The 144,179-nt window shown below is 36.7% G+C and overlaps 4 protein-coding genes and 2 long non-coding RNA genes across 23 annotated transcripts in view; 3 read left to right on the top strand and 3 right to left on the bottom strand.

Moving 5' to 3' along the window:
- Nucleotides 1–418: 418 nt before the first annotated feature.
- Nucleotides 419–119,207, top strand: Cals (calsyntenin 1). Its single transcript, XM_089858079.1, has 14 exons — nt 419–710; nt 70,703–70,804; nt 76,148–76,331; nt 79,662–79,870; nt 83,271–83,417; nt 83,516–83,707; nt 105,586–105,858; nt 115,760–116,220; nt 116,298–116,449; nt 116,532–116,971; nt 117,106–117,251; nt 117,341–117,575; nt 118,256–118,428; nt 118,683–119,207. Exons 1-14 carry the CDS (start codon nt 593–595, stop codon nt 118,848–118,850), a joined length of 3,000 nt encoding a protein of 999 aa, XP_089714205.1. The 5' UTR covers nt 419–592; the 3' UTR covers nt 118,851–119,207.
- Nucleotides 32,310–37,395, top strand: LOC149709862 (uncharacterized). Of its 9 annotated transcripts, none has more exons than XR_016376257.1 (5): nt 32,310–32,909; nt 33,099–33,378; nt 33,433–33,516; nt 33,673–33,778; nt 33,860–37,395. It is a non-coding gene; the product is annotated as an uncharacterized LOC149709862 (long non-coding RNA). The 9 variants fall into 9 exon arrangements; XR_016376258.1 differs by lacking the exon at nt 32,310–32,909 and having other exon boundaries at nt 32,916–33,378; nt 33,860–35,838; nt 35,922–37,395; XR_016376261.1 differs by lacking the exon at nt 32,310–32,909 and having other exon boundaries at nt 32,916–33,378; nt 33,860–35,533; nt 35,922–37,395.
- On the bottom strand, nt 72,594–73,160 carry LOC149709863 (uncharacterized). Its single transcript, XR_016376270.1, has 3 exons — nt 73,027–73,160; nt 72,873–72,948; nt 72,594–72,813 (listed from the first exon to the last, which is right to left on the bottom strand). It is a non-coding gene; the product is annotated as an uncharacterized LOC149709863 (long non-coding RNA).
- A 4,086-nt stretch (nt 119,208–123,293) lies between the features above and the next one.
- Nucleotides 123,294–124,837, bottom strand: LOC149709864 (cell growth regulator with RING finger domain protein 1-like). The gene is made up of 2 exons (XM_089858090.1): nt 124,623–124,837; nt 123,294–124,335 (listed from the first exon to the last, which is right to left on the bottom strand). The coding sequence occupies exon 2, from the start codon at nt 124,328–124,330 to the stop codon at nt 123,380–123,382; it is 951 nt and encodes a 316-aa protein (XP_089714216.1). The 5' UTR covers nt 124,331–124,335; nt 124,623–124,837; the 3' UTR covers nt 123,294–123,379.
- Nucleotides 124,838–125,022: 185 nt separating this feature from the next.
- Dis3l2 (Dis3 like 3'-5' exoribonuclease 2) lies at nt 125,023–135,813 on the top strand. 4 transcript variants are annotated; one of them, XM_089858066.1, is made up of 16 exons: nt 125,023–125,167; nt 126,014–126,135; nt 126,212–126,273; nt 127,335–127,397; nt 127,467–127,520; nt 128,258–128,359; nt 128,801–130,585; nt 130,883–131,030; nt 131,110–131,342; nt 131,791–132,012; nt 132,098–132,274; nt 132,884–133,399; nt 133,988–134,135; nt 134,210–134,445; nt 134,520–134,684; nt 135,000–135,813. In XM_089858066.1, the coding sequence occupies exons 2-16, from the start codon at nt 126,072–126,074 to the stop codon at nt 135,033–135,035; spliced, it is 4,011 nt and encodes a 1,336-aa protein (XP_089714192.1). In that variant the 5' UTR covers nt 125,023–125,167; nt 126,014–126,071; the 3' UTR covers nt 135,036–135,813. The 4 variants fall into 4 exon arrangements, with proteins under 4 accessions (XP_089714192.1, XP_089714197.1, XP_089714187.1 ...); XM_089858061.1 differs by having other exon boundaries at nt 125,061–125,922; nt 134,520–134,712; nt 134,945–135,813; XM_089858058.1 differs by having other exon boundaries at nt 125,062–125,922.
- The window catches only part of LOC149709866 (segment polarity protein dishevelled homolog DVL-1-like), a 12,908-nt gene continuing 4,287 nt past the window's right edge, over nt 135,559–144,179 (bottom strand). The window contains exons 5-16 of one of the 7 annotated variants that reach the window (XM_089858085.1): nt 142,793–142,855; nt 141,965–142,151; nt 141,814–141,907; nt 141,675–141,744; nt 141,020–141,107; nt 140,812–140,940; nt 140,614–140,741; nt 140,267–140,422; nt 139,606–139,908; nt 138,575–138,811; nt 138,123–138,509; nt 135,559–136,921 (exon numbers count right to left, since the gene is read on the bottom strand). In XM_089858085.1, coding sequence (XP_089714211.1) covers nt 136,881–136,921; nt 138,123–138,509; nt 138,575–138,811; nt 139,606–139,908; nt 140,267–140,422; nt 140,614–140,741; nt 140,812–140,940; nt 141,020–141,107; nt 141,675–141,744; nt 141,814–141,907; nt 141,965–142,151; nt 142,793–142,855 — 1,883 coding nt within the window. In that variant the 3' untranslated portion in view covers nt 135,559–136,880. Of the gene's footprint in view, nt 136,922–137,463; nt 138,510–138,574; nt 138,812–139,605; nt 139,909–140,266; nt 140,423–140,613; nt 140,742–140,811; nt 140,941–141,019; nt 141,108–141,674; nt 141,745–141,813; nt 141,908–141,964; nt 142,152–142,792; nt 142,856–144,179 lie in introns of those variants that run through there. The other 6 variants (XM_089858088.1, XM_089858086.1, XM_089858084.1 and 3 more) reach the window with 6 other exon arrangements.

Consider the following 144,179-nt stretch of genomic DNA (forward strand, 5'->3'; position numbering starts at 1 on the left):
CGTCATTGTATATCTTGTGGGAAATAATTTTGCTTTAGGCCTTTTTGGTCTACGTAGGTATTTGAATTGAAATAGAACGTATCTTGGTTTTTATTTAGTTTTGGAATTTAAAGATTATATAAGGAAGCATCAGTTTTAAAAATAATTTTTATTTGAATATTTTATAGATTAGGGTAAATTTTATAGAGTGAGACATAAAAAATTGATCTAGAATATGAATTTTAAGTTTCAAGAAAACTAGCGATTTTGGAGATAAGTTTATTTTGAAGTCAAACATCATTCGCCGTTTAGATGGCAGCATAGCGCGCGAACCCGGAGAAAAATCCGGGCGAGTGATCACGTGACACTAATCATCATCTTCTCCCCTCCCCATCTTCTTGCAGAACGCGCCTAAGGACCGGATTGTGACGTCATCGTTTCATTTCGCATCCGCGCGTACAGAGGTCGCCCGCTTCAGTCGCCGCAGTGTTCGGAAGGCTCTTTTACACCGCGGGAGGAGAGTCGAGATCGAGAGCAGCTTTGCCCGAGAGAGAAGCCAGCGACTACCGCCATAAGTGAGGTTTTTGTTATCAACCGTAAATTTCTCCGTCGAATGCCTTGGGAAAATTGGCCATTGCGGATTAAACTCGGACATTTAAACGCGACAATGGGATTTCACGTGATTATCGTCGTGTTATGTTTATGTGCGGCCCTATCGACGCAGAGTACTGGTGAGTACCGTGTTTTATTATTGGCAACTTTTCTAACCGCGTTTTTCAGCCGAGCCGCTTTGCCGCGCGCGCCCTGACAATTCTATCGTTAAGCCTCGGCTTCTCGTCCAGGGACTCCAGGGGCATCATCGCTGCTGGAGTGGACTGGCTAGTTGTAGAATTTTCCCCCCGTACCGTACCATCGTCGTACTTCTGTCCGGTTAGGCTTAGTGATTTTCTACGGGAAGCCCCGCTGATTATTAAGCCTAATTTTAGTAATTTCACCCCTATTTTTGCAATTTTCTTGGCTTCTTTAACATTCAAAAATGCAGCATTTATAAATCAATATTTGTGTACGCGCGAGAAGTCTACAATTTTTGCGTCGATGGGAATTGGGGGGGAAAAATATCCCTATTCTAAACATGATTTAAACTTATACCTTTAGCTTTACCCACTATTATTCTCGCTAGAAACACGAAAAAGGTCTTCGTGATACTGAACATAAGCCCGTATTTTCTTCATTGTGATTTATGGGGGCTTTATTACAATTTTAAACTATCGGACAAGGCTTAGCAAATCCATGGGCAAGCGTTGAAGGTAAAATTTTTTGATCGACCTCTCTCAGCCTTGGGGCATTTTCAACGTAATTAAAACCCGTATAAGGAAAGGAACCTATGGGTTTTTTTACCGTCGAAAGAATCATAATTTATGTTCCGTTCTTGGACAAAGGCTTAAGGTGGGAAGATTTAATGTTAAGCTTAAATATTATTAAAATAAAGTTGTTTTTCAAGATGAAACTGTATAGGGGTTGTAGGTGTGAGTGGATTTTAAATGTTTGCCAGCATTTATGACCTAATTTTTTGGGGAAATTTATTAAATTCAACGTTATATTGTAAAAATTTAGTGGTGATTGTATCGCCATAACCCCTTGACCTATGGTGCTGAAATTTCTCGGCAAACGGGTTCAAAGTTGAATAGGTCAAATGCAAACAAAATAAATCTAAACCTCCGTATTTGGGGTTCAAATAACTAAGTAGCCAGCCTAAATTTAAATAAATAAAATTAGGTTCTATTTGAAATCGAAAGCGTATATAATTCGGTAAATCTTCAAAAATCAAGTAGCGTGACGCATTTTTCTCTCCCAGCGTTTTTGCAAAATAAAAGTCTTTGACTAGTCTAGTTTAGCAGTGGCTTATCTTTCCACAAGCAAAGTCACCAGCCGGTTCAAATTATACTACCCCCCCCCCCTATACGCCTCTTCCAAAAATTTCAAGGCGCATTTTGAAAAGTCACTGGTCCATTACGGGCAACTTTAACTCCCAACGCGCGAGCGGTAAACTTCAAAAAGATTAAAAACTATATAACCCAGAACGTATAGTTTTCAAAAGAAGTATTTTTCTACAAAAATTTGCATAAAATGCTTAAAACTAACTTTGTAGCAAGAAAATTTCTTAAACTTCCTTATTATAAATAAGTGTGTTTGAATTGGAACACCGTGAATATTTTATATCGTAACAGAAGTTGAAGTTGATTATTTCGAAGTTGTTGTTCTTGAATTGTTGTAAGATAATTCAACAACGGACTGAAAAGCATGCACAACTTCTGTTGTACATGTTAATTAAGGGGCCATCCCTAAAACACTGAAATCATAAATTGAAAACACTGGGTTTGGAAATAGTCAGAGAAAAGTTCTAATTGCCTACCTTGAATTTTTAATTAATTTCCTATATTTATTGAAACATCGTTGTTTAACAAATAACATTAGTGTCTTCTTTTCACACTCTGGTTTTTGGAAGTCATTTACGCGTGACGAAAATTTGAGGGTGAAAAACATTATTATCACCACCCCTAATTTCGTTTCCGCCTACTTAGTAACTAACACCCTATAACCGGAAGTAGTTTGTTGGTTGGGTGGGTGAGGGAATATGTTTTAAATAAATATATGTAATATCAATATGCAATTTTTAACGTAACGTAACGTAGCCAAGGGCTAACTTTTAGAACTGCTTTATAATAGAGTCGTCAAAGTGTCAAAAACACATGTGTTTTCTGTTTGACAATATTTTGACACCGGTTTCTATATTTCTCTCTCTCTCTCTCTCTCTCTCTCTCTCTCTCTTTTTTTTTTTAGAGATATACTTGATGAGTTACATGTGATAACGTCTTGAGAAAAATTAGTTTCATAGATATTGGGAATAAATGTACATATTGAGCTTGCTTGAAAACCACTAGAGAAATTTTATAACTTTTAAATAGTTAACTAGCTTGTCTTTATTGTGGAAACATTATTGGGGGTGTTTAAGGCCCAGAAAATTTAATTCTGATTTCAAACTGTTATTGGTTTTACTTCACAAATATTAAGTCTTGTATCTCATCTCATTAACAACATTTGTCTAAAGCCGCGTTTACAGGAGACACCTTGGAACCGTTTTCAACCGTTTTGATAAGGCCTAACCCTTTCTGAAAAGTAATATTTGCATTTTCTCGTGAAATATCACCGCTTTTAACAGCGTAATATTCATTTTTGTACTCATATCCAAAACGGTTTAAAACGGTTTCAAAGTGTCTCGTGTAAACCCGGCTTTATTCTTGACTTTGTGGAGGACTAGATAGTGTCGTGAATTTTAAATTTTAATTTTATTTATCATTATTTTTGATGGTTATAATCCAAAGGCGTTTATTGCAATCTAAATTAGAATAACAGGATTGAGGAAATATGTAATTTTATTTACTTTTTATTATTATTTATATTTTTTTGGGTAAAAATTAAATAGGCGATAAGGCGCTATTGCGTATTTCCTTTCGCGCCTAAAATATGTTTTTATTTTTACACCTATATCTTATGTATATTAGCATAACATTAACATTATGATATGAATATATATCGAGGTGCAGCTCGGCTTTGCACCTCGGATTTTATAAAAGAGAGATAACGCGAAAATAATGATATGATATGCCATCATCCTTTGTCGTTTTCCGTTTTATTTAAATTAGTTGAGAAATTTATGTATATGGGCAGAAAAGAAAGGTACATTATTATATTTTGTTAAAGTGTATGTATGTATGAGCGACTTGTGTGTTTTTTTTCTGTTCTGTTTGGTTTTGTTTTTGAAGGACATCTGCATACGATCCATGTCACTTAACAGTAGCAAGAAGTGATTACTAGTTTACTAGGGAGAAGTTATAAATACGCCACATTTCTAGCTTTATCTCCAGTCCAAACGTATAGTAGGTCCGGAGTTAATCCCCGCCTCTAAATTACAACCAGCATCTCATTGGTTCTTGAATGACGAAAATTACAGTCATATTTTCCGACTGAGGAGAGGCGAAATAGCCCAGCGGTCTCCTTTTACGCCCCCCCCCCTTTGTATTTTGAAAGGGGGACTGGGACTATGGCGCGCGAATACTTAGGCATCTTATTCCTTCTCCCTAGTAAACTAGATATCCCTTCTTGACAGTAGTATGCATTCTTCGCGGACACATAATTTAAATTTATTACTATGCGATTTTTTTTGGTGTTTTCTGCATATTTTTATTGACGTTTACGAATCGTAATTTAGTTAGCGCTCTCCAAACCGCTCAAATAGTATAGAGGTTTTTTTAATTAAGTGAAATATTGGGTTAAGCGGCTTAAATAGTATATAATCACTTTTGTGTAGTTGTTGTAAAAATATATAGGTTATCGCTTGTATGGGTTCCCTATATATATTAGATAAATTAATACGAAATGAACCGAGTTGATTTGAACCTTAATAACTAGAGTTAATTAAAATTTTTATTATTGTAAATAGATAGTGCGCATGCGCTGAAGGGTTTAGAGAAATTAATTTTCTCCCCCACCATTTCTTAACTTTAACAGCGCATGCGCTTCACACGGTTGCCAGTTATTTGTTATTATAGCATTAGAACTGAATCGAACAGAATTATTGCTACAAGCCTTTCAGTTTCTTTTGTTGAATTGATGAACACGTCACAAATGACTGGCAATGTTCACTTGTCATTACGAGTTACTTGAAATCAGTGCTGACTCGAGATTTAAATGACAAGTTTATCTGTAATTGCTGTTGAAGTTTGAACAAGGAAAATGTCCGTAAATTATTTAGTTTTATCTCTTAACAACGAAGGCGAGTTTTTAGAACAGTAAAAAAAAAGTGTGTTTTGAAATATTGTGAGTGAACTTGGGAAATATTCTTTGCTGTCATTCCGCGACCTATTCTCTCTCTCTCTCTCTGGCTTGTCAAATCTCTTATCAGACAACTTTGGAATTTGCAACTATACACTCAAAAATAATGCACCATTATCCAAAGAACCTATATTTATATACAGCCTGTATTTCTGATAAGTCTGGAATAAATTAAGAGGGATTGATGTTCTTTGGGAAATTGTAAGTTTGGACAAAATCTCTTTGTTTCTTTGTCGTCTCCCAAGTGTTGCCAGACGCTATATTTTAACATATTAAAAAGAAAGGATAAAAGCTGAGAATTATTTAGGGCTCATTTTCTTATTCTTTCGTATAGCTAGCTTTATTGAAAACTATTGTTATTTTTTGTAACATGACATAACATGATCGCCGTTCCTACCCCCCAAGTGTTTTAGACACAGACAGTTATCGATTTTACTGAGGAGTTAACCACTTCCTTCAACTAATTTGTTATAAATGCAACTTTTATGTTATGTACCCACACGTTTAACTATATCAGTTCTATTAAAGATTATTTAAAACGCGATAGATAGTTTTCACTATAAAGGGGGCTATAGACATTTCCTCCCCTCTCTCACTCACAGTTATAAGTGAATTGTTTTCAAGACCAACAACCGTCTTTGAGTCAAGTTAGTGTCAAGTACCGTGTGAAACTAAACTTCTAGGCTAGCTTCCTCTCCGCAATCAATGCCTTGACTCACAAACAACCTGGCAACACTGGTGGAAGGATGAAACGCCCCCTTTAGTGTCTAAACTATACGTATAGATATTTCACATTTTGTGTATAGGTGTATATTATATTTCAAAGTCCTTTCTTAGTCTATTCGATATAAAAATTGTTACGATCCAAAGTTTAATGATCCAGTATCACTTTAAATTTAGTTGGTCTGCTACTCTGCTTAAATCTTAAACGCTTTCTTTGATTCTTAAGTGGTTACCCCCTCGGCTAGACCGTCCAAGCCTCTTCGCTGCTCAAAAAAACTGTATAGATATCACGTATTACTTCTTTTCTCAACTAAAAGGTCTTCGTACGCGTTTGACAGAATCTTATTTTTATATATTTTTTTCTTTACTTTATTCCGCACCTAACCTTCCGTCGTCTGCTCTATCTCTTTCCCGCCTTCTTATCCGTTTTCCCGCGTTATTTTATCGATCGTTTTTTCCCAGAACTGCTCGTTCACCCCCTCCATTCCCTGGTCTTCGTTCTTCTCCCTAAACTCTGTTCTCGGTTGGTTCGATATCCGCTCTAGAGTGTAGGCCTATACTGTCATTAAGTAACGTATGTACCAAAAGTATGTTAGTGTACGTTAGATTCGTTTTAAAAGTCGGTGGGGGTAAAATAGAGTCTGGTGGTCTGTTGACCACTGACTCCACTTAGATTTTTGACCAGGGGACATTGATTGGGTTGGGTATGTGGTCAACAAAGAGTCCAAGACGTAGTTAGATATGGCTCCAAAAACCACCAAGGACTCAATTTAGTGCAGGAGCTACAGGATTGGTAACTTTGAAGCCATGTATAACGTCTTTGTTGTACACATACCACCGGATGCCCCATCTTAAGACAACAAGGTGGTCAAACACTGAACTCTACTTTACCTCTGACCTTTTAACCCATCAATGTTCCAGTTTAACTCAATATTTATTTATTTACAATTGGTTATTGCCCACAGAGCCATCTGAGTGGCTTAAGCATCAACTAGACGATAACTGCGCCCCTTTTTTTAAAGGGCTTACTTATTGTTGCGTTATGTTATTTATGGTACTGTACTCTTGGATCATACTTACCCCTTATAAGATGGCCACACCATACTGCTTCTCTCTTTTTAAAAAAAAAAATAACTGTCAGCTCCCTTAGATTGAAACCGTCGAGGGCTCCAGTTAAAATATATATTACCAAGGGGTTGCCCAGTACCCCTGAGTCCTTACACAACAGTGTAGGCTCAGGCTGGTGTTGGGTTCAAATAGTTGCTTGGACTATAGGTCAAGTTACTTATTATAGACTATAAAAGGGAGTTTGAAAATGACTTGGGTATAATAATTGAAGCCTAAATTTTAAATAACACAAGCCCGGGCGGGGCAGTTTTGAAGCGCCTATAGCTGTCTTTATGGAGGCCTTAATATCGCAGCCAACAACCAATCAACCTTGAGGTATTGGTTAATTTGATAAACACAATATTAACTCCAATAACTTGCTTCGTTAAGATTATAAAGCGGGGATAAATACCGCACCGGACTTTATGGAGTCGAGTAAAGATGCCAATCTTATACATAAGGCCTTGGCTAATTTATTCAGGATGAGCGTGTCCAACACTGATAAGTCTACCTTAATTTATGGCAGACTTATCATTAACACCCTGTATATGCTTAAATATTAGTTCATATAAGAAATTTTAAACTGGCGTATTTTATACCACGTTTAAAGAAATTATACCGTCAAAGTAAATACGAACCCGGTTGTACTTTGGCTGGGTTCCGAATGAATGTAGTCTGGCCATGGGATTCTTCTTCAAGAGGTAAAATGCCTTTGGAAATATTTGTAGACTTCTCAGTTGCTTAGCGCCCGTATAAGTGCATACACCCTTTTAAACCGTCATCCTGTAAAACCATAAGTTCATAATGTATGTTCCATTCCATAAGTTTGTAAATTCTGGTAACTTAGAAACTGGAGCTTGTAATTTTGAAGTGAATGAGGTAGGTCATAGATTCGAGGTAAAGCGAGGGAGGCCTGGTGAGGCGCTGCTGTCAAATTTGGGCTTAGTAATGCAGACTAAATAGGACCTAGATGGAACTTGGTCCTGCATGCAAAATTAACCACCGAGTGTAGGACTTCAATTCTCGAACTAGTTATCTCGAGCTGTAAGGCTGTTTCATACTTATGGAACGAAGGTATCTTATAAACTTATGTTAAAACGTAGAGAGTTTGGTTTTGGTCTATTAAATGTCTCTTATTACACTTAGTTTTATTCTTCGCTTATAGGACCTGAAGGAATTTAGTTTGGTCTCGAATTTCCCAGACGCTTTTATAACCTCATCCCTTAGAAGTTTATGTATGCTTTAAAACAGTTTCCCAAATAGTCTAAAGGTTCGCTATATCGTTTCCTCTTTGGTTTAAAGTCCGAATTGCTTTTAGTTCTCTCTCTCTCTATAACTTCTCCTATACCGGGAATTTCTCACCCCTTTTACCGAGAAGATTGCCATGTAATTTGAGAACTTGATTTCTTCCCATTGTTTTAAAATTTAATGTATCGGCTTTTATTTTTATTTAAGTTTTACATTCGTGATTTATCGCTTTATGTCAGAATGAATTTATTTAAAGGGTTATGTTTTCGTGTTTTTTGATGCGTCATTATTGGGTGGGAGGAAATTATAATGGTAGAAATTCGACTATAAAGAGAACTGAACTGAGTGTGCGTTCCTGGATTCGATCCTTAGTAATCATTCCCCAATTTATCCTCCCAAAGGACAACTCCTTAGTTATCATTCCCCAAATTACCCCAAAGAACAACTCCTTAGTAATCATTCCCCTAAATTACCCCCAAAGAAGAACTCCTTAGTAATCATTCCCCTAAATTACCCCCAAAGAAGAACTCCTTAGTAATCATTCCCCTAAATTACCCCCAAAGAAGAACTCCTTAGTAATCATTCCCCTAAATTACCCCCAAAGAAGAACTCCTTAGTAATCATTCCCCCAAATTACCCCCAAAGAAGAACTCCCCAGTAATCATTCCCCAAAACCCGGAAACACAACCCCAAAGAAAACCAAAAAACTTCATTACAGGAAGTGAAAATATGATTTACAGGGTACTAAAAATAACAAATTAAGGACACATTTTTAGACTTTCACTTTATACTGGCCCTACAGTGACTAAAATAAAACATAAAAAACCAACAACAATTGTTAACAATTTTTCTCATTAACGATATCAATGGTAGCACGCACTCCCAGAGTCCCAGGGAATCTGTTTTATTAAAATTAGACTCGCCTAACACATTTAATAATACTCGACTTGGATGGATACGACGCCCAAAAATTAATAAAACGCCTTCCACGCGACCTCTACCTTACCATACCGAAATATTCCCAGCCTTTTCCCGGATAATGACCATGTAAAAGCGAGTACGAGGACTAGTTGGGTTGACTTTCTCCTTAATAAAACCCCAGTAAAAGGCATTCTCATTTGCCAGTGAAGTCTAAGCCTTATTTTCCCCTCATTTGTTGCCTTTGGCCACGAGTTTTCTGGTTTGACCCCGCTGACTGCGGATTCTCCTCTTTTAATCAAGAAGTTGGGAGTGTTAAGTTAAGAATAGACTGAAGTTAAAGCTACGGTCTATGGAGGATTGGTGGTTATGTGTTGTTGCCTCTGAGTGTAGTGGCTTTTTAAGTTGAAAAATATGATATGGCTAGACTCGGTTCGGTTCATCGGGTCTCCCCCTGGTTCTTTTATTTGCTAGTTTCGTATTCCCGACGCGAGGGGGCGGTGACTTTTGCGCCTTAATTCTTCACAGTTGGGGCATGCATGGGGGGCACGCATTTATGCCTTACTGCGCATTTGATTTGAGATTTTCAGCTATAACTTACCGTGAAGAGCCTGTGTTCACCTTCCCTTTAGTTCTTTGCCAATTGACGTATTTGAAATTCCGGAAGTGTAGCTAGAAAACATCCTGCAGTTTTCTTTTAACTATTTGATTGATAGTTAGTGAACTATAGCTAGTGTGCATTAAATGGCGGACAAGTGTTGCCAGTCTATTGTGAGTGTGAAATTCAACTGCTATCTACAACAGACTGAAAATCTTGTAGTATTCTGTTGCAGGAGATGCTCTAATAACAACTGAGTGGCAACACTGCACTGAAGCGCATGCGCTGTTAACCCCCCTTTAGGGTAGAGTATACCGGGCCGGCACGTTCAGGTGGCCAGCTGCTCAAGATTGGGATGTATATCTTAATGGAATATATATTCTTTTTAAACATATATACACTTTATATTTTTTGGCCATCGGTGGCAGGTGGTCGGTCTTTCAGAACCAAAATTCCAAATTCCTATTTTTTTTTCTTGTTCAACTTTAAACGAGTTAATGATGGGTAAGCTTGAAGATGGTGCGTTTTTAAGATACTATAATCTAGTATCTAGTACCGTATCCCATAATAGAGCTTTATTACTTCTATTAAACTGAACAGAAGTGCCGAATTTTGAAACATTTTTAAAAGGGCACGTTTTTTTTTCGCCTTAAACCTCTTTTTTGTGCTTTGAGAAATGTATCACGTGGAGTGTTCAGTATCAGTACAGTTTACGAGATGATTGTTGGGTCCTTAAAGGGTTTGAAAGTTTTTAAAAGATTTAGTTTTGTGTAAAATGGAAGACTTGGTGTGGGATGAACTCTATTTTTCAGCTATTTTCTTTTCTATGAGGGTTTAACGTTATGTATTAATGCGCGTATGGTTCCCCTTGTTTGAGATTCAAGCTCAAAACATGAATGGTTTTGGGGGGGGGAAGAGATTCCTGGTGGTGTTGTGTGTATGGAATTTATATTTTTCGTATTTTTTTCGATAACCGTATGTTTTTGGGTTGGGTTTACTTTGTTACTGGGGGTTATAAGGGGTCATAAAAGGTCACTTAGCTTCCTTACGAGCCATATTGAAGTCTATAAATGAAAGTAAACGTATTTTATTTGGAAAAATTCGTAATTTAAATGCCAAAAGAAAGTTCTTGAAAAGGTTAGGCCTTGGTCAGTCAATTTTAATGAATATAGATAATGTGCGCATGCGCTAAAGGGGCTTGAGAAATTTTCACTTCCTCCCCCTCCCTGTTTCCGAGTATTTAAAATCCACTTCTTTACGAGGATTTTAAATTTGCATAATTATAAAATAGGCCTAAATTTGTATTATAATTCGATCGTAAAATATACAGTATTACTGACGCTTTTTTTACAATATAAGTAACTTCGTAGAATTTTTTAAACCAAATTTATTTATTTTTTTATTTTTATTTTTGAAGTTTAAGCCTTGGTCCTTTTTTATAACGTCACATTCTCTTTGTAGCAGTAAAGAATCTTTAAGCTTACTAAACTTTCCATCCAAACGTCCGAAAAATTGTTCTTTTTTATACTCCCGGCATGCACCAGGGCTAGTCTCACTACACGAGAGGCGATGGACAGAAAGAAAATTCCAAAAAAATAACATACTGAAATTTTCTTTTGCTATGATGACGTTGCATTTTTTTCACAAGGTTTTTCATCCCACCTAAGAATTTGCTTCTGCCGAAAAATATGGTCCATTTTTTTTCTCCTCTCCTTTTCTTTTCTCTTCTTTCCATTCCTTTTGCTCTTGAGCTTCTTTCTTCTCCCATCTCCATCCTCATCCCATCCTTCCCCAAAAGTCCGGGATGATGGGAAGTATATACCTAGAAACTAAGAAAGGGTTCCTTTTATTTTTTTCTCTCTCTCTCTCTCTCCTTCTTGTGAGAAATAAACTGTCGTATCAATTGAATTTCTTGTAAAAGATTTCAAACAAATATTAGAAAGGCGGGAAAGAATATGTCCACGTATAGGTGTATGGAACAGGGTTTTTTTCACTTGGCGCATGCGCTGTGTCGAAATTTTTTTTAAATTTTTTAAAAGGACTAAGACTATATTTTTAAATATATTCTGATTGAAGTTTTTTCTGATTTAGTTTAATTTTAATTTTGATTAATTGTCAAGTGACGTGACTTGAGGTCGGAGGTCACACTTAGAGGGTTGAAATTAACATTGTGTTCTCACTGTTTTGGTTTAATTTTAATTTTGATTAATTTACACGTGACGTGAGGTCAGAGGTTACATTTAGAGGGTTATAATAAAAACAGGGTTAATTGTTTTATTTTAATTTTAACTTTCATTAATTGTCAAATGACGTGTGGTCAGAGGTCAAATTTAGAGAGTTGTAATTAACAGTGTGTTGTCACTGTTTTGGTTTAATTTTAATTTTGATTAATTGTGACGTGATGTGAGGTCAGAGGTCAAATTTAGAGGCTTGTAATTAAAACAGGGTTGTCTATGTACCTAGACTGGATCTTGCAATAAATACACTTGAAATTCAGAGAATTTTGAAAATGGGTGGTCTGGTCAGGAAATTTTAAAATTGTTAGATAATTCTGTCGTCTGCTTTAGTGCATAACGACTTCTTTATAACACGAAACGTTAGGGTATTTTAGAAGCAAACCACCCACATAGTTTCTACCCAAAAAATATGGGTCGGTTAACTTGTTTGATATTAAGAAACTACCTATGAAATACGAGAGATGATTCATACGCCTAATACCACTCGAAATTGATGTCTGTCAGATTAAGGGGCCCCCCTAAGGTAAGCTGATATTGGGATCCATAACCAGATATATAGGCCTATACCAGTGTTATTTTCTTTGAAAAGAATTTGAGGATAAATGTATCAAAATCTTCTGTATGTAACTCGAAGTCTATAGATCGATGCAACAAAGACGCTAGACATGTCTTAAAAGTTACTGGTCCTGCACCAAATTTGGATCATGGTCCGTAAGACAGACAACAAGGTGGCAAGGTGGTCAACACACCTGCAGACTCTAATATTTTAAGGGTCCATTGTAAATTTACGCAACATCTCGTTTAGGTATTTATTATTTAAAACACCTTCTTGACACTCGTTGTTAAATAAAACGAGGCCTTTTAAAGTATCTTCATTAATATTTTTTTTGTTTTTTGAATATATGGGAGCGGCATCGTCTTAACTTGACCGTATTAGGCTGAAATGGAAATTAATACTCAGTGCCATTTACTTAATTGGAAATTCGACAGAAGTTTTATTGCCTCGCGTGGGATTGATATAATGATGATTTTAATTTTTTCGTTTGAATATATTTGTTTTGTTTTTATTGTTTTAGTTTTTGTAGGTGGATAGTGGTTTATTTTGTTATGCAAATACGGTTGGCTTTTAACAATCTAGAATTACTACTATACTGAAAAACGAGATTAGTCATGGGTGATTCAATTTAGGTTAAGTGTAAAACGAACAAGTATACAAAAACCTTAAATGGTATGGTATTATGGGCAAGGTTATATGATGCTTTAGTTTTTTCTCTCTTACGTCGTCTGCTATTATATTACACCTCTTTTGTTCTGTTTCTTTTTTTATTGAATTTTTATTTTATATATAAACTTAAACCACGTGACGAATTTTTTAATTCGTATTTAATTAATGATATTAATCTTCTTTATCGAGGGGATATAGTGGCTGGCCTTAAAACCTTTTTGAGTTCAGTTCAGTTTGGATCAGTTTCCGCCCTCCTGCATGTTGGTTTCCTTTTAAGTAATTATTGGAATAGTCTATACTCTATAGGGTTTATAAAAGCACCATGGTTCCATAGTACCAGTTGATAAGGTGTACCATCCATGATAAAGTGGAAGTGTTCCCATATGCTTCCGGGAAGTAACTTCCCCCTATATATTCTAAGGTTTATTCAAACTTCCGCTTATATAAGCTGGATATACAACAACGTTTCTCCATTGGACATATATATATAGGGCTAGAATTACTCCGTCCTTCGTCGCAGCTAAAGCATGCAGGAAGTGGTACTATACACTCTGGCTTGGGTTTATTTACCCAAACGATATATTGAGGCGAGGGTTAGTTGCGTGATAGCGTAGTAGTGTGTTCCATTAAGTGCCCCGTTTCATAAGGGTCCCCCACTTAATTTTATCCGTAAGGTATTGATAAGTGCTGATTAAACCCCCCCCCCCTTTTATATCTACACCCGTCTCTCTCTGTGTGTTTGTTTGTGTATACTTGAATTGCCCGTATTGTAGATTAAAACATACAACAAATCTAAATTGATTTAGATTTCCAATATTTTACACTTAAACTATGGTCAGGAACCCATATGAGAACTGAGAGCGTATGTATAGTCATTTTGCGCTTGTATGTTTTTCGTAAGATGTCGTTATAAACTTTCCAATATGGCGGAGATAAAGGTAAAGGCTCATGCTTTCAGTTGGAGGAGGAGCTGGAGCTGAGTCTCGTGGCATAATTTACGCTGCCATATTGGTGGTGGGTTTAAAGCAGGAATGAAGCTGAGACCACCCAACCAACATGGCTACCAGAACAGCGGTAATACTTTTGGAGGGTGTGACGTACTACTATTCCATCTGAAACCTCTCTATGCACTAAAATCTTACGTTGACGTCGGTCAATTCGAATTGCTCGCCTAATTAGACACGTGACAACGAATACGTAAAAGATTCAGCTGGTTTAGTTTGAACCTCGTTAACGTCTTTTATTCAAATTTGTCCATTTAACTGAACGAATTTAAACGCGAAACGTTTTTCGATTACTTAAGCCTATTTTATTCTGTTTTTTTTTTACAAATCTGAATTTCAAACTACCTGAGCAACTTCACTTCCAACGAATATAATTACACTCAAAAAAATCTGCGTAAAAACTTCCCAATGATAAAGATTATACCTCTACTGTCTGATCCCATTCGAGAGGATAGATACTCTGATTTCCGTCCAATAAGTATACTGCTTGCGATACTTGAACTTTGAAATACGGGTATGGGTTCTGCTTCGTTATGCATTTAATTATCTAGTATCTTCCCCCTCGCGTCTGCCGGTGTTTTCGAGATAAACCATAAAATTGCGATATCTTCTTATTCTTTTTTTTTCGAAGTTGTGATTGCCCCTATGAGTCGAAACATCTTTCAAGGTAAACCGGAATCTACCATAATAAACAAGAAAAATTATGAATACTTAATGTTCCTATCTACGTGTGTTAACGAAATACCTAAAAGGTTCCTTTACCGAGACATTAATTCAATCCATATTATATATATTAACCAAGGTCCTTTAAATCAAAGCCTAACGATAAACCTTCAGTTAGTGTCAGGAAAGGTTGTCGCGAATTACATGTTGAACAGTAAAAGTATGACCCTCTTTCACAATTTGAACTGGCAGTGAAGCCTCGGGTACGGGATTAGCCAAGTACTGAGCTGCACCACAAAAATCGGCGTAAAAGCTATAATCGTACCAACTCTTTCAGTTCCAATACCACCTCGTAGCTTTAAGCCTATCTTTTCTTAAGTAGTTCCTCGTCAAACTTGCTTTCGTGTATTCAATCGCCACAAACTAACTAACTCACAAACTAACACACACTAGTTTCTATAATCTACGTTTGTTTTTTCGTAATCATACTCGCAGATAAAAAGTAAGAGACGTCAGGGAAAAGTTTTGGAATTGTACAATCTCTTTTCAAAAATCGAAATAACCGATTAGACCAAGTCTGGATTGTGGAATGATAGGAAACCCTAGCCTAGAGGAAAATGGTGGTGCGCTTACTACCATGGTCCCGTCTAACATCTGCGCCAGCTGGTGATATACTAGGACTGGGGGCCAAGAGAAAGATATCGTCTTTTTGCTTTGGGCAAAGTTAAACAAGGCCAAAAACCACCCCGTCGTCCCGTGTTGCTTGAGATATTTGGCTAAGAACTTGAAGGAAATTGGGATGGAGTCGAAAAACTTCATAGCTATAACGTTGCCTTTTACGTCCATCTACTACTGAACGCCAATGTAGTCCTCCCAGCATCCTCAGCGTTTCGGTAGACTGTAGGGTCGTACAGTATGGAATCGTGTCTTAAAAATAGAAGCTAGTTCTCTTACGAATACAATTTGGCGCTACGAGGCAGCAATTAACAATCGCCTACTGAAGGGTATAGGGGACGCTCGCGCAAGGTACTCTGGGAGACTTTCCTTGCCGCAGATCGCCGCCCATCACAATTTCATTTTCAGCTCCATCTCACCTCTCCTCCCTGCTAAAAGCTGCCTAGGTCTCGCTAGGTCTAGAGCGACGGTACTTACCTTCAAAGGTAATCGTGTTTCACCCAGGGCTAAAATTGAATACCAACCTACCTTGCCGCGTTTTATAGTTAGCATCTGGCAAAACGTAACGGCCCACCTTGACAAGGAGGTGGTGGTGGACTGGTGGTGGTTATGATACGTAGGTTTTTTGGTGAAATGGTAGAGGGGTTGGAAAGTTACGTGAATTCTTGTGACTTAACAACACTGAAGACTTAGTTTTGGTTATATTTTATTTTATTTAAATGAAAGGCTAGCTTTATTTGATAAAATATTAGTTAACCAAACCTCTCAAAGACTATGGTAGTTTTTCAAAAGGTTGTTGAGTATTATGGCTAAAGCTGTAGATGGGGGAAGGCATTTTCTCTAGACCCCAAAAAGTGAAAACTATCTATGGCAGGGTATAGTGACCGACTGCACGATTTGGGTGCAACTATCATTATCTGACAGGTGTGCCAGCATCGTAAACGAAGCCGATTATATCACGAAAATAAGGCCGTGCTGCCTAATACCCGCTTATGTAACTTATTTTTCATTGTAAGATTGTACCATTATTAATACTAGGAATAAGGTTATATATATAGTTTTAATACGAATGCGTGAGAGGGATTTCAAAGCTTTTGACAGTGGTATTTTTTAAAGATGAAATTTACAACGAGGAAGTGACGAGCTATAGTTTCGTGTATTTAAACTTTGTTTGAAAATTGAATAATGTGTTTACCAAGCAACGGCTATTTGACGTTTTGGGAAGCGTTTTGTAAATAAATCACGGGCGGGGTTGTAGGAACTGAACTGGGGGGAGGGGAGGCGTAAACACGGGAACCGAATAACAATCATTTCTAAGGATCTGTTTAAGTATATGTCAACATTAAATTTGAGATGTAAACTTAAGTTTCCAGACTCGAAACTTTTGCCCCCTGACCAACCAAGGTTATTATACGCAACGTCGTTCTGTGTTTCAGAGATATAATTATTTATTGTGAATAATAATTTACACGTATAACTCTTGTCTGTCTTAATTAAAATTTTAATTAACGCTTTTTGATAAAAGTTAGTTGGATGAACTTAAACGTTCAGATTAATTTTGTTATAAAAATTGTCGTTAAGTCTTGGTTCGAAAGTCTAGTTAAATATAGTTTTCAGAATAGGAGAATTGATACAATTTACACCAGGAGTCCAACAGCTATACTTGGTACTGCACTTTGTAGCGTGGCCTCTTAGGTGTAAATGGTATCAATACTCCATATAGTTTGGAAACTATGCAAATTGGTTAAAATATCATTAGAAAAATTTAGAATAATTTGACGCGAAGTCAGTTGTTAGGAAATGTTTAATATATTTAAATTGTTGTTTCCGTTTAAAAGTGAAATGGAGAAATTTCTCTATTAGGCCTAAACATCATTCGTTGCTACTGTCTTGTGTAAAAGGCGCCAAAATAATGGCAGTGAAAATAAGCTTGGCTCGTGGTTTTCTTAATGAGCGTTCGCCTCAATTCAATTCCATTTAAGTAAGGCGGGAAAACCCTTTCCCTCCCTTTTTTAACTGTTTTTAACGACTTCGTTATACAACTACCAGCCACGTTCATTCGCGCAATTTTTGCTTTAATTGTTTTTCAAATATTTCCTCCTATTAACATTTTTTTTAATCACACCGTCTTTTTAAATGTTGCGCAATTGCAAAATTTTAACGTTTAGTCAAAAGTATTAAATTAAATTAAGAATTTAATTATCTCGACCCCAGGTCAAAGTACAGGTCTAATCACGTGGTATAACTATTTCAAGCTCGCGCTAAGTTTTAAATATTAAAAAACCAAGGCTTAACGAATATTTAATGTATTCTTTCATAAAACACGTCATATTAATCCGTTGAGATATAGAACCTTAAAGAAGAAAAAATTCAAAAAAGGCTTAGCGTATTTTTCAAATTATTTCTATACTTATTACTTGCTGTAAAGGGACTTTTACCACACACACATATAATGGTATGAAAGTAACTCTTGTTTAATTTAAAAACCTCGGTTTTAAACTCATCGTAAAACTTGTGTTGCGGCGAATGAAAGAATGAATGAATGAAGTAAATAGTTATATTTAACACGATATACGTGAAAACTTGGCGGGTCTTTAACTTGAAAAAGGGTTATTTATTTGGAAAGCCCATTTCTAGAGGGCCGTTAAAGCGTTATACCGACTTCCGTTTCGTGCAGCCGGAAATTTCTCTCTCTCTCTCTCTCTCTCTCTCGCAAGAGATTTAGAATTTTAGAGAAATCTTCTTTCTCCAAGAAAGAAAGAAAGAAAGTGCTTTACTCTCTCTCGCTTCCAATCGTAAATCGTTCCCCTGTTTTTTAATGTCAAAATGTACTAACTCTCTTTGTTTTAAAACTGAAACTTGGTATAATATTCCTTTTATAACATTATCATCGTCTTTGGTCAGTATTGTTGCGTTCCCACGAGATGAGAAGAGGGCCTAGGGTCTCGTGCTTTTCTGCAATTTATTTTTTTGAAAATGTTATCGCGTGAATTTTGGTGCTAGAAAAATGTAGGATACTTCATTTTAGTTTAATATAGTTAAGTTTTTTTTTAAATTTTGTAAATGTAGGCCTATATATTTGTATTTTAGTTTAGAAATTTATTACAACACTGACTAAAAAGGGTTTATATTTTACATCGTTGCTATTTATTTATTTATTTATTTATTTACAAAGCTTGTTGCACACGTCACATTTTAATGACTGGCTAGAACACAGTTTGTATCACAACCAAGGACTATGGTTTTAATTTTATTACATTGATCACTAGGTATCTCAAAGGCGCTTATTTTTACCCAGAATTCCTTGAGGATATTCTCCATCAATCAAATTAATATTTGAGGCTGGTTTAATCCCTACTCAATTTATTTAATTACTTAATCTAATTTAGTTTGGCTTCCGAACCAAAATCAAAGGCGGTACCGTATTATATTATTTATGCAAATTATTTTGGTTTGGTATTAAAAGTAATAAGGTGATATTAACGTTGCATATTCATACGCCTTACCTTCAGCGCGTATCGCTCAAAATATTCGAGTTAATCCCATCTAGAAACCGTATTAACAAATTTTTCTTGAATTTCTTATATCGGAGAACATGCATATATTTATATATATATTATTAGGTTTGTTATTAACTTTAGTGACACAAGTTCGGCCCCCCCCCACGTATTGTCTCCAGGAGACAGGAGTCCGGGGCTTTGTTTACCCCTCGATCTTGAATGATTAATGACCCCACGGAATTGTTAATGTACAAAGTGTTTTTGAATGATCTGTTAGAAGTTAGTTATTGGGATGTTCTTTGGGAAATCAATTTTGAGTCGAAAATTGAACTTCTATCTATGACATTTTGAGACAAGGGACACCGGTTTCGAGTTAAGATTGGATGAGTATTTTAGGGATGGCCCCTTAAAATTAACATGTGAAACTGAAAGACGGTGATCATTTAATTAAGGGGTCATACCTAAAACAATCAAATTTTAATCTTGTGAGCGGTGTCCTTTAGGGAAAAATGTCAGAAACACCCTGTACAGACTTTTAGAGCGTCCTATTATAACTTACTCCCTATATAGTCTGGTTTGGCCTCAGTAGGATTTGAAACATTCTCCTGTTGTGTTTTAATAATATATTTAATTTAGATTAAATTTTGCAATGCGGGATTGTGTTTCGAATAAATTTATAGGATTTTAATTCATTAAAAATGCGGCTTAAATTTGTTGCAATTTTGAAATTAGTTTGTAAGTTGTTTGTTTCGTGAATAACCTATGAGCTTTCTATATTCATACCGACGTTATTTCTTGTTTTGTTCAAAAGTTCTTAACTCCAAATTTGATCATTTTACAATTTAAAGTCTGGTTCCATATAACTATAGACGGGCCTTATAACTTTTGGGGTTCGATTTGACGCCATCTTTAAAAATGGCGTCCCAAAAACTAATAAAAAAATGTCCAGACGGTCTTGATCTTGAAGGGTAACGCCGGGTGGGCGCCTTTGCTTAGCGCTACTCCTTAATAAAAACTAATTAGACACATCGGTATAAATTAATCCGAAAGACAAGGGTGGAAAAAAAATCGATAATAGACTGACTGAAGGGGGTTGAGTTCATTCATTTCGACCTTAATTCAACATAGGGAGAGCGGTAGGCTCGCTGGTCTGTCTGCCCATCCATGCCCCAAAGGAGACAATTAAAGGGGGCTTTAGTTTGGAAATGTGTCCGAAAACTCGATTGAGCGCGCGATAAGTTCATCCCCTTTTTCTTGCTTCCTTGAGCCAAATAGAGCAGACGATGCTTCCGCTTTTATACTACTTTCTTTACGACTAAATGATATTGGACCTTATTTGATTTTAGTCTTAAGTCTTTTGGTCAGACCCGCACCAAGTGAGCCCAACAAATGGTAATGCTCAGAAAGTTATAAGATACGTAGTGTGCCACCAAGAAGTGATATCTATAGTTTATTAGGGAGAAGGTATAAATTCGCCACATTTCCAGCTTTATCTTCAGTCCAAACGTATAGTAGGTCCGGAGTTAATCCCCGCCGCCTCTAAATTACAACCAGCATCTCATTGGTTCTTGAAAACTCACGTCGACGCGAATGACGAAAATTACGTATTTTCCGACTGAGGAGAGGCGAAATAGCCCGGCCTTCTTTTACGTCCCCCCTTGTATTTTGAAAGGGGGTCGACAGGGACTATGGCGCGCGAATACGGCATCTTCTCCCTAATAAACTAGATCACTTCTTGCTGCTACTAAGAACCATATTGGAAGTCGTCATGCAGCTCAGGCCATAGAATACCAATATTGGCGTCACGTCACCGTAGCTCCTCCCCTCTCAGTACTTACACTTTGACAAACGTTGAAAACTTCCTTCGTCCGAAATTCAAACATATCACTAGATTGTAAATCCATGAGGATAAGACTTCTTTCTTCATAGCGTAAGGGTGGTCAGTTGGTGGGTGGTGTAAGGGAACCGTGACCTCGATAACACGGGGGTGGGGGAGGCAGGGGTAGCGTAAGTGACCGAAGCTATTAGCTATCTGGGGAAGATTCCTTTTCCACCTAACGACAATGAGGCCACTTTAACCCCATCACCCCTTCCCCATCTCTTAGACCCCTAACCCCAGCCAGTTTCCTATCTTTTGTTTCTTTCTTATTTTTTGGGGCAACTTTTTCGTGTCTTCCCCACCTTCTTTTTCGGGGTTTGGTTCCTCCATCGCTTTGTTTTTTTGGCCTAAATCGTAGTGAACACCGAACTATGTTCCTTATTGTCTATTGGGATGGAAACAATACGTGGAAAGGCGGGGGGAATTTGATAAAAGGAGGAGAATTCAGTATTTATTTGCCTTTTAACTTTACTGGCTCAGTATAGTGGACTGTAAGACGCCGGCTCTCTTTAAGTTACATTCTTTTCAACCCCTAAGATTTTTGGAATAAGGCGCGGACTTTAACCCTTTTTCTTTGCTTGACCCGATTGACCTCTGTTGTTTATTTATTGCCAAGGATTGTCCTTTTTTTGTTTTCAGCCATTGAACTTTATTTACTTCCCCTTCATAGACTATAGCGATTTAGATAGAGTACTCCACTCTATATCTTTGTTTTGTTCGGTAAAATGACGCGGAAGAATTTCCTCATTTTTATACTGCGATATAAGATCAACAAAAATGGTTTATCTTTTTTAAAGTTTTCACCTAAGATATGTTGGTTTTATTAGGGATTAAGTGTGGACGTAGAGAAATTTGATATACGTGAAGAATTGGACATAATGTTTGGGTTGCGCAATAACTCCTTCATTTCGGCCCCTGAAATCAATTCAATTCTGCCAATAAAATCAATTCAATTCTGCCAATAAAATCAATTCAATTCTGCCAATAAAATCAATTCAATTCTGCCAATAAAATCAATTCAATTCTGCCAATAAAATCAATTCAATTCGGCCAATAAAATCAATTCAATTCGGCCAATAAAATCAATTCAATTCGGCCAATAAAATCAATTCAATTCGGCCAATAAAATCAATTCAATTCGGCCAATAAAATCAATTCAATTCGGCCAATAAAATCAATTCAATTCGGCCAATAAAATCAATTCAATTCGGCCCCTAAAATCAATTCAATTCGGCCCCTAAAATCAATTCAATTCGGCCCCTAATATCAATTCAATTCGGCCCCTAATATCAATTCAATTCGGCCCCTAAAATCAATTCAATTCGGCCAATAAAATCATTAAATCAATTCAATTCTGCCATAAAATTGACAATCAGCTTAAACTTCATCACAGTGTTGACAGGCCTCTGTTGTGAGTCAAGTTGGTCAAGTACCGCAATCTTTTGACTCCTTGCCAACGAACGACCTGACAACACTTGGGGGGGGGGGCGGCAAACCCCTTCTAGTTTAAACTATGTATATTAAAAGTATACATCCATAAACTCGATAGGTCTCTACGTCTGGACGCTCTTATTTTTACACACGTTTTTCGGTGAATTTCTTAATAAACTCGTCTTAGGCCTAGAGAAAATTGGGAAAACTAAAAACAATTTATGCATTTTGATGTCTTCTTCAGTCTTCTAGACTCGCATCAAGGCACGTATACTTTCATTTCCAAGAAACTATCGCATCCATAAATATGTAGTAGATAATAAAAGGCGCCTAAAGCAAGCGAGGTAGTAAGGAGAAAAATATCCGAGATCATATCGACGATAAGTCAAAATTCTGGGAAGGGAAATCTGACCTTTTTTTGTTTTTTATAAAAAATCAAATTTAAGGCTTCCTGAGAAGAATAGCTATAGGGTGTTGGTTGGTCTATGAGATCCGATATTCAATGTAGAGGAAAAATGATGAACTTCCTAAACATCGCCATCTACTTATCGATCAAATTCATCTCCCACAAAAGATAAAAGAAAGAAATCAAGATGGCGGCGACAACAATAGGGGGCGCGTGCAACCTTCTTCCAACGACGAAAAGCCTGAAAAAAAGAAAAATGAGACACTTAACCTTTGAATATGTTCAATTTAGTTGAAGTACTGAGGTTTTTTGTGGTGTGGTGTCCACATTCCCATAAATGTTCCCTCCCAATTTCATCCCAAGTATTTACCTCCAAGTACTTCCGGTTTATCTTACCTATCCAAATTTAACTTGCTTATATTGTAATTGGTACCTCACTACTTCGTTTAAATTGACCATAATCACTTGCTTCTCTGGTACTACGGGTTGTTCTTCCCATTGAACTAAAATTTGAAGAGCGACGTTATATTTGGGAAGAAAAATTCATCTTTTTTGGGGTGTCTCTGGTGATATTATTGACGTGTTCTTGAGTCATGACTTTAGATTGGGGTCAGTGCGGATGTTATACGTCTATATGTGATTGCAATCTTGCGTTTGACCGTTTTCTATGGGGATTTACACTCCTAACGTTGTAACTGGGAACGTAGCCACAACGAACAGTTTTAAGTATGCTAAACATTATTATTTTTAAGCAACAATTGCATCCCATGTTATAGAATAGGGATGGGCAACATAATTTATAACTCCTATTGGATCTTGGAAGTACTACGTCATGCAACGTCACGCTAGTTTCCACTACCAGGAGGAGGGGCTTAAATAAAAAAGACATCATAATGGCGCTGGGGGTAGAGCTAAGGCCCAATTTTTCTAAGGTCTTATTGGTTCTCGCCTCACCAATAGCTTTATTTGAAGAACCAATTACTGTCAAGGGATTCTCATAAAGCCAAAAAAGGTTTATTTGATTGACATTTTTTTAAATTAATCTTAATTAAATTTAAAGACCTCTTAAAAGGTGGTAAAAAATTTGTACAAAGTAAAACCAAACTTTAAACTTTATGGTTGCTAACGATTAAGGGCGAGGTAGCCAAAAAAATTAAGCCCACGTTTTAAAAACTTTAAAAAGGAAGGAAAGATCTTGTAAAAAACTGAAACTGGTGTGTTTGCGTTAGGGAGGAAGCTGAGGCGGATTAACACGCAATGTTAAAAGCTAATTGAAATGAAAATAGTCGATGAAAACTCATCTTGAACGGATGTTTTTCATCGTGAAATTTTACCACGTGCAGAGTAAGAGTTCTTTTTAATTTATTGGTTATATAATTAAGGTAGAGTCTAATTCTATAGCTTCATACTCGGTAGTAATTCGGGGTGAAAATTTTAACCCAACGTTACCCCAAACCAAACAGCCATTGGGAAGTCATTAGCGAGGAGTTTTAAAACTGTTAATTTTTCTTTTAGTTGTTGGGTTTTTGAAATTGCCTTTTTTCCCTCCGCTATGGGGCTGATTCATTGCAAAAAATGGCTAATTAAGCACTAGCGGATGGATAAGCTATAGATTACCTTCCTATAATCATATACAGGGTGTGGCAAAAATAGAGATAAAAGTTACATTTTCGACTCAAAATTGATTATCAGAATTTCAGAAACACCCTGTATAATGTTGGGGAAACCCCCATCTATATCTAGACCAATCAAATTCTTATTTAAACACGGGTTTTATAGCCTAGACTCCCAATTTCGTTACTCTAGTTCTCTGAGTCATGGTTATTTAATGTGATACCCGGCATATGTTTTTGGAATTACTAGTATAGGGGCTAGGAGGTTGTTTAACCGTCGTGTTATTATGAATATATGGGTTCAAATATTAATTATTAGTGGTTTCGTTTGAAGTTACTAAAATTGGCCAAACATTTTGGGGGAAACCAAGGCACTCAAATGTTATAGATAGTTTAAATTGCACTAAAAGGGCTAGAGAAATTTAATCCCCACCGTTTCTTAACTTTAACAAGCACATGCGCTTCAGGGACATTTGTCAGTAATTTGTTTTTGAAGCATCTCCTGCATTCGTTCATGTCACAATTGACTGGCAACACTTGTATGCACGCTGTCTATAGCGTATCAAAATTCGCCAAAAAATAAAAAGATGAGACTAAAATTTTGACGCATAACAAAAATAAAATGAAATGGAAGTTCTTGTCTCCCCTTGAAATATATTCAAAACACGTACAGTTCGAGCAAGGTATCGTTTTCGAGGCACATGGCAATTTATTATGTTACCGTTGGGGAGGGGGGCGGAATGCGTGCAAGGGGGAAGATAGAGAAAGAATAGACATCATTGGCAGAATAGAAGATTCGATATTGTCCTAAAGAATCAACCGCAATTTGCTATATATGCTTGCAAGCTCCCTAACTAACTCAATTTACGTTGCTTCAAAGATACAGACGGGGGTTTGTATTTGTAGGTTTCAGTCTCGTTGAATTTTCCCATTGATCGGGTTTATTTTTCACGTGGAATTTGTACTAAAGCGCGTGCGCTTAAATGGTATTGATGTTTAGGTATCGTGTTTGGTATCAATTGAAGGTGAAAAATAAGGTTTATCAAAGAAACGAAAGTGTATTATATGTGTATATAAGATGAGGCGAAATATGGGAGAGATGTTCTTCCTTCTTTCCCGGGTATTGCTGTCGAAAACGCGAAATTCGCATCAACATCGCAAGAACTGCATTGCAAATCCTCTTCTCTATTTTTCTTTATTTTGGAATAGTCAGGTTAAGAAATTTAGTTTGATTCGCATTTCTTTCGAAGTATTCTGTCTATTAAGTATCTATTAAGTATGGAATTTCACGGTCAACTTGTTAAGCTCATATTTTTGAGGTTGGCCGTGTGAAAAGAAACTTTTTGGCGGGAAAGGAGCAATGTTGCCAAGGTCCAGACACTGTAAAGGTTTTTTTTTTTTTTTAATATACCAAGAAACTTTGTGGAAAATAATCCGAAGACTGAATGAATGAATGCAATGCCTCTTACTTTTTGAGAATTTTTAAAATTCGTTTTTTCTTTTTGGCAACCATGTTTTGTTCATTTCCCAAATTCCTGTCGTCTGCTAGATAAATTTAAAATTTGCAAAAAATGTTTCAATTTTTTGGGCTGTAACTTTAGGCGAAATACCAATAGTTTTGACAATTTTTTTTTAATTTTTATTTCCTTTTTATGGCAACCCTGTTTCGTTTAAAACATTTTTTTTATTATTTTATTTATTTTTGCTTAAAATTCCTGTCGTCTGTTAAATTAATATAAAATTTTGGGTTTATGCTCAGAAAAATTTCAATTTTGTCCTGATAATATTTAGGCTGTCTTTTTATACTGTTTTTATTTAGAAGGAAATTCCAATTACTTAAGCCCTCTATAAATGTAAGAAAAACTCGTCCCAAACAGAATATTCAATACGTAGACTGTTAATTTCAACTTTAAAATCTTCTTTCTTATTGATGTATTCTCGATATGAGACGAACCCGGGCCTAGTGTTTTAAGAAAAATAAAATAGCAAATCGCGTGCTTGTCTCGTCCACGCGGATAGTTTAGTTTTTAGTTTGTGGAAATAAGTATACCATAAATTATATAGACGGCAGACACCGCCGGAAGCATAATATAAACGCTTATATTGTTAATAGTACAACAACATTCATTGTATCGTGCAAGGAGGGACTCCTAACATTATTGATCTTTGTAGACGGTGTAGACTACGAACATCTTTTTAGTTTTATATTCAAACATGTAATTAGTCTTGTCGAACAAAAGTGATTATATGATGTGATATTATTTCTAGTTTCTTTTAAGTAAATATATACCATGGATATTAAAAATATATTTATATTATTCATACTTTAAAAGAACAGACAATTAAAAGTCACGGGGTCATCCATAAAGGTCAGGCAATTTTATTCTAGCCGTGGGGAAATTTTATTGGGTTTTAATACGAAAATTGCAACTGCAAAAAGTGTCACTGCGTTGCAATAAATACGTTTTAAAAAATACTATGTTCAGGGTCCTATAATTCCTATAAATTCCTATATTTATGAACCAGTCCTATATTATCCTATAATTTCATGAAAGGTCCTACAATATCCTATATTTTTGACTTAGTCGAAGTTTTCGTATAGTTTAGCATCAAATTTATCAAAATTTAGCTGTTTTTATCGAGATGACATTTTAATAGACACAGGAATTAGGATTTTTTATATATTATATTATATTTTAATTAAGTTCTGAGTTTTCGAAGTAAAATTCAATTAGTTTTTCTTTTCTTTTTTTTTGAGATTTTTCTACATAGTTTAAGCCCCAAAATTGTATTATGTATGAGCATTTTTAGTCCTATATTTTCTTATAAAAACACATTTTTTCTCCTATGAAATCGTATAATTTCGGGAAAAAAATTAAGGAATTTAAATTTCAGAGTGGGTTCCCTGCTTTTAAGTTTTATAAATTAAGAGTTGAACTTTTTTATAAACACCTTTAATATTCTTAAAAATATACTTTACGTTAACATTGACAACTTTTGCGTTGAATTAGAATCAAATTAGGCTAGGTTAATTTAATTTAAATTATTTGAAGTCTACCGCCTTTCCGTAAGATAATCTTACTTAAAAAGCCAGGCTGGGCTGTATACCGGCTTCTTTGATCCCTACCAAATCTTATAAAAATCTTAAAAACTACTTACTGAGTTTAGTTTTTTTTTAATTCATGCTTGAGATGAGATTTATAAAGTTTGGCGTTTCTTTCTCCCTCTCTCTCTTAAATTCGTGGAAGGGAAGGGGAAGTACGCTTCTTAATAGTCTTAATTACTTCCTTTTTTAATAATTAAAATCCCTCCGCCAAAGAAGTACGTCGCATTTTAGAAGAAAATCCTTCTTGGAGAGAGATGGGATTTAAAAAAAAAATGCGATTGAATTTTTCTTCTAGTTTCTTGTTGTAGCTTGGTTAGCAACGGCTTTAAGACCCAAACTATGTAGCTAGGATCGAACGCAAGTTTTGAGTTTAAGTATAAAACGAGGGGTGAATCACTGTATTAATGGGATTACATCTATTCAAAGGCAAATAAAAAATAATAGAAAGTGGTTCAACTTTCAAGGCAGTTGAGTGATTAGCCCCTCGGTGTGTAAGAAGGTAAAGAAGAAAAACTTAAATTCTTTTACTTCAAAAAATAAAAAAGGTCTCGAGCGGATTTGCGCGCTTTTCAATTTTAATGAAGGCTTCGTACTAATAAGGCAAGCTTGAAGATTAAAAAACAACTCAATCTTTTACACTCTGATTAAAAGGAAGCGTCTTAGCACCGTGGATCTTATAAACCCTAAGCATAGTTTTCATGCAAAACCGAGTGTAGTCTGCAATTCTCGCTTGTCGTTCTCGAACTAGCTCGAGCTGTATAGGAAGTGTTCTACTTATGGAAGGAACATACCTTATAAACTTATGGTTAAAGTTAAGAAACAGGGGTAAGGAATTTATCGATGAAACCAAGAAGTGATATCTAGTTTATTAGGGAGAAGATATAAATTCGCCACATTTCTAGCTTTATCTCCAGTCCAAACGTATAGTAGGTCCGGAGTTAATCCCCGCCGCCTCTAAATTACAACCAGCATCTCATTGGTTCTTCAAAACTCACGTCAGCGCGGCGACGCGAATGACGAAAATTTCAGTCATATTTTCCGACTGAGGAGAGGCGAAATAGCCCGGCGGTCTCCTTTTACGTCCCCTCCCACCTTGTATTTTGAAAGGGGGGACTGAGACTATGGCACGCCTATACTTGGGCATCTTATACCTTCTCCCTAATAAACTAGATATCACTTCTTGGTGAAACTGAACGTTAACCACCCACCTTGTTTCTCCATTTGAGAAACCTCGTTAAAAGGAATATAATACTAATAGTACCTTCTTCAAAGGATTCTCTAATGGTATATTTAAGTTAAGAGTAAACTGACTGGCAGGCAGTCAGTCAGTGTTTTAAGCTTCTTGTTTTAGACTCTCTTATCCTCTTAACACAGCAGCAGCAACTAAAATTTCACCGTGATAGGGGGAGGAATTAAAGCCTCCCCTTTCCTCATAGGCCAAGGCCTAACTCCTCCGCCACTACCACACTTTAACCTCTTTGGATTAATTAATTTCCAGCGCGCGAGCTTGTTCGACCGAGCGTGTTGTCAAATATTAACGCGCTTTTCTTTTGACTGCGTCCAACGGTGTAGTTAAGCCTTGGCAATATTTTTTTTTTTTTGTTTTAATATATTTTTTTTTTGGTTCTAATATATTTTGTTTTGGTTCAACGATGTAACATACCAGGGATGAGTAGAAAGGGAGTTATGGTTTGTAATAAATACCCATTGCAATCGTAAATCATAACTCACCCATAAAGGGGGGGGGATTTAGGGAAAACTTGGTTATCGCTTATCACGTGACGGCAATGTGTATCATGGAGTTCCCGCAAATTCTCACTAGTAACTGCCATCTCGTGACGTGAATATTGATAAGTTGACATAAATAAGAAGTCCGTTGGCTGTAATTGCGCAATCACCACGAATCCTGTTTGAAAATAGTACTTTTTGCGTTGCAGAGAGGGTGCTGAATAGTAACTCAATATACACACTGTAACCCACGTGACCTTATCCATGTAAAAAAAGGGTTAGTCAATCCTCAGTATCGGGACGTACAAGTGGGCTGATAAATTTCCTTCCGTCTCTGAATGTGCACTCTCATGATTCAAAAAGACTACAGCGCAGGCGCCATAAAGCCAGAGATGCAACGGCGGAGTTTTACCCCCGTTTCTTTCCCTCTTCGTTACATCGAAATGATCCATACTATAAGATTCGTCTCCTCTTCTATTTCTCCCTGATATTATGAAATTATTTTTTTCTTCTCTCCCATGTATGCTCTTCAGTCAGGGATTTAATTATGCTATGAATTAACGTTGTTAGAATTTTTTGCTCCCCCCTCTGTTTCTTGTTTCTCTTCCCCCCTCCCCACCACGTTTCTCCCACAAGGTAAAATTTTAATCACTTTAACGAAATTTAATTGTCTTTTTGAGGGGCGTGTCCTCCGGGAATTGAAAACTAATTTTGTGCGTGTTTCTTTTTTCTTCTTCTAAACAATGTTTAGACGAACGAAAAGCCTTCAAGCATAATACACCCCCATATACACGCAACCCCGCGAGGCCTAAATTAATGTCAAAACTAATTTGATTTATTTTAATTTGTGATTTATGGGTTGAATGCTTGGGTTTTTCAGGGTTATGGTAACGTATCGGGTTACTATAAATATTGCCTGTGGTCTCTTGTATACAGGGTGTTTCTGAACAGTCTGCTATAAATTAAGGTAAGGGGGATGTTCTTTGCAGGGCTCCCATCTGGTCTCTAAAATACCTAAAAGTCTCTACTTTTTGGGTAGGTCTCTAAACCACCCTAAAATCGCCATTTGGTCTCTAAACCACCCTATTTTCAAAAATTCCCGTTTTTAATATTCCATCTAAAATTTTTTGCAACAGTAAAACTATTCTCACTCCGATCCACAGGGAATTATTAAACGCTATAACCTTTACAAATGACCTTGGCAATATCTCGCCAATTTGAACTATGTGTTTCCGGTTTTTCTCATTGGCTGGTGGAACTGTGTTTAGAAAGTAAATTCGTCTTGGCTCGGAGAGGTTCATTTTGGTTTTTCAACTTTTTTTGTGATACTTCCGTACAAATAAAGATCTAATTTTGATTTTGAATTGGTCTCTATTTGGTTCCTATTTCCAAGAATTTGGTCCTTATTTTACCCTATTTTTACCGTGAAAGGTCTCTTTTATCACTATTATTTTAAGAAATTTCTGTGGGAGCCCTGTCTTTGGGAAAATCAATTTTGAGTCGAAAATGTAGGTGACTTCTATCTCCATTTTGTTTACCACAAGGGACACTGTTTCAAATCGAGTTATGATTGGAATGGGGTATTTTACGGATGACCCCTTAAATTTAATTAAGAAACTGATTAAGACAATGATTTCTAATTTAATTTAATTAAGGGTCATCCCTAAAACACTTCAATCAAATCATAGTTCGATTTGAAACAGTGTCCTTTGTTGCAAAATTGAGATAGAAGTTAATATTGATTTTCCAAAGAACATCCCCCTTAATTAATTTATGCCAGGCTTATCAGAAACACCCTGTACTTTTTATTTTTTATTAAAAACCCACCTTACTGTTGGACTACTATAGACTTAGGAGAGGTTTTTCATGGATCGACCCCTTTTTTTTACGATTATGAACATTGGGGATGACCACCAAAGGACACTAATTGGGAGTACCGTAAGCCTATCTGGATGATATGACCCCGGGTCACCCCCTAATCGCAATTTGCGGCTTATTTAACAGTCCATAAAGGGAACTGGTGTATATTCCTTTCAGAGTGCACCTCATAGAAGCAACCCTACCTCCTATACCTATATATTATTTAGTGATATTGCTTTTGCTCTTCTTACGTCATCCCCATTCGAGGATAGCACGCGGCGCGGTCTATATCGCTTACAGTAAGCCTCGGCCCTGCACCTTTCATGAATCCCTGCAATATTCCCAAGAAAATTGAAATAGACCACTTTGAGATGGACGAGTTTGAATAAGGGATGTTTCACCTGAATAATTTTCTTCTTTTATTTTAAAAGCGTACGTGTAATGTTTCATCTTTCCTTTAATGTTGTATTACATGGTTGGTGTCCACAAGTCAGTGAAAACCTGGAAAATTCATGTAAAATGGTTCATTTGTGAGGATATATTCATAGATAAATGATAAGAATTCATTCTTACACTCTATAGCAAATAAAGAACCGGGCACGAAGCTCGTGCGACTTGCCTCGTGATCACTGGCTCGTAAAAAACAGTCATAACCTTATATTGTTAACCCTACTTGGCACTGGTGTTTAAGGCTACTAAGAGCCTCGTATGACCCTTTTCTTACTGTAATGTAAGGTTGTCTCGCGGTATAGATAGGAGTCTAATGGCTATCCTCTAAACATCCCATCCTTTAATGCGTTTTTCTACTCCGCGCTTCTATTTTTCCCGCACTTTCTCTCTCGGTGCAAATTACCAAGTACAGGAGGAGACTATACTTTTCCTTATTACACGTGGGGATTATATCCATAATCATAACCTTTCGACCAATCATAATTCTTGGACAGAAATGAGAAAGTGCCTTATTGATATTTTTATTACAACTTTAATCGTCACTTATTATTTAATTAAGAGTAGGCCTACCAGCAAAATAAGAAATTAAAAGTGACATTGATATACAAGAAAAATATATAGATTCTTTTTTAGGCCTTCCTCGCAAGCCTAGATGGTTCAAATTAGGCGGGAAAATAATCATATCGCACGTGCTTTTTAATTTTGGCCCGAAAAAAAAAATTAAGGCACGTGCTTTTTAATTTTGGCGCGAATAATATTATCGCACGTGCGTTTCAATTTTGACGCGTAAAAAAATTAACGCACGTGCGTTTTAATTTTAGCGGGAAAAAATATTTATCGCACGTGCATTTCAATTTTGGCGCTAAAAATATTTATCGCACGTGCATTTCAATTTTGGTGCTAAAAAAATTAACGCACGTGCATTTCAATTTTGGCGCGAAAAAATATTATCGCACGTGCATTTCAATTTTGGCGCGAGACAAAAATTACCACGTGCTTCTTTATATTGTTCAAATAAAGTTTAACCCAAACAAGTATCTTCTGATATTTAAACTTAACAAAATTATTCTACAGGGCCGGTAGGCCCTTGTAGATATGACATGACACCCTTCCGTAATGTTAAACAAAAAGTCACACCTTTTAGGGTTAGCGTCCCATAGAAAAAGCATTAAAAAAAATTCGGTTTTTTAAGGAAATTGAGACAGGCCATACGGAAAAACTATAGCGAAGTTAGTTTTAGGAATGCTTCTAAATTAACAAGCATTTCTTAAATGAGAAACTTACGTGTTTCGATTTTTAATTAATGAATTCTAATTTTTGTAATTTAACTAATTAAGATAGTACGTCAAAAATTTACTTTTGGGTCAGAAGTCAGCCTAACCTCCTAGCGCGTTTAAACTTATTTCCCCATTTTCGTTCTCATTGATAACTAGAACGGCCTAGCTTTTTGCGTGCTAACAAGTTACGTTGATAAATTTCAAACGTTTGCTTTTATGTGGAAAATTCCTAATTTCATAACAGACGACAGTAAGGCAACTAAAATTAATTACTTTGGTATTTCATCCGAGCTTGAACATTTTTATTTGAATTTGCTAATTATCTATAACACCCTTAAGAACAAATACTTTGTTATCAGGTCGAATTTTCATCTAAAAAATTAATTCAGGTAAATAATTACAGTTAATAGAGGTTTTTATATCTTTTGAAGTAAGTTTTTCGACGTTCTTTACGGCCAAGGCTTAGGTTGTATTTTAGTTAGTCTATGAAATTATAGTCTTTATAGTGTCTGTCCTCTTCAAAGATTATTAAAAAGGCTTATTTCCAGCTCTCATTTGTTTTGGAATTCTTTATATAGTCTGCTCCGTTTTATGCTAGAAACATTTCCTAACCAGGCTAACCCCAGGTTTTTTTTTTACTGTATTTACCATGTGCGCTTCCAATTTGAAGTAAAAAATGGCATATTTATTCAAATTATTAAGGTGTTGAAATAAAGATAGTGCTTTTCACCCTTTGAAAAGATCGAGAACTTCAAAATACTACTGGAAATGACAAAAAGTTCAATGTGTTTTCCTTACGGCAGTTTTAAGAGTCGTCGTGTTTACGTTAGCGCAGTTAATTCAACATTCTCATTTGAGGTATACAAGGTTTCATTATTTGTTAATCTCACTAAAATGCTACTAATTGTGAAGGTGTGTGATATAATTCCTGAAACTCAACCAACGTAGAGGACCAGATCATTCATTAAAACAATTTCTATACTATTGAACCAGTCAGTATGTTATGTTACGTTAATCATTTTAAAAACCATTTGTTACCAACAGTGGATTTTGTTAATTCATAAATATAACAGTGGTGCTGGTTAATCCAGGAGGACAGCGTCGTTATGTAATTTAATTAGTCAAATAATTTCCATGTTTACATCTGCGCAGATTTTTCAAACGTAACCACGTCAGCAACGGAGGGTTATGTTGTTCACTATTTCCACAGTTCACATTGCCGTTTGTTTATTTGACTAAATTGCTATGAATTGTTTAGGTATTTAATTTAATTACTGGTATTCAAGTCAAAGTTGCCAAACTATAGAATGATCACATCATTCATTAACATATGTTATAGATGATCTTTATGTTACCGAAAATTTAGCACGGGGTGTGATAAAAATTGAACGCAATGTGTTGGCAAGAATGAAAAAACTCTTCTGAACTTTACTGTAAAGGTAATTTGAAACTCATTTTATAAGCTAAATCAACACTGCCAAACCTCAATCCTTCATAAATTTAAACTTAATTAAGTATAATTAGCGTGAATTTAAAGATGAAATGTACATATTTTGGATGAGAACTCGAGTAACTTAAGATTTAAACTGGACAAGCTGTTGGTATAGCCCCATGTTTTCTATTTCACACTTAAGTTAATTTAAATTATCTTTAAAGTCCATTTATAGGCGCGAAATTCGAAAGTGTAGGGTAAAATAAGATTCAAAAGCTCCACTAAAAATTGCAATTAACGTGAAGTATATATTGAAAGTCATTTTATAACCTAAATGTACACTGCCGAAACACAATCCTACGTTAATTGTCACTCAATAAAATATAATTAACGTGAAATTAAACCAAATATATTCATTTTTTGGATAAAAACTCAAATAACTTTTAATCTTATTTAAAACTACCCAAGCCATTGGGAAATCCCAAGGTTTTCTATTTCACACTTAAGTTAATTTAAACTATCTTGAAAGTACATTAATTGGCGCGAAATTCAAAAGTTTTGGGTAAAATAATGACTGGCAAAAATGTTAAACTTCACTAAACGTTCCAATTAGGGTAAAAAATGCCAATAAATTATACTTTTAAGCTTAATCCACTCTCCCGAACCGCGCTCAAATTAAGATTAAAACATCACAAGTTTTTCGCACAGCCACAGATGTTTCCTATTTCACTTTCAAATTAATTTAATTCATCATTAAAATACATCGAAAGGTCTTACATATTTTAGGGTAATTGCAATTAAGGTTAATATTTTATCGAAACTTGTATCCACACTAGATAAACCGTTAAATTAAACTTAATCAAGTATAATTAATGTGAAATCAACCCAAAACACGAATGTTTTTGGGAAATTCATGGATTCCTTATAATTAATCTAACAAATTATAATTAAAACTACACTTATCTTACACTCAGGCTCCATTTTCCTGTTTAATTCTTACACGTAAATAAATTGTCATTTAAAAGCATTTTTCCCATATTGAAAAGAGAGCCATTGAAAAGGAGCGAAACTTAAAAGTTTGGGCGGGATGTTACAGTATTTGTGCCTTTTTAACAAGAGTATTGTTACAATTTTAACACTACCAGACTTAGAAATAGCACACGTCCACTGGTCCAAAACCAGTTTATTAATTGCTTGGACCAGTTTTTTAATTGAAAAAATTAATAATTAAGTTTTTTGATGGGAATTGAGGCGGGACCAGTTTAAAAATTCAAGCTTTCTTCCAATTTCTACTCTTAACTTTTCTCTTTCAAACACAACAAACCGTATCACTCTAGAGTTTAGACCCAAATGAAGGGCTTTGCCAAGTGGTACCAGGTTTTGGTAGTGGTATTAAGTTAGATTTAAAACTATACGGCAGTCGGCAGTCTCGGTACGATTGGAATTTTGAAGTCTCGCAGAGTCAATTTAGTCAAACCTATCATTTATGGTCAAACTACCTTGAACTTTCTCGCAAGTGGGCTAGCGCATATATATATCAACAAAAAACTTTACAATGGGACCAGTAGAAAGAATATTATGGTAAGAGTCACTGGTCCTAAGGACCAGTTTATTTTTTATAGACGTTAGGGGTCACTAATCCTGAGGACCAGTTTATAAGACCACGTATTTCTAAGCCTTAACAATACAGACCTTGTATTTCTAATGGGACCGGCAATACCGCAACACTGAGCCGAAAAACCAGGATGGTAATTGGTTGGGCCTATCGGGAGAGGACATTGAAGCACCAAAAACATACCGCGGTGTCACGTGTCGAAAGTCAAAGCAACCTTCACCACTATAAACCCCATGACCCGCTCAATCTGGCAATCTTTGAAAACTTTGAGGTACTTCCGGTCCCTTTTGATATACAGGGTCTTCAGTGTAGCAGCTAAGTAGTAGAATTATAGTAGTTAGTTTCGTTTCCTAGCAAAATGCCAACCTATTCAAACCAGGGCAAATTGGACAAGATGTTTATTTTGGGTGAAGGTCGCAGTAACGTTCAACTAAAGGCAGTGCTTTATGCCGAACTGTTTCCACACCGACAACATCCGGTGCGAAGCACCTTTGCCGACATTGGCGAGCACCTTCGTGATTTCGGTAGTGCAAGATCGTGAATGTAGAAGAGACTGTATAGTCTGTAATGAGGATAGAGATTTTGACATCGTAGCACGTTTTGAAGCCAATTCATGCTAATAAGTAATAATAGAGCGGTGGAACAAGAAGTTGCACTATGCCTTTCTACTGTTTGTGCCAGTTTACAATGGCATCACTACCGGCATTATCATACCCCTTACATCATGCCTTAACGGACGAGGATTACCTAAGACGGCAATACCATTAGTCTTACCAGGCGTCATGAATTTACTGCTTGCAAATGTATTGCAAGACATGGACAGTCGTCTGCCTCAACCACAATGGTAGAAACGTCGAATATTTTCGTTGATGTGTTTACCAAACAGTTAAGAAGTTTTAATTTGAGGCCCACGTTCTAAGACCAATCGTAGGACTGTGCTTTAAAATATTTTGTTGTGTTCAGGCATATTCTCCAGTATTCTTTTTGTAACTTGTCACTAGCATATAATAATCATGAATTCCAGACATTTATTTACACGCTGTATAATTTAGTATGACATCAGCCGTTGGCAGTATTGGGGGTTGTACATAAAGGAAGGTGTTGGTCTGATCTCGACCACACTGTATATGTATAGAGTGTACGAAACAAATAAACATTTTTGTTCTATATTTTAAATATTGTAATTTTTGAACTTTATCTTAAATAAAGTACAAATTATATGCTTATCGAAATCTATGTTTCTTATATAAGTTAAATGTAATTAACGATACATAAGTTCTTCTTTCAACCCAAAATGTATGACGGTAGAGCTAACATAATTATTCAAAATTTAATTACATTAAGACTGAAGTGACAGATATTATAAAAAAACGTCTTGGTTTGGACCAAGGCCGAAAAAACAAACGATATGTGTGAGGTTTATCAATTGGCTGAAGTTTCAGATATTGCAATTTTTTTTAGTTATTTTTATCCATTTAATCCTTAAAAAATATTAAATTCAATCAACTGATTTTACTGTTAATCGATCTATTCCCTCTAAATTAATTGAAAAAATTACATATCTACGCTTTTTCAAGAACAATTACATTTTCCGAAAACATTTTATCATGAAATTAATTATTTTGAAGGGATTTCGTGTAAGCACCTTGACGGACATAGATTTAATTGTTGCTGGCTTGACAAATTTTCAAATTTGCACCCAAAAATAGTTCAAATCTGTAAGTTGCTAAGAAGACTGATGTTCAAAAAAACATGATAATTTAAATTTATTTTGTTCAGACTAGTTAATAAACTAAATAACTTATGTCGTCTATTTAAGACAAAGCAACATCGTTTATCCTGTGTGGTTTCATTTAGTAGGTAGCTATCTGTAACACTGGACAAATATGATATCGGTATATAACCAAAGGTAAGGGTAAAGATTGCATAAAAAGAAATACGTTTCAGTTCCAAAGGCTTGTTATATTCATCTCCATTCATTACCAGTTAAACGAAGAAGGTCACACTTAACTTAACCCCCCCCTTCCTCCATTTCCCCAATATATAAAATTTTACAATTTTAATTGTATCTGAGCCGACGCAATACACCCAGCAAATATTACCATATAGGTCGAAACCTTTTCACGTGACATTAGTGAACGGTACATGACTCTTCGGACTTGCCCGCCAACCTTAATAACCTAAAACTATAAAACGTTCGTGTACAAGAATGATTATTGTTGTGGCTTGACACTCGCTAACGCCTGAAGGACCGATCACTCAGTCCAATCGGTGTACATTTGTAAGAGAGTAGACCATTTTAGAAATTACATAAAGAGAATTAAAACACAGGTGTGATGCCGCCATTAAGGTCCTCTCTCTCGCCTAGAAGCACCGCTATAGGCAGTGAAAGTTGACTAGCCTCCTGCCTGCAGTCAACTTTGTTACCGTCTGGCGGTGACCCTTGGTGTGAGGGAGAATACCCAATGGTGGCCTCGCCACTGTGTGTTTTCCGAAATGGTATTTACGCGTGCTAAAATGATTATGCGTAATACGTTACCGGTGTACAAGTAACGCCAACTATGTAGAAAGGGGTGGTGACGTTTCAAATTCTAAAGTACGAAGAGGGAAATTGCAGTGCAACCTTTCCTTCATAGTCGCGACATTGGAAATGTAGCATTTCGTAGTACGAAATTAAATGTATGAATTCGTGCAACACCCTGCTTTGGAATCCACTTTTAAAAATTTACATTTTCCTTTCGAATTATGTCAAAGTTCGCTTGGTCTTTTTATACAGAGTATTTCAAATATTCATTATTGATCCCTCAGCACGTACTCCCTTCAAAATAATTAATTTCATGATAAAATGTTTTCGGAAAATGTAATTGTTCTTGAAAAAGCGTAGATATGTAATTTTTTCAATTAATTTAGAGGGAATAGATCGATTAACAGTAAAATCAGTTGATTGAATTTAATATTTTTTAAGGATTAAATGGATAAAAATAACTAAAAAAAATTGCAATATCTGAAACTTCAGCCAATTGATAAACCTCACACATATCGTTTGTTTTTTCGGCCTTGGTCCAAACCAAGACGTTTTTTTATAATAGTCTCTTATGACGCTAAACATTCTTTAGGGTAAATTTCTTCGCTATTGTATTTCCATATAGTATAGAATTCAGAAACATTCTTGAATATATTTAGATAGTCTGAGAAAAGCGTGCACTCTCTCTGCGGCAATATCTGTCGGTTTAGAGAGGCTTTAGCTACATTATTACATAAAATACGATATAAAAGCGGAGGAAATTGAGGATATAGTGAGAGGAGAAGAAGAAAAAGAAAATGTATTCGCAGCCCCAATAATGGAAGGCAAACTATATGAGAGAATAACCATAGAAAGAGAGAGAGATAGAGAAAGAGAATTTGGGTGTGTTTTCTCTTTTTTTATTCTTTTTACTGTAAGATGAAATCTTCTTCAGCTTCTTTTTTTTTGCGATGGTGTATGGCATTGCCAAAAACTTTTTCATCTCCGGTTTCGGTTTTCTCTTTCCATATTTTTTCCTCCTTTCTTTTTCTGATTCTCGCTTGTATTTCTCTTTCTATCGCTTCGAACTGAGTTCCTAGTTCTTCTGAAGAACAGAAAAAAGTTCTTATCTGTCTCTAGCACCGCACCAGCCCATATCCGACGACCCCCAAAGCTTCCACTATTCTTACGTATATACTCTTTGACTCGATTTCTTTTCTATAGTATGTAATAACATTGAAAATAGGCCTTGGACTCGAGTAGTCGACATTCAATCCGATTTATAACGCCTATGGCGTTTGGCACGCTCTCTCTTGAGTCATGACCAGGCTAGGAAATAAGACAGGTTTACAGGTCAAAAACCAGTTTATTAATAGCTTGGACCACTTTTTTTATTCAAAACGTGAGGGTCACTGGTCCCAATGACTAGTTTATTAATGCAAATCTATAGGAGAACAAGGGTGGGGACCAGTCTGGAGACCAGTTTATTATTTCGGAAACTAGGGGGTCACTGGTCCCAAGGACTAGTTTAAAAATTATGCTTATTTCCCAGCCTGGTCATGACTTGAAATCGAGCTTTCGGTAGGTTTTTAGTAAATACTAGATGCGAATACGATGCGATATATTGTAAGCTTAGGTTTTTCAAGACTTCTTTGAGGGTTACAGGTCATTTTCTGAGTGTTTTTTGTGGCTCAGAAATGTGTATCAAGAGATATTCTTTTTTTCAATATTAATTCGTCGTCTGCTACTAAACTGAATGTAAGTTAAAAGGCTTAGCAACAATACGCCTTTTTAGATTAGATTTTTAAGCATCGTCTGCTACTAAAATGAATTGAAATTAGGCTTAGCAACAATATGCCTTTTTAAATTAGATTTTTAAGCGTCGTCTGCTACTAAATTGAATTGAAATTAGGCTTAGCAACAATATGCCTTTTTAGATTAGATATTTAAGCGCCGTCTGCTACACGTTTACCACCATTAGGTAGTAAATTATCTCCTTGATTTAGCGTCGTCTGCTAAAATTAGGCTTAATACAAAACATCGTCCCAGCCTTAATCGATAATAATGTAGGCGTTTTCTACATTCTCTACCGTGTCTTACCTTAATTGACCATGAAGCTAAAAATATGGCGTCGTCTACTCGTGACCTTTATAATTGGACACCAAATAGTTCCCCAACCCAATTATACCAGCTAATTTGGTCCAAAAGACCAAAACTATATATATATGAAACAAAAATGAAAAAAATCGTATTTATTCCATTTGAAACCCATTAGAATCGTGCAAACCCAATTAAAACCAGACTAAGATAAGGGAAACCAATTTAAAATCGCCATTTTGAGCATATACTCGACTCTGGTTTTAGGCTTAACGATCTTGAATACCATGGACAATCTAACAATAATCGGGTTAATTTAGACTGGCCTATTTTTCCCCTCGCAGAGTGTATCGTGTATTCCAGACTAGAGATATTCAATTGTTAATGATTTTACCATGATAATTATCTATATATACTTCATAATACCGACGGACCACCAAAAATCTCATCAGATTCGGTGGTATACAATATTTATTACAATATTACATGTACACTCAAGGGGGTATATATGGCAGTTATTACAATTCCTTTCTCAATTGGGATTCTTGGCATAGTTTAGTTTCTATATAATCAGAAGCCTTTTATATCGTTTGTTTCCTTGAAGTTGTTAATTAATTAACCGAAGTTATCGTAAAAATGTATCTTATAAATACAGCCAAGAAGTGATATCTATAGTTTATTAGGGAGGAGGTATAAATTCGCCCCACATTTCCTTCCAGCTTTATCGCCAGTCCAAACGGATAGTAGGTCCGGAGTTAATCCCCGCCGCCTCTAAATTACAACCAGCATCTCATTGGTTCTTGAAAACTCACGTCAGCGCGACGCGAATGAGTACGAAAATTACAGTCATATTTTCCGACTGAGGAGAGGCGAAATATCCCGGCCTCCTTTTACGTCCCCCCTTGTATTTTGAAAGGGGGACTGCAGGGACTATGGCGCGCGAATACTTAGGCATCTTATACCTTCTCCCTAATAAACTAGGTATCACTTCTTGATGCAGGTAATTGGAATCATTGTTTGTGATAGCAGGCATTTTCTCAACTTATCTAGGCGGATTTTGTGGGAGGAGTTTTTACCTCTCGAATAAGCTGCATGTTGCACTTCGTGTTACTATAGCAACCAATGAAATCACAGAGAAACGTCCGAATTATACTCATAACACTTTGTGATTCCTTTTGGCTAGCATACTTTAAATTAATTTACTTTCGAAAATATTTCGATATAAATTCATTATGACTGACTCCCAGAGTGGAGCGTGTGCCTTCCTTCACCCTCCTTCTCTGCTCTTTATGCAAATGTCCTCAAAATTCGGACCGCTATTGTCCTTAGGCGTAATTCTCTGATTAAACCACACCGGGGCACCGCGACACACCACCGACCTAGTGTATATATACTGTCCCCCTTGGTTCTTTGATTTTTATCTTAATTAACTTACTCAGGTATGCTTCCTTCAATGCGTCGATTCCTTTAACCCTTTCTTATCTATTTCCTTATTATAAATGGTCTAAAATTAGGGTCCTTTAAATTAACCCATATTCCCCAATTTTAATTAATTACATTGCTAAGATTCAAAACGTGGCGTCACTGGCGTCTGATAATCCATGAATAATTATGAACAGGAGATGTTTAAAGATAGGTGTAAATTAGGACCCGTATATTTTGTGGTGTATGAAGGTCACTCTAATTTAATCTCATATAACTTAATAAGTAAATGAGATATATTTCTCTAAGCTCACTGCGTTTTGGTAGCAAAAAAAGGGTTATTTTTTTAATAAGCCCCTGAATGTTGTTTACTCCCCGAACGCCGATGTTAAGCGGGTGGAACCCTTTTACAGGGGCTGTATGTTTTTACATAAGAAGTTTTATCTCTTAAAAGTATTTTATTTATTTAAGATATTTTAAGACATCCATAAATTCTCTCCGTTTTTTTTTTAAAAATCCGTAAAAATTTCATGGTTTTTCCTTTTCTTTTTCAAACCATAGTCATTATTTGATCCTCTTTTTATTTATTTATTTTTAAGGCCTAGTTATTTTTTATAAATCCCTATTTTTCCCAAAATATCGCTCTTTTTTCCTTTTTTTTTGTTTTCTTGGGTAAACCTAAGCAACCGTCCGTGACTCGTTTAATAAAATGCGCCAAAGCAGCATATGTTTATACTCTGAGTGTCTCAATGAGTGAGTTCCAAAGCTACGGCGGTTTAATACACGTGTAGTATGAAAGAAAAGTAGTGCTCAAGTTGTGAACTCTGAACCGGAGAAGGCTCGGAGTGTTAGACAATACTAAGACAAGTGAATATTGCCAGTCATTTGTGATGCGTGCGATTCAACCGGCTATCTATCTACAACAGATACTGAAAAGGTTGTGGTATTCTGACTGATTCAGTAATCTATAGTTTACACGCATGGAGTATTCATACCATTTGCACAAGGTGACCAGACAACTTAGAGTGTAAAATAGGAGACGATTTTACACTCTAAGTCGCTTGGTCTCCTTGTGTTAATGGTAGGAATCCTTCATGCCTGTAAACTATGTATTGTCATTCAGTGTCCAAACCTGAATTAATGCAGGAGATGATTTAATAACAAATTACTGGCAACCCTGTCCTGAAGCGCTTGCGCTGTTAAAGTTAAGAAACAAGGGGAGGAAATAAATTTCTCTAGCCCCTTTAGTGTATCATGCGCACTATCTATACTCCATGCTTTTTTGGAAAGGGGTTCCTTGTATTTTTCCCCCCAATTTCTCTGCTCTCTCTTTTTCAGGCCCTCTTTGCTTCAGGAGGCTTTTTTAGGGGGAGAGCGATGACTGTTGAAAAGACTAATAGTGTCGATTTCTAGTTTGCGATGATCGATAATGTAAGATGATGAGCTACTTCCATTTTCCCCCCAACAAAAACCCCCATCATGGATTTCCCGCACCTCCCATTAGGTTATTGTCTTCTTCTTTTGCTGTTACTGAGCCCCTATGAGTCAGCCATGTGCTTATTCTTCTCTTCTCCTTTTTTATTTACATCAATTTTACCCCTAGATATCTGTTATTATTTTTATTGGATTCGACACGCGCCATAAAATCCGGAGCGCGCGTGGTCAAGGTATAGAAAAAACACTTTAGTATAATATTAAAGCAAGAAGTGATATCTAGTTTATTAGGGAGAAGGTTTAAGATGCCTAAGTATTCGCGCCGTGCCATAGTCCAAGTCCCCCTTTCAAAATACAAGGGGGGACGTAAAAGGAGACCGGGCTATTTCGCCTCTCCTCAGTCGGAAAATATGACTGTAATTTTCGTTATTCGCGTCGCGCTGACGTGCACGAGTTTTAAGAACCAGTTAGATGCTGGTTGTAATTTAGAGGCGGGGATTAACTCCGGACCTACTATACGTTTGGACTGGAGATAAAGCTGGAAATGTGGTGCGAATTTATACCTCTCGCTAATAAACTAGATATCACTTCTTGATCAGTTTAAATCCAGTATTGAGATAATTGAATTGAGTCAGGTTATCGATTTTTTACCCCCCCCCCCTTCGTGGGAGCTAGATTTTTTGTCTCTTATCAAAAGTTTCATTTAAGTTGTCACCAACTACTTCCGTAAGATATTACTCAATTCCTTATTAATTAAACGTAACCCTCCTGATGCGTACTGCTCCCAATTCCGAAATAGAACCTTTTTATTGGATACTTCCCAGCGGGGACGATGACCGTTGCTATACCGTCCCTTCTTTCCCCCCCCGGGATAGACCAGTACAACGAGCACTTTGATTTGTATAGAAGCGTTATTTCCGAACGCCTTTGACAGTGCTAGCAATTTAGAATTAGTATCTTTACTAGGAAAGCTAGGTTATAAGCTAGCATGAGCGTCGAATCGAAATACCGCATCTGTCTGATCCTCTGATCAGACAGTCTAGTTTAATTATAATTAATCTAGGTTTCAAATTGTTGATTTATAAGTAGCCAATCAGAATCAGATAGTTAATGAGCATGTATATTTATGTATATTTATGCTTCTTCATTAAATTGGACACGGGCTCTATATATATTAATTAATTTGAGTATTGATTGATTCTATATACGTTTTAAATATTAACAGTATTGCTAAGCCTGAAGTTTTGGAAAATGTTAGGTTTAGGGCGTTGATCTCATTAGGGAACTTAACGCTGTATAATCCTTAATTAACGAAGTCCTACGTTATACCACGAGTGTTACAGCGGACAGCCTTAACTCCTGTACCTTTAGGGTAGTGAACGGATTAGATTTACACGTGACACTAATCACACGTGACTTTATTCTATCATCTTTTAAAGAACGTGGAGTTTCCTAATTCAAAAATAAAAAACAAAGGCTTAACTATATAGTATTTATGTATTCACGAAGCACGTGCAATTGTTTGCTCATAAAAGCGCGTGAAACTGCAGAAATATTCATATTTAGGCTTAATTAATTTTTAAAAGATCAGCAACCAGCAGCTTTTGTACTAAAATCTTATTATCTCGGGCCTTGGTTGATTTAGGTCCAAGTAAATTGTGCCTTTGGACAGAGGACAGTTTCATTATTCACACCTTGAAAGCATTTCCTGTTAGGGTTTAAATTTCCGGTCCGAAATTTGTCTATACATCTAAAGAAATGTCACATTGAGAAAGCCATAAAGTTTCCAGAGGGTAACCTTGTGTTTTGCTGTAGTAAATGTAAATCCCGAACTTGTCGACTCTTTCGATAGAGTACAATGCATAGGATGTATAATTCCTAGTAGCTATATGTATTCCTGATATAACAATAAATATAATACCCAGAAGGCAGCCTTAGATTAAGGTTTTCTAAAATCGTTAGCTGTAAATTCTCAGTGAGCAATATCTTTGAAATAAATATAGAGAGGGGAATTCGGTATCTCATTCCAGCCATATGACATTTTCCTTAATTTAGTCAGACGACCGTGTACAGTATACAGTTGTTGTCGAAAATAGAGTTTTGTTGTCTGTATCCTAAACACCCCTATCCTTATGTCGCCTTGTAATGCGTGTGAAACTGAATTGTATATCCCGACCATGTAAGAAAGCCGAATATAAGGGTTTTATAGGTTTGGTGCATGGAGGCTGTACAAGTTTGGGTTGTGATTTTTGGGTGTCAAGCGACTTTGGTATGGTATTAATTCTTCCTTGTTGGGTGGGTGGATGGATAAGTAGTCCGAAGTCAGCTGAGCGAGGAAAAGAGTAAGAGAGAGAGAGAGAGAGTAAAGGAAGGAAGGGAAATGGTGAAATCCTATTTGCAATTCGTATTATAAAAGAGACTCGAATACTAGTTGAGGGGTCGGAAATAAACGCTGGAATTTTGTGGTTAAATTGAATTTTTAAAGATATTGAGAGGTTTTAATGAGGATTTTAAAGGTAATTTTAAAGCTAATTTTCGAAGAGGTTTTGAGAATTTTTAGGGGGATTTTCGAAGAGATTTTGAACTTTTTAGGATTTTTAAGAAGGGTCTTTTTGAAGATATTTTGGGGTTTTAGGGCTTTTAGGGGAATTTTTTGAAGACGATATAGGAGTTTGAGGATTATAAGGAGATTTATCGCTAGGAATTTAGGATTATGAGGACTTTTCTGAAGGATTCTGGGAGGTGTTTTGAGAAGTTTGTAGAGAACCTATGAGGAGATTTTGCGAGTTTGAAGATGTCTAAGCAGTAATTTTAAAGATAATTTTAGTGTTTTGAGGATGTCGAGGTTACGAATAACTTTGCCCATAAAGCTTGAAATTAAAAGCGTATTGAACTCCGGAGAAATTTTACTAACTTAGAAATGGGATTATCTTTAAAGAGACGAAGTATCCTTGTCCTCCTTTTGGTCTTTTAGTATTTGATTCGGAATAGGGGGGGGGGAGAAGAGGGGGCGATATATGGAGATGGAAAGCGTCCGGATATTCATTCCAAACAACTTTTGAGAGAAATACAATTCTGCAGCAGCATTATGAAGGAAAGGAAGGAGCTAAAGGCAAGATGCCGGTGGTGGAATGAATTTTCCATGAAAGTGGATATTGCTTTTCTATTTTTGGGATTCAGAAGGACTTTTAACAGTCAAAGCTAAGCCCACTCTGCCGGAAAGTGAAACTAGAATGAACCCGGTTGTTTAGCGGGGGGGGGGGTTACTGGGGGGACTCTGGAAAGAGAATGACAATATAGTACAACATGTATCATTACGTCGGTTGACAGAAATCTTAACTATATTCTTTCAAATTTATCTTCACGCACTGTGTTGTTGTCTGTTAGTTTATAAACGGTTCAGGCGATAGTGTGGTTCAGTTCAGTTCGTTTACTGAAGTTTATTTTAACAATGTTGGTTAAAATATTTTTTGTTGTTGGAATGATAATTTTGACCTATAACCTTTCGTAATATTGAGCTGTAATAAACTTTTACCAACGATATAGAATGAAATGTGACTTTTGGGGGTCGATTTGCTGCCATATTTTAAAATGGCGACCCAGAGAGTAATCAAAATATCCCGACTGGTGATAATTGAATTGTTTTGTCTTTGTAATTTTCTACTCTATCTGATTATAGTAGCTCCACCCCTTTCTGTCTTTACGTCACTGTACGCGGCGGATGTCGTTTGATCTTGGGGAGATATCCGTTATTTAAGCTTTCTCCTTCTACTTCTTTTTCATCCATTGTGTCTCCTCTTCTCTTCGTCGTCTTTCCCACTTAGTAATTCGTCTTAGTCTCTTTTATATTTTTTTTTGGCAGAATTCAATCCCTTCTTTAGTTCCCCTCAATGCACTAGCCCACCCATCGTCTTGAAGATTTCTTTGTTTCTGGGTATGGTGGGGTTAGTTTTCGTTCCCGCCAGTTTTTTGTTTGTCTCTTTCTGCTTGCTAGGCCTAGCTGCTTCGAGGGGTCCGACATTTACACGAAATCCCGTAAGCTTCTCACAAAATAGTGAAATCTTTGAAGAAATCACGAAATCAAAGAGGAAATTCCGAAATATTTGAAGAAATCACGAAATGAAAGAGGAATTAATTCCGAAATCTTTGGCGAAATCACGAAATCCCATACGCTTTTTTCATGAGAATGTCGGACCCCTCGGGCTGCTTCGTTTACTTTTTAAGTACAATTCTTTCTGGGCTATTTTTAAGAGTATATTTTCTTTTTGTTTTCGTGATGTGAAGTGTCGTATTGCGCGAAGCATTTTATTTTGACATTGACTTGATTCGATTCTTATTGGATTTTTGCTTCCCCCCCCTTCCCCCTCTTGTCTCCCCCCTCTTCGTTTTCGCAACCTTTCAACCTTCAAAGCAAAAACATATAGCGCCGGGATAGATTATATAGAAGAGAATGTTGTTCGAAATTATTGGGAAAACTCGGTCTCGTAATAATGTGTTATTGGTTGGTGGCAGGCTCCACTTATTGAATTCTAATTCATAACAAAAGTCGGTTTTTCAATATTTTTTTATGCTGGACAGAATAATTCTGTTTTTGTTGTGAAAATTTGTTTTGGTTTTATATATTTCTAAACTTCTGTGTATTTTAATTATTGGATGTCTTTTAAACTGAATATAAACTTGAATGATAGCTTTGTCGATACCGAGAAAAGGGAGGATATTAAGATTTATTCAGTTTCTAGTATGTCAAGGTCATTCAAAATTTAATTTCTGAATTTTATAATATCGTTTTAATTAAAATTAGTCTTGCGTTAAGGGTTACGTAAATAATTAGAATCTGTAATGTTTTTCTGTTTTGCTATATCAAGGTCGCTTCAAATATAAAAGGACACTGTTTAAAAATTGGGGTCAGGGGTCATTCAGGTTGGACAATTTATTACACCCTCTATGCCAGCCAGAGTTTTGACATACCATAAAGTTGGTAAATAAAATCCTTTTAATAGTCTCTAGAGGTTTAAATGCTACATTTTACCTTACAAATTATACGAAGAAAGAATTACCTAAATTTCTTGCTGGAACTTGCAACCAAAACCAGGCCTTGGAATAGAAACAAAGCAATTTTGTTGTTAAGAAACGAGGAATCCCTGCTCTTCGAAATAATGGAGGTGGGGGTATTTCTGCCTCTAATTGGCCTATTTAGTACCAACTTTACCGCTTTCAGCGTTAATCGTTTTAATGCCTGGAATTTCCTCGAAAATCGTTTTAATTCGAATTCTAAAACCGTTGCCCAATTACCCTTTATAGTTGTAGAGAAAAAGAAACATTTTACTTTCATTTTATCAAAGGAGTACTTAAAAGTATTTAATTTTATAGCTGGGCAGACTGGTCCAGTCTATTTTTTGAAATAGGCTGTGCTTGTTGGTGTCAGGGAAATAACCACCCAAGAAGGTGACCTACCCGCCCCTGTGGTGTTTGCTTCTCTTCTGAGTGGAATTAATGGAATGGTCTATTTTAGGTCTATTTTTATAAGTAAATAATAAAACATCGTTTTACCGACATAACCGCTTTAAACTGCTTAAAATAAGTATCACTTTAAAGAGCGCCTTAGCACAACCAGCTCTTCCGTTTATGCGGGAACTAAAGGAGGTCGATTGCTCTCTCTCCTCGTTCCTTTAACGTAAGACTGTTGCCATAGCAACCGGGTGCTGGTGTAGGAGAAGGTGGTCCATGGGATGTTGGCGGTTGGTGGCAGGGCTCAAAATGAAATCGGCCAAAAGCTGGCGACGTCAAAAAGAATTTCACTCTCGGTTGTTTATTGTTATTTCAAAAAGTCCTGCAACGTTTACGTTTGTAACGTTAACCCCTTCTCTTTCTCCTTCCACCATCTCTCCTCTCCTGCATCTCCTTTCCCTTCTCCAAGTTTTATTCGTTTTTCGCCTCTAGAGAGAGAATTCGTCCCACGATTCTAGAGAAATAATTTAGCTTTGGTTTGGGATGGGATGAGATGGACCCAAGCATCGAGTTTTAGTTTCGCAAAGAGAGAAAATGTCAAATTTCTTATCGTGGAATTTTAGTCGCGCTCTGTCCTTTGTTTCTTTCTATATTTATATATATGAGTTTCTCTTACTTAGTTGAAAATATACGAAAGACTACAATGGAACCGTTCTTCCTTAAGCCTTGGTTTATTTATTTCGTCTGGTTTTGTTTTGAAGAACTTTAAATTAAGTCTCTTTAAAATGTTCTTTATTTAAATGAAACAGGACTTCCTTTTTATCCTTTTTTAAGTATTTTTGGCTTCAGCGCGTTTTTATTTACCGTAATATACAGTTTTAAATTAAAAATAGATCTAATTACGTTTAATTATTTTATTAATTAAATGTCAAGATCTTACACTTACACTTTCTAGTTTCTTGATTTAATTTAATTAAAACAAAGCGGGCAGAAAATGTAACTTTGCTAATTGAAATATATACATAATTTTCAGGCTAGGAGGATCCACCCCTTTTACACAAGGAGATCAGTCTACTTGGAGGACAAAATAGTCTGCTCTATTTTCCAGTTCTCCAAGTAGCCTCTACTCCTGGTGTAAATAGTATGAATCCTCCTAGCCTTAAAAAACTATGTAGAAATGTCTTTAGTTGATACGGTGTTGAAGACTATATACTTCTACACTGGAGTCATGCACCAAGAACCCCATAAAGACCCGAGAACGTATGAACAACCAACAAGACAGCTATTTCAAATATCCTTGCATGCGCTCGTACCTTAATTTGCACTTTTTTGCCAATATGGCGTCGATGCATCAGTGAAAATTAAAACGGCAATTTGATATCATGGTGAATTTCAGCCTCAGGCCCCTATTCCATCTCTGTAAACGTTCCTAGAACTTAAATGGGAGCCGGAAAAATCTTATGGATTGGTTTTATTCCTCTTCATCACATCGCATCACACAGAGTAAGCGTCGATCCATAAAATACGTGAAGGTCATTCTTAAGTCTTCCAAATACATCCATCCATCCCTGGGAGGGAGGGTTTCGTTCCTCTCTATATATATAAATTCGTCATCCCTAATATCATTATTGGCAAATACGTGCAGACGGAAAACGGTCAATATAAAGCAACCCATATTTTTCAATCCCAGATACTCTGAACCGAGTCAAAAAAACCCAATTCAGTTTGCAATAGACCCTTGCCCCTTAGCCTTAGTCTTCACCGTATGTAACGCCATAGACTATACCATTAATTCCAGTCTAAGAGAAGCATAAACACTACAGGGGCGGGGAGGTCACCTTCTTGGGTGGTTACTTCCCCTGGCGCCAAGAAGCACCGTCCGCTAGAGGTAGCGCGAGTAGGATAGCATCCCGTCTGGTGTTGCCTCATGGTAGGCACCCAGCCTGATTGTTGGTTTCTCTGTAAGGAATTAATGTATTGGTCTATTTATTAAGATCCTTACCTTGTTTCTCTTCTTCAGCCTTTATTTACTAGGAAACCAAAGTTTCCAGAAGGCCACCATGTCCCTTTTCACTCTCCATTAATCACACTTGGCCAAACTCCTCCATCCGCTAAAGGTTTTTGTATGGTATTACTTGTTTTGTTCTATATTATCCTGAGTTTTCTTAACCTGTTAAGCCTTGGCCCTGTTTAATACCAGAAGTTGATACGGGTCAGAGAAAATTATAGACAACGGTATTATAAAACTGGGCCAAAAATGATGAAGGGGTTTTATTTTTAACAAGGTCAGGAAATTTGATTTTATAGTTGGGAATTATTTTTGGGTTTAAATAAATTTCAACGTTTAACTAATAAAATAAATATAAATTAAATTTTGGCCTTAAAACATCAGGGAAAGTTGTAGGAAAAATTCGGGGAATATGAGCTGTGGCAACACCGAAGAGATGTGTCCTGAATTCAATTGTTTTAGAAACTGTGTCCTTCTGACTGACAATAGGGATAAGTGCAATTGAATTCCACTATCTCTTTTAGGGGTTATTTTTATACTTTGAGTGTGGCAGAACTGTCTGGATATTTTTAACTCATCCGGCTTCTTCGCAATTTCATCTCCATCCATGTCTCGAGATGGATCGGATCCTTGACCTTTTCTTATCTATCGAAGCAACGGACATTATTAAATTCTCCGTTGAAGCCAGACACAATAAATATATATACTTATGAATTTTAAGAGTTGTCGTCGTCGTCTTCTTGTGTCTTGCGAAATTCAATTTTCGATTTGAAATGATATGTTCAAAAGTTATTGCTTCAGACCTTGTATACAGGGTGTTTCTCTGATAAGTCGGATGATTTTTCTTTGGGAAAACAATTTTGAGTCTAAAATGTAGGTAACTTCTATCTCCATTTTGTTTATCACAAGGGACACTGCTTCAAATCGAGTTAAGATTGGAATGGAGTATTTTACTGATGACCCCTTAAATTTAATTAAGAAACTGATTAAATCATCGATTTCTAATTTAATTAACAGGGGTCAACCGTAAAACACAAATCAAATGTTCATAACTCGATTTGAAACAGTGTCCCTTAATTATTGTGGTAAACAAAATGGAGATAGAAGTTACCTACATTTTCGACGAATAAAAATTGGTTTCCCAAAGAAATATCCCCCGTAATTTATGGAATCAAACTTATCAAAAACACCCTGTATAGTGAGTGAGTGAATGTAGTTCCGGAGTCAGTTCAAGTTATATAGTGCGCGAAGTTTCTGGAAATAAATGGTAGAAAGACAAGACGACTGATTTCAAAATTTATAAACCAACAGAGGAGTTCCACTCGCTGCTGTGGATTTTTTTATATTAGATTTGGGACAGATACGATTTTTGATATATGATTTCTCAACTTTTTTCTTTTGGTTAAAAATTGAGATTTCTTTTATAAAGGGGCTTGCCGAACCCTTTGATGTATTTTTCTGTTTTTTTAAATCCACGTGTTTTGAAACTTATTTTTTTCTTTTTACATCTTTAAAGTATAATTAATAAAAACTGTCTTTATAGACTAGGGGAGGACTTGCAAAAGATTAATTAAAGATAAAATTAAGTCGTCTGAAGACACAGATATAAATTTTTTTTTTTTCAGTTTTTAAATAAATTTATAATATAGATGCGTTTCCCAATTAAAAGAAATAAATTGATTCCTGGAGGAAAGGTTAATTAATTAGTTAATTACCCCTTCCTGATGTCAATATTGCAAACTCCATCCTGAATAATTTAATTTCCTATTTCCTCGCAGTTAATATAATTTCCTGAAATCGTGAACGACATGAAAACTTCAGAGAAAGGAAAAATAAAATTTAAATAAATAATCAATTAAAAAAAAAAGAAGATATATTAGCATTTGAACGAAGTGATTTATTAAAAACTTTGCAAAGGAACTTTTGAAAATTGAGATTCCGTAGAGAGACTCAGAGAAGTCGAAGTCGAAGTCTTTCAATTTGGTCCCCAAAATTAAATTAACTTGGACGTAGTAATATAAAGAAATAAATTCGAGACAGTTTTATTATTTATTTTTTATTTTTTTTTTTTTTTACTCTTTTAACTTGGAACTCCTTTATTCTTACTCCTTTTTCTTCCTCCAGACTGGATCTACTTTCTTCCTTCTTCTCTTTATTTCTAGTTTGAGGGATAAATCACCCAAATCGTAATTCTTTTTCGTTTGCTGCTGTTCAGAAATCTTAGTGTGTCCAACTCCATCCTGAAGTCTACACGTTTTCGCACCCACAATCCTCTAGTTCTCTCTCCCTCTCATCTCTAAATTCCTAGTAACGTGTCAGTTGGAGGAGGAACTCAGCGCCCAGCCTCTTAGAGTCCTTTCTGCTCTTCATCTTCTTTGAGATGAATGAATATCCAATCGGAGAATTCTATAATATAATATAAATAAATATACCCTCAACGTTAAAATTATACTTTTTTTGAAACAATGCATGGTAGGCCGGTTTTAAACGCGTTGCAAATTCCGGGTGCGGTTCAAATATATATGTATATAAAAAAGTGCTTTCTTCGTTCAGATTTCTTCTCCGCTTTTCTTTCGGACGGTTTCTATTCTCTCTTAATTAGTTTTTCTCTTTCTTGCGTTTTTTTTTCGTTTTTTTTTGTTCCCGATAGACCTTTCCGACTTAATTCTAGAGCTATTTCTCTGCGTCTACTTCACGTCTAGTTAGAAGTCTGTTAATAGAAGTAAAACGTGATTTTATTAGATTTAGAAATACCCTTAATACGTTATCAGAGTTTATATTCAAACCCTGGAAATGTCAGGGAAATAAATTGTTGACTAAAAATTCAGGGACAACTTGCGGAAATTTATAATTTTTGAGAAAATTGCACTTGGAAATATATGGGGAAAAAACCTGGAAATATCAGGGAAATCAGTTAATTCTAAAAGTTGATATTACTTCAAGTAATGCGCTTCATTCAAGTACGTGGCAAACGTAAGCCCGCACGAGACCCGATTAAAATGCCTCATTCTAATTATTCAACGGGAAATTTCAGCGCGTACAAAGTTAGCCTCTCTCGGTTTTTCTAATTGATTATATGGGCCAGTATAGCTTTATTCTCATTGTAAACTAGGGTTGATATAGGATCCTAGTCTTCCTTCGGTATCTTTTTATTTTATTTGGCTCTTTTTCTCTTTACTCAAGGAAATCGCATTGACTTTCTTATTGCATAATAGATTGCATTGGCCTTGCATTTTTTCTTGGTTCTTTTACTTTGGGTCTTGCCAGTGGTAATCAGTCACTCTCGACCTCTATTCAGGTGTTGATACCTTGAACGAACCTAGAATAAAAGGTATCTTTAAGAAAGATACCAGTGTTGCGGTAACGGTGCTGGCTATACTTAGTTTTCAGAGTAGGATGCCTGGCTTTTGACTCCATAAGGGAGTATGGCCTCCTTGTGGAACTATAACACCTAAAGCTTGGCCTCCTTGTGTAAATGGTATGAATCCTCCTAGTCTGTAAACTAAGTATACCTTTAACCCGCGGTGATACTTCAACAAAGTTGAGACCCACCTGAAGTTGATTTGAACAAGAGCTATAAGTCTTCTTTCTCTGTATGCCCTTGTTTAGTTTTTAGGTAAAGAAAAATCAGAGATTGAGTTCTTTCTAACTAGTTCTACTCTGGGTTTAATTTTATATACCCTATCAAGGCAACGCATAGTTAGAAAGACTAATAAGTTCTCAAGCCCCGCCAACATAACCCGCGCATAGAAATAAACACGGGAGATATTGGCGCACAATTATTCTTAGTAGCTGTATGCATTCTTGGTAACTATTGGTAGATACCACCAACAATCAAATTAAGGCACGGTTTAAAAAAATAGGTCTATCATCCGTATTTAGGGGTTCAAATAAGAAAGTAAAAGATCTCTTTTAGAGATAATCCAACTACATCCCACGGAATCGTTTCTTATTGTCTTATCTTAATTTTGTTTCTTGGGGTTTTTTTTTTTTTCGTCAACTAGAAGACGATTGTTACCATAGAAACACTAAGACAAAAAAGAGAGCTTAGAGAACATATTGTACAACAAAGCTGCTGCAACGTTTTAAGTTATTCTCCCCTCGTTTTTAGAGAAGAACCCGGTGACTTTTTTATAAGTCCCTCGAGACAAACTTGATGAATATCGAGCTTGGGTTTAGTTTTATTTTTTTTTACTGTATGCTTGAAGAAGAGAGAATCTTGGGGAGAGGGGATGCTTTCGGAATTGGATCTAAGCATTAACATAAGTCCTTTAGAATAGCGTAGGCCGCGCACCGTTATACCCAAATGGACTGGACACTCGCTGCATGCATGCCGCTGTTCGAAACTTGGAACTTATTCTGTCTAACCCTTAACATAAGTTAATTAGTGGAAGGAGTAAGGAAGAATGCGATAAATTTCAAGGAATTGTTATTTGTTATGGACCATTACATAAATGCTTTGTAGAGAAACTAAAGCATAAGGGCCGGGCCACCTTCATAGGTTATTTCCATGGGGCCAACAGGCAACGCCAGACGGAGTACACCCGAGTCGCAATGCTAATATCGAGCAGACGACACTTCGCCCCGTTCCCTTTTCTTTTGAAAATAGTCTTTGTTGTGTCTGGGTCATTGTAAACTTTGCCAATATGGTTCCGATGCATCAGGGAAGTGATAGCTAGGGAACCCATTGGGATAGTATTTAAACAAACCAACAAAACCTGATATAGCTTCAAATGTTCTCGAATGTTTAATAGGTTCTCTTCTTGACTTTATGCGGATAAGGAAAAGGTCTTAATGTTTACTTCAAGTGATGAACTTTTGCTTTCAAACAAACGAAAGTCGCGCTATGCTAGCTAGCATCATGAACTAACGATCAATGTTTGAGTCTAGGGACTGAACTTGTTCCTACACACTCTCCCTCTCTCTCACGATCTTTTTTGTACAATGCAATTTGGGCGGGAAGATTCTTTTTGCTGTACATTGTACAAGTCAATATCTACTTTTCCTTAACAGTTACGAAAAGAAAACACGCGGGCTTTCTTTGACTCAAGTTTATTTCCCGCTTTTTTCTTCTTTTTGGGGCTTTATATCTTTCGCCAAATTTATTTATGTTTGGGTAGGGTTAACTCGTGCCTCTCAGCTCTGGGACTCATGGGTATTTATGAATATGTACAAGATGGTAGCCTTTCTTGTGTGCAAATATTAAACCTTGACCTCTATGGTTTGTTTGTTTGTAGTAATGAAAAAATCGTTTTGAATTGTTGAATTTTTGTTGCGAAATTAGGATTGATTTGGTTTAAGTCGGTTATGTTTTAAAGTTTACTTGTCAATATATGAATTGTAATGTAGTTCTTGAGCAACTTGGAATTTAAAAATACCCATGAATGGGAAAACCCATCTCGTTTGTCCTTACAAGGATCAGTAGGTCAAATTTTTACTTTTTAAGCAGTTCAGTTTTTAAGGAACCAGAACTATCAATGAACTAATAGAATACTTGGAAGATTTTAAATTATATTGTAGTCCTTGAGCTACTTAGACCGTTAAAAGTATCCACTAGAATTTTTGTCGTCAAATTGTTTACTCTTTGATCCCACAAACACAAACATAAGACTATGATAAACCAACCAAAATCATTTCAATGAAATTCTTTCCAAAAACAAAACTGTATATTCAGACCTTTGAAATCCTTTCCGGAGAGATAAAAAATGTAGCCCCTCTAAAAACAACACCTTTTTTGGCAATATATGTTATCAAAACTTTTGCAGGAATCAAAACAACACGTAGCTTGTTGTTTTTTCGCGCCCAAAAGAGTTTGAGAAAAAGAAATATTGCGATGAGAGAAAAAAAATCCGCCAAAAACTGTTGAACATCTCCGGAAATATTTTGATAAATAGGGTCCCTACGAAATCTGCACCCGCACCAAACCAACCTATCTAGTCCGCCCACCCGGCGTTTGCTTTGGTGGGGCAATACGCTTCTAGATGTGGTAGTGTTTTTATTCCCAAGGCGCGGTCCGGGATGCGACTGATAACGAGAACTCAACTTCAATAGGACTCTTTTCCCAGGGTTCGTACGCAACCTGGGAAACCTGGATAAGTCAGGGATTTAAAGTTTCTTCCTAAAAGGTCAGGGATTTCGTTTGGTATGCCAAACTATGTGCTTCGAGCAATGCTATTGTTAAATATGGGCCCAGGTGTTGTCACGAAGTGGACTAGCTCTGGTAAACACGTACTTAAAATGGTCAGGGATATTGGCAAAATTTGGTCAGGGATTTTCAATTATAGAAAGTTCGTCCGAACCCTGTTTCTAGTCCGGTATTTGACTAAAGAAGGAAGTAAGTAAAGTTTGGTCAAAATCGGATGTTACCCCCAGCTATGACGCTGCAATCCCGCCTTTGTAAGTGGAGTAAACTGACATTGGAAAAAGGGTTTAGCGGATGGTGGTAGTGGTAGTCAGTTGGGCGTGATGAATTCTCGCCCACTCTGGACAACCCAAAGCCCATTCTCGCCACCTTCCCCCAGTCGCCCAATCTTTCTCTCTAGGCCTATTACGTACATCGAATGTGATCCTGAAGTTCTGGATGGCGGGAAAGTTGTAGAGTAGGAAAAGAGATTTTTCCGAGTTTTGGTGGTCTTGATGTCGGAAGCCTAGGAGCAACGATGACTTATGGGAACTTGGGAAGTGATAGGGATAAGAATGGTGTAACTTTAGAACTCCCGTAATACCCTTTTACCTCTTGTCTGTGATACCTGTCTTTTGCAATCTTTTACACGAGTTAAATATTTTCTGTTAAGTTTTGGAGCCAGTCATGCATGGGTGGATGTTGATTATACTTAGTAGGTGTGATTGTCGCCATTTTGGTAGACAACCCCCGTTCAGACGCGAGAAGAGACAACTTAAAACGAGTCGCGTTTATGGTTATTTTTTGAACCAAGACTTTGAATACTAAAATAGCTGCTCATCCAAAACGACAATTACGGCCCCAAGAATCCTAAAAAGTTTCATATATCGTTTTCTAATTCATATCAAACTCGATCACACCTCAGTAACTTAAGGCATGATCGAGTTAGCTATGGCTACAAAAAATGCACTAACGAGGTGGCGCCATCTTGATACGTGTCTAATTAAACGAGGAAAGCGATTTACTTCACCGAGTACGTGAACGTGTAAGATATTAGTCTGTATAGTCTGAATGGTCCTTTACGAACATGCAATTGAACTAACACGCGAGGTATAGCCTACCTAACTCTTACATTTGTAATGCTTCAACAGCATGCAGAAACAACCTCCTTTCTACATAGAAACACGGATTGTTCTATCCATCATCTAAAGGATGAAGACTAAGGAGGAGAGGGAGGAGGGTTAGGACCGGATAAAATGATTTGAGTAAATGATGATGGTGTGCCCGGTGTATAACGACAAGTGTTTAGCGCGTGTTTTGCTCGGATGATTCTCATCTCGGCGTGCAACCAGCCAAGCAACCAACTTCTCTCTCTCCTTCATCATTCAACGAAAATAGGAAAAGAGGAAGAGAGAGGGTGTTTGGGGGAAGAAGGTACATCCTTTTATGTTTGACGTCTCACGCGCCATTTCTTCTTCCCCCCAACCAAAATAGGCCTATGAAAGTGTGTGTGTCTGTTGGTCATTGCTAGGCCTGGGCATGGGCCTTGGCTAGACTCTGGGATAGATATGATTTCGAAGTTAATTATGCCTGAAGTAAAAGTTATTTTATAAACGTGTGGTTGTACCCTAACTTCGTTACTATTATTGAAGCAGAGGTGTTTTTACTTCACTTAATTTACTTCTGTTGACCGTCTCGTGCGCTCGTGAATTCTTTTTATTTCAACCTATACCAAAATGATATGATCTATTTTTATGTATCAGTCTTACCTTGGAGTATTATAATAGGGGTTGAAGGGTCTACGTCTGGTTTATTGTGGTGTTGGGATAGATTGATTCATCTTTGTCTTCATCTTCCAAGCGAGTTATTCCGGCGTCGTCTTTTTTACTCCTTAGGGCATATCTATCCACTGTTTTTCGTCGCCTTCTCATTTCCTACATCTTTAAGTTTAGCTTGGTAGCGTTGTTAAGCCTAGGAATGATGGTTTTAGGGTATAGGCTTTAGTGCAAAGTTAAGGTGATATTTTTGGTATGATCGTATTCGGTAAAGAAAAAAAAAATGTTTCTTTCGTCGAGTTTGCCTCGCTTAGGGGTTATCTTCTTTTCTAGTGGTTGCGTAGTTGGACTTTTCTGCATTGATTTTTATCCCGTCTTTTTCTATCGATGTCTCTGACTCCGTGAGGACAGTTTTCTCTTTTTTTTCTCTTGGGAGAGAACCTTTTTTAGCCGGAAGTAGGCGATTATGGATTGCGGAACTACGGACTCTCAAACTTCCTAAAGTTTATCCTCTTTTTTTCTTTCTTCTTCTGGGGACAAGACATGGTAATAAAAAATGAGAAAACGTGTAGTTTTATTCGATAAAACACGTAAAATTATGAATATTTTAAATTGGAACCGTGTTTCTATCTGCATTATTAAAGAAGTTATGAGAAATTAAGTAACGTACGTGTTAAGCCTTTGCTGCCTTGCTGTGAAGCAGACGACGTTACTTATGGGCTATGAAATTCTATTGGACGAGAGTTAATCGCTGGTAACTTCGTTAATATTGTAATTAGAAACGTGGTTTCAATTTAAAATATTCTTCATTTTATACTCTCTTTGCAATAAAAGTTTTAAATTAGGTCTATCAGGGTGTTTATTGTCAAAAACATAAACAATTTGTTTATCGTCAACAATATATTTTCTTAAAAAAAGCATTGATCAATAATAAAATATGATGCGTTGGCGACACCATCCGGTAATTTTAAGGGTAGTTTGAAGTATGGAGATGGAATACAAGGCTTTAACTTGAGGCGTAGGTGACTGACTGCTCTATTACAGGGAAAATTTCCTTTGAATGACGTCGGATGACATTTCATTTATCCGTCATAGATACTTGACTGACTACTTGTCATCGTTTTTATATCAGAAAGAAAACCTTCGAACCTTACGCTTACCTTAGACGTGTGTTTTCTTTAAAAAATAAAAGACCCCCCCCCCTAGCTCAATAGTGTAATATGAATTAATATCATTTTTACCATGAATTTATTTGTGTTTAACATTCTTTTAAGACATTAAACGAGTCAGTTTAGTAAGTTTGCTCTGAAGGGGTTGCTTCAACTAAAGAAAAACCACTCATGTTGTTATTACTCCATATATGGGGAAAAACCTGGAAAACTCAGGGAAATATGCTCTGAAGGGGTTGCTTCAACTAAAGGAAAACCACCAACGTTGTTATTACTCCATATGTGGGAAAAAAAACCTGGGAAACTCAGGGAAATATATTTGGGAAACATCCTGGAAAACTCTGGGAAATATATTTGGGAAAACCTAGAAATATATTTGGGAAAACCTAGAAATATATGGCGAAAAAACCTGGAAAACTAAGGGAAATAATGGGGGAAACCTAAGGGAAATATATGGGGGAACCTAAGGGAAATATATGGGGGAAACCTAAGGGAAATATACTTGGGAAAGCCTAGAAAACTCGGGGAAATATATGGGAAAACATGGAAAACTGAGGGAAAATATGGGATAAAACCTGGAAAACTCAAGGAAATCGGTTTTCCAAAAACTGTATGAACCAGGCCTATCTCCTCTATTTTTAAAACAATTAACCTAGAATAAATATTCATGGAAATATTGAATAAACGTTTGTTGTACCCCGGCCAGATATTGAACGCGTAGGAAACAAGTAGCGCCTATACAACTTTCTCTCTCCTTCGCCTAGACCTATCTTAACGCTGTTACTATATACTTAGTAGGTGTTTGATATTCTGGTAACGTTATATCTTTTATATGAAGAAACCTTTTTTTATTGTATGGTAATTTTTTTGTCCAAGGTAGGCGAACTTTTGGATATTGAACTGTGTTTGTGTTTGAGATAAAAATAAGAATGCTGACGAATTGAAACCCGCATAATATAGAGCCTATCCTATCCATTGTTGTTATATGAGCTTGAATTGAAAATATATACAACGGCGTGTAATGTAATATACAATGTATATATTTTATTGATTACGTATATATGTACTTGTACAGTCAATGTCTTGTGATTATTAAGCCATATAGTAATAATATAGCTTGCAAAGGTCTTTATGATTAGTGACGTGTCGAATCGGGGTTCTGTTTTGTGTTATTGTTACTATTATGGTTCAATGAATTTTGCGACATTTAGGCATATATTTTTGCGCAATGATTATCATAGACTATAAATAATATTGTTCTATAACGAAGGGATACTTCGAGAGGTAAAGTTGAAGGGATACTAAAATGGGAATTTGTTTTTATTTCAAGGTTTATTACTTAAAATTGAAAAATTCATTAAAGTTTTCAACAAATTGTCCCAAATTAGTTTGATCGCTAGCCCGATAAAACTCTAGATAGTGTGCAAGCGAGCTAGTTAGCAAGCGGCATCAGCAAAAAAAGAAAATAAATAAATAAAAAGAACGGGAAAAATTCTTTGAACTAGGCCTAACTCTTTGGAGTAAGAGAGAGATTTGGATTCCAAGGTCAAAGCTGCAAACTTAAGATCTCTTCTTCGTATTTCTATATCGGAAAAGAACCCTTTACATTAAGTCAAAGCTCTTTAAGTGGCTAATTGCACGTCTCTACCTACTTACCTGGTACTTAATACGAGTAAACCAATGAAAACATCGATTTACTCAGAGATGCATACCGCTAACAGGAATCATTTTGCATCCATATCTCCCTTGTCAATTTCTACGCGAGGCTTGAGACGCCTCATAATTCTGATGGCGTCTTTCTAAAACTGTCGTTTCATTGGTTAGGTACTGTAGCAACGCAAGGTCCTAGGTGCAACACGGGGAGCGAGATAGATTATTAATTCACGAGGTAAAATTCGTTATACATAATCGTTAGTCTTCTAGCTCCTCCCACAAAATCCCCTTAGATACATAGAGTGAAAATGCTTAGCTACACAATAATTCCTAGTAGCTTTATGTATTCCATAGAAAAATCTCAAAGATTAAAAGACCATTTTTTATACACAAAATCCACGAGCTCGGGCATAATTCGAAAGAAAGAATTTAATTCAAAATGAAGCTCACTTATAGAGGAATCTGGGGCAAATGAATACTCAATATTAAATCTTATAGAAAAGGAAGTAGTACTGTACAAACCAGGAGATTACAGTTTAACGCTACTGCAACTACGTTGCTAGGCTCTTAAAAAGATTTAAGTGGTGAATCGGAGCGGTGTCGTTATACAAGTGTGTATGTGTCGGTGTCTAGTTAGCCCGTCACATTTCTTGGAAAGCATCCAAAACGGTTTCGTTGATTTCTAGATTTCTTTGAGAAGTCGGCGAACATTTTTAAGTGACGAAAGCTAAGCCAGTCACTTCCTGTTTAAATGAATCACAATCCTTTTTATAAATAATAGCGTAAGGCGGCCTACATTTAATTTTTCCTTTCAAAATATAAACACAGAGAGAGATCGACCGCCCTCGCATTGAGGCTCAAATAGGAACCACACACTCTCTCTCTGTTGCCGTTTACCGAAACCACATGCTCCATAAGTATTACCTCACTTCCTATACTTCGTAATGGTGGAGACTTACAGCTCGAGATAACTAGTTCCAGGGAGAACGACGGAAGCGAGAATTGAAGTCCTACACTCGGTGGTTAGTTTTGAATCGAGGGGGTAGACGCTCTAGATCTCTGTGTACACCTGAGTTCAAAAGAGTTCAGCTTTAACAGTGCATCGAGTTCAAATCCTTCGGAACTCAGAGTTCAGCTTTGACAGTACATTGAGTTCAAGTCATATTGTACACCTGAGTTCTCAAGTGTCTTCCCCCTCGTTTTGAATGCAGGACCAAGTTCCATCTAGGTCCTATTTAGTCTGCATTACTAAGCCCAAATTTGACAGCGCCATACCAGGCGTCCCTCGCTTTACCCTGCATGACCTACCTCATTCACTTCAAAATTACAAGCCCCAGTTTCTAAGTTACCAGAGATTAACAAACTTATGGAATGGAACATATCTTATAAACTAAGCATGGGCGAATACTCGAGTAACACGAATAACTCGATCGAATATCGAGACGAATAACCGTCTCGATATTCAATAAGCCCCATTTCGGGTATTCGAACGAATATCGAATAGTGAATTTTACTATTCGGGCCTACTATTCGTTAAATATTCGATTAACTTTTCGAGAAAACAAAATATTAACCCTAAAAATGTTTTAAAAAAGTAATGGCAGTTACACTTTTTAATGTATAAGTTTCTATGGGAAAATAGGCCTGAAGTGCATCTAAATTCTAAATATAATTTAAATTGATTTTAATTAATCCTTCTATTTCTGACTATTCGATAACTATTCGATAAGGGCAATTTTAAGTTAAGCCTAATTATTCGATATTCGGTTCCCAAACAACTATTCGTCTCGGTATTCGATAAGAAAATTTTTCACTATTCGATATTCGTCTCGACAGTCAAAAACTGGTATTCGCCCATGCTTATTATAAACCCATGATATAAATAACTATATTAGAATTAAGTTTCAGTATCAACAAGGTATTTCTATCAAAACTATCCATGCATGCACACACTGAACTCTGATGGCATTAAACTTACTGAACCCACATACAGACAAATTGGTTTATTTTCATTAACCCAATGGAGTTTCGCTTGAATCGACTCCATCTTTTACTTATTTGAGTAAATAAGACTTGGCTGCTACGATTCACGCAGGGAACGGATTTTTTCTCTTTTTATTTTCCAAAAGAATAAATTCAGTGAAAGGAATCTAGTAGAATTTGAAATTTTTGTAACTGAAAGCGATCCCCGGTAAAAAAAGGGTCTCTTCCGGAAAAACGACGCGATTTCTCGGGAGCCAAACGCATTAGCATGTTATTACCAAAGGTAAAGAAAGGCGCGGGCCTTGGCTTTGCACGCTGTACACTACGTCCTCCGTTCTCTATGGTACTGTACCAGTACATACATACATACATACCAGGCAAAATCCCAGAATCCAAATCGCTTACAAAACGGCCCGGGAATGCCATCTATGTATCTGTGTATACTTTTGAATACAGATTTGTACCTCTAAAAGTATGTAGTTTGGAGTAGATTAAGTGTAGATCACTTGTTCGTGCAAACGAATAAGAAATGGAGAAGGTTCCACAAACAGTATTTTGTTGTTGATGACGCGATACCTGACGTCATGTTGGTTCGATCTGATAAGAAAGTACTTAAGGTGCGAGATACTGGATTAACCTTTGGTGCGGTATCCGAGTGTAAATTGCTATTATAATCTTGGTTTTTCAATTGACTATAACGATAATAATTTACTTCGGGGTTATGAACTTCCGTGTTCATCCTAAACTAGGGTGAAAAGAGAAATATGGATTCTTTCTTGGTGGTGGTAGTTGAAGAAGAAGCGTGCTAGTTTTATGGATCACAGAGTGTAGGAGGAGGAATTCAGGCAAGGATTGTATAGAAGAGTAAAGGCAATATGGAAATAAGTTTTTCTCCTAATGTATTATAAATATTCCCCGTTGGGGATATTTTTTACAGAAGATGCACGCAGGCACGTCATGCACGACGCCCAAAATGCGCCCCGCGTTAAAATTTGTTTTCATATTAGGGGTATACGCCATACAAAAGAGGGTTCGTTTAATGGTTAGTATCTTTAACCAAATAACGTCAGTATAAGTAAGTACACGTCTGCTCGTGGACCCGAGTTTATACCAGTGCAGTGTTGGTGTATATAAGTCTCTTCTGTGTAACTAAGAGGGAAAGATACGGGGGTAAAACTTTGAATTCCATCTCGCTTTTTGCGCCTGCGCTCTAGGCGTTTTGGGTCTCAGAGACTGCTATGCTGGTACGTCCCGATACTGAGGTTGTACTTGTACATCCAAGAGGTTTGTAGCCCTTTTTGAACATAAGAAAAGGGGTAGGCAACCCTCAGTAATGGGTCATACTATTGTCCATGCGTCGAATGAAAAAAATTAGGTAAAAATACTACAAACTGAACTTGAAAACGATGTCCCTTGGGTCAAAATATCATATAACATTTTCGACTCTAAATCACGCCCCTTAATTTCTTGACAAACCTTTCAGGAACACCCTGTACACTCATAATTGTATAAAAATTCTTAAACACGCATGCGTTTGACTGTCTCTCTTAAGCCATATAGGGAGCTCTCTAAGAAAAGTCTAATACACTGCAAAAATTTTCGAGTCGCGGATCCACGAGATTTTTCGATAAAATGCTGTCGACTTATTCATTCCTTCGCAATAGAAACCCCTTTATAGGCGAAATATTATACACGCATATATATATATATATATATAGTTATGGCTTATCATAGAGACATTCTTCTTAAACCCTGCACTGCAGGAACGAGGCCCAAGAATCTGGAAGCTTCAGACTGCGAAGATTTATCGTACCATTATGTCGAAGGGATTTAGCTACTTTGCATAGACGCGGCGGTTTTTATTTTTTCCTATCCATAGCTTTATCCTGGAAGGATTTCGGAACCAAAAACGGAAGTAAAGGGGGATTTTTTACGATGTCTACTTCCTTTATTTTTTTCTTCCTGGATTTGGTTGCCTGTAGCTGACAATCATTGGGCTGTCGGAAGCGTATCTTTTATAGTCCTTGAAGGAATGTTTATCATAATATTGGATGGAGTTATTTATAGAACTCTGTCTATTGTTGTTATGTACCAAGATATGTTCTGTTCTCTCTCGACCTCTGTTGGTCTCCGTTGAACTTATCCAGTGATAACCTTGATGCAGATCGCGATCTTTATCTTGATCTCTATATTGATTTAGGCCTACTCTGAGATTCAATTAAGGCTTTGATTGAAGGTATAATTTGTGTGGATTGAATTAATGCGTCAAAATGCAGCTAGTGTTTAAAGTTTTCAGTTAGTGGACCTAACTGACTAGGTCTAATTGTTTAAAGTTTAAGGTATTAGCTTTTATGAAATTAAGTAATTAGTTTAGAAATGTTTTTCTAAATTGCTTAGTTTTTGGTCAATAATATGTCCCATAATTGTTAGAGGCACTTTTTGAAATAATTTTCTGCTCTTATCTGGCTGAACTTAGTAGGAGGGCTATATGAAACAACTACATACGTCATGCAACGTCACCTCTAATAATTGCCATAGAAACCCCTTTATTATTCCTTTAAAAAAACACGAAAATATACTATAACTGATACAAAGTTGGAAGTTATAATAATTAAACACAAAGGAGAAACCATAACCTATGATTATACTACAAGTCTGACGTAGCCCCGCCCATTTTATTCAACCACATAATAATAATACCGCGTATTAAATTTATGACTGCGGCGTTTACAATACTACGGTTTAAATCAGAATCCGCGTGAAAAATAATCGCGGCGGCAATAATAGGGTGTGGTTTGTCCATTTTCAAGTTTGACCTTTGTGTGTGTGTCTGTATACGTAGCGCAATCGCGGTTTTATTCAAATTAAGCCACGGTCGGTAATTTAGTCGTGATCCATCATTTGATAAGGCTATTCCACAATTCTTGTTCAGGCGTAGGCGTACACGTAAATGCGTGTAACCCTTTTTCAAAGATGAGTGAATACAAAAATCTAACGATAGTTGCAAAACGTACTTTTTGAAAACCCGAATGTTTTTAAGCCTTCTCCATTAGAATGATTTGATTTGCTTAACGATAATGAGCGTGTCTCTTTCGTTTCCATAGCAATAGCTGCTGGCACGAGCGGTTTTCTCCCGCCTTTTTCTACTCGACAGCTGAACACGAAAAATTTGTTCTCGCCCTTGTTTTTCGTCCATCTTGTAACTCCGAATAATGAACCATAGAACGCGCCCCGGGAAATGAAGGGTGGATTCCTTAAAATATAGATATCCTTAAAATATAGATATGTGTATGGACCATTCCATTAATTCCAGTAGAGAAGCAAACACGACAGTGGCGTGCATGGGAAATCATGTTGCATTCTTGTAACCGAATACGCGTTTTCATAAAGATTTGTAGTTCAAACTTGAGAAAATTTAAACCTTCCCATTTTAGGCAGAAATTTGGGGTGTCCTGAAGTTGTTTTTATCTATACGTGATGATGAATGTAAGGTTTTCCCGTCATCCCTCGCAGTCCAATTTTTGTACACATTAATTTATCTCACCCTACAAGAAAAGTTTTGGATCCGACCCTTTTGTAGTAACAGGAATACATAAAGCTACTAGGAAACACAGTGTGTAGCAGTTATTTTTACTCAACGATTCTACGCGGATTTTGTGGGAAGAGCTGGTAGACTAATCATTATCTAAGACGAATTTTACCTCGCTAATACTGTATCTGCCTGTGTTGCACCCTGCGCACGCGTCTGACCTCACGTTTGCTACCAACCAATGAAACGACGGTTTTAAAAAAAATTATGAGGCGTGACTTGTAAGCTAGTTCTCAAGCCCGGCCCTCAAAACCCGCGTAGAAATTAATTAACATGGGATATTTGGGGGCACAATTATTCCTGCTAACTATATGTATTCCTTATAGTAAAAAATGCGGTTTTTCAATTTTCAATATGCGTAAAACATTTTTTAAGACGTTTTAGGGAGAAACGCATTATCCAAATTTGTTCGAAAATATATAAATTTATATAAAAGCCCCAGAAAAACTTATATGAAATATAGCACGAGATCTCGACGCGTTGCCATTTTCTATAGTAGCTCGCCATCTTGGGTTTTAAAAGTATTGCTTTTTATAGCGTATTATTTTAAACGCTTAGTAACAGTACAGGGAATTGTTCAAGACAGAATTGTTTTAGTTGTAATTAGAAATATCATTTAAAATATTTCAATGGTTGTTATTTTACCGTGATATTTTAAATAAAACATTAAACAATTTTAGCTCACGACCGACCCATCTCATTTGCATAAATAACTACCGTATAGGTTTTGTTTGATTCTTTGAACTAACGGTAGCGGCGTACTCCGTGCATGCCTCTAAGGCAATTATTAAATACCTCACACCTTTTCGAGTCTCTTGAGGTAAATAAATATTAAAATTCTTCCGAACAAGAATTTGTCAGTTTTAGCGTCGAAACGGTCGACCTTTATTGTTGTATTGTTCATTCCATGGTTTCGTTAGAGAGTCACTCGAGTTGGTAACCCCCGGTGGCTATGAAACTATCTATGAATGAGTTCAATTTATCCTATGAAGGTTTAATCCAATTAAGGAATATAATCAATTCTCTTAATTAATTAATAAGGTCGGTGTCTCATTAAATCAATAAAATTAAAACCAGAGTATTTTATTAAATCTATTATATTAAAATAGTCATTTAAGGCCTTTAATTCACCTTATCGTAATTAAACCAATTCAAGACGTTAAGAATGTGCATATTACGAATTACGCTATTCATTATAGCAACCAACATTCGGGTTACGCTTGAATATACACTTTCAGAAATATCTCTGTAGTATTGCAAGCGCTAAGTCATATATAGGTACATCCATTGGAGATAAGACCTTCAGTATAGCTATATGTCCCCAAGTCCCAAATGCGGAATTCCTTTTAAAGTTTATATAATCCTTGTTGTCCAAACAACATTTATCGACGTGCAGAAGGAACTCGATTCCGAAATGCATACAGCACTGCAAGTCTTTCTCCTTTCCCTTCCAATCCTCTAACCCTCCATCCAGTCTTCTATCTCTCTACTTCCTTCAAATGCATGCTCAATATGCCATCCGTTAATTTGTTTAAGGAGGTGGGCTATTTTCCGATAAGAAAATTTGGCAGGCCCGAAGTACACCCACGACCCACCAAGCAGCACGCGTGGTTCAGGATACTCTTACCCCCCCCCTTCTGTCTGTCTTGACGTCATTTACCTAAGCACCAAAGTGTGTTCCTCGGCCTTGGAGTCAGGCTTAATAGTGTGGCAAGGCTTAACCGTAGCTTTAACCCTCTTACCTACCAATAACGAGACTAATTAGATAAGTTTCCTCGTACAGACCTACTGCATGGATAAAAATATCTTTTGATGGGTCTATTTGAGTGACTAGGTTTTAGTTTTAGTTTTTTTTTATTATTGAAAAAGGTGGGGTTCTTTATGAGGTATTATGGGAAAACTAAGGTTCTGATGGACCATAAAGTTCTGTCGGTTGGAAGAGGGGCTGCTAAGATAGTTTACACGACCGTATTGGTGAGTTGAATGCGCGAGGAAAGTTGAAAACCACCAATATGGCTGCCAAAACTGTGATAAGACTTCAGGGGAATTAAACGAAACTAAAATAGAAAATACCAACGCTAGACTAAATTGTTTTCAAAAACAAAATTATTTCACGTGCGGTTGATTATTTGTCAAGCCACTCACGTGCAAATTTCGCGCTCTTTTATAGTTGCGTCTCTAGGTATTATACGTAATGCCACGTGACTTTGAACAAATGAATGCATTAACATATTCGTTAAGCCTTGTTTTCAAATTTGATAAAAAACGTCCCCACTATCCTTTCAAGTTTTCCCATGGGATTTAATTAAGGAAGCCGAAAGTCATGTAGATACAATAAGTTGATTTAAATACGACTTCATACATACCACAACCACCAAAACTATAAATGACCTTTAGTGACCTCCCATACTTATAAAAATTCGAGACACGCGTCAATTTTCTTCGGCGGCGTAAACTAGTAGCGACCATAAAGACTATGGACCGTAAAAATGAGGGCTCTATAGTTTGGAGGAGAGAAGTGAAATGGAGTAGTAACCTTGATACAAATGTTGAGAATGATGTTGGGAAGAATCATGTTAAAATTACCACACTTTGTGGGAGTTACACTTTTCTCGAAGAGAAGTATTATATACTTCTGGTTATAAGCATGAAGTTCTACTCCATGACATTTCTCTCCTCTCAGACGAAATACGCAATGGGACCGTTTTTTATTTCTTGTATAGTTTTTTATCTATCATAAAAATTGCATGATATGAATTTTAAATAAGGTGGTTCCTATAAAGTTAGGGTGGTCTGTCTTGTATAATGGAGATACGATACGAATGTATACGTGCCCCCCCCTCCTCCTCAACCCCTGAACTCCAAGAGAAGCTTTAGGAGTCTTCTCCTCTCTCTGTGTCTCCTCTGGATCGTGTCATAGAATTTTTCCGCCTTTTCAATCACAATCTATAACCAGAAAAGGTTATAACCTTTTAGTTAGAAAAGGACCCAACTCATTTTGTCCCAAGAATGCTTGCCTTCCTGCTATAATACAGTCAGTGTACGCGGAGTCAAAGACTGTGCAGCGCCCATGCAGCTTTTAGTTTCGAAGTATTATAGACAAATTAAGTTGTTATATGGACACCTGCTCTTGGTTGGGTTAGCTTTGTTGTTGTTCTTCCTTTTTAACAAATATAAATAACAGATGAGTTTAGGCTAGACTACTGATTAAGTCTAGCATAAATTAGGGGGGATGTTCTTTGTGAAATCGATTTTGAGTCGAAAATGTAACTTCTATCTCCATTTTGTTTAGCACAAGGGACAGTGTTTCAAATCGAGTTATGATTTGATTGCAGTGTTTAAGGGATGACCCCTTAAATTTAATTAAGAAACTGATTTAGACATTGATTTCTAATTTAATTAAGGGGTCATCCCTAAAACACTTCAATCAAATCATAACTCGATTTGAAACAGTGTCCTTTGTGGTAAACAAAATGGAGATAGAAGTATAGAACATATTCGACTCAAAATTGATTTACCAAAGAACATTACATCCCCCTTATCAGAAACACAGACTGTATAAATTACAATATTCTATAAAGCCTTGTGTGAGGTTTTCGTCAGAGCAAGCCTGCACGTGTCCTTAAGTCATATTTTTTGTCTTTACTTGCCAATTTTCGGGGGCTCTACCCCCGGCTTATTCAGTTTTACCCCCGGAATTTTAACGAGAAGGTTGAAAGAAGGGAAAGGGGGTTTGAGTTTGAAGTTTTCACGGAATTATGGGGCATGGGGGATATGGGGTAGAAGGGGAGAGGAGGATATATGAGCGCGCTAAATTTATATCCGTTTTGATTAAGGCGCTTTTTGGCGCGTGCATGAGCGGACCGGAAGTAGTTGATTGCTTAAATTAATGAGATTTTCTCTTTTTTTCTTTTTTGTCTTTTCTCTTCACAGTTCCCAGATTAGATAAAGTCCAGCCAGATGTTGGATATCATGCCTTGGTCAGAGAAAACGAGAGGAAGGTCGAAGTTACGCCCAGGATACGAGTCGTCGATGGTAAGTAGTTGGTGTACAAGTACCTTACCTACCTGCACCTTACTTAATTATAATATAGGAAATTAGGTTCAAGTACTTACTGTGTATACACGCGCTCTCGAACCAAATTAGAACGGGTTGACTTTGATTAAAAAGGTCTGATTGGAATATAATCAGTTTTTATTGGTTCTTTTAAAGGGTATAGTTGAGTTGACAGGACTTCAATTGCTTTTCTATATTCCGCCTAAAATTAGTCAATATTTCGATTTAAAAAATAGTCAATGTTTCAATATCAAACAGTCAATATTTGGTCTAAAAATGGTCAATATTTCGTCTAAAAATATGGTCAATATTTCGTCTAAAAATAGCCAATATTTGGCCTAAAAATAGTCAATATTTGGCCTAAAAATAGTCAATATTTGGCCTAAAAATAGTCAATATTTGGCCTAAAAATAGTCAATATTTGGCCTGAAATTAGTCAATATTTGGCCTAAAAATAGTCAATATTTGGCCTAATTAAGGCCCGTTTTCAATCAAGCTTTTCTAGTTGCTTTTTAGGAGCTTCGCTTCAACAGTCAATCGCGATTTGCCTGACAAAATCGCGATTCAAATGGTGAAGCAAAAGCGAAACTCTTCTCCCGTTTTCAAATTCACTTCTCTCGCCACTCCACGCTCGTCAGGACCCGTGTTTATATCAGTTGTCTTCTGTTCAATATTTAGGCTAGTTAAAAAATACTCATAAATATCCTTAAAATAGTTAAAAAACACCAATAAAATGCTTCTAAATATACTTAAAATAGTTAAAAACACCATTAAAATGCTTCTAAATATCCTTAACACTCGATATTGTTTTTGAAAATTAGGCCTATTCTCACTTAAAAACACGCGGCGCAAAAAAATTGCTCGAGAGAAATAACGTACCCACGTGACAACTAGGCCAAGCGCTTTTTCGGATAAAAGCGAAAGCAAATATCTACCCGAGGTAGATACCAGCTTTTCGATTATTTCACGCGAATCTGATTCAGAAGCGCCCAAAAAGCGCGTTTGAAAACGGGTTCCGATTTCGCTTTAGCGTTTTGCTTCAGTTTTTGAAGCAAAAGCTTCATGAAAAGCTTGATTGAAAACGGGCCTTAAAAATAGTCAATATTTGGCCTAAAAGATATAGCCAATCCACCTGTTAATTAAAACCCAAATTTGTCCCTACCTACGAAAGACTAAAAGTTTCTAATCATTAGCTGAAATAGGGCTTTTAATTGACTCGTCAATTAATCCTTAATCAACCCCCCAAATTAATTAAGCCTAAAAATGGCTGACAGTCCCCTCAATGGACCTAAGAAAGAAAAAATCAATTTAGACTCAGGACGTTTCCAAATTAAGTCGGCCTAACCAAAATGACTAGTAGACGGTAGGCAACTTGACACCAAACGCACTGGTATGAATACCTTAGTCAAAAAGAAGATTTGATCACCTTTCAATTGTTAAGCCTAATTTGAAAAAAAAAAGAAAAAAGAAAATTAATTTTAGGGTTAGCTCGAGTCGTTTTGGAGAATCAAATGACCTTATCTCAATAGACCATTCCATTAACTCCAGTTTAAGAGAAGCAAACACCACAGGGGAGGGTAGGAGGTCACCTTCTTGGGTTATTTGATTTCACTTGCGCCTAGAAGCACCTCTCCTCTAGAGGCAGCACGAGTCGGTTCACCTTCCTCCCCCTGTGAACATCGTCTTGCGTTGCCTCCCTTCTGGTGTTGGTTTCCCTACAAGTATTTAATGTAATGGTCTATACTGTTGAAATACAAACCTACCTCGATAATATTAGTTCCCTGAAGTGTGAATCTCTCGTTTCAAGTCTGGGGCGTTCTGAGCCTCGTTCTTTAACTCGAGAGTAACATAAACCCCATACTTAAAATCACGTGTCTTTCCCAACTTCCTACCTAGGTACAAGGGAACTCCTTAAATTTCCTTTTCCCTTAATAGTCGGAACTGTACGTTCAATGGCAAACGAAAAGAGACGCAAAGCGTACATTTTTCTGACAAAAACAATCCCTCGGATAAGATCGACAAGGGAATAACGATTATTTCTGATTACCAAAACGAAACTCGGGCCTCGGTCGGTTTTTCTGTTCGACGTTGTGATCCTTCTCAAAACTTCTTAAAGATTTTCCCTTTTTGGTGCAATATTTTAAAAGCGCAACGAAAAGAAATTGAAAATAATGAACAAAGCGTTGAGGTTTTATTACTACCTGTCAAACCCTTTCTTTTCTCTCGTTCAAAAACACTTCCAATAAACTACTTTCTTTCTTACTGTGATTTAACATCGGGTATTCGTTCGCCTTAAGATTCAACTCATTATATGAAATGCGCGTGAACGCGTGCAACTATGGCGCACGAGAGATTAGGAACGTATCTCGAGACACAAAATTGGAACGTATATGGATGGTCACGTGGGTGTGTTGGAAGTAAAGATCCCAAAAAAAGGGGGAAAGGTCTTTTCTAGGATTATTTCGCGAATGAGAGGAACCCCGAGTCTAAACTAGAAAGAAAACGTATCGCTTGTCTTTCAAATGTTGACGTAAAAAAAGGGGTTCTGAATTTTAGGATTGTAGAGTCTAAATAAACAACGGTTTTGTGAATGTGTGCCTGCTTGGTGCAATCAATATTTAAGAAATGGAAATTTTAAATTTTTTTATTTTTTATTTCCACGATTTTTATGATGAATTATTCCGAAGTTATGAGGGGAATATGTTAATTATAACAGAAGTTCATTAAATACTTGAAGGTATTTAGTTTAGTGCTAAAGATAAGGGCTATAGACACATTTCCTTTAATTCCATTAGAGAAGCAGACACCTTCTTGGGTTATTTCCCTCGCGTCAAGAAACACCGCTAGAGGCAGCACGCACGAGTTGGTTAATAATTAAGGTTATACTAAAGAAATGTTAACGAGAAAAACACATTTAAGTAAATAACATTAAAAAACACAAAGTACTATTAGTATTTTACTTCAGATAATGAACTTTCACCTCTGTATAAATTTCAGAAAAATATACGTTAAAGTACATATCCACTATTATTATTATTATTATTATTATTATTATTATAGTTTAATGCCAAGGCTTAGTGTCGTCCCTTTGCAACACCTACATTACCATTATCTCCTCATACATAAAAAACAAAGACAGTAACGTCGAGGAAAGAAGAATAAGAAGAAAAAGCGTAGAAATACATTAAGGGCTGGGACACAGGGACACATTGTCCCCCTTATACTATATTTTCAGGGTCCTTATTCTCATTGGCGTTGGTTGGGTGCATGCATTGTCAAGAGAAAATATTGTCTATCTTATCGCCTAGTGGGCGAAACCACTGACAGAAACTGGCCGAGATTCGATATATTTCTCCTCAGCTTGACTACTAGGCCTTTGCATCAGTACTAAGCCTTTGTCCTCCTCTGCATGCTCCTCATTTCTCTTTTAGGCACTTTTATATCAAAATATATCGCGATGCCGGGGAAATACCCCAACTACTAGAGTGATGGGATAGATATGCAGATGTTCTTAAGAGGGTGGCGAGAGAGAGAGAGAGAGCTTGAATTGGAAATTATGTGAGAAGAGAGAAGAAAAAAAGAGAGAGAAAGTGGAGTTAGGGGTGCATGCTTAATCCACACATATTCCCCCTCAAATTCTATATCGTATACGACCTCGTTAATCAAAAATGCGATAGAAAAAAGGGTTCTCTCTCTTTCTCTCTCTCTCTCTCTCTCTCTCTCTCTCTCTCTCTCTCTCTCTCTCTCTCTCTCTCTCTCTCTCTCTCTCTCTCTCTCTCTCTCTCTCTCTCTCTATCTCTCGCTCTCTCTCACTCCCTCTTTGCTGTGTAAGATAGGTTTGGGGTTGTTTTTTCTCTATTTCTGGAATTTTTCTGCCATTTTTTCTCTGAATTTAAACATTTTCCAATTATACTCTTGCCTGAGTTCAACCGTTTTAATAAAAAACAAGAGAGATAAAGGCTCTATCTGTTTCGTAGTGAGATAACCACTTGAACAAGTACGTTTTGTTCATTTACAAAAAGGTCATGTCCATCCGTCTGTGTGCGTGGTCTTTGGTGTCAATTTAAGGCGAGGCCATGTAATGTTAAGCGATTAGCAAATTGTCAAAGGTACATTGCAGCATGTACACCGATAACCCTTGACTGACTGACACCTAGGGATAATGTTAAACCTTTAGTGTTAGTTACCCCATATAGCGTTTGTCCATGCATCCTACATCCGGTGGGTGTTCGTACTAGTTAGGTGCTAATTGAGAAACGAATTAGTTTAAATAAATTGTAAATTAACCAACCATGCAACTTAAGTCAGCAATTTCATATATACGAAAAATAAAAATTGCGCCAAAATTTTAGTCACATGACAACCCTAGAGCTATCTTATGTAATTATGCAAATTTATGGATTGAAACTTTATCAAGGTGCAGACGTAAACCCATGTTGTGTTTCTTGTATAATTCAATGTCATGTTGAGATTGGTTAAACGCAACGACAATAAATTAATTAGTCTCTTCAAACCCATGTACATTTGATTGATTTCCACGCTTCGATACTTTGATTCCATCGGTAAAGAATAAATAGCAAAATCTCTTAATTCGTTTGTACAAAAGGTCCCGTGAGAGCCTTTTAAACGGTTCCACGTGACTTAGTTGCAGATACGGCCGGTCTTCTTCTTCATTGGTATAAACCAATCTGTATCCATTTATGCGTAACGTAGTCTCGTGCCCCACCGATTATGGTGTTACAAAGACACCAAAAAAAAGTAGTATACGTGACGCGAAGGATTACAACGACGACTATGAGAGAGGGGGGATTGTATGTGTATGTAGGACGAAATCGGAAACAGAGTATCGATATTCTGGCGACAGTGTTTCTGTTTCGAGATACGCTACGCCGCAGTGTAGCTGGATGGGGAGTAATGACGGGCGGAAACCAGAGGTTGAGTACCTCTGTATACCATCACGATTATGTAAAACGAAAAACGACTAAAAAACGTTTGTCGGAAACTCTCAATGGGGTGCAATCCTTGGTCTTAAAAGTGTTAGGAAGTTAACGTAATTAGTCATGTTTTTTGAAATACCATAATTGTTTTATTTTGAAATATTGGGGTTTATTATTTCATTTTTGAAATGTTTTTGTTTGTGATTTATATTTAGGCCTTATCTATTTTAATTTATGTAATTATTCTTGTTTTTCAAACCGTAACAATACGCCTACTGTACTTCGATATGATATTTTGGGTTCATTATTTAATTTTTAAAAATAGATTTATTTGTTGTTATTTATAGGTATTAATTTTATATATTTTGTTTTTGTTGTTTTATAGCGGAAGTATGCGCTTTTATCGTGACGAATAAACATCACGGCGAAGTTCCATTCGCCGTCCAAATTAAAGACCACGAGAGCGGCGAGGCCGAGTTGATCGCCAAGAAAGACTTGGATTGCGAAAAGAGAAGAAACTACAAATTCGACATCGCCGCCGTCTCCTGCGACAACGTCATGTCCAAAAAGTGAGAATTATGCATTTTTTTTATTAAACTGAAACTTGTAGGGTTTAGTTAAGCCACGAGGGAATTGGGAATTTGGACCGAAAGGTTATAGGTTAAAGGTCAGGTAATTTGAAATTGGGTAGGTCTAAAAATGGGGAAGGTGAAGAGTCTGGGAATTTGAAGATCTTTGAGTTGGTAAATCTCTGAATTTTAAAATCTTGGAGTTTGGAAACCTTGGGCTTTAAAAATGTTTGAATTTGGAAACCTTGGAATTTGTATTTAGAAATATTTCTTGGAATTAGAAAATAGACCGTAAAGATCAGGTAAAAGTCTTTCAATTTGAAAATATACCAAAAAGATCAGGCAAAAAACCTGAAAACACCAGAGAAAATTTGAATGTTTCATAACCTGATTTTTCTGTACGAAATAATCAAATAAGTTAAATTCATTTAATACCCATAGACTTCTTATCTTAATTTCTAACAGAATTGAGAGTGATGACCTCTTAGAGAGATCATTGGGAACATTATAATTTATTAAATAATCTTTCACTTGGCGGGCGGGTATTCATTTCGCGACATTAAACTGATTCTCCCTTTTAACTCTTTCGTTACATACTTTGAGGGTCCTAGAGCTCTGCTTTTATTCGTCTTCCTTAAGGTTAATATTATAAAGTTAATCCCCGGGAGAGACGTACAGTACGTACTCTTAGGGCTGCTAGCTGGCCGGCTAATACGTTTAACTAATGACCGAGCGGAGAAAGATAGCCTTTTACTAAAGCAGCATCCGGATAACGGACAACCTTCTATTATCTTGCTGCGCGATTTAACTCCTTTTCTGCCTAATTTTTGAAGATAAGTAGCTGCATGCTCTCTCGGCGCCAAGGATGGATGCCGCACCTCTCTCTCTCTACAAAACAAATAGAGAACCGCGCCTTATAGATTGTTCCATTAATTCCATAAGAGAAGCAAACACCACAGTAACGGGGAGGTTACCTTTTTGCGTGGTTATTTCCCTCGCCCCAAGAAGCACCTCTCCGCTAGAGGCAGCACGAGTCGGCTAGCCTCCCGCCGCGTTTTGTGAACTCCGTCTGGTGTTGCCTCTTGGTTGGCACCAGAGATAACCCAAGTACTCGGTTTCCCCGTCTGTGTGTTGGTTTCTCCTTGCAAGTACTTAATGGAATGGTCTATTTAGTAGGATGTTCTAACTTCTAAGCGTTTCCTGTCCGGAGAATTAACCTGCTTTATAAATTGCACCTAACTTTATAAAAGCGCAATGATTTAAACTTCACTTCAACTCTGTTGCAACTTCTATAATGTCTCAGATATTTCAGTCGTAAAAGTGGGTTTTCTGATTTGGTAAATTGGTTGAAGCATAGCTGTGCGATTAAGTATATTCATTGCAGTGTGTAAGGTTTTGTTCAGAATATTCGTAGGAGAGTGGTGAAGTGCAGTAGAAATGTTCGTGGGTCATGTGCTGCAACCTCCTCGCGCACGTCCCTAACTTTGGTATATGGGATTGTTAAGTTCTGCCATGTAGCGACATTTGAAAATAGTTCCAAGCTAGTTCAGACGAGTTAGCTTCAATTTTTAAGACACGGGGGGCATTGTCTACGTCACTATAACGCCAAGGTGGATGCTGGAAGGACTTTGTTGTCGTTCCGTAGATGGCGGTACAGAGGCTACGTTATTGTTACTCCGTCTCACCATATCCTCCAAGGTTTACCATAGAAAAACATGGGGGTTTTATGCTTGAGGAATGATTTACCCCAATTCCATTGTCAGCTTGAATTCTTCCAATCTGAGTTCCAAGGTATAATACCTTGACGATTGAATCTGAGAAAAAGATAACGACCTCAAAGCTGCTGGAATGCAATGGCGGATTAAATAGAACCGGGAGAAACGCAAGGACGCTTGAGATCCGTTCCTTTCGTTGTTAGTCGTCGGCTTGTATTATCGGGAGTCTATTGGGAAATTTGTCGCCGTTGGTTCTGAGACGTCTTCTGGACTCGGATACGCGGCACGCGGGATATACTTTTCTTAATCCTCTTTTTGTAGAAAGAAACTTATTTGGACGTGTGGTACCTTTGATCCTTGTAGCCAAGCGAACGGCACGATTTGCCCTGCAAGAAACGTAAAGGATTAGCGGATAGCTCTAAGGGATCATGGTCCCCCATTCCCGTGTGTAACAAATTTGGGCTCCAAGCAAACGCCAAGGCTTATTTCTTGTTTACCCCAATCATGGACATGTTCGTTGTGTGTTGTAGCTAGATCATTAAACCCGCCGCTTTTTTTGGCGGCTAGGTGATAGTTTATCATTTAGTCCCATAATTCTCTGAGACAGGAATGTTGTCTGCTACTGGAAGAGTAATATATTTGTACAGGAAGATAACGCTTTGGGTTTAGATTTTCAAAGTCAACTGAACTTAGGCTTAGGCTTAATTTTAGGAGGTTTAAAAATTAATAAGGGGTTCAGTTGATGAAGTATTCGTTGATTTGTGAATTTTAGCTGGAAATTATGGCAGACTGACTCATGGTGAATTTATACGTTGATTTGTGAATTTTGTTGGAAACCCCCTCATTTTAAAGAAACACCGGCCATTCTTATTTCTTCAAATAATGCTCTTTCGTTGTATAAGTAATAATCTCGAAACCGTGAAATATTTCAAGTCAACTCATAATTTAGAAACTATTTCTTATTTTGGCGGCGAATTACCCATGATCATCATCGTCTATAACAATCAGCGAGGTTCTCATTGGCTAGCTACATTGATGCCCTGGTCATTCTTTTCCCTCAAGTCTCTCGCTCGTTAAGAGTGAGAGAGAGAGTTAGAGAGAGAAAGAGGGATTTTCATTTTGATGGTGGCGATTTCCTGGAAAGAGGAAATATAGCTAAAGATCTCAATCTGTTAAGAGATCGATATAAAATGGTGCACTCGGCCAAAGACAGACACAGAGAGAGAGAGAATTCACTCCTACTCATTATTAATGAATGCGCCTTCAGAAACGTTGCGAGGCCTGGATTTTACTCCTCAGGGGAAACTTATACCACGCTCGTGCAATCCAAAACTGCACGACTCCTCTTCTCGATCCATTTAATTGATACATTTATGGATGGCTTCATGGCGTTTGAAACTTTATTGAATTAAAGGGAAGTGAATGAATGCCTTAGTAGAAGATCCCTTATTATGGATGAGGTTCGGGAAATTTAATTTTTGCTTTTAAAAGTTCTCTTAAATAGAGAAGCCAACACCACAGGGGTCGGGCCTAATTTTTGGGTTAATTAATTTTGATGAATTTTTGATGAAGGCGGATTAAATGTTTAAAATTTTATTTTATTTATTATTTTTAGTGTCACTGTCCACTTAACGGTTGTGGACGTTAACGAGCATCCTCCGGTGTTCTTGGAAGAATCGTACCTGGTGAGCGTCGACGAGGACAAACTTTACGACAAAATCCTGCAGGTTGAAGCCGAGGATGATGATTGCACGCCAACCTACAGCGACATTTGCAAGTACGAGATCCTCGAGACCAATCAACCATTCACCATAGACAGTGACGGTAAGTTTGCAAAACCACCAACCAACTATTAAAACAGACCAAAATTCGATTACCGAATAACTTTCAAGAAAATATCAGAACGCAAAAAATTATTCGTTAGAATTACCAAGGATAGATGTAATTTTAGAAGTAGGTATGGAGAATTAACGGTTAGTATTTACTTCAGTTATTCCGACTCATAGATCACCCATTATAGAGCCCCTCCCTCCAACACGTAACGAAATTTTAAAATTATCTTATTGGCTTCTCACTTAAACTACGTTTTGATGACGTTGCTGACGGGGACGGCGAAAAATACGGAGGTAATTCCTTTTTACCTCTGTCGCTATGACCCACCCGTCTCTTCTTTCATACCCCCTCTCCGTCCCGTGGCAGGGGGTCCGCGACTTCGGCGCGCTCCCAGATTATACTCTGTTCTCCATTCCTACTTCTAAAATTAAATCTATCCCTGGAATTACATAACCCATGCGAGTATCTACCCCAAAAACCTTCCTTTTCTCAAGTTCTTCGTTTTATAAATAAAAGCATACACTCACGTACCTCTGCGGTGTTTTCAGGGCAGAATACTTTTACCTAACGCCTCTTATTCTTATCTATAGAGATGATAATCTCGTTTAAGCAAAGTGCCTCCGGAAACTGGATCCTATCAAAATAATTATAATTCGGAGCAAAGGAGAGGAGATGGGGAGGGAAGTATGGCCCGGGTTGGAGTGATGGGAGGCATCCATGCTAAGACTAAGAGAGCTTTACAAAGGTGTCTCTGCATAATCCCAACTGACAATTTGAAAAGGCTTAGACACTAACAATAGAGAGATGGACGAGGGGGCTTGGGGGGGGGGACTCGGGTGCCAAGGGCTTATGATTACGAAACGGCTATCCCTCATCCCCCCTCCATGGCCCCCTATCTCCATGGAGCATTAAAACAATAGAAACCCCCTCTTTCAAACAACCACATTAACGCTTCGCCTCTAAGCTCTTCAGACTTCCCAGGCTCTAGTTTGGAGTTCTCTGCATGGACCCCCACGCGTACTTCGGCACGAAAATCCTTTTTACAGTATGACTAAAGGTTTGTTAATTGAAGTGGGCCAAGAAATCTTTGAAAATCAAAGCAGCCGGGAACGCAGACCCCTCATAGTATTCGTGGTGTTAGGTTATGTTACGTTAGTTTAGGTTTTGTTAAAGTTAGGTTTATGTTTGGGGTTAATTAGGGTTAAGTTAGGTTTATGATTACTTAGGGTCAAGTTATGTTTATGTTTACTTAGGGTCAAGTTAGGTTTATGTTTACTTAGGGTCAAGTTAGGTTTATGTTTACTTAGGGTCAAGTTAGGTTCATGTTTACTTAGGGTCAAGTTGGGTTTATGTTTACTCAGGGTCAAGTTAGGTTTATGTTTACTTGGGGTCAAGTTAGGTTTATGTTTACTTGGGCTCAAGTTAGGTTTATGTTTACTTGGGGTCAAGTTAGGTTTATGCTTACTCGGGGTCAAGTTAGGTTTATGTTTACTTGGGGTCAAGTTAGGTTTATGCTTACTCAGGGTCAAGTTAGGTTTATGCTTACTCAGGGTCAAGTTAGGTTTATGTTTACTTGGGGTCAAGTTAGGTTTATGCTTACTCAGGGTCAAGTTAGGTTTATGTTTACTTGGGGTCAAGTTAGGTTTATGTTTACTTAGGGTCAAGATAGGTTTAATTACGGTTACGTTAGGTTTGGTAAGGATTTTGTTCGGTTTTCCAAGGTTTTGGTTAGAGTTAAGTTCAGGTCGGGATTAAGTTAGGTTTAGATAGGGTTTGATTTAAGTTTGGGAAGTCAGGTGTCCGTCTTTTAGCCATAACCATGGGCCAAACGATGCGAGCTTACTAGACTACCTCAACGACCAAGGTATTGAAGTCAAATTATGAGCTTCCGATATCTCTCTTTCCAGACTACCTGTATTTATCCGTAAGCGCGCGCGAATGTAGGCGTCCTAAACATCCTGAAACCCCCTGGAAGGCTTTAAAGAGCGGGTTCTTATTGAGAACAGAGCGGCGAATATATACGTAGGGACCACCTGTTAAATCAATTTTCCGATTTGGAAGGTCTTAAGCAAATCGCCACTATACCCCATCCGTGGGAGAGAGAGAGAGAAAGAAAATAAAGGGAAAAAATTCTAGATTAGATCCTGAGGGAGGAACAAAAACTCATCTCCCTAAAATGGAAAAGAGAGAAGTTCCGTTTCTCTTTTTTCTCTCTCTCCTTTTATCCACAGATGTATGCCTAGAAAGGGAAATTGGAAACGTATACATATAGGCTGTGGGCAAAAGAAGAAAAAAATAGCTATTTCAATGTGCAAAAGCTTTTGTGTAGTAATATATATTTCGCCCAAGTTTCGAATTTCAATTTTTTAGAAAAATATTGGCCAATTTCCGTGATTGGCTCATTTTTTAAACGGTTTAGCTTTATATTTTTCATTATTTTCCTATAAGAAATGAACTGGGAGAATAATTGTTAGCGAAAAATGAGAACTGAATTGAATTGAATTGAAACCTAAAAAAGGCGCACGGTATAATTGCGATATGATCGTCTGCTAAAAAAAAATAACAATCTTAATTTAATTTTAAAATCTGATTTTTAACTTCTTAATACGTTTGTTAATTGTTTAATTACACTTAATTACTTTATTAAGGACTTAAAGTGTAAGTTAATTACATTTTATTTTAACACAAAAATTAAGAGTGTTTATAAGTTTCTGAAGATGTTTTTAAACGATAAGAAATTTGGTCAAGGTTAAGCCTTGGCTAAGGTTAGGCTTAGTGTATGGATCTGTACAGTAGCATCTGGTTTTAGCATTAGTAAGGCCTTAATCTGGCTAGCGATACGTAGTTGAAAAACAAAGCCCAGTTTTTCAAAGGCTTCTGTTACACTTAATCCATATTAACAGTCCTTTGATTCTTTGAGAGGAACCTTGCAAAGTTTTTAATCTCTTTTGGTAAACATTCCAGTAATTAAATCGCTAGGAAAAACACGCTTACTCATCACTTATTTTTGCTTAACAACGTTAATTAATTATAATTTTAGCCAAGGTCTCGGTCGAAGTTTAATTATTTATTTTCAAAACGAATAAACACTTGAAAGTAAAAAAAAGAAAACCCTCAAAAACAGATGTAAAAAATTAAAAAATCATTAAGTATCAACTAATTAATTGTTTGTCGAAGGGTAGCTTAATTGTTTTAATCTCAGATTGAAATTAAAATTAAGGGTTTTAGATATAGGTTAAGGTAATTATTATTAATTAAAGGGATTAATTTAATAAAATCATAAGTTTATAAGATATGTTCCATAAGTATGACACTACCTATACTTCGAATGCTAGAGACTTACAGCTTTATCTAATGAAATTTCGTTTTCTTATTTTCGCCCCAAATATAGGACGAATTAAGAATACAGAAGCTTTATCATGGAACCGAAGTCGAAACCACATTTTATCAGTCGTGGCCTACGATTGTGGTATGAAACGTTCGAAACCCGTCACTGTAAATATCAAAGTCAACCGTGTATGCAAATTAGGATGGAAAGGTACATTAATAATTAATTTCCTACATTTTATCTAAGCCTTGGTCAAAATTATTAAATTAAATTAATAATTTGACCTATTTATATTTTTGATTCGTTAGAAATCCGCGAACGTGTGGAATACACGCCAGGTTCGGGCCAACGAACTTTGTTCCCTCGTGCGCGATTGGAAATGTGTGACGTTCCTTGTGACGTCGAGAAACTTGTGACGAAAATCTCCCTAACAACCCGACATATTGGAAAGGGCTGTGATCGTGACACTTATTCCGTCGAATCGCAACGAAAGCTGTGCGGTGAGTCCACTGTTACTAAACTTTATTATACTACTTCATACCTTATTCTCGCACCCAATCTCAATATTTGCTTAACGGGGATTGCTCATAATTAATATTCAAATGTGAACGCGTCTTCTGTCCTTCCCTCTGCCCTTCATAAATCGATGAGCTAGGCAGTATTCGTCCCTTGTCCCTTCGTCTTTAAATAAGGGATTGAAAAGGGTCTTCTGGCGTTTGGCATTTGAGTAAAGAGAGATTGTGCCCGCGTGCGTGTTTATAGTTTCAAATTCCAAGTCATAAACTAACTGCATGGGTTCAGGGTTTTTAGAAGAAATGGTTAAGGAATTGCAATGCGCCAAAACATCGCAACTGAGAGAAATGTTTATACAACTCCCCCTCCGTGGTCTCCCGCTTAAATGATCACATGACGTACTCCTCTGCGATGCGCCCGAGGTTAGCGGTTCGCATTGAGAGAGAGAAACTACTGGGGAGTTCAATTATCTCTTCCCCCTTTTCTTTTGGTCTCTCTCTCTCCTTTCTCGTGGCGAAACGTCGTGGATCTGGCTCGCCTTAGCGAGACGCGTTATTTATTGTTCCTAAACCATTTAACTCGAGTAACTATATACCACGCAATCTTTAGTCCCCCCCCATCCAATTTACATTTCAAAACTGATTTTCCTCATTTCAACTAGAGTCTAGAATTTAGTGTAGGGGTCTTTAATTATTACGAATCTCGCGCAGGCTTATGTTAAAATAGATCGGTCATGAGTATGTGCTTAAAGGGTGCGTAAGAACCCATATAAGTCCACCTGAGAACATTCGGAGACTGAATGCAGTAAACCCCCCCCCCTCCCTTGAGGGGATCTCAAACGCATGTCCGGAATTTGTTTAAAATCCATTCCCCCAACTAGATTTATTTTATTTTTCAAATCTTATTCGCGTAAAATTAAATTAAATTACTCCTTAAACTAATAGAAAGAAGCTTAAAATCTTAAATTAACTCAATATTTGACAAGTCTTAATTAGAAATATTTATTCAACCCCAGGCAGGTTTCTAAATTAAAGATGAATAAGTGTAATATTTGTCCATTAAATAATCCCTCGTCATAAGTTCATAATTAGTTTAATGCCAGAATTAATTGCGCTTCCTTACAATAAGAAACTTCTCCTTTATTACTGATTCTCCGTGCTTTTTACGTAACAACAAACTCTCAGAAATAATAAACCAGGGTTCAAACTTATCTGAACGTGAACTTCTGTTATAAACTTATGTCGTTTATAATGCTCCGGGAGCATTGGAATATATTGAGTGTAAGACTTGGGGTATAGCGTCTCAAAGTTAAATGGCAAAAGATAATCTGAGAAAACCATCCCCGCTAGTTCAACATGACCCATTTTATCCTTAAAACTGATTTAGAAAAACTGCCTCTTTTAGTACGAAAAATTCCCAGGGCTCTAAATCGAGTCTTTTTAAGCTAATTTCGTGTTGAAGGGTTTTTGGGGTTTTTTAAATATTTTTTATGAAGAACTGACCTGATTCGACTCACATGATCAAAATAGCGCCAGTACTTTCTCTTATTTTTAAATTCCCCTAACGTCGAATTAACCAACTTATTGACAGCCCCACTCTACTTTTTTTTCTCTTTTCCCGCCTTTTCCCAGCGTTGCATATAATGGTTTGAACTTTACCCTTACTGAACCTTTTAGACTCTAGAGGGTTAAGGGGGCAAAAGTCTACAGGGAAATTAAAAGTTAAAAGAGGACTGCTGAGCTACGACTACCAACGGCTGGTTGGGTCGTTATTGTTATTACATGAGAAAAGTTTTCGCGCGCCTTTTTTTTTCCCGCCCTTCCCGCGTTCGCGCCTTTTTGGAGAGCAAGAGCGATCACGTGGTGATATAATTTTCTGAGTTAATAGATGAAAAGGCATGCATGGAGTAATACTATGGGTTATGTTGATTAATTTTTACGTATCTGAATCAGTAGTTTTCACGTCGCGTTTTGCGCCAGGATAAAAACCAGGGTATCTTTAATAAAATAATGGAGGTTAGAGGTCACGGCTGTAAAGATAATTTAGAGCTGAAAGAACGTTAAAATTTTATGACGTGACCATCTAAATTAACCATTAATTTGGGAGCGGGCAAAGAGGTGAAAATCTCAGTGAAGTTTCGGAAGTAGTTTCTCGTTTAGAAAAGGAATTGACCACACTTCCTCTCCATTGAAGTTTACTCCATGAGAGGGAGTTAACTCTATCGATTTGTTGGGTGGAAAAGCAACCGTTTTTGGGCGAGATAGGCCTTGGTCAGTCTAGTGGGAATACTTTTGTAGAAAATGGAGCTTGACCGACTGGAAGAGTTGAGTTAGATTCCGCCTGTCCGGTAGCCGGTCATTTTGATAAGGCTTTTAAACCCATTTATATATATAGTGCCAGCGCCGCGTCTTAACCGAGGGGCTATTCACTCAGTTATTATTCTTTTGGCGAATACGTTAGACCATAAGTTCATAAGATATGTTTAATTATAAGTTTGTCACTGGTAACTTAGAAACTGGAGCTTGTCATGAATGAAGTGACGTGGGTAATAGATTCTCTTAAAGCGACGCCTGATGAGACATAAGAGTGAAGGGCCCCTCGGTGTTTGCTTCAAAGGAGGAATCCCGAAACTGTCCAAAATCCTGGGCTTTTTATCTCGTCTCGCAGGATTCCGACTTTTCCCGAATTTTTTTTCTTTCTTTAATATATCAACTAAGGGACACTTTGAATGTATCACGCACTACTTTTTATCTGCGGGAGTTAGTATATAATATTCGTCCGCCAAAGGTTTTCTTCTTGGTAACATTGAACTTTGGGGGGGGGGGGAAGGGTTAGGCTTTGAAGGAAAAAAATATTAAGCCAGTGGTCAATTTTCGTTGACCCTGGGTCCATACTATCTCTGATAGTTTTTCGAACAATTGCTTTTAGTATATGTATCCGTTTTCTTGATATTCTTTCACTGTGTTTTACTACAATTTACTAACTTCTGATATCCTAAAATTTGACTATAGTCTGCTACTACGAACTTTCTCGTGACGTCACAACCTCCTATCTCTTACCCCTGTTTTGGGCACCATATTGGAAGTCGTCAGCTGAGGTCATACTACCTATATTGACGTCACGTCCCCGTAGCTCCTCCCCTTTCAATACCACTCTATATACCGACCTTAATGACGTATTTAAGTTACTTGGTACAATTCCATTACGAAATACGAAATTTGAATTAAATATTAACACTTAAAACGGCCCGGGCCACTTTAGTTAATCAGATCCAACTTTTATCGCGAAGTTAACTTAATTTCGCCGTTATACTCCTCTTTTTCCCTTATCTCTTTTAAGCTTTTAAGAGGGTCAATTTTAGTTGGTCCAGGGGTCTTCTTGAATTTAAAGATTATTGCCCCAGGACTTTCTACTAGGCAAGGGTTAAGAGATAGAAATCTCAAAGGGGTTCTTTCTACCCATCCAGCATTCCTCGCGATGAATATCGGAGTTTCCTACTGTGTACATAAAAAGGAAAACAGGAATAAAATTTTGGGGGCTTTTTTATTTTTGGCCCACCCGGCAGGAGATTCCCCAACAAACAAAAATTTGCCGGTCGATTTTGAACTCTGTTTGTATCTAGTGTCATAAGTGGAATGTTTCTTTTCTAAGTTTATATATTCAGGATGATTCAAAATGGGTGGTAGGCCTAGGTCAGAAGTGAGGTGGATTCTGTGGGTGATATTTAATCATACAAACCTGGAAATACCAGGGAAATAAATGATCGACTAAAGATTAGCACCTGGAAATGTCAGGGAAATCGGTTTTCCATAAGTTATATGAACCCTGAAATGTAACTTCTATCATGACATTTTGACATAAGGGCCACTGTAAACAACTAGGGCCATAGTTTGAAAAAGAAAAGGTCTCACTTGTAACTTGCTCTTAACTTAAACTATTAACTTATGTTAGTAACAGTAGCTAGGCCTCGTGTACTAGCTGTTGTCCTTTAGGAATTCCAAACGGCAAACCCATACCGGGTTATAACCTCAAACAACCGAAATAAAGGCTTGCTCTGAACGAAGTCCTGAGCGTCGTCGTCGTCAAAATAACCCTGAGGACTCCTAGCTACGGATAAGAGTTGATATATGTAAATGGGGACTCCATGATAAAAAACACACACAAACAAGCAGTTTCTTCTATATATATTCACAAAAAAATAAGATACACTATAGACCTGTTCTCGTTCTCCTTGGAGAGAGACGTATTCCATGAACGTAGGCCTAGTTACTTGGGATTTACTTTCTCTTCCCGGACACTTATACAATCTGATCTATTTTTCACTTGATTTTACACTTGTCACAAACCAACAACAACTCAGGGAAAACGTGCTAAGAATATGTTTGAAACCTTTCATTAGTCCATTAGAAATGTTTGACTCGTTTTTTTTTCTTTTTGAAAACCGGTTGATTTTATTCGTTTTAGAATGGCAAAACAGGCTCAAAATTATATTTTTATTTGCTTTACAATGGTAAAAGTGGCTCAAACATGGTTTTTATTGGCTTTGGAATGGTAAAATGGGCTCAAACATGTATTTTATCCGCTTTAGAATGGCAAAAGTGGCTCAAACATGGATGTTAATCGCTTTAGAATGGCGAGTTTATTTGCTTTAGAATCTCAAAATGACTTTGGTTCACTTTATTATGTCAAAATAAGCTAAGATCGAAACATTAATCAAACTCATTTAACTTGATTTTTAACCAAAGGTGATCATACACACTCACTAGTCCCATGCAGCTCATCAGCTACCTTCTGTTGAATCTGTACTTTATTATACCACGAACCACCTCTTGTTTGCAGTAAAATATATATAACCCTAAGCCTAACTGGTCGCGGGGGCAGTCTGTACATAGTTATAGGAATTGTGCCACCGCTTAGAGAGAGAGAGAGAGCTGTACAGCGTAAGATATCCCTACGTCCCACCATCCCATCCAACCCCATATCCCATCGTAACGTAATCTAGCGTAGCCAGAAGCGAAAGAACCCTGCACTGTTACCTCCCCTTACCTCGGTCTCGCCAAGCTTCCTCTAGCTATATTCTTCCGCAAGAAGGGGGGGGGGGGACATGGGGAGGGGTGGGGAAGAACGCCTTCTCGAAAACTTGATTGCTTCGCTCCATCGGAGACAATTCGAACCCCGTCGTCGACGCTTCAATGTTCGTTTTCGTCCTTTTCCTCAGCTAGTTGCTATACTATAGCCCAAAAGGAACCTAATAGTCATAAGTGTGATCGCAACTTTCTTGCTAGAAATTAAATATTCATATTTTAATCGAAAGAGTCTATATAAAGAATTAATATATATCAATTAGAACCATATTTCTATCTACAATATTAAAGAAGATACCTGTGATTAAGTTTCCGTAATGGATGGACACTACGCGTTAGGCTTCACCGCAAAGCACTGGGGAGTACGCCTATTGGATGAATCTGTCAGATGGTATTAGGCTTTACCCAATCATCTTTACTCCCACACTAGCCTTCTACTTTGTAAAATCCTCCACCATGTAGGTGATGTAAATGGGAGGAGCCTTCTTGAAGCCCCGCCCCTTTTGCTGTTTCCCTATATCAAGCAAACGATACTACACCCCGCCCACCTTTTTGGGGACTCATTGCTAGATACCAATATTAATCCTTGAAGGTGTTTCTACCTATTCATTCTGCCTCACCAGGAGGAGTTTTATAGCTTGGCGTATTTATATTTGTCATGTTACTCGTGACTCTAGTTAGTTCCCTGGACTCCGCGCCTAACTTCCTATGGGGGTGGGGAACAAAAGGGGGAGAGGGAAGGGAGAGTAGCACCTACTGCTACGTAGGGACTAAGCAACCAACCACCCTTTGCCCTTTAACCGAAAGGAGAAAGATTTTTTTCCGGGTCGATGCCGATGCGGATGGATATGTCGTCAAATTCTTTCTAGATAGACCCCTTCGCTTTTGCGTCTCGATTTGGTCGACGTATTGGACCTTTTGTAAAAGGTTAGCGCGCTCTCGCTTTATTTGTGGTGACGTAACTATGACGTATATCTCGCGTCTCAACTAGAGGCTTCGACAACAGCGGGAGTTTCTTCAATCATTCATCGCCTGCAGGGTTTTTGAAATCCATTTCTTTAGAAAGGAATTAAAACTAGATTTCAATTTCTTTTGCGCTGTTTGCGATGATGTAACTATGACGTAACCACGTCTGGTAATTTTTAGGCTTAAGGTTAGGGCTTCATTTATCGATTTCTTGACTTATTTAAATGTATGCTAGTTTTAGGTTGCATTAGAAGTATTTTTTAGTGTAAGTTTAGGCTTATTCCTTTTGCTGCAATGAAACGAAAGTAACCATCTCAAACGTCAATATTTGTTGACTGTTACATTACTAGTTACACTTCCCATGAAAGTACCTAGAGAGTTGAGTCTTTCAAGAATGACTTTTTAACCTTTGCCCTCCTTATCCCAAGACAAGTTAACTTGGCACTGGGGTTCTTGCCTATTGTTGTTCTTTATTAAGTCCGAAGCTTGAGCGATAAGAGAATGTGCAGTTTCTTTCCTTAATCCAGCGGTCGTTCTGCCATCCTCTACCCGCATTCCACCCCCATCCCGCTTCTTTTGGAGATGTCGCGATGGGGGATCATCCATAAATAACTGCCGGATAAGCGCCTGTACTTGCAATCCGGTTGGTTTAGTTCTTTTTGGGGTCTTGGAGGTTTTCTAGAGAAAAAAGGAGTGGACTTACTCTTTACGACGCTAGGAAGGACTAGTCTGTATATCGGTGAACTTTGACCCCTTTTTTTGCCTCAGAGTCGGTAGGGACTTAAGTCTTGATTTTTATGGTGGTGTATTTTATTTACTAGCCTTAATCTTAATTACGATGGACGTGGTGGTTAATTTTGCGAAATAATTATTTTCGTCTAATCACGCTTAACGATTAGGGATTAGGATGTACTTACTAATAGATAATGATAAAATTAATAGTACTTAGCTTTTTATAACTTGTATTATTCACGTTAAACGTCCAGTACTTTAATTTCACTTGAAATTGTGGTAATTCTCCATAGCTTTGGTGTGTTTAGGGTAAGTCGACATCTAGGGTAAAGCATCCCTATGTATTTTTCCATAGCCCCTGTAGACATGTTTACCCTGCCCAAATTCATCGAAAGAACTCTTGTGTATTTGGGAAAAGCCGACATCTAGGGTGAAGCATCCCTATGTAATTTTCCATAGCCCCTGTAGACATGTTTACCCTGCCTAGATTCATCGAAAGAACTCTAGTGTATTTGGGAAAAGCCGACATCTAGGATGAAGCATCCCTATGTATTTTTCCATAGCCCCTGTAGAAATGTTTACCCTGCCCAATGAATGAATGAATGAATCTTTATTTGCCTTCTTAGTAGATCCCTTTTGAAACAGGGAGGAGCCACTACTGGCTCGCAAGCAATTGGTACATACCTTTTTTTTTTTTTTGTAGCATTAGAAAGGTAAGATTTACAAGATTAAATAAAATGAAATATACAATATGAATATATACAATGAAACAATACATTTTGTATTTTGTTTTACTTCCAACGGAGTGAGAGGGGGCGCAGCACACTAGCAGAATGGGGGAGGAAACTGTTATTGTTTTTTAGGTAATGTTTTTGAACGGCGTTGATTCCAGAGGGTAAGAATCCTTTTGGTAAGTAAAATGTCGGAGGAGAATACGTGGGGATCAATGTAACCTAGACGAATCTCGAGTGTTGCAGCCCGAGTAGAATATGTGACACGGGCCGAGGCAAAATCAGGGCATACCATGACTATATGGTGAACATCTTCAACCGTATTTGGACATCCAGGGCAAGAAGGGTCCCCTCCAAATATTGTTGAAATTCGACCAGTCGTAGGGAGGGACCCAGTCCGAGCTTGGAAAAGCAAGTGACTGCCTTTATCGTTGGAGTAAAAAGATTCTAGGCGTGGCGAAGATTTATGTGCACGGTACAGGGCGAGACTAGGATGTTTAAGTAGTTCAGTACGCCAAAGGTCTTCTGACGCCTCGAGAACGGATTTGTCGACAGCCCCGCACCATTCGTGCCTAGAGGTTAGGGCTGCACGGGACTGACGGCTCCCAAATTTGCGATCTAATTGTGTCATTCTCGTCATCCAATTTGTGTTTAAGCCCGAGAAACGAACATAGTCATACATTTTTTTTATAACACGCGAGGAGTCCGTGAATCGTAGTCGGCCCAAGTATCGCAATTTGCTTTTAGCCTCACGGTGCGCGAAAGAGGACCAAGCAAGCTCGCCATCTATAGCTGCCTTAGCAGTTATAAAATTTCCGCCAATCGCCGCCTTCCCTACCAAGAATTGGGACTGATCAAGGCGTAGCATTGTGGCTTGACTGAGGCATAGTACATCATTAGCGTATGTAAGGCTTGGCACCGCCACCGCTTTCCACAGCGTCCGGGTAACAAATAGTGAATCATACGAGTGAAGACCTTTATGTTTCACCGCTCCTTTTAGCCTATTGGCACGCATTTGTATTTCCCGTTCTTGTGGTTGAAGGTAATTTAAATCTACGCTAAGACGAGTACCCAAATACGTGACCTCCTTGGTTTCTACCAATGGTTCGTTTTGGATGTAGAAGGTCGGTTTTTGTGCTTCGGGTAGTGGGCTGAAATCTAGCACCACACATTTGCTCGGGTTGAAAGAGAGTCCCATATCACTCGCGAAATCACTACATGTGTCCAGAAGGTGTTGGAGCTCGCAATGGGAACCGCCCAGTTTCCGTGCTCGCTGTGAAGCTACCTTACAGGCGCCATAAGAATTTATTAGAGATTAATTAAACTGAACACTATGTAATCTCTAATCTCAATATAAATATTCTTTCATTACAATTAATTATAATTAATCCTGAACAATTAAAACTAAAATAAAACCCTATTCACATCAGTGGAGGAGACGAAAAACAATATTTAGGCCTAAGCCTATTTATCTGATAATAAATCCAATTTATTGAATCGCGTACTTGGAAGATTAATTGGTTTAAGCTGGTGGTATTTTTCAATTCGTGGAATTCAACGCAACGACGAATAGAACTTGGCGGAGGGAAAGAAAATAAAAAATGGCTTCGATTTTTCCCAGAGTCTTCCTTCATCTTTGATTTTTACTGTCCTCGAGTTTCCCCATCTCCTTTGGTTTGGTTTGGTTTGGAAAAGCAATGAGATTTGGCCTAAAATAAATATAAAGCAATATAAATGGTTCCTTCAGATCAAGCTCTCTCCTCCGTCCGTTACCCCCTCCGTCCCCCCTATTTCACTTAAACCTCCCTTCTTTGGGGATGCCTTGTATTTCTAATAGAGTAACTCCTCCTATAGCTGGCGTTGCTAGGCAAGGCTTAGCAGCGCATTCCTCCCCCCACTCCTGAAAGGTATGACCAATGATTCCGTTTACCACCAGAGTCCTTTGACCGTAAAAAGAAGTTTGTGTTTTTTTATTTATTTATTATTAGAGAGTTTAAGAAGCTGACTTAAAAACGTGTAGCCCCATTCTTATAGTTATGCCTATTTCGTAGAATTCCGTCAAGTTAAGCCTAATGCGTAGTTTTTCGTTACTTTTCTCCAACTAGTTAAGCCTAATACGTAGTTTTTCGTTACTTTTCCCTCGAGTTAAGCCTAATACGTAGGCTTTCGTCACTTTTCCCTCTAGTTAAGCCTAATGCGTAGGCTTTCGTCACTTTTCCCTCTAGTTAAGCCTAATGCGTAGGCTTTCGTCACTTTTCCCCCTAGTTAAGCCTAATGCGTAGTTTTTCGACACTTTCCCCCCTAGTTAGGCCTAACGCGTAGTTTTTCGTTACCTTTCCCACTAGTTAAGCCTAACGCGTAGTATTTCGTCAATTTTTCATCCCTAGTTGAGCCTAACGCGTAGTATTTCGTCAATTTTTCATCCCTAGTTGAGCCTAATGCGTAGTTTTTCGTTACCTTTCCCCACTAGTTAAGCCTAATGCGTAAATTTTAGTCACTTTTCTCCCCTATAGTTAAGCCTAATGCGTAGTTTTTGGTCGCTTTCCCCATGGTTAAGCCTAATGCGTAGTGTTCCCCCTAGTTACGGTTAGTTTCTTAAACTCTCTATTTTCTTGAATTGAACCCAACGCTATTTCCAAGAGCTTTTGGGTTCCTTTTTTTCCCCCCCAAATGATAAAATCATTTATTTTTCTGTACAGTCTGAGGGCGAGTATCTCGACGTTAAAATGGAATTGAAAATACCGTCGACAATTAATCTGTCTACGCTGACATTTTCTTCCTATTTTCTCTCATACAATTTTTCAAGGTGTTTTTTTTTTTATTATTAGATCTACAACCGCGCTTCGGTTTTTTTTTAGCTTTTTAAGGGTCTGCATTTTTTCATACTCTAGCTTTTAAATTGGTTTAATAATAGGCCTACATTTTAAAAGTTTTTAGACCTTATTTCCTCATTATACCAAATAGGACGTTTAAGCCTTGGTTTAGAGATACAGAGTTTTAAATTTGTAACCATGGAGACGCCTTTGAGCTATGCTTTCAAAACGATATGGGAACATTCTAGAGCTGTAGATGAAAAAGCTCCATTAATGAATTGTGGTATGCTCGTAATACGAAATAAAATAAAGCAATTAGGCTTAGTTCCTTATAACCCTGTTAAGCCTTTGCAACGCAGTTTTTGAGATATACAGGTAGGGAGGGTATCGAGATCAAAGATTCTTATGGGTTTTTATTATTGGAATTGTTTGGAACTTTTTTTGTTGATCCGTTGGTATGATCGTCTATAGTTTAGTATCCAATCATATTGAACTTCTCCCCCCCCCCTCGGCCCATCCATTCCAGTGCGCATGCTCGATAACGCACCCTTCTTGCAACCCTTGTTCCTTTCTTACGCGTGATTGATGAAAAGGGCCGCTCTTCTGACAAGGTTAAGGATGCTATAAGGTTGCGCGTCTCAACAACAAACTTCAATAGAAAGAAAGCGCTAAGACAATGATATTTCCTATTGTAGTATTGGTATACCGTATATAGGCTTGTGCTTTTGTTGAACACTCAATCTGAGACGATATCCCTTTCCTAAGAGTAGGAATTGAAGACAACCTTAGTTGTCATTCTTATAAGGGGTTATTTTTATTTCGCTGTAAGCTTTACTGTTATGTCAAGTTATTTTGGTTATCTACCGATATATAGCTTCAAAAGGGGTTAGAAGTTTGGAACAAGGGCGCATCATAAGGAAGTAGTAAATATATAAAACAACGTACCCAGGAGGCGCAATTTTGCTTCCTGAATTTATATCACGTGACCTGTGTTATATTGACCCTCGCAAACCAAACTTACGTTTAAAGCTTTTTCTTGTGAGTTAATTTGATTTTAATTTTTTCATTTTTGGAAAAAACAAAGCCATAAGTAAATAAATAAATAATGACGTATCCTGGGTACGAAAAGCTATATTATTCCTTATATAATAACGCTCTTATGGGATCTTATTTTCTTTTGACCCGGCGAATATGAGGTTATTAGGTGGGCCTTTTTTGCTATATTTTTTTATTATTATCGTTTTTTAATATTACGTATAGTAGACCTTTTCGAGAGAGAGGTTCATGTGTACATTCGGAGTTTGCAATGCTAGTAATTCTATAGTTAACCCTAAGGCCTGAAATCTTCACAAGGCAAACAAAGGTGCAGTTTTTTTAAGGTCTATTCCCCATGTGGTCGATTTCTTGTCTCTCTCCGTGTGTGTGTTGGCGGCTTTTGATAGATAAACATCTCCTAAATTAATGTATAAATATTGGGGCTAATAGGACCTCTGTGGTTAGGCCTATTTTTGTCCCTTTTTTTTCAGTTGCGACCAAGGCTTAAAGAGTATAAGGTCTGACCCTAACTCTAAGTAGAGAAGAGCTTAGATAACCTTTATTATTGAACCCTCTCAGATAAGTTTATGGCATGTATCATTAGCTGCTGAACTATTACGTGCTTCTAGACTATAGGTATTTGCGATTGGCCCATTAAGGGCCGAGTCCCAACTCCCAACCACAAATCACGTGACATTATGCCTTAAGCTCATGAAATTATGAAGATTTAAAACAAGGCTAACAATTTTTACTGAATTCACAAAGCACTTCATGTTAAAAAATTGTTAAAGCTCGTGAAATTATGAAGATTTAAAACAAGGCTTAACAATTTTTATAATGAATTCACAAAGCACGTGAAATTGCAAATTTTTAAAGCGCGTGAAATGTTAGCTTAAATTTGAAACCAAGGCTTAATGACTTTTCAAATTTCCGTTGGGTATATAGGCCTATATATAATCAGATTTTCCTAATGTCTACCAAAACTAATTGATACGTAAACAAAGTCTCGTCTGCTGTTATCGATCTGTTTCTAACTTTGGCTTTTAGGCTTAATATTTAATTTAATTTTAATTAACACCTATACTCTGTTGAACTTCTAAGAAGATTAACTATTGCAAATTGCTCCTTATTTCCTCGGTATACACGAAACAAATTCCTTTCAGCTGGATAGATGTTGCGCTAATCTCCATGGAGCCGTGTAAATACGGTCAAATATAAACCTAACTTTAGTTAGAAGTACATTAAACCGAAGCATTAAAGTAAGGAACAAGGTGTAAGTTCAACCAGTAACTTTAAAAGAGGTGTTAATCTATTTATTTAAGTACATATATGCCATGTTTTAAAACGAGTGAGATATTTCAAACGTAAGCTGCGTTTTAATCTCCTTAGATCGGATTTTGCAAACATTTTTACTTCATTTTTACGTTAGTTCCATAGAATGGTTAAGCCTTTTCATAAGGTTTAAAAATTTAAAACTTAAGTCGTGTATAAGGCTTTTCGTAAGCCTTAAGGATCTCTATGGGATTATCTCCCATTATATTGTATACCTAATATTAACATTTTAAAGACAATTTTACCTTTATATATACTTTCCTATGTGTACAGGGTGTTTCTGATAATTCTGGCATAAATTAATTTATGCCAGACGTACCAGAAACACGATGTATATACTATAGACTATTAGTGTTCCTCAAATTATAATTCTCCCAATGTTCTTTGTTTTATATAGAAAGTTCTCTGTATGGTTTGAATATTGTGAATCTTGTTGAACTTAATACCAGTCTTAAGACGATTTTATAGAATTTTCATTACAGGGAAATTTACCGCGTCTGAACGGTTTTGGCGGGAAACTTACATACATAACGAAATTCTTAGAATTTAGTGCGTTATTACGATTGAGTCTTTGGTTTCAAAAGACGTGTTTTAATGTTGTATAAAGTTACAAGTTTCTAGCGCCAATTATGAATGGATCGAATTTATAACTTCCGTACCGTATGTTACGTACGTTTTTGATTAGTCTAGAGTGTGCGGGATTTAATTTATTCGAGAATTGAATATATTGAAATGTTTTAGGCGATAGAAACTTGATAGGATACTACCATAAGTTTATGAGATATGCTCCTTCCATAAGTATGACACTACCTATACAAGTTAGTAAAGCTAGAGACTTACAGCTCGAGCTAGAACGACGGAAGCGAGAATTGAAGTCCTACACTTGGTGGTTAATTTTGCAGCTAGGACTTCCATCTAGCTCCTATTTAGTCTGCATTACTAAGCCCAAATTTGACAGCGCCTCACCAGGCGTCTTCGCTTTACGAGCTCTCAATAACAAGAGATTAACATATCTTATAAACTTATGATACTACAAGTAAACGTCGAGTGGCTAATCACTTTTCGATTCAAGTTGAATCACCAAATTAAAAATTAATCAATGACCAATTTTTTTGACTAACCTAGTTGAGTTAAAAGTTGTAACGTCTGATTACAATTGAACAAATTAAATTGAAATGTACACACAGGGATTAAGTAATCAAACGAAGAAAAAGGAAGTGAATTTTTAGACCCCTTTTTATAGATTTTAGACTTAAAGCATCGTCGGTATATTTTTAGTTAAGCCTTTGCTTCAAAAGTACGTGTAATAGAAAACGGATAAAAGAAACGCGGTATAAGACAGGATGAAAATATAAGTTAGCGCGGCCACGGAGTATTTCGCGATCCAAAGTGTCACGTACAGATGTTATCGGAATTGGAGAAAAGACAACTTGAATTAACAGAGAACAGCGTGAGAACTTGTGAAAAACTCGTCTCTCCTCTCCTCGCTCCTTTTGTACACGTGCAAACTCTTAAGCCTTGGCCTGACTATAGGTTTGTACAAGAGAGAATTGAGGCTTTTATCTTGGAATTCCCTGATGCAGCAACGGCAGCAGAGGCGGCTCTTGTCAACGCTTCGCACTTAGAAATATTGGACTAATATACTCCTCTCCTAAAAATAAGGAACCTGACAAATATTTGAAGCATACCACGTGACTCTATCATGAAAGATTATAATTGCAGATGGAAGTTTATTATTGGAAGTGAAATTACGGGGCCCGGGCATGGGAAATGGTTCGTGGAAATACACTAGGAAAGTCTTAATTTAATCAAAAACCATCCTTATTCGTTAAGTCTTATCTTATTAAAATGTTTATTTAAGAAGAAAATTGGATTAGATAGTTTTATAAGTCGAAGTTATGGCAGTTGGTGAAATTACTTTTCGAGATTATGACAGTTGGTGAAATTTCTTTTCGAGATTATAACAGTTGGTGAAATTTCTTTTCGAGATTATAACAGTTGGTGAAATTAGTTTTCGAGATTATGACAGTTGGTGAAATTACTTTCGAGATTATGACAGTTGGTGAAATTGGTTTTCGAGATTATGACAGTTGGTGAAATTGGTTTTCGAGATTATGACAGTTGGTGAAATTGGTTTTCGAGATTATGACAGTTGGTGAAATTGGTTTTCGAGGTTATGACAGTTGGTGAAATTAGTTTTCGAGGTTATGACAGTTGGTGAAATTAGTTTTCGAGGTTATGACAGTTGGTGAAATTAGTTTTCGAGGTTATGACAGTTGGTGAAATTAGTTTTCGAGGTTATGACAGTTTTTTTTATTTATTTATTTATTTATTGGACGGATAGGGTTGCTAAGCCAAATTGACTTATGTGCAACCCCCCAAAAACATTAAGGTACATCAAATGAACCGAAAAATATTAAATTGGTTGAAATTAAGTGACTATTGTATTTAATAGCCTTTGGACCAACATGATTTACATATAAACCAATTTTACCTCTTTATAATATTAGCATAGATAATTTAAGAAGAAAATTGATTAGTTTATTTCCTAATTAAAACGATGATATCAAAAACCAAGGCTTTAAATTTTAAAATCAAATTTCCTCAAGTCTTTTGAAAATTTGAAAATTATCTTCGTGGCATTTTTTTTTTCATCCGATATGAATTTGGGGAGTTTTATGACCGTTCCAACGGGAATTTTCAATACGACAAAAGTGAAGGCGGATTGTTACGTGACGTTAAATCTTATTGAAGGAATAATAAATGTCATGGTTGAGTGAGAGTCACGGCATCTCTTGAAAATGAAGTGGAAGAATCGATCGGCTCTTTAATTATTGAACAAATATTCTGAATGAATTTAGTCAAAGGCTTAGCGAAAGTTAGCTGCTATGCAAAACTTCATCTCTTGAAATTCACGTGACTCTAGAGTTCAAATTCATTCCCCCCCCCCCCTTTGGTTCCCAAGCATGGGTTGGCGCGCGCGGCAATGGGTTATGGCGGGAAATAAGAGCATCGAAGCTTCATTAATAAAGTATATCGAACGACCTAGAATAAAGTCAGCCATTTTGTCAGGTCTTATTTGACTAAAAGATGATGATTTCGAGTGCCCCTTTTGACCCAGCTTCATCCATAGCATGCATCTTATAAATATTCCCTTAAGGGGATAGTACTGATCGTGATAGATTAGCTTTATTGATACAAAAATAGATAATAATAATAATAATATTAGGAACAGTAAAGATTTATTTTAGTATTTTACGGATGACCCCTTTAATTTAATTAAGAAACTGGAAGACATTGATTTCTAATTTAATTAAGGGGTCATCCCTAAAACCTAATTTCCAATCATAACTTGAAAACAGTGGAACTGACGCCAAATTGTAATAGAAAATACATTTTAGACTTAAAATCGGCCAAATAACTGTATTCTTCTGGTATATATTTCGAAATTAATTAATTTCAAAGAACTCCAGGGATAGATTTAATTTTAGAAGTAGGAATGGAGAACGGTTTTGTATTTACTTCAGTCCGACTCATAGACCACCCAGTATAGAGCCCCTCCCTCCAACACGTACCGAAAAGTTTAAATTATCTTATTGGGGCTCACTTAAACTACGTTTAGATGACGTTGCTGACGGCGACGGCGAAAAATACGTAATTCCTTTTTACCTCTGTCGCTATGAACTGCCTTTTCTTTCATACCCCCCCCCGTCCCTTGGAAGGGGGGTCCGGGACTTTGACGCGCGCCCACATTACTCGGTTCTCCATTCCCACTTCTAAAATTAAATCTATCCCTGTTTGAACTTTGGGGACGGAAGTAAATGAAATTAATATATTCCCCCTAAGCTCACTGCATAAATTAATTTGGTAGCCAAAAATGCATTTATCCTTTGCTAATTATCACCATCTTTAGAATTCCAGTGTGTACAAGATTCCTCCAGTTGAGTAGGTAGACATTAATATTCATTGACCTAGGCCTATATGTCAATATTTCGTCTAATTTATAAGATTAAAGGTTCCCAAACCAACAACAAAATAACGTTGGGGGTGTTTTATTTATTTTTTTAACGCAAATGACTTCATTCGTAATCCTTCCACCGTTTTCCTTTTAATAAACTGTAAACCCTCTAGGCCCTAGCTAGCTCTGTTAAAAAATTTGTTCCTCAATCGAACTGAATTCTAAGTGGTCCTCTAGGAATAAAATTCTTCCAATACCAAGCCCTGTAATCGAAAAAGGAAAAAAATATCTGTAAAAAATGGAAATTTAACAACGTCAAAAACGCGCCTGTACTGTTTTGACAATTTTTTAGTTCCTCCATCGGAATTTTCTCTCCTTTAAAATCAATCAGTGTATAGTAAATTTGCACCCCTTGTTATTAGAACCCTTTTTTATTGTTGCTGCTTAAGAACTATGACGTAAGAACAATATTTAACACCTTATTGTGACGTAGGTCATCTTCAATCTTTGCAATTTCTAGAATAATATCTTTTAATAAATTATTTACCGTCGAGTGGTGTGAAACTATTTATTATATAAACACTACACCAACTTGTTTACACGTTTTCCATTGGGACAAAATAATTGGACGGCTCTCTCGAGAACAAAAGTATAACACGAGTCGTAATAACAATAATAAGAAAAGAAAAGAAAAAAATTCTAGAAAACAGAAATTTTATTCTTAAGAAAAGAACCATTTCTTTAAACAACTTCAAAGAGCTCGTTATATTTAGGTTTAACCATTTACTTTTAAAACATAAAAAAAGAAAGACTATTTTAAAAATTGGGTGGAAACTGTTGTTTAAAAATAGAAAATAATTTCAAATTAAAGCAGGTAGCTACTAGAATCATTATATAAGGCTTAACTGTATGAATTGAATTGAATCGGGCCTATTTTCGTAGCATCACGTGCATGCGACTGCGTTCGTCCATAAATTCTTTAATCTATTTAGGCCTTTGCTTTCTCACGTGCAATTATCCGAACGCTTTGTTTTCTAAAGCGATTATGTTTGGTGGTGTTTCATTTTCTGTTCAGTATCAGATTAAAGGCCCGGGAGAAAAAAGGACGAGGCTTAACTCAAACGTGATTTTATTTCTAAATGAAAATAGGGTTTTCGTCACGTAATGTTTTTATTTTCTAAGCGTGATTCCGTGAGAAAATTAAGCCTTTGTTGGGAGGATTTTAGGAAGCTCTTTGTTGGTTCCGTGTGGGTTGGTTGGGATTCGACTCGAGGTAATATATAACCTAACCAAGGGTTAGGAACGTTACGTGTTTTGAAAAATACTTCTTTAATGTCACCTTCAAGAAGATTAAGGCAAGGTTTTTAATTGAATTAAAGGAACAGAAATAATGAATAATGGCACCGCGTGTCATCTACAATATTACAGAAAATTATTTGAACCACACCACACCTTTCCTCAATCACGTGCCTATGACGTATTTAAAATAATTTTTACACGTCGATGCTTTCTTTACACAGACCCTTTAATTAATAATTCTAAGCTTTCTAATATCAGACCTTCATAGGTACGCTATAGCTCTTTTGAAATTAATGTTTGCCGTTAAAATTATACGCTTTTTGCTTGGTAGACGAAGCCAATATAGCGTAAAATTTTATTTTAATTCCATTTAATACTTACCGAGGTATTTGTACAATACAAGCAAGCTTACACCATATACCACCACCTCCTGGTCCTCTCCTATTCAAAACCGTGCTCACCAACCAACCGGGGAACCAACCCAAGTCTCTGAAATGGGTCAAACAACATGTTATATATATATATTTCCTCCTCTCACAGTTAAATCGAGATACGTAGTCATGTAGAAGTCTTGTCCACTGAAATGTCTAAAAGGGAATAAATACGCCCCCCCCCCCAAACTTCCCCTTCTGTCCGACCCACCTCCCAGCAGCCCATTTCTGCCATTGACTGAATATCGACTAAACCCTTATCAGGTATGTAGGCTCCGATGGAAGCTATAGCCATAGCTTGTTCCGGGGTGGGTTTCGGGGTGTTCTGTTGCCTGGAACCCATGCAACACCCGAGAACGTAACGTTCTAAGATGGGTTGCACAGTGATCTCCAGGTTTTAGGGATATCAGTTTAGCACCCCCTACTACCATCGTTCGTTCCCCTAAAAGATAAAAGCATGCGTGTTCCAAACGCCACCTATCAGAAGTTATAAGAAAATTGGACCAAATATCACGTGTCCCATGACGTCAAAATTATCCCGCTTAAATTGGGCGCCGCCATCTTTAAAATACGCAAAAACTATTTATTTTGCGTAGAGATGGCGCTGTATCTACATCCGTTTTGGTCCAATTAATTGGGGGAATGAAGAGGGGAAACAAGGAATAATTCGGAACATGTAGTTGGCGATAGCATTACATGGGAAACCCGGTTAGTGAACAATCCCTAGCGTTAGTTAATCCATGTTACCATTTTAGGGCGGCCTCAGTGTCGTCTGCTTAATTTAGGGTTAGGAAAAAACATTGATGGGTATGTGGACAAAACAAAGCCATTAGATATTGCTTCAGCGTGATCAGTCCTGAACCAATTTTGGGGTTCGTATTATATGAAGCTCTATCAAAAGGTTCTCAGGTCTTAAATGGGTTCTTATCGGTTATAGCCGGCCGTTTACCTGAACGTCAAAACGTAGCTGTCAATATATCGATCCTGAAATATCCGTTATAGCGCGAAGTGCCGGTAGTTCTATGGTTCTATTAATGGTCAGTATTGTTAGAAGTAGATAAAATTAAAGTTAGCTCCACCGTGTTTGTAGTACAGTAACGTATTTCTTACTTAATAACTTCGGCTTTAATACACTTCACGTGGTAATAATGATTACGCATATGAGACTTATAGATAACCTATATTCTTAACTCTGTTGTTCTGTCCACTTTTCTAAGCCGAATATGAAATATAGACGGTTAAGAAGTGCATGGGAGTCGTCGTGTTAAGACCCTGCTTACATCTTACCTTTAAGCTTTGTGGATGGAATTACTAAATATCCATATGTATATTCATTCAACAGGGAGGAAGTTAGATTTCCCTCGCTATGCTTAATTCCGAGTTAGATATGGATATGGCATCCAGTAATGTCTACTGGTTGAATTAAAGGTATCTTTCACCTCCGGCCGGGGTCAACGCATCTCGTTAACGTTAATCAATAGACCGTTCTATTAATTACTTGAGGAGAAGCAAACACTATGCACAGGGGCGGGGTAGGTCACCTTCTTGTGTTGCCTCTTCTTGAATTGGCGCCAGTGAAATCAAATAACCTAAGGTGGCGATCTCTAACCTCCTTTGTGTTGGTTTCTCTGCACAAATATTTATTGGAACTGTCTATAACCTGAATAGAACGTTATGTACTGAAGGCAGTTTTGTAATTCGCATAAGTTGAGCAACGCAACGCGTTTTGGGAAATGATACTGTTGAATATTAATTAAATGTTGTGATGAATTTCGTAGAATTTTGAGGACAGAGGATTGAGGATTTGTATTAGTACTTGAGTACACTTGAGGCGTTGTGGCTTTAGATTTTCCATGCAGGGTTCATCATACGAACGTGGAAGACAGCTAGGCCTTGCACCTGGAAATGTCATTGAAATATATGGGGAAAAAAACCTGGAAATATCAGGGAAACCTGGTTTCCTAAAGCTGTATAAACCCTGCAATAAAATGCTCAGGGATATAACCTGGGAAAAGTTAGGGATTTAGCAAGAACCCAGCAGGTATATCATTAAATCGAAGAGACGTTATTATTAGGCATAGAATCATTCATTTAATGCTTATATTTGCGACTGCCTATTATATTATTATTTACACATATATAAATAAGAACTCACCTGTCATCTCCTTTATAGGTAAAAACGTCTATTTATATTTCTATCTGCAATTCTGCACCATTTACGTGTCCAACCCATCATGGTTTTTTCTTCTTTTTTTCTTATTCCGAGAATAATAAGTCGTTCTATCTTTTCTTGGAACTTTTCCGCTTCATCCTTTTGTATTTCTCGCTCCGTGACAATAGCTTCGCCGCAGCCAGAGTTTGGCATACATTCTCTTCTCTCCTTAGATAAAAACGTTCTTCTCTCTTATTGCGTTGTTTACCGCCAGATATTGGGCTGGCTCTCGCGCCATTCATATAAGTGACCCCCCCCTCTCCTTTCCCTATACCCATGCACGTTCTCGTGGGAACGACTGCCATGGTTCAAGCTAACCCCTTCAATAAAGGGCTAAGGATGATTAAGGGGAGTTCATTTTGTTTCTAGATATGTACCTATTGATTGATATAAAGTGAACAAAAGTTCTTTCACGAGACTGCTGTGGTTCAAGCTAACTCCTTCAATGAAGGGCTAAGGATGATTAAGGGGCGTTCATTTTGTTTCTAGGTTTATGCCTATTGATTGATGTTAAGTGAACAAAAGTTCTTTCACGAGACATTTCATAAGACGGCGCATGCGTTTACCTTTTATTATTATGATTAAGTTTATCTTCATTTTTCTTTCTTTATCTTTTTGGGGATGAATGATGAAGTTTTTTTCCGTGGAATTGGTTGAAATAAGCACAAAGAATGTTCTATTTATTTTTTGTGCTTCAGATATGAATAAATTAACTAATATAAAGCAGGTATTCGGTAACTATAAATGTGGTTATAAAGATGGTTCTAACTTGGTGGTGCAGTATAAATAATGTGCGAGTTAGAACAAAATTAAGTTTAGGCCTTTTTTTATCTTGAGTTAAATTTTCGTTCCGATTTTAAACTTAAAGAGTGTTGAACTTTTATGAGAGCCATTGGACTTTAGGTTTTCCGTTTTATTTTTATTGGGGATTTATTTTGCCGAGCTGTCATTTAAATTGAGACAATAGAGAAGAAAGGCAGGGTGTGGGGAAAGTTGTTAGGTCTGTGTCTCTTTCTCTGCAACCTTCTTTCTATTGGCTGAGAACCTTCGAAAATGGGTCTCAAAGTGACAATGAAATAGAGATATGGTTTGGGTTTTAAACCATATTACTTTTCCAAGTATTTGCGCTCGCATTTAACTAGCACTTTAAACGAACCCCCTTAACCCAAAAGAAAACTACTGCATTTCATTAAATACAGTTTTAAATTTATTCCAAGGCGTGTTGATTTAGTCAAATTTATCTAAATCTATTCTTATCTCTTTGTTTTATAGGGGCCAGTTCGGACAGCGTTGACTTGCTGCCATCCCCTGGTATCGGTACAGAATGGACTCGAGGTTTACCAACGGACGAGGGTCACGAAAGCGACCAAATTTACGAGTTCGACGGCGCCACCAATGCGGTGGTCATCCCGGAGACCACTCTTAGCCACAATTTGACCGATAATTTCACCGTCGCCTTTTGGATGAAGCACGAACCTTTGCCTGACCAAAGCAACGGATCCGTTCATACCAAGGAACACGTTATTTGCAACGCTGATGATCACAGTGAGTGAAGAACAAAGCTTAATTCTTTGTTTCTATACATAGTTTTCAGACTACCATCCATTTACACAAGGATGTCTGACTTTTGACTCCGCCGCGGAGTCTGGTCTCCTTATGTAACTCCTTAAGCCTTGCCACCTCCTTGTGTAAATGGTATGAAACCTCCTAGTCTGAAAACTAAAAACGTAAACCCCTAAATAAGTAATTTACCATTGAAAAGAGAATAATTTTATCTATCAAACCCTCAAAAATTACCTAATATTATCATTTAAAAACCCAGAGTTGTGACGTCTTAAAGGTTTATCAATTTCCTAACCCTTTGTCTGGCCTAAAAATAAGCTTATAGAATGAGAACCCTTTTACCAGCTTATACAACTTCTTTCATTCTTTTTCGGCGCATTACTTCGGTAAACTCTTGAAAGAAGCCATGAATCCGCGATTATCCTCTTACCTTACAGTACCCCTCGTTTGTTTTTGTTTCAGTAGCTTAAGCCTAACACCTAAAAAGAAAGGCGGTATACACACACATACATCTCGAGCCGAGAGATGGCGCCTCTTTATTAACTACATGAATCCCCATTTTGAAACGTTTTTACGAGCGCACTTAATTTTATAAGCCAGCAGATTACCACGTGCACGAGGTTCAAGACTCTGAAAAAAAAAGGCGGGAGCAGATAGGCCTACGTAATGTTTTTGGCTGTGAGAATTAGCACCCTCTCCTCGTGCTCGTAGTTTCATTGAAACCATTTATCCTCTCTGCCCCCTTCGCGTTCATGAGCTCATATTTTAGTTAAGCCTTGGTTCCCTCTACCCTAAGTATATTTGCCTCGGGGGTTAGGTTATTTTGGCGGGAAAAAAACCCTGGCCGTGAAAAAGATTCGTCATAAAGATGCCAGAAGCAAAAGCCTAGTTTCTTAGCAAGTACGTTTGGGTTTTCTGTTCATCTTGGACTTCTGTTTCCGTTTCTTTCGGTGATTGTAAAACAAGCCGAGATTGCCATACTTTGATACGTTAAGACTGAGCTAAGTTTCGTAGAGGGTAGAACTACAGTATGGCTTCGGACGCAGTGCAATTTGCGGATGGTGTTTAACCCAAGTCAGAGTTGCTTCCCAACAGGGATTAGGAATGAAAGCTAGGCGCGTAACTCATCTTGTCACCGCTATAGTTTTTCTTATCCGTATTCGCATCGTATCCTTTAATACAGTTAAGCCTAACTTTATCCATTTCCTTTAAAGGCATCTTATCAACTTCCCCTTTATTAACTGTAACCGTGCGAATAAATCTTATACACCATCTCAATCTTAAGTATTCCATAAAATCGCTACGGGAATCAATGGTGTCTTAGGTTAGTACCTATTAACTTCTGAAACTGGTATGAACCCCGGGGTTGAACTCCCGATGTATATATACCTTTCCTGTCTAATACAATTTGTCTCGTCTGTGTCCGTATAGATGTCTAACACTCCACCCTTGCCTTTAACATTGGTGACAAGTAACGTTTGTCATTTATACGCCCAACTTTCAGGGGCTTTGTAAAAAGTTAGTAAAGGAAAATCCTTCGCTACAGAAATAATACCCCTGGTTTATTTTTTTTTTCTCTGTCTTTCTTTGTCTGTAACCTTTCTGATACAAAAAAGAAATAAGGAATTTTGTCACGGAGCTGGCGGGGGGGGGGGGTGTAGAACAGGGCATGCGCGCGCACACATACCAAAGCCCATCAAGATCCCATTAAGACCTACGGTATTTATTTATATATATTTATATATATCTCTTGAATTTATTTAATAACCACGTGAATGTTGATTGTCAACTTTGTATCTCTGAGCCATGGACCTTACTTTATGCATTTGAATAGACCAATACAATATTTTTGGTAGAATTGAATTTATCTGTTTTTTTCCTTGGGAATATGTAAAGTTTTCCCGGTGCGTTATCGTTAAAATTTTTCCATATTTATAATGCCATCTAAAATTGTATGGAAAGGGGGAGAGACCAACTTTATTTTTATACCTTGAAGGAAAGAGGTGAAATGGAGTAGTAAATTATTATTGTGGGCCATGTGCGTCTATAAAATCACGCGGCACGCCCCCTACCTTTGATAGGGGATTGTTAAGTGCTGCCGCCTAGCGCCATTTAAATATAGTTAAGCTAGTTCTCACGAATTAGCTTCTATAATTTTTAAGACACAAGGGGCGGCGTGGTTTCTCGTTTTCGTACCTTTCGACCCTTAAAAAAAACGCCCTCCACTAAGGATGCTGGGAGGACTTCGGTGCCGTTCCATAGATGGCGGTACAGAGTGTACGTGATAGGTATAAAGATTACTACTTACTACTCAATCTCACCTCTTTCCTTTAAGTTTATACGTATATTTCCTTTTTTTTTATTTTTTCAACTGGGGAGGTTCAATAAGTACAAGCGCGTGTCTTGGTTGGCCCTTAAAATAGGCTTAACTGTTTCTGTTCTGTATCGATCAAGGGTCATTAGACTGCTACGGTACGGTATATTAAGGAGAATTTTGCACTCACCGACTTTGAATGTCAGACTCTCTCAAGTTTAAATAAAGGGATTAGGCTTAGCGTAAAGAAAATGCCTGGGAAATACACCAAATCTTTAAACGGATGTCTTAAGAAAAAATTTTCAAAATTAGGCCTAAAATCTTGTGGCAGACTCGCAGAAGGTGCTGGTATTGTAGTTGCTAGAAAAGGGTTAGATTATTTTGTTTCGCTTTGATTTACTTCTGATTTCAAAGCGAAACGTTGATTTTTATCAAGTTTTTAACCCTAAAAGTTTCTAATGTAACTAAAATATTTACGACATATTTACCAGACTATCACATCCATACTTTTATGATCTACTCACTGTAGGCCTAGATATTTTTGGTTTTATTTTTATTTTCTGATTTCCCCCCTAATAGGTCTAGCCTTAACTCTAAGTCCTGTAACCCTACTTTTTCTCTCAAAGATTGTTTGAGACATCCTAAAATGTCCGGCAGAACGCAAAGTACTTAAGACTTGGTTGGCAATAACATACCGTCGTACTCCTCCGATACATTAAAGGTACTTTCGCTGCAGTAAGAAGACGTGTTTGGGCACGAGGCTATCCACGCTTTTAGAAAGAAGGGAGAAATAGGTCGGATGGATGTGGAGGTTGTAGCGTCTCTCTCTCTTTATCGGTCTGGTACTCATCCTACGTCGTGACTTGTCCCTTATTTTTAGCCTATTTTAACCCTACAGTTTGGTATTGACGTTACTGACAATATACATTGGGTGGAGGTTTCTGAGCCAAGGCTTAATGTTTTCCTATATATATTTTTTTATGTCTATTTTATTTTGGAAAAATCCTGTAAGCGGGAATGTATGTTATGTTTCTGGTGTGTGTATCTTTATCAAAATATTTTGAACCCTGGGAAAACTTGGTAGATGTTTTTAAGTAAAACGATTTTCGTGTTTTTCGACCAACTAAGGTATTTAGGGATAAACTTTAAAACCCCTGTGACACCTTTTTAGATATTGCTCTTATATTTAATTGGCTTATCGTGGATTCGATCCAGGAATGCATACAGCTAAAAAGAATCATTGTGTCACTATGTTAATTTCTACACCGGGCGGGGCTTGAGAACTAACTACAACATCACGCCTCATAATTCTGATGGCGTCTTTCTAAAACTGTAGTTTCATTGGTTGCCAGCAACGCGAGGTAGATAGATTATTCGCTAGGTAAAATTCGTCATACATAATCGTTAGTCTAGCTCCTCCCACAAAGCCCGGCTTGATACGTTGAGTAAAAATGGCTGTACACAATTATTCCTCTAAACTCTATGTATTCCCGATAAAATCAATAATTAAGTTCAATTTACTCTCCATAATTTTTCCCCCTGGTAATAAAATAGGTAAGGTAACATCGTAAACTTTTAGTAACGTCTATAATAAATGTATTTGAAAATATTGCCAATTTGTTTTAATCTCGTAATAGGAGCAAAGTATACCATTACCCCATCCTCTCCATTACCCTTTCTAAATGAATAATAACTATCTCACCGCAACTAGAGTGTAGAGAGAGACGAACGTTAAGCCTTGGTCTAAAGCGTAATCCTTTGAACTTAAAAGCTAGGCTAGGGTTATAGTTTTGCCAGCATAGTATATAGTTGATCGTTAATTCCCCTTAATCGGCTCCTAATGCTCTGGAGAGGCCCTGGACTGACTTCAAGAGCATCTGTCATGGGCCATACTTTAATAACGACTTTTAAATGCCAAGTACCGAGGGTTAAATCTTTTGAAGGTAACTCCTATACGTATAATACATTCCTGCTCCGAGCGGATCTCGGGTCGAGCGCTCAATGAAATGGAATGTAAGGGACAATCCGAATGATTTAGATGTATAAATGGAACATGCCAATTTTTTCAGAGCGGTTCCAGAACGCCCCAGTGCAGTAAATATGCTATTAATATTATCATAAGTTCATAAGATATGTTCCCCATAAGTTTGTAACTCGTAACTTAGAAACTGGAGCTTGTAATTTTGAAGTGAGTGAGGTAGGTCATAGATTTTAGGTAAAGCGAGGGAGGCCTGGTGAGGCGCTGCTGTCAAATTTGGGCTTAGTAATGCAGACTAAATAGGAACTAGATGGAACTTGGTCCTGCATGCAAAATTAACCACCGAATGATAGGACTTCAATTCTCGCTAGTCGTTCTCGAACTAGTTATCTCGAGCTGTAAGTCTCTAGCATTACTTATGGAACATACCTTATAAACTTATGATGTTATGTGAAAACAAATGATGGCAAGCCATAGAAGTGGTATTTGAATATAAGTCAGTCAGAATATTTGTCGGTATTTAATTAGGTTTCTTCGTTCTCTCTTGATGAAACTTTTAATAAGATCTTTTTTTCTTCTTTCTGACGTCATTCTTTTGATCTTGGGCCTTATTCCGCGCACCAATGGCGCGTGTACTTGTTTGCAATTGCTTCTTTTTCTTTCAACTTATTTACGAATGACTTGATCCAACCCTTATAACAATTGCAACGAGGTTTTCCCCGGGCCAAGGCCTTACTAGCTAGCACCGTGTACGTCTTCTTTATCTTTTTAAGCCTTGGTCGGTATTTTTGGTTGGTACTCTCTTCCTTGGCCAACAGAAACGCAATGGCATCACGCATTTTAAAAGGGGAAACCCTTTTCGTTCTTTAGGCCTTGTCGCCTTCTTTCTAAAAGCAAAACTAGAAACAAACCCTTCTTCCTTTTCCGCGGAACGTGTGTAGCTATTCTCGTAGAGAGGAACCCGTTTTCTCGTTTTTTCCCGCCAAACACGAAAAGGGAATCGTGTCTACGCGAGTTTGTTACTAAGTGTTCTTCCATCGTGACCTTTAACCTTCTCAATTCTAACCTTTAGCCGCTTTCTCTATGTGTGGTCAGAAATGAAATGGGAATTTTAAATGTTGATCCTTTAAAGAGAATTGACTTGTTTCTTGTGTCTTTAGACGCCTAAGATGACGCTATACATTCCAAAGGTGAAAGGTCATCAACGTAAAATCGAAATAGACTAAATTTTGATCCTTTTTTTTATCTAATTCAACTTGCAACTATTTATCCTGTAACAGAATGCGAGGCTGTATATATTTTTCAATCACTGTTAGTTAGGCCTAATTCAAAACAAAATTTAATGCACTAATTTGGCCAAGGCTTAGACTATATTCTCTAGTACTAGTTAGCTAGAACAGCGTTAATAATTACATTAGGCTTATTCCAGGAATCCAGTAGGTATAGTTACTCTTAAGTAGCTTGTTAGATGTCCAATTAAGAGCGTCGTGGAATGGACACACTGAAGTTGGTTTCTGTTTTCTGCGTCCCATCAGAGAGCACTAGCCTCGTATCGTTTTACTGGAACTCGGCTCTCCAATCCTTCGTGACGTCATTCGGTTTGGAATTAGGACTAATCGGGAACGATACTCGATCGGATAACGCGTTATTTGAGGACGTATCTCTATTATCTCTCTCTCTCTCTCTCTCTCTCTCTCTCTCTCTCTCTCTCTCTCTCTCTCTCTCTTTCTCTATTGGTCAACCAAAAGGCAGTTTTTTTTTCATCTTTTGCTCCTCGAGCTAAACTAATTGAGTTACTTTTTGAAACTGAAATAAATCGCTAAGCCTAAAACCGAAGCAATTCGTATTATTATTTTTGCTGTCTGAAAACGAGAACGAACGAAGCTAATAGAAACTCGATGTTACGCCCCTTTTATCGGTATTTCTTTGTGTCATTTTGTATTGTTTTAAACAATAGAAGGGAAAGGCTGAAAGACGCTAGCTCGCGCTATAAAATGAAATGGTCTATTTAATTTTAGTTACAAACGATTGATGCCCCCTTGGAGATAAAAGTTACTACGTAAATTTATTCCGAAATTAACTTTAATTTCATTGCAAATTCGTTAAGGGATGAGACGACTCTTCTTAAATTAGATACGGTGAAATGGAAATAGGTGATTAATTGTAGTATCCCGCCAACCTTTTATCTTTTGTCTAAACCTCTGGAAGGTTTTCTCTCCGCCTTCTTCTCTCTTTTACGGGTTATTATCTTAGCTTCTGTTGCAGTTTAGGGCTAACTTAGCTTTTGGGAATTCATTCGGGGAGACCGCCATTATCCTCTCGTTTTGCATACTCCGCCGCTTTTTAGTTTAATGGATGTTTAATTTTTATTTCTCTCCTCTCTTTCTTTTATATCTTTCTTTGAAAGGAAGAAGCTAAAAATTCTCCTAAAATCAATTAGTATAAATACCTAAAGCCAAAATTGTTGTGGAAGCTTTTAAATGCCCTTGGGATGTAATTTCAAAGGGAAATTGAAATAATAGGAAGTGAAAATTCATTCATTTTGGTTTAGATGTTGTTAAGCCTTTTCCTATAGTTTTCTATAGGCAATGTTTTATATTTTTTAAATATATCGGAAAAATATTCGCTCGCCCCTGGAAACGGTTTTTTCCTTGAACAGCGGTGTGCTGCGTGGTAAACAGTTCTACAGGGGCTATGGGGAAATACATGGTACCGTTTCAGCCTGTGGGCTGGCTTCTCCCTAATACAGTTATATCGCTTTTTATATTACATTAGAAACAAAATATTATTAAAATAAATTTAATCGTCTGAGATTTAAACTGAGCACGTAATAACCTTTCATCAGAATTTTTCTTCTAAATAAATATTTCCTATTTTCTAAACATGCTTTTCCTCAGAATTTTTCTTCTAAGAAAATTATTTCTATTTTCTATACCTAAGCCTTTCCTCAGAATATTTCTTATAAGAAAATAATTTCTACGTAAGCCTAAATATTATTCGGTTTCGTGGAATACATAGAAGTCCTTATCGTCTAGTTTAGTTCTTCTGAATTCTTCGTCTGAATTTATCCAAGAAATCTGTTGATATTGTCTGCAATAATATTATACTCATGAATCAAAATAGAGCTTTGATCAGACAATTAAAATATTCATGATGTTTCCAGGAATCTTTTTCGGTTATTTATTTATTTCTTTTCTTCTTCAGTTGGTTTTTTCTCTTTTTCTTTTCTTTCAGTAATAATAGGATAGGCTTAGGAGAAAGGAATGGTTTGGTTCAAACTAATTCGACAGAGAAGGTATTTTACGAGTATCATTAATTCTCTAGGAGCGCGGAGCCCTTTTTTGGATGATACAAGGCCCTGACGTATTAGAACTAACAAACAAGAAAACGAGCCCCTTCTTCAACCTCTGCTTCTTTTTCTTCTTTCATCCTAGTTTCCTCTAACCACAAACTACAGCTAACGCATAAGTAAATAAATACTCGCCTAAGTTTATTAGTTATCGCGTTAGCAGCAGTGTCAATCGTGATGCAATGCTGAAATTAGAATCATTGGCAATCCCCATGAATAGGGGGATAAGACGGCAATGTTAATGGTCTGATAGTTAAGATTAGGTTTAGCTTCAGGTTAGGTTAAGTTAGGGTTAGGTTAGGTAGAGTTAGACTTAGGTTATGTTTAGGTTCAGGTTAGGTTAGGTAGAGTTAGGCTTAGGTTATGTTTAGCTTCAGGTTAGGTTAGGTAGGGTTTCCGTCTTCTAGCTATGAATACCCCCACCATGAATTGTTAGGAACTTAGTAACGCTGTAATTTACTTATGTCTAGGCCTTCCCCCCCCCCACCGTTATAGGTATTTCTAAGATGGGTTAGATTTATTTCTCTTTTGCCTAGAAACGGTGGCGGCTTGTTTCACTATGGTTGTTATTACTAAGTTTAGGAATGGCATCGTTCCCACCAAAAGAGGCCTAACTCTTTTTTTATTCTTTCACTTCCGTTTATGTTTTATGAATCTGTTTGTGTTTGCTTACAATGCTTCCGGGTGGGTTCTACGTGGCCCTTAGAAGACATTACCAGAGCACGTGCGCCTGAAACGTTGTCTTCGTTAATGATGTTTCTTTCTTTTGCTTATTATTTAAATACGTCTGTGTTAACTGTTAAGCCTTTGTCTTGTATAAGGCCTAAAATTTTAAATGGGAACAAAATCCTAATAAATATATAATATCCCCTTAAGCTTAAATTTTAATTAAAATTAAACAGACAAACTTAAGTAGGACAGTTTCGTTTATAATCAATTAAAATTTCATACCAAAGAATGGGAAAACATTGAAAATCAATTTGTTTTAAAGTAAGCCTTGTACGAACCCTAATCACGTCACGTGACACGACTCTATCCATTTTTAAAGCGCGCTCTATTTCAGAATTCAAAAACAAAGGCTTAACGAAATATGTTTTCCCAAAAAAGCAACGTGACATTAATCCTTTGAGAAAGTATTTTGTTAAAACCCTCGGTTTCTTTTTAATTGGAATTTTTCAAGATAGACTAAATTATACTCTTCTAACTGATCCCCCCTTTTTAAAAAGGAGTTGAGTTTCCTTAAGGATAAGGAAAAGGAGTTTTTAAAAAGAGTTTTAAAAGATATTTAAGTTCCTTTTCCTCGGCAACCGAAAAGATGCCATTTTGAAAGATTCAAGGCTGCCCATAATCTAGGAAAAAATGCCTAGGCCTTTTTACTCTCAAAACGATCCAGAGGATGAGGAGAAGAGAGAGAGAGAGAGAGGTTAGCTCGCCATATTTAAGATGTTACGCTACATTTCACCGAGGCGTCTTATTTTTTCCCGCTTTTCTTAAGCCTATTACGAAAGCTCCCTCTAAGTCTACTACTAGTATTAGAAATTTTGGCTTAAACCAATGAAATCTTGCAGACGATTCTGACTTAGACTTATGATTCTGCTTCTTCTCTCGTATTACTTGGTGTCTGCCCCTATTGGTTTTTTTTTTCTTATTTTCTTTTTGCGGACTGCACCTCTATTTCTTACGTTGCAACCCTAACGATCGTTAGGCTTAGGGAGGCGTAAACAACACACATCATTGCGAGGGTTCCATTTCTAATATCCCTTCCTCTTTCCTTCCCAACACCAAAAGCGACACCTAATCCTAATTATAGTATATCTTTCTTGGTTTGTTTTAATCTTGGGTACAAAATTAATCTTGCCATTTTTGGGGAAATGAATGGAAAATAGGCGATTAGTTGGAATATAATTTTAACTATTGTGGTTGGTTTTGATACTTAAAGTGGGATTATAGGTCTTGCCTACATTATGTCTATTTTAACAAGGTTGTTACCTAAAGTAGAAAGGTTGACAAATTCATGGGTGCTTACTTATTGAACAACATCAACTCGTGTTTATGAACAACTTTTCATAGTTGGGAAAGTATATAAGACACAAAGATTGCGATTTAAATGGAATTGAAAATTTTTTCCGAGTGTTTTACTTCATTTTATGAACTTCTTGGAGTAAAAATTGATATGATGAAAGAAATAAGAGTTTTAGTAGCAACTTTGACATAAAATGGTGTCCCTGATTAAAATTTTCAGAAATGAACAGACATCATTACGCCGTTTTTGTGCGTAACTGTCGATTGATTCTTCTCCTGAGGAGAGAATTTTATCAAGAAAGACCGAGTGTATTCAGACCGGCTGAATGGAGATGGAAATTAGCCGAAGTTTGCGACAACCAATGGCATCATTACGCTGTCAGTGTCAGCTTCCCGGAAGCCACTCTCTATATCGACGGACAACCCTTCAAAATTCAAACCAGTAATCCCGAAATCATTGACGATTGGCCATTACACGCTGCTCGAGGAATCAACACGACTTTCGTTGTCGGCGCGTGTTGGCAAGGCAAAGAAAACAAAATGTCCTTCCATTTCCGAGGCTTTTTGGCTGGACTGTCCATCCTACGTGGTAGAACCGAGAGTCCCGAAGTCTTAGCTTGTCTTCACAGGTGTAAAGAAGGTCTTGAAGTTCCACCAGCTGAACTTTTAGAACCCGGAATGGTAGGTTGAACTACGACCCTCCACATTCGCCCAGTACAGAATATGTTTTTAAAACTGAATTCCTGGCGTTTTTAAAGGAATTGCTAACTAATTCTGACTCCAGCGAAGTTACTGTCGAAGGAAACAGTAAATCTCTTTTGGAAGAACTAGTTTCACACGTTGCTTACATGAACTCGCGAGAATTTCCCACTCCCGGAAGACGAAATTTGAAAATATCCACCTCAGTCTCGTAAGTCCAAGGACTTTCTTGCCATATGAGATCCAGATTACGATGTATACTTACATACAATTACTTAACCCCTTTCCATTAGTTGTTTGAACGGTAAAGTAGTCAAAGTCCCGGCTTTAGAAGCTTACGTCATGGTCGAACAACCTGAACAACCTAGCATCACCATTAACGGAACGCCAAACTTGGCTCGCGAATACGAAGCTTTTAAACAAGGAGTTGATCTCTTTGCCTCCGTCTCGGTACTTGTCAGTCAAGACAGCGACGAAGAGGAGGATGATGATGACGACGATGATGATAATGACGAAACCAATCTTCAAGATATCAGCAACAACATGGAGACCAGTAGCAGTACCAGCAGCGGAGGAACAGCGCCAAATGGAAAAGAGCACAAACTTGATTCTTGCACAGTTCAAGTCTACCCTCCATTAAACCCTGACCACGAATACTTCAAATTGCCCAAAAATTTAATGATGAATCTTGGAATTCATCAAAAGGAGAGCAAAGACGGTCTTTTAATTTATGGTAAGTGGGAGAGTTATTTCGTTTTTATCATCTTGGTTTAGTTGAAATTTTGCAGCTGTCTTGCAAGGGTTGTCAGTAGTCGGTTACCAACTGAAGTTGTTTTGTTGTCGTTTCTTTCTCCTTTCTAACTTTAGGTGCTGATACGATACACAACTACGAATTGATTTTGCGACAGATTCTTTATTTCAACCGTAAACCAGCTTACTATCTTAATCGTGCCTTCAAGCTGGTATGTTCCGAGTTGAACGGAAGATTTGTCAGCAACGAATATATCCAAACCGTGAGTTTTTATTTTAAAGTCTTCTTAATTGTTTTGAACTTTTATATCAATGCTAGCGGGGGACTATAAGTATATAGTTATTTAAACAGTTAACGGTTATCCACCCGAGAGCGGAACCCAGTCAGGACACAAAAATGAAACAGACCGAGACAGCCCTTCCTCCGGTATCAGCGATGGCACCCGAATCCGTCGCGTCAAACGTCGCCCTGGCCCAAGTTGACGGGCACGAAGTCGAATTTAAAGACGCTAAAGTAAAGTCCGCCAATAATTACATGGACAATAGCATGGCTTCCTCCGTTGAAGCCATTTCCAAAACTTCAGCTAGTAAGTACACCCTTTTAATTTTATCAGAACTTAATCTCGCCTTAAAACCATGGGTTTACAAACGACGTCATTCATAAGTTTATAAGTTATGTTTACGCGATAAGTATGACGTACACTTCGTAATGCTAGACTTACTTACACATGACAAGCTCCAGTTTGTAACCATGTGACAAACGAATGGTCAATAGACAAAGGATGACCTAAGCCTACTTTGTTAATAAGCCTTGGCAGGTGAAAATAATAATGGAAAATGAATATTTTAACGTGTCAATCATAAGTTTATAAGTTATGTTTATGAGATAAGTATGACGTACACTTCCTATACCTAACTACTTAGACATGACAAGCTCCAGTTTGTAACCAGTGACAAACGTATGGTCAATAGACAAAGGATGACCTAAGCCTACTTTGTTAATAAGCCTTGGTTGGTGAAAATAATAATGGAAAATGAATATTTTAACGTGTCAATCATAAGTTTATAAGTTATGTTTAGGAGATAAGTATGACGTACACTTCCCATACTTCGTAATGCTAGACTTACTTAGACATGACAAGCTATGTCCAACATAGCTTATAAACTAGACAAAGGATGACCTTGGGATGACCTAAGCCTACTTTGTTAATAAGCCTTGTCCGGTTAAAATAATAATGTAAAATGAATATTTTAACGTGTTTTTCAGGCCACGCTGTCACTATTATCATAGTAGTTTGTGTCGGTTTCCTCGTATTTATGATAGTTTTAGGCGTGATTCGTATACGCGCCGCTCATCACAGAGCCCAAGAGACTCGAGATGACGATCAAGAGATGGCGTGGGATGATTCGTCTCTCACGATTACCGTAAACCCCATGGACGTACGTATCATTTAAGATGATCCAAACTAACCAAAAAACAAACAAAAAAACAAAAAAAAAAAATGACCAAAAATAAAAATAAAAAACTCTATAAACTAACAAAAACCAAAAACAAAAGACCCAAAGCATCGACTCCCGAGAAAAAACCAAAAATTGATTCGAACAATCGGCTTTATTCTTTTTTTTTTTATACTTTTTTTGCTCTAACGTTTTTGCCGACACGGTTCTTTTCCGATTTGTTTCGTTTTATTTAGCAAATTGAACAAGAGCAAGAAAGTAGGCAGCATAACGAAGAGGACGAAGATTCGGATAGTTCCGATGAAGGAAGCAGTTATCACGACGAAATGGAAAGTTCCGAAGAGGAACAAGAAAAGGTCAAAGGTCGCGAATTGGAGTGGGACGATTCCACCCTGACGTTTTGAAACGATTCGAGGTAAAACTTTTGATTTATATAAAAAAAAGTAAAGAAGAAAAAAAACAAACATGATGATGATGATGATGATGATAAAACATAACAAATGCAGCTGATGAGGGACGCCCCTTTTTTTAATTATTTTTTTCTCTCTCTCAAAACAATTAAATTAAATTAAGTTTAATTCCTATAAAATTATCGTAAATATTTAATAATGTAGAGAAAAATTGAAAATCGATCGCGCTGTGCTGTTATATATGCCATTTAATATTTAAACAAACAAACAAATAAACAGTAAACAAATCTTAAAAAAAAAACACAAACACAAACACAGATACTACTACTACTACTACTACAACAACTACTACTAAATAAATTTAAAAAAATATAATACATCAAACACTGTTTTGCAAGCAAGCAAGCATGCAGCGGGGGGAGATAATTAGCTTCAATTATGTTTAATTAATTAATTATCTACAACTTAAATCATGGTTTGTACACACACACAGCAATTGAATTCGTTTCTCTTATTTACTTCTGGGTTATTTACTTCTAAGGGAAATAAACAAAAATATGTTGGAATTGATTTAAATATTCTAACTTTTCCCTAATTAATAATTATAGTTTGTTTAATGGGGCTTTCATATATTTTTTAACTATTTTTGGTTTAATTTTTTAATTGTTACGTTTTAAACCCCCGTAATTATGTAATATCCTTCATTAATTAATTAAAAGTTAATTAGTGGCTATAAACACGAATTATATAATATCCTTCATTAATTAATTAATTTTTTAAAAGTTAATTAGCGGCTATAAACACACTATAGATACGAAACCGGTTTTATAGGTACAAAGTTTAAAAAATAAAAAATGAAAAGAAAAAAAAATCTTAATATAATCAGCTGCAAAAGTGTACATTGTTTCTACTTAGCGTATATATATATTGAAATAGGTGACAAAAAATAACGGTTTTCAGTGCCATATAAATATAGTTATTGCATTTTTAAAAAAAAATGATATCAATCGATCGAGAGAACGACATACATAAAAAAACAAAAAACAAAACTAAAATTTTGTTATTTTAGTTTCGGAAAAACTTTTTCAAAAAACCGTCGTAGTTCTTCTGTTGATTGTTGACCCTTTCTCTACTTCTAAAAATAACAAAAAACAACCACAAAATGAATCTTTCTCAACAAAAAAACAAACATACAAAATATCTTTCAAAACTTTCAAATATCTTTCAACAAATAAACAAATCACTATTTTCTATCCCACAAACTTGAGAAGAAAAAACCAAACCAATCATTCGATTTCAACAACAAAAAATATATATATATATATATATACAAACATGCCATTTAATTATTATTATTATTAAATATCATTAATTAATTAATTGAGAATTTATAATTAAGTAAGTATTTCGTGCTAATTCCTTCAAATATTACAACAAAAAAGAAAATACTAAAGGCGCGGATATCGTACTATAAATATAGTTAAAAATGAAATACGGAGTGTGAGGTACGTTAGTATACGACAATTGATGGACTTATACAGTTTTTCTTAACGGGAATTGATACCTTGGGTATTTTAAACAAACAAATAAACAAAATTAAACTAAACTAAACGTCATGGGCAAGAATTTAAAACTCTTTTCAGATAAACTTGGAAAGTGTTTAAAAAAAAATACGGAGGATTATAAACAATGATAACGGTCACACACAAAAAATAAACATAAGATAAACCTAAAACAAAAACATATCCAAGCTTTGCATTTGAGACCATACTTTTTTGTGCGATATATACGACAAATTTTTCCTCCCCTCCCTTCCTCAAATTCCCTTTGAACCACTATTTGTCAAACAAACAAACAAACAAACATCATTTTAGTCAAAAAAACGGTCTAGACGTCATATAGATTAAAAAAACAACCACTACAACAAAGAAAAAAAAATTTCCCCATAATTTTTGTGATGTAATTTAAATGAAAACAAACAAACAAACCCCCCCCCCTCCCCCCAAACTTTAATAATCGATAACATCAAGTGAATGTTATGTATTAACGTAATTGTAGCCATAAAAATTAAAAAAAGCACTATATCGGTGTTTTATGATATAACAAAAATAATTTTACAGTTTTAATTTATCACAAAAACAATTTGAATTCATTAAAACTGTGGACTATACTAAACGAAAAAAAAAAAAAACATTTTTTAATGCCGAGGAAAATACATTTTGAAATTAAATTTATTAAAGTTAATTATTATTTTTTCTTTTTTCCGTATTAATTAATTAATTTGATATTAATTAACATTAATTTTTAACGATACCCCCTTTACAAAGGTGTTGGCATGGTTTACAGTATGCAAATTTTTAATTAATATACTAATTAAAAAACGGGTGGATGAAAATTAATTAATGAAAAATTGCGTCGTCTGCTACATAAATACGCTGTCGTTGTGGACTGTGCCTATATGGGTGTTAATAATTAAAAATGTACTTAAAAATAGTATTAAACACGGGGTATCGTTAAATATTAACCCCCCCCCTTAATTTTAATTAATTTAATTTCAAATTAATTTCCTGGGCGTTGCATTGCGTTTTCTTGGATAGTTTTAATTTAATTAATGAAGAAAAAAAAACAAGATGCTTCCTTTAAAAAAAAAAAAAACAACAAAAATTTAAATAATAAAAAGATAAAAAAATAACAAAAAAACAGCGCATGTGTTGAAAAAAACAAATATATATAAAGTGAGACATTCCATGTGTAAAAGAAAAAAACAAACCATTTTTGAAGAAATAATTGTTTTTTGTGTTTAGTAAAAATTCCATAGTATTTGTCAGGGGTAAATTTTGGTGGTGGGCTAAAACTATATATATATATAAAACGGAAATCATATTTAACGGCGTAGTGCTAGTTAATGTAAAATAAACAAACAAACAAACAAATTAGTTTAAATAACTAAAAAAACAAAACAAAAAACATTCTTGAATTTTTAGCTAATTATTTGGCTGTTGTAAAAAAATTTCTTAGTCCAGGGGGAAGAAATAACCAAAAAAACAATTTGAAATTTGAATTTTTATTTTTTTTTTTTAAAGTGATGTTAAATTTTTTAATTTTCTCGGCGTTTAATTTTTTCCCCCTTAATATTTTTTAATTATGATTGGATAAAGAGAAGTGTTTTTTTGTTTGCGTGTGAGTTTGTGATTTGGCCTTTTCCCCCGAACGAAAAACAACAATTACCATCCTGCAATTAAAAATCAGTACACGTTAGTCCTCTATCTCAAAACATACAAACAAAACACAACAAAAAAAAAACAGACTGTACTGCACTTTTCGCGAGCGAGAAGGAGTTTGGGTCAAATCCTAACAGATGTCTACTATGTATTTGTTGGTAAATAATGCAATAAACACCAAACTTTTACCCCAAATGTGCGTTTATTCTATGTTTATTGTTAAAAATATTTCTGGTAAATTTATTTTACAGAATATTCAAGGAAAAGAAATTCGATCGAAAAACGAATTCCATCGAAATTTCAATAGAGCTAGGTGTCCGTATTCCGTAGACGCCTAAGATGATGCTGTATATTCAAAGGTGAAAGGTCATCAACGTGAAATAGACTAAATTTGATCTATTTTTATGCTCTTTTTGTCTAATAGAGCTATCTCAGTTGTGACGTCACTGCCTGCCTATGTAAAACGTCATAGGGTTCCGCTTTGGTTCTATGGTCAATCGGCATGGGTGACGTCACTCTTAAGGCTTCCGAGACAGCTTTATAGAGCTATCTTAGTTGTGACGTCACTGCCTGCCTAGTAAAACGTCATAGGCTTAGTTTTGACATTGAGCCCCCCTGTTTTGGTACCACTTTGGTTCTATGGTCAAACAGGGTTCATACGAAATTTCCAAAGCCAATTTCCCTGATATTTCCAGGTTTTCCAGAGTACTTCTTATAAATTTCCAGGTGCATTTTTTACATTGGAGGAGTGTTATAATTTCAAATAGGGTAACCAGACTATACCTAAAATATGTTTACCATTCTTTGTTAGGTTATAATAGACAGGACCAAAATACAGAATTCCATACACAGAAGAAATATATTTCTCTCCACTGAGACAACTAACATCGAATTTTTCGTGCACCAAATTAGATTATGGGTCCCACTGAAGTGTATTTGTTTCACTTTATTTTATTTCCCTGATTTTTTGGAAAAATAATTAATTTTCCCTGATTTTTCGAAGAAATTTTCATTTTCCCTGATATTTCCCTGATTTTTTCCTCTACACCAATTTCCCTGATATTTCCAGGTTTTCCCTGTTTTCCATGTTCGTATGAACCCTGTCAAACAGTATGGGTGACGTCACTCTAAGGCTTCCGAGATAGCTCTATTGCACACGTGGTTAAGGTTAACTCATATATTTTCCTTTCCAAAATGGCGGTTCATCACACAATAGGCTTTGTTTTAATAACTTTAAACTTTATTATATTCACTGGTAATCCTGGATACAATAATTAATTTTAAAATGAAGAGTTATACAATTTAAATATGTCTTTGACGTAAAGGAAAAGCAGAATCACCAGATCGGGTTCTCGTAAACGTTTCTTCATCATTAGAAACAGAGAAAAATGACGTAATAATTGATCTACACAAGGGGCATTTATCAATTAAGTGAAAACAACTTTCGCAAACGCAGGTATGTCTACACGGTAAGCACACGTGACTTATCGCGTTAGCTTGGCATACGACGCAAAGTCTATTGGTTGAATCTTGTTCAGGGTTTACTTGGGTATTTTCGTAATTGGATGTATTGTCAGATTCAGGGATATACAAGGGTTTTAAACAACAAGTTCTGCCATTTGCTTGTTTCAAGTATTGTGTCAGAACTCTACTTTCCATTTGACATAGTTCATCTTGAACGTGAATTACAACCGCCATTAACACAACTGAATCAGCGTTTAGGTCAAAATCATCTTCTCTAATGATAAGAACTAGTAAGGGATATTTGGTCCGAGGAGATTTGCCTAAGTCATTTGGGTTTATTTTAATTGGAGGTTTCAGTGTTACATTCTGATTGGTTATTACATTAGAAAAACTCTCTGTTGGGCTTTTAAGGCCGCAAGATTCGATTAAAAACGTCTCTTCTCGAAGACGTTCTTTAAATGTAGGCCAGTCTAAACCTAACGACGCGTGGAATTGGTACAGATCTATGCCCCAATAAGCATTCACAGTGCATTTGTCACATTCGCTAGAAATTAAACAGCTCACTTTGTCTAAAGTACTTTTATTGGCGTCATTTAGCTTGAATGAAAATGGGTTTTGCACTTTTACCATAGAAAGGCTTTGCGTTTTTCTGGGATAAAATACGGTGGATGTTCCACCCATTCCCGAAAAAAGATCACTGTTTATAGTTAAATGAAATAAATAACACAGCATCACCGCTAGAAGAACTAATACCGAGAAAATCTCGACAATGTTCGAAATTTCTGCCATGTAGACTAAAAAATATGGCATTATTTAATGTAAAATAAACATATTTTCGATTAAAAATATCATAACAAATACATAAAACTGAAACAATGTATGTTTTGGGTCTGAGACCACGAGCACGAAGCGTCACTTATATTCAAGCAGACGAACGGTTATTCAGAGATCAATGTATGTCATCTGCTACCATGGAGCAATATTATTAAAGACGTAATTGCCATATAATGCATTTAGAGGAAACATTCAGTGTCACTCCAATAAAATTACTCCATGCATTTTTTTATATTTTTAAACTCACGTGACACTTGATGACCTTTCACTTTTGCCAACGGTCCACCGAAAGTCCGAAATCGGCTCGCCAAGTGTTAAGTCGCGAAGTAAACTTAACGTATTTTATTTAATAATTAGGCACTTTGTTTAAGTTTCGGAAAAGCTGTAGAATAGAAGATAATTTTGATGAAAGAAAGACATTAAATCTTCTCGTTATAACGCAGCGTTTATATAGTTTGTGAAAGTGTGTACAAAAACAATTTCAAAATTTAAGAGAAAGATTTAACCAATTCGATTGGCGGGCAAATTTAGGCCTTGGCCATTTTTAAAGGGGCGTGATTTTTTTTTTTTTGGCGTTTACTACGCTTGCGCGAACCTAGCGACGCGCCCGCTACCATAGCAACGTGACATCACCAAGATTAATGATTTTTTGTGAGTGGCTTTTTTGCGATTTTACGAAAGGTGGTGAAATTTGACGCGAGTGTTTGTGAATTTGTGAAGGATATTTGTGAAATCTTGAATTTGATAATTATTTCAAAAAGTATACAGATCGAGTTATCTAGTCGGCGTCTTGTAAGTTTTGTTTAAGTATTAACTATTTACTAACCACTAACTTAACTAAGTTGACTAAGCCAACCAAGGCTTAGCGAACGAACAGGCTACAGCCTTTCGGGTTTTTGGGGTTTGGGATATATTTGTGAGCGTTTTGTTACGTAATTTCAAAATAATTATCGTCTTAACGTGTCGGGCATAAATAATTCATCATGTGAGATAAGTTGGACGATGGCAGAATCTGCGTGGAAATTAGGCGAAACAGAAGATTTGATTGACAAAGTTAATGAACAAATTAATCAAATTGATTTGAACGATAGCGGTGACGACAGTTGTTCTTCCAAAGGCGCGCGTGTTAAAACAAAAAGGAGGGATACGAAACGTTTAGTTCAAAGCGCGACAACTAGCCCTTCATCCAATCCTAGTACCCCTAGTCATTCCTCTACACCCGGTCTTTTTCGTCAAAATTCTGCTGATAATAGTTTCAGCCAATCTAAAAAATTTTCGGGAACTCGCAGTAAAATCCCCTTAAGGCAGAGACTTTCGGCTAGCGATTCTTTGTGCGAAACTACACGTAGATATAACTACCTCCATTCGCGAAGTATCGGGAAATCTAGTTCTAGTTCTTCCTCTCAGTCTCAATCTTCCGAGGCAACTGTTACCAAAACAAAACGAGTTAAGGATAGATTTCGTAGAAGTTCGGACTCTCTACCCGAAAAGGGTTATTTAGTACCTTACGGTCTAAGAATTCAACACGCAGCACATAGATGTGCATGGTTAGTGAACTGTCTAACACACTAACATAGAAAAAGTGGTTTTTCTAGTTTGTTTTAAATTGCAAGGTTTTTTGTTTAAATGCGAATTTAGGTCAGAATCTGATAACTCCACATCTTTGGGCAGTGTTACTACCAGTCAAACTCCAACCATGAGTAAAAGAGTCAAAAGCACTCATGGTTCTTACTCTACTCTTTCTCCTACCACTTCTAGAGGTTAATCATAGATTCAAATTGAAATTTTTAGCACTATTTGCGTCCCAAAAACTAAAATACTTCTAAAATTGTTTAGATAATAGTTGTAGGCAACACAGGGCATCAAATGGCAGACCTTTTAGCCAACAACAATCAAAAGTAGGCCTTTTTTCTCTCAAGTCACAAAGTTAGACTCTGCCCTTTCCCCTCTTTCTCTACTATCTTCAATTTCTTGTGGTGGCCAGTTGTTCTTTCTCAGTTTTACCATGAATATACAGTTAATAGGAATTATTGTGCCTATATCTCCCATGTTAATTACTATATCGACTTTTGTGGGCCGGGCATGAGTTTGTCTGTCATTATTCATAATTCTGAGGTCTTTCTTCTTCCAATTCCAAACCTCAGAACATTTATTATAAGAAGGTTACTAAATCACATACGCGATAAATAGTTCCCTCATCATTACTCTATTAGCGTTTAACTATTTGCAATGCGCATGCGCTTGTGCAGATTTTTTTCCCGAGGGGCTTGTCACTCAGTGTAATCGGTGTACAAGGCTGTACCTTTGGTTGTACTAAATTGATGACGCGTCATCTTTAGAAGCTTCGCCCTTGTCAGTGCAAAAATAATTACGAGTAGTCCGTAATCGGTGTACAGGAACTTTGACAGTGATTAGCCCCTCGTTTTGTCCCACGTGAAGACAATCAAGGTTTGTGGGTTGATTTCTGGGGATTTAGTAAATACCAAACAGTTATAGAATTTACCCCATGGTGCGATGCCCATCTGAAGTTTGTTGAATAGGAAAGCAAACAAAATGGGGATATAAGCCCGGGAAGAGTCATGTTACATAACTAAAGTATTAAGAGAATACAGAGTGTCATCCTTCTTCTATTATCCCCTTCTGGTCATATTTAATTATAGTCTAGCCCACAAAATCCGCCTACATACGTTGAGAAAATGGCTTGCCACACTATAATTCCTATTGGCTACGTGTATTCCTGGTTTTACTGGACACTGAGTTAAAATCAGCTTAGAACCAAATTAAGAACATAGATGAACTTTACCCCCCTCTTAACAGAAATAAATAAATGAAAAACAATAGTCACTGTTGTATCTATCTCGATCTTGAGAGGCAAGGGGGCAGAGTTTAACCTCGCTGTTGTAATTGTAACTTTCCATGGGTTCGAAAACTTATTTCCTTCAATAATTTTTATCTGTAGTTTGACGTGTACTTGCCATTGTGCGAGGTTCAACAGGGTTTAAAAAAGGGAGAAGTTCTCGAGGTAGAACTTGAAAATTATCTCCTCTCAAATTTGAATTGAGAGTTTTGAAAATGTCAAATTTGTTTTTAGGGTGTTCTGAGAATAAATCCCAGAAACTACGAGGATGCCTACATTAGTGCGCCGGTAATCCTCGGTAGCTCTCTTTTTCAGTGTCTTTCTGTTTTTGTAATTTATGACAAAAACTTACCACCAAGTTCCCAAATTATTACCAAACCATTATTTAATGTTTTTTACCATCCATGATTCATTGGAAATATGGACAGAGGCTGAGTGATACTCCACCCAAATTTTGATTTTAAAAAAAGAAAAAAAGAAAATATTTATCAATCAATTCAAATTAGATCGACACTGATTTAAAAAAAGAGTTCCCTCCCAGTTTTATTTATTTATTTTTCTTTGTACATTTTTGATTTGTTTTGCGCTTTAACCCCGGCTGTAATTTCTAATCTTCATCTGTGTATTTTAGTTTAGAGATGTTTTATAATTTTATTGACGTTATATCACGGAATTCATCCGCAATTTCACTCCCCCTTTTTTAATTATATTGTTTTAATTAACAACGTTTGCTTCTTAATTTTATCCCCCAAAGCTTTTTAAAAGTTAAACTGCGGTATAGTTATCTTAACTATTAATTTTCAGATTAACCCTTCATCCCGAAATTTCAAATTCTAACGTTTCTAAGCGAGTACGGGGAATTTAAAAGTTTCAAGTTAACCCTCTATGTGCTCTAAAAAAATATTAACAATTCAGTTCATAGCCACTGGCCATTTCCTCAAAAAACGCTATCAGTCTCGTTTTACAAGCTTATCTATTTTTTTGGGGATGTTTCTTTTTGTTTCCTTCCATCTCTCTCTCTGTAGGAAGGGGCAATGGACATCTATCTTTCAGGCCTACGTGATAGAAACCGTGCCCTTAACGGCGACGTAGTGGCCGTTCGGCTCGGCCCTGTGGAAGAGTGGAAAGTACGATCATGGCTTACTTACTTAACCCGGGGTTTTCAGGGTTCATACAAACAGGGTTCGTACGGAACCTGGATTAGTCAGGGATTTGAAAAATGGGACAATCCGTCAGGTATAAGTCAGGGATTTAAAGTTTCTTCCTAAAAAGTCGGGGATGGGTCAGGGATTTCGTTTAGTATATCAAACCGTGCTTCGAGCAATGCTAAATATGGGCCCAGGTGTAATTATGAAGTGGGCTTTGGTGAACAACTGAACACCATAAAATGGTCAGGGATATTGGCAAAATTTGGTCAGGGATAAGCTGGTGTAAAAGTCAGGGAATTTCAATATAAAAATTTCGTCCGAACCCTGACAAACCACGTGTACGTGACTTTGTATGAAACCTGGTTTCCACCATCCATTGGTCAGTTTTGTACTTATTTAACAAATACGAACGCAATTTAGATTATGTGGGAAAATATTAAAGAATACGAGGAACGTAAAGGTCATAGTATTTTTGACGAACCACCTGTCGCGTCTTTTAATTACCCCATTGAAGAAGAAGAAGTAGTTGTCGAACAAGAAGAAGCAGTTGGGGCTTCAGCCGCTGCTGCAGCTTGTAATGACGAATATGAAGAACTTGACTCTGACTTAGATTTGGGGGAAAATGAAATGCTCGAATGTAGTGGTTGGGATCAAAATTACGGACCTAGAATGCCCGATACGGTTGAAATCTTAGGCGTGGCCGATTTAAGACAACAAATCGACGATTTTTGTAAAGAAGTTAAAATGAAACGAAAGAATAACAAAGCACGTCAACGCCGTAAGAAAAAAGATGACGGCGAAGGTGAAGAAAACAGTAATTCCACTAATCCCTCCGAACCGAGGGCAACTACGTCTACGTCTTCGAATAATGGTGGTCAAGACCAACCACCAGATTCTTCAAATATTGCCTCGACAAAAAAATCCTCGCCAATTGTCCACGCTTCCTTAGATGTTGAAAATATATCCCCATCCTCTTCTTCGTTATTAGATAGTGTAGTTAAAGATAATCTTATAGCCTCTACGAATAAATTAGCAGATTTAAATTTAAACTCTAACGACGATAATAATGATGATAAAAGTTCCGCTAGTAACCAAAATGTTGAACTAAAATCGAATGACGCACCAGTCGTAATTGACACATGGACTATGGATAACGACGACGGTCCCAGATGGATCGTTACCCCCGAAGATTTACTTCGACTGGACGATTTTGAGATTCCTCGTTTTGGTTCCACTGATGATAATGGTAGAAATAACGATTCGGATGATGTAGATAGCGCTGATGAATCCAGTAAGGCCGTAGCCCCTGATGAGCTTAGCGAAGAGGAATATTCCCCATCCGTTGGGGGTGATAGCAATTCGAGCCAGTACGCCGAAGAGGCGGCGGAAGAAGCGGCCTTTTTCGCTACGCAACAAGACGTGTATAATAATAATTCCGGAGAGGATAACGTAGTTGACGCTTACTTGGTCCTCGACCAATTACCTCAACAACCCCAACCCCAACAGGAAGCAGAACCCGAATCCAATAATCCTCCGGATGAGGTTTCTACCATCCAACCCTCTGATCCAGTTTCAATTTCCTTGGCCTTAGAAGAAGCCGTTAATTATAGTTCCTCTTCCGACAATGATAATGAACCCGTGACGGGGCTGGAACAAAAACTAGCCGATGTACATAAAGTTACGAATACTGTAAATATGTCCATGTCCACTTGGAAACCGTCACCAACGGAAGTACCTGATGAAAGCGAAGGTTGCGCGTCTAACAAGTGCCAATTGGACCTGCCCGAATCCAGTGGGGCTGAAAATGTTAATGGTGATTCGAATCCATCCACAAACCAATTACCCTCCTCGGGAGCGGATCAAGCTGAACAGGGTAATATAAAGGGCAAGAAAAAACGCAATCGCAAACGAAAGAAGAAAAATAAACAAGATTTTGGTGGCGAAAATAAACCACCCTTGGATGTAAATAATCAACGTGATAAACCCGCACCTATCAAGTTTGATGACCACAATACCAACTCGCAACAAGGGAGTCAACCCCCTAAAGCCGTTAAAAGTGTTAATAATCAAACTCCGAATTTTCAAAGTCGACAACAACAACAGTCGGTTGTCAAGTCACAAAATGGATTGCAGCACCATAATTTTACTATTTATGATATTTTGTCGTTGCCTACTAGTGGAAAGTTCGTTCAAAAGACTGGAAAGGTTCGTTTAATTAAAGGAAAAGTCCACGTAACATGACATTATACCTTAAAAGAACGGCCTTTTTCTAAATATGCAGACGCCACTTAAGCATTGGTGGATGGCGCAGTTGTCCTTGATTATTTTTAAGACTAATTGAATGCTAATTATTTTGTAATAAGAGATTATTTATTTATTTATTTCTTTTTAATATTTAATTCCTTTTATATTTAGAGAGGGGTATTATAATGTTACGTTACCCGAACTTTTCCTTTAAAAAAATTTACTTTTTAACGTTTTATTGTAATCATTCGCGAAAAGGTTGTTTATATCATTGAGAAAGTTCATTCGAGAGTTGCAATGGGCCGTATTAAACTATTACAAGATAGAAACCCAAATTGGGCCCTATTTTCTCCAGCCGATTATCGGTTACCGAGAATTATGGTTCCATTGGAAGATTGCCCAAAGGGTGTGACGATTGTTTTCTTTCATTTTCTCTCTATCATTTCTATGGATTGTTCAATCAATCAATTTATTTGTTAATTAAGGCTTCTTTGAACGTCCCGGTGATTACGCTACAACCTTATTTATCGCGAGAATTACCGAATGGGCGGAAGATTCAATGTTCGCGAAGGGTAGATTAGCTCGTAGTTTAGGAGAAGCGGGTGAAATTGAACCCGAGACTGAAGGAATTCTTATGGAACACGATGTAGATTTTAGAGAGTTTCAACCGAATGTTTTGAAAGATCTACCGCAAAATTTACCATTTATAATTCCAGAGGTAATTACCGTCTACGCGGCGGCCCAGGGCCGGAAATAGGCGCAGGACACTGGACATTGTCCAATAAAATTTGATAATGCCCCACTTTTTTTAACTAAGGGGGTCACTGAACAATTGAGCAATAAATTTTTCCGAACCTAAGCACAGGACACTGGACATTGTCCAATAAAATTCGAAAGTGTCCCATAATTTTTTTTATCAAAAAACTAAGGAGGTCACTGGACAATTGACCAATACATTTTTTTCCGAAGTTTTGATAGCTTGACTTTAAATTAAGTTTCGAAACATACAGTATTTTTGGACACTCCAGTGGACAGTGTCCTATATATATTTATTTCCAGTCAAAGGAGGGGTCACTGGACACAAGTCTTATTACCGGCCCTGTCTACGCCCCCGCTTCCCAAACTTCAAAACTTGGTTCCAAACTTTGAAAACACGTATATTTCAGTGTGAAATTAAAACAAGGCGAGACTTTCGCGATGAATGCGTATTCACAATTGACCCTAAAACGGCCCGTGATCTTGATGACGCCATATCTTGTAAGGTTGTGAGTGAAAATGTCTTTGAAGTTGGCGTACATATCGCCGACGTATCGTATTTCGTTAAAGAGGATACGAACCTCGATGAAGAGGCTTCTAAAAGAGCCACTAGCGTTTATTTAGTACAAAAAGTAAATTGAATTAGGGTTAATTGTCCTTTTTAGTATCTGGCGGTAACTGTTGTGAGTAATTTACAATTGAAACACCAAAAATTAGGTTGTGCCAATGTTACCCAGATTACTATGCGAAGAACTTTGCAGTTTAAACCCCGGTACAGATAGATTAACCTTTTCCGTTGTTTGGAAAATGACTTCCGAGGGGAAAATTTTAGACGAATGGTTTGGCAAAACTGTCATTAGATCTTGCGTAAAATTAAGTTACGAACACGCTCAAGTAAGTCTTCCCCATTCATCCATCACCATCAAAGCATCGCAGGGAGCCTAGCGGTCCCATATTTCTGAACCTGTCCTATATTATTTTATGATTTCATGAAAGGTCATATAATGGTTCATATTTTTGACTTAGTTTGGGAAATGTATCAAAATTTAAAGTTCCTCTTTTCAAAGTAAAATCCAATTATTTCTTAAGATTTTTCTACATCGTTTAAGCAAAAATAATATTATATATGAGCATTTTTAATCGTATATTTTCCTATAAAATTCTATAATTAGCCTTATTCCTGATCAGCGCCACCTACCCATAGCGGTGACTTTAAGAATTACTGTAAGCGGCAAGCCAATCAGATGTCGCTAAAATCTGGTGACGTCATTTTTGGTAAGACCCGAGAGTGTTAGTCAGTGACGTCACCAGATTTTAGCGACATCTGATTGGCTTGCCGCTTACAGTAGTTCTCAAAGTCGCCGCTATGGGTAGGTGGCGCTGATCAGGAATAAGGCTAATTCCGAAAGAAATTCCTATATTTCCTATAAGGAATTGAAATTATTGTCTGGGCTCCCTGGTACTATCGTTTCATTGTCTAACGACAGACGTAAAACCATTTAGGATATGATAGAAAACCCCAATAAAGAGTTTCAAACTAACGAACTACCCGAGATAACTGGTGGATACTCTATCAAAGAAATCAACGATAGAGTTCAGAATTTGCAGAAAATCGCTGCAAATTTACGCAGAAAGAGATTCCAAGACGGAGCACTTCGTTTAGACCAAGTGAAACTCCAGTTCGTGTTGGATCAGGAAACGGGATTGCCTTCCGGTTATTCGATTCACGATTTGAAGGATAGTAACAGGATGATCGAGGAATTGATGCTCTTGGCCAATATGGCTGTGGCACGAAAAATCTACCATAGTTTCCCGCAAAAAGCTTTCTTAAGGAGTCACGAACCTCCCCAAACTAAAATGATGGACGATGTCGTTGCTTTATGCGAATCTATGGGGATTTTCTTAGATTCTTCAAGCGCCGGGGCTTTACAGGAGAGTTTGTCTCGTTACATGGGTGACGATATCATGTCAGAAGGCAGAGTTTCAGTTTTAACGCAGCTATTGTCAAAACCGATGAAAGTACGAATGATTTATATCAGGGTTCATACAAACCTGGAAAACTCGGGGAAATTTACAATTTTTAGTTAAATTCAGGGAAATTTGGGATTTTCGAGTGAGTTTGCTCTGAAGGTGTTGCTCTAACCATAAAAAACCACTCCTGTTGTTATTAACATGGCCTTAATTACACGCAACTTTGGTCTTGGAGACTCGTAACTCTAGTTCTATTAGAGATACGGCGATGTCCTTCGAGTAATTTATAGTCCTATTTGTCCGCTTTCCAACGGTAGTAAATACTTGGGGTTACAGTAAACAGGGGCCGAGTAATTAAGCAAAATGTTCATTAACATTCGCTCCATTGGATTAACATGGACTTAATTACACGCAACTTTGGTCTTTGGAGGCTCATAACTCTGGTTCTATTAGAGATACGGCGATGTCCTTCGAGTAATTTATAGTCCTATTTGTCCCCTTTCTAACTATACTAAATACTTGGGGTTACAGCAAACAGGGGCCGAGTAATTAAGCAAAATGTTCCAAAAGTTGTATGAACCCTACATAAATACGTGATGATGAATGCATTCATTTATTTACGCAATATTTCAATAGCCCGCGACGTATTTTTGCGCCGGATGGGTATCAGATCCCTATAAATTTCGTCATTACGCTCTAAATGTTCCTTTATATACGCATTTCACTTCGCCTATTCGACGTTACCCTGATATCATCGTGCACAGATTATTAGCGGCCGCATTAAGTACGCGTTCTTACATCTTACTTAAGTTAAAGAATTACTTTCTTAATTTAAACGACTTTACTGTGACAATGTAGAGATCGGAAAAGTAACTAGCAAATCCGATCAAGACTTGCAAAGATGCGCAACACATTGCAATCAAAAGAAATTAAACGCTAGACGAGTTCACGAAATGAGTTGCGAGTTGTTTTTAGCGGCTTTCGTTAAAGCTTGCGGTCCTTTGCACGAAAAAGCTATGGTTATGACAGTTATGGATCATTCCTTCGATGTTTTGATTATTAAAATGGGTGTTGTCAAAAGGATTTATTGCGACGTAAGACATGGGTTTTGTTGTTTGCGTTGTAAAATGTTGCGCGGAATTTAAGTTTAATTAAAATGTTTGCTTAGAAATTGGATATTTTCAACGCTCAATTTGAAAAACAAATGGGAGTTCCTCGCTTAATCTTACAATGGAAAAGAGGAAAATCCGGTGGTTATACTCAAGTTTTGTCCCTTTTTTCGATGGTTGACGTTGTTCTAACGTCTTTTCCTAAAGATCCCATGAAATTTCAGGTACATCTACTTTATTTAATAGTCTAATTAATTAGCCTTATTCCTGATCAGCGCCACCTACCCATAGCGGCGACTTTGAGAACTACTGTAAGCGGCAAGCCAATCAGATGTCGCTAAAATCTGGTGACGTCACTGACTGGCACTCTCGGGTCTCACCAAAAATGACGTCACCAGATTTTAACGATATCTGATTGGCTTGCCGCTTACTGTAGTTCTCAAAGTCACCGCTATGGGTAGATGGCGCTGATCAGGAATAAGGCTAATTAATCAATTGAATCTTTCTCAAAACGTTTCTCTTTAATTCTACACGTTCAGGCGATTATGAAGCCGCCACAAATCTCTAGTCTATGATTGGATCTGATCTCGGCTCTAATCAATTAACTCGCATCGTTTTCCCTTCATTTAAAGGGGAAAACGCTGTAAGTTAATTAATTAATTAATTAAGTAATTAACTCTTTCAAATAATTATTTAATTTACGATCATGTTTTTCCGTCCCACCCGGTCTATTATCAATTCTAATTCTTAATTAATGAATTTTATTTTTTAATTACCGAAAATTGTAGTTACTAGTAGTATTTTTATTTTAGGTTGGTTTATTAATTAGGTTTGTTTTTTAATTAATTATTAATTATATTTAAGCCTAATTTATAGATAAGAAAAAAATTGAAACAAAATTTCTCTTCTAAAATTATTTTTAATTTCGTTTTTTTTTTTTTTCCCCCGTTTTATTTTTATGAAAAAAGACATCAAATTTATTTTTTTTTTCCCCCATCCCGGTATTTATATCCAAAAATTCTTTCTTTTGACGGAGGACAAAACATTTTTTTCTTTTTTTTTTTGTCACAAAAAATACATTATTTTGGCCATTGACGCTTCATTAAATTTTTTACCCTTTTTTTTTAATTATTTAATTATTATTTTTTTTTTAATCTTCGATAAGATAAATTGTTCGGAGACCCATTCTTTAAAAAAAGTCCGATGAATTTATAAAAATTCAAAATTGTCTACCTACTTATAATTATAAAAAAACTACAAAATTAGAATTTATCGTGAAAGAAAAATAAAAATAAAAATTAAAAAAGTTATAATGATACAGAAAATTAATTAATAAAATTCGCCTGCATTAGATTATGGGATTTTCTTTAAATCACACACACAAATAAACAAACAATACTAATTAATAATAGATTAATTATAGAGTAAACAATTAAGGGGTTGGTTAGATTAATTAACTGTAATTAAACGTTAAACACTTAACATATAAAAGTATATAAAAAATGATTTATAAATTAATAGGCTTATTACACAATCTCCGTTGTTGTTATTATTTATTTGTGTTGTTTGTTTTTTAGATTGAGTGTTAAAAGTAATAAACAAAATTTGACTAGAGATGTCATACAAAACAAAATTACATTAAAAAACAGGCACATATTTTAATTTCTGGGGGAAAAAACAAGGAAATATTCAGACAATAGAGTGCCGTCAGTTGTGATGTCAGATCCAAGGTTAAACGTCACGAGTCTGCCTTAGCAATGGGCGGCCATGACAGTTACCGTTTTTTCTTTATGGGAAAACAGCATGGGTGACGTCACACCGGCGCTTCTGACAGCACTCTATTAACCCCTTTTTTTTAATTATAAAACGTTGAAAATGGAGCGTAATAATATAATATATAAAACACAATTAAAAAACTAAATTAAATTAAATACAGGACTTATATGGGGGGGGACAATTTTTACCTTAGTTCAGTTCAGTTCAGTTTAGGACCAACTAATAATATTTCACGATGAGTCTACTGACATTATTAATAGGCCTAGTAGACCAAAAATTTAAAATTGGTCTATCTAGATCAGATCAGCTCTCATCGTGAATTTATCATTTTTTTAGGCCATACTGATGATATATTCCATTTAATTTCTTTTTTTTAATTATACAATAATTTAATTAATTTTCATTTACTCGATCGTTACAAAAATTGTGTTTCTTTCATTATCATAATCCCTTGTAATGTTGTTTGGGGGGGGAGGTCGACTTTCGGTAGCAAGAGAGGGGGGGTCAGAGGTCAAGCAGTCAGTCAGTCAGTCTGGGGGAGGTGATAATTAATTAATTAACTAATGATGAAATTAGGAATAATTAACAAGGATGGGGCAAGTGTTCAATTTCAATTTCAATCATTTGTGAGTGACGGAGGTTTATTAAACGACACCCTTGTCTATGAAATGATATTCTTCGTCTTCTAAGGTATGTAGTTGTTTGTTTATGTTTGTTTTTTAGGGAGGGTTAGGGGAATAAACAAAAAAAACAATGAAACGGATTAACATTTTTTTTTTTTTGAAGTTGTTTATTATATGAACACCAATTTTAATTTAATGTCCACAGCCATGCATTTGTATTTTCTTTACATAAATTTTATTTCATACGAAATTATTTACAATTTCATGCAAAAAAAAAATCAAGAGAGAATTAATTAAGGCATATGACGTCATGCTTCATATAGCGCGAAAAAAATTATTTTTGGAAGCAAAATTTCGCTGTCATGCTATAAATTCATGCCACAAGTGCAAAAATTGGTTGGCACTTATTATTAAGCCTAAACGTGGCTTAATTAAGAATAAGAAAATAAACAGTTGAGTACCGGGGAAAAAAATCGTAATAAGTTTGTTGCCAGCACTGAGCACAATCAGCAATAAAGTATCGTAGTTTTTAATCTATAAAGGTAGGTTTTAGATATTTGACCCCAAATGGACACCATCTGTTTTGTATTTACGCCCCAGTAAATTTAGATTTGGCCTACAATTAGCTTCAACGTTAAGCCTTGGCAATGGAAAATACTTCGTCACTGAGTCACGGTCGCCATTTTGGATGGCCTAAATTAACAATAACTGCAGTCAAAAATGCTTAGTCATAGTCGTTTCAGGTATTTGGATATTTTTTTTTTTTAAGATTTGGCCTACAATTAGCTTCAACGTTAAGCCTTGGCAATGGAAAATACTTTGTCACTGAGTCACGGCCGCCATTTTGGATGGCCTAAATTAACAGTCAAAAATGCTTAGTCATAGTCGTTTCGTAATCATAAATGGTGGCCATTTTGGATTAAATCTAAAAATACTGATATATTTATCAAAAATAATCCAAACAAAAAATAAATTAAATCTTTTTCTAATCAGAGAAAAGAAATTATAAGTCCATGCTTATAAGAATCAAGTCTGGTGGCCAAAAACAACTTATTATTTACAACATAACGTAGAAATTGATATAATCTAACTATAATTATATAATCTTATTATTAACTTTCCCAAATTTTAAGTATTTATGAATCAAATTGCCCCTTTCTTTTTAATTAAGAATAATTAATTATCTTACAAGTCATTACATCACATCAACATAAAATTCGCAAGGATTCCCCATAGCCATTTTAAAAGATTTCCTACTACTACCGGCTTGTTCGGAGGGCGCAGTTTCTAGCTGTCCTTCGGCTGAATTTTGACTGCTCCCACTGTGGCCACTGCTGCTACTATGTCGTCCATCCAACGCGCTGTTGGGGGCTCCGCGGCTAGAACCGTGAATTCCCGAACCCACAATCCCTATACCTTGCACATTCCCAGTTTGTTGTTGTTGTTGTTGTTGAGAAGAGTTTGGAGGCATAATGGGAGCCGAGCCACAAATACCCTGAAGACTTCCCACCATGACCGCTTGATTATTCCCCAAATGAATGGCGCTACGTTGGCTAGCCACTTCGGAATCACTACCCGCTGGGCTACCTATTTTAGTCTCTTTATCTTTCAATGGATCTACCATACCATTACTACTTCCACCTGAAAAACCTATTTAGGGTTAGACAAAGGTTTAACACCTAGGTTTAAGGTTTCAAATTATTGCATTATCTTACCGGAACCACTATGCAAACTGCCACCACCCTCGCGACCAAATGACCCGTAGTTGACCATGTCTTTGCTAAAACCAAATGGCATTGGGATAAAGCCAGTCGGAGGGATGTAACTTCCCGAGTAAGATACTTGGCTGCTACTCCAAGTTGGTTGAGTTGATGGAGGAGGAAGAGGCCCTAGTGTATCTCTATCAACTTCGCTAACTGTATCGTCGTCATTCATTTTTAGAGACGCCATATCTAATAAGATTTCAAGTCAAATTAGGTCTTTTCATGCTTAAGCCTAACAAGATCTATTTGTCCGCCCAAGCCTAACAAGATCTATTTTTCCGCCCAAGCCTAACAAGATCTATTTGTCCACCCAAGCCTAACAAGACCTATTTTTCCGCCCAAGCCTAACAAGACCTATTTGTCCGCCTAAGCCTAATAAGACCTATTTTTCCGCCTAAGCCTAATAAGACCTATTTTTCCGCCTAAGCCTAATAAGACCTATTTTTCCGCCTAAGCCTAATAAGACCTATTTGTCCGCCTAGGCCTAATAAGACCTATTTTTCCGCCTAAGCCTAACAAGACCTATTTGTCCGCCTAAGCCTAATAAGACCTATTTGTCCGCCTAAGCCTAACAAGACCTATTTGTCCGCCTAAGCCTTATAAGACCTATTTTTCCGCCTAAGCCTAACAAGATCTATTTTTCCGCCCAAGCCTAACAAGATATATTTTTCCGCCCAAGCCTAATAAGACCTATTTTTCCGCCCAAGCCTAACAAGACCTATTTTCCCCTCCAAGCCTAATAAGACCTATTTTCCCCTCCAAGCCTAATAAGACCTATTTTCCCCTCCAAGCCTAATAAGACCTATTTTCCCCTCCAAGCCTAATAAGACCTATTTTCCCCTCCAAGCCTAATAAGACCTATTCCCCCCCCCCCAAGCCTAATAAGACCTATTCCCCCCCCCCCCCCAAGCCTAATAAGACCAATAAAACCTATTTTCCCAGCTACACCTACGCGTATAAAACAACTTAAAGCGTCTACTTACTGCCACACAAATCTCCAAAAACGTAATAGCATTGTTCGGAAAAGGTTATTTTGTTAACAGTATGTCGTATATAACCAGCTTTTAGTAACTGCGTGGCGTATTTCCTGGCTTCCCTTCTATCTTGGAAACCTTGTACGTGAGTGTACAACCAGTCTACTACATCCACCCCTATGAAGGCGTTGGGAATAGTAATTTTCAACCACATTCTGTCACGAATATCTAAACCCGATTCTGTCGAAGCCATGGCCTTAACAATCGTTAGCATATCAGTTTCCAAAGTTAAAGGAATTTCTTGAAATTGCCCTTGATAAACGATTAAGTAAACAAAGAAAAATCGTAAGTTAATTAATTAATTAATTAATTTTGCGCTGAGTAATTAATATTTTAAGGAATAAATTAAAATTAGGGTATTTCGCATTCAAACAAGAGGATGGTAAAACAATTTAGGGAGTACATCTAAATTTCAATATATATATTTAACTCATCTTTCCAAGTATATTTTTGTGTGAAACGTAAATAATATTTAAGAATGTATTAATTAATTAATTTTAACGCTTTAAATATTGATCAATAGGCCTAATTACTAATTAGTGATAGGCGCCCGCCTTAATGCTTTTATTTTAATAAATAAAAAGTTTTGGGGCAGTTATTTAAAACTCACTGTCAGACTCGGGAATGGAACTTGTAATGGAAGAACTGGTGGAAGTCAGGGTGCTGACTGACGGAGGACGCAGGGGGTAATCGCTGGCTGTGTGCGGGGAAAAACAGCCCGGATTAGCGCAGCCACTACCTACAAATTCGGGATGGCAAGCGATCACCGTAGAAATGAAAGAAAAACAAAAAAAACGTGGGAAGTATTCATGCTAGAACAACTTTTTTTTTTTTGGTTAACAATCTATTGAATTCATTAGCCAAAAATATTTTTAAAAAATTTGATATGATCAAATTTATCATGCCGCAGATGATAAATTATTATTCTTTATCTAGGCCGGAATATTTAGGCTATACCTCGTGCCGCTTCGGTATGAGCCACCCAAGCTCCGGGATCTATAGGTCTAACCGGTTCCATTCTAGGAATTGTGAAGTAACCTTTGGGATTAGGATCCCAACATTTGGCTACCACCAGCTTGATGGGTCTACGATGAAAATTAATCTCCGTAATTAGTTTTAATTAAGTTCTTGGACAACCTATGATTAATTTTATACCCCGGTTTTTGAACTGCCTCTCTTAAAACTCTAACTGCGTCATCGTTGCTCATATTTTCAAAATTGATATCATTAACTTGTAATATCATATCACCAGGTTCGATTCTTCCATCCAAAGCCACGGCCCCTCTGAAGTTTACAAGTCCAAGATGTTTTAAATTTATTTAACTTTCACCTGGCCGCCATTTTGTTTTTATTTTCTTTTTACCCTTTCATTATGGACCCAACGTAGATTCCACCGTCTCCTCCTTTATTTGATTGCCCTACTATACTAATACCTAAAAAGTTTACCGTATCTAAAAGAATAAAGCGTTTTCATTAGTTTTATGGCTGCCATATTGGGGGTGTTTATCAGGGGTGTGCGAGTACTCGTTAAGTTCGAGTACTCGGTTCGAGTATCGAGCCGAGTACTCGACTCGATACTCGATAACAACACATTGAGGTACTCGAGACAGATTCGAGTAGCTTTTTACCATCTTAAATACTCGAGTCCAAGGCTTACAACTATAGCAGACGATGAGTTCATGATCATTTATTTTGAAAATCACCTTTTCAATGTTTAATTGATCACTAACAATCTTTTTGAACTAGTTCGATATTAGATAATTGAACATCTTCGTTCGTTATTTTCAAGAAATTTACAAAATTGCTACTCGACAAGTCAATATTTGAGACTCGATAATTACTCAAAAGAACCAAAATTTGGGACCTATCTAAATACTCGATACTCGAAAGTATTTTTGAGACTCGGCTCGATCGATACTCGATAAGAAATTAGTTTCGATACTCGGACTCGGCTCGAAACCGAAAAAACGGGACTCGCACACCACTGGTGTTTATGAAATAATTTAAAAAAATCTAACCCAAATTCAATGTAACGGTGATGATATTTAGTGACATGGTTGAATCTGTAATACTGCTAATGGAAGAGGCCTATTTTTTTTTAAATTAATTAGTACATTAGTTAGTTTGGAAACAGAACCGAGTTCGTTAAGTTCTTACTCTACTCATAGGTGGCATTCTATGTTTTCTCCTACGCCTTCGATGGCGTGCGTGAACTCTCGATACACTAGTTTCCTCAGTCGTTGTAGATATTCTTTTTCAATTATAAACGTTTTAGTAAAAAAACTAGCTGTAATAAATGAATATTAACCTGCTAGTATCATCTTCTGAATCTAAGAAACTCGTAGTTTCAATATCACTAGTCATTAAGGAAGATTCGTAGCTGTGACCTCCACGGTGACGATCCCCCCTTGCATTAGGATAACCGTGTTTATTATGGCCATTAATACGAGCCGCTCCGCAACAACAAGGATGTGGAGGTTTACACGTACATACGACTAATTAATTAAAATTTAAAACCCAATTAACAATTATAACATAAAAAAAAATATATATATATGTTTTAAGGTTAACGTTACTCCAAGAAGTGATATCTAGTTTACTAGGGAGAAGGTATAAGATGCCTAAGTATTCACGCGCCATAGTCTCAGTCCCCCTTTCAAAATACAAGGGGGGGGGACGTAAAAGGAAGCCGGGATATTTCGCTATCCTCAGTCGGAAAATATGACTGCAATTTTCGTACTCATTCGCGTCGCGCTGACGTGAGTTTTCAAGAACCAATGAGATCGATGCTGGTTGTAATTTAGAGGCGGGGGGGGGATTAACTCCGGACCTACTATACGTATGGACTGGAGATAAAGCTGGAAGGAAATGTGGCACTCGAATTTATACCTTCTCCCTAGTAAACTAGATATGGCTTCTTGGTTACTCCACAAGGGTTAATTAAGTTAGGTTAGGGTGTAAAATTCATTTAATTAAACTAAACTAAACTAATCTAGCTAGAGTTAATTAAAACTGGTTAGTACAATACTAATATTAATAAACGTGCTCAAATTATAAAATTTAGCGAGATGGAGGCCAAAAAATATTATTAGGAGAGAGAGAGAATGAAATATTGATGGTAATTTTTTTAGTTTACCGCGATCATTGTGATAGTGTTTCTCTCGATGTTTCGTTGGTCTGTGACTGTGACCGTGACGATCTTGTTAGAGGCAAAAAGCAAAACGAAATAAAGAAAACCAAAAAAAAAGAGAAAAAACTTGTGAAGAATCACGCAAAATAATAATTATAAATTGTTTTAGAAAGCGTGAAAGAAAGAGAGAGAGATATATATATATATATATTTTTAACTTACTATTTAAATTATTTAAAAATAAATTTAAACATCCCATTTAAATTTAATTTTAATAGAGTTTAATTTAATTTAATTTAAAAGAACGTGCAAGGAACAGTAAGGAAAACAATGATTGGATGGATTGTCAAGCTGGGTTTAACAGTAGAGCATGAATGACAGAGACAGAGTGGGGATCGAATAAAGGAAGAAAATAAAATAAAAGAGACAGCTGTCACCCACCCGATGCCTGAAGAGTTATATTTAGGGAGGGATAATAAAGTTTAGTTTAGGCGCTGCTAAGAATGAAAGGGGACCCCCTTTTAGATACTAAGTTCGTGCAAAACCTTTTGTTTCTTGGTTTAAATTAAACTAATGTTTAATTTTAATTTAGTCTGTTAAAGAAAAGTTCAGGTAACATAATTACATTATACCTTTAAAGAACAGCCTTTTTCTAAATATAAAAGGAAACATATTAAATGATAATTGATAATCTTATTACAATTTGATAATTAGCATTTAATTAGGCTTAAAAACTGTCAAGGACTATTGCGACCATCCGCCATTGCTTTAGTGGCGTCTGCTACCTAGAACCCCTTACCCAAACGGGATTGGTTGAATTCTTACAAGCTGAGAGAGGGGGCGTGGTAAGAGGTTCGGGATAGCAGACGCCACTAAACCAATGGTCCTTGTTTTTAAGACTAATTAAATGCTAATTATTTTGTAATAAGAGATCATTATTAAATGATCTATTATTTATTACAATATGATAATTAGCATTTAATTAGGCTTAAAAACTGTCAAGGACTACCGCAACCATCCGCCATTGGTTTAGTGGCGTCTGCTAGCCCGAACCCCTTACCCAAACTGGATTGGTTGAATTCTTACAAGCTGAGAGAGGGGGCGTGGTAAGAGGTTCGGGATAGCAGACGCCACTAATACAATGGCGGATGGAGCAGTAGTAATTGTTTTTAAGACTAATTAAATGCTAATTATTTTGTAATAAGAGATCATTTAATTCCTTTTATATTTACAAAAAAGGCTGTTCTTTTAAGGTAAAATGTTATATTACCTGAACTTTTCCTTTAAGGTTGAAAAGAGAGAAAAGTGTCGTGTTTAACTAGATAAGTTTAATTTAAAATTAGCAATCTTAATTAACTGTATATCCTTTCTAATATTTCAACTTTTAATTTAA

Source organism: Phalangium opilio, unplaced genomic scaffold (genome assembly GCF_054372755.1).
Source record: "Phalangium opilio isolate 3A_F unplaced genomic scaffold, DU_Popi_V2 ptg000011l_1, whole genome shotgun sequence".
NCBI lineage: Eukaryota > Metazoa > Arthropoda > Arachnida > Opiliones > Phalangiidae > Phalangium > Phalangium opilio.

Coding starts and splice junctions, on each gene's coding strand:
- Cals (XM_089858079.1), top strand. CDS start 593: ATGCCTTGGGAAAATTGGCCATTGCGGATTAAACTCGGACATTTAAAC. Junction 83,418..83,515: donor ATGCAAATTAGGATGGAAAG/GTACATTAATAA, acceptor TTGATTCGTTAG/AAATCCGCGAACGTGTGGAA. Junction 116,221..116,297: donor AACTTTTAGAACCCGGAATG/GTAGGTTGAACT, acceptor GCGTTTTTAAAG/GAATTGCTAACTAATTCTGA.
- LOC149709864 (XM_089858090.1), bottom strand. CDS start 124,330: ATGGCAGAAATTTCGAACATTGTCGAGATTTTCTCGGTATTAGTTCTT.
- Dis3l2 (XM_089858058.1), top strand. CDS start 125,378: ATGGCAGAATCTGCGTGGAAATTAGGCGAAACAGAAGATTTGATTGAC. Junction 125,923..126,013: donor GCAGCACATAGATGTGCATG/GTTAGTGAACTG, acceptor ATGCGAATTTAG/GTCAGAATCTGATAACTCCA. Junction 133,400..133,987: donor TATTGTCAAAACCGATGAAA/GTACGAATGATT, acceptor ATATTTCAATAG/CCCGCGACGTATTTTTGCGC.